The sequence below is a fragment of the Amblyomma americanum genome, chromosome 8, assembly GCF_052857255.1.
Source record: "Amblyomma americanum isolate KBUSLIRL-KWMA chromosome 8, ASM5285725v1, whole genome shotgun sequence".
Classification (NCBI taxonomy): domain Eukaryota; kingdom Metazoa; phylum Arthropoda; class Arachnida; order Ixodida; family Ixodidae; genus Amblyomma; species Amblyomma americanum.
The window spans coordinates 112,922,163-113,066,341 of record NC_135504.1 but is presented as its reverse complement, the minus strand read 5'-3'; the positions used below and the strand labels follow the sequence as shown (position 1 = coordinate 113,066,341).

The window sequence follows — 144,179 nt, the reverse complement described above, 5'->3', positions numbered from 1 at the left end:
TACCCGGGACACATTATAGGTCGTGGAACTAGGCAGCCTGCGGAACTTAAAATTAAGCCCATAGTGGACTTTCCAACGCCTCGAACAAAGAAAGACATCCGCTCTTTTCTGGGGCTTGTTGGGTATTATCAGAGGTACATTCCTCGCTATTCACAACGAGCGAGTCCATTGACAGATGCGCTACGAAAGGGAGAGCCCGAAAGGGTTTTTTGGGATGAAGCAAAGGAGAGCGCCTTTCAAGAGCTCAAGAAAGTACTCATTTCACGGCCCGTATTGCGGACGCCTGACTACACAAAAGAGTTTGTAGTTCAGTGCGATGCGAGTGATAGGGGGATGGGCGTTGTATTGAGTCAGGTCGGAAAAGACAACGAAGAGCATCCCATCCTGTACGCAAGCCGGAAACTGACGCTAAGGGAGGAAGCTTACAGCGCCTCAGAAAAAGAATGCGCATGCTTAGTCTGGGCAGCACAAAAACTGTCATGCTACCTATACGGATCAAAATTCGTTTTTGAGACGGATCACTGCCCACTGACGTGGCTGAGGCAGATGTCTCAAAAGAACGGACGCTTGCTGCGGTGGAGCCTCATCCTTCAGGAGTACAACTACTCTGTGAGGTATAAGAAAGGGAAAATGAATGGCAATGCCGATGGTTTAAGCAGGCTATTCTGAAGTGCTTAAGGTGAAAAGGGTCCTCGAGCTTTTATGTGTGTGTGTGTGTGTGTGTGTGTGTGTGTGTGTGTGTGTGTGTGTGTGTGTGTGTGTGTGTGTGTGTGTGTGTGTGTGTGTGTGTGTGTGTGTGTGTGTGTGTGTGCGTGCGTGCGTGCGTGCGTGCGTGTGTGCGTGCGTGCGTGCGTGCGTGCGTGCGTGCGTGCGTGTGTGTGTGTGTGTGTGTGTGTGTGTGTGTGTGTGTGTGTGTGTGTGTGTGTGTGTGTGTGCGTGTGTGTGTGTGTGTGTGTGTGTGTGTGTGTGTGTGTGTGTGTGTGTGTGTGTGTGTGTGTGTGTGTGTGTGTGTGTGTGTGTGTGTGTGTGTGTGTGTGTGTGTGTGTGTGTGTGTGTGTGTGTGTGTGTGTGTGTGTGTGTGTGTGTGTGTGTGTGTGTGTGTGTGTGTGTATTACTAGCGGACCTATGTATGTTTTTTTCAAGTTTAGTTATCTACTTCGATCCATTTCATGCACGGCTCTGACTTTGTTGTGGCCCAAATATCCATGATACGTTGACTTAGATGGCGGAACCACTCGGAGTCGGAATTGTCGGAACCTTATCTGTTGGGATAAGCTTGGTGGATCAGGGGCACAGACTGGGTGCTTTCGCGTCGTGTGGAGCCTTGTTGCTGGGGCCGAACCGGCCGCTGTTTGCCATTGTGGGAGGTTTGGGGGTTGTTTTGGTGCTCGCAGAAGATAACCGGTCATCCCATTCCCAAGACCAGCCCATCTCTCATCGGCAAGGGATTGCTACCACTGGCCGAACGAGATTTTCCTGGCCGCGGAGGAGTTATTAGGAATGGCCGCCAGCTGGTATTAGGATTGGCGCCAGCATGTCTCGAGGATTGCCACCAAGACAGAATCTCTCGCCATGTGTCTGTGGTATGCATTTACCACGCTCGCCCAGTCGTTGCTGCGTGGGACAAGCGGGGAGCAGGGTTCTGCGAAAATCCCTTTAAGGAGTCGCTGCCACGGGCCGCGAAGTGGTTCCGGCTGTCTTCCAATTTTCCCCGACGTCTCCACCGACCCGACTACCCCTGGCCTCACGGGCACTGCACCAGCGTGGGAACGGATCGCCACAGTGGCTTGTCTGCAGGCTTCGCCGGCCATCGCTAACGGCAGAACCACTGGGGATTATCTTCCGACGGGGCTGCGCCTCGGTTTCCTCGAAGTTCACCGAGCGGCGGGAAGCGGGCCGACCACCTGACATCGCCTGCCAGCCTGACGGGGTCCTGGCCGCACGCCCCTCTCCCTCGGGCTCAACTTATGCCAGAGGCGTGTCCATGTGTGCGGAGGTGTCTGTTTGTGTGTGATAGCGCAAGTTTTGTCCACACCCACCACGGCGAGGGCGTCCCCTACCTGAGGAATCTAGGGAAGACGCAGTGTATAAAACTGGACTGCAGATGCAGTTGAAGCAGCTCACTTCTAAACTCAAAAGCTTGTAAATATGTAAAATAAACCAAGTCTTCTTCCTCCACTAACGAATCCTTCCCTCAGCGGCACTCCTGCTCTGGACGGAGCGGGCGTCATCTTGACCGAGGTTGTGTCGAGAAGCGACCCCGATCCCCACCTTCAACAGTGCGCAGATCTTGAGCCTGAACACTTTGCAGACTCCGTATGTTCGTTTTCCTCACGTTTTCTAGTGCAGGGATACTGTATCGAAGGAATCCCATGAATAATGCGGTGTACAGCTGGAGCATCGACTGCACTGATGCTCCCCACGACTTCCCTCCGAGAAAGGAGAGAACGTGTACGATTGATGTCAGTCGCCTTTTCATGTACGAGGCATGTAGGCTCCATGTTAGATTACGATCGGTGATTGCTGCAAGGAAGCGATGGTTTCTTTCGTAGGGTATTGTTGACCCATTTATGCGTACGCGGCAATAGGACATGCTCTTGCGTGTAAAGACAACAATGGAACATTTTTCAGTAGAAATCTCCAGGCCTTGCAGGTGGAGGTAGGCCGCAAGAATGCTTGCCATCTTTTGAAGCCTTGCTCGAACTTGTGGTCGCGTAACTCCTGATGCCCGGATACAAATATCGTCTGCATAGACTGAGTCTCTCGCCGACTGTGGTAGTACATCGACAAGGCCGACAAGCGCAAGATTGAAAAGCGTTGGGCTAAGTTCTCTACCCTGTGGGACCCCACGGGAAGTGAAATGTGAACATGTTGGTCCGTCCTCAGACTGCACAGTGATCTGTTGGATAGATAACTGCGCATCCAGCAGAACATGCGGCCACCAAGTTCTGTAGCTTCCAGAGAGTCCAAAATAGCTTGATGAGTGACGTTATCATACGCCCCTTTGACATCCAGAAACAACGCCGTGGTCAAGCGCTTCAGATGCTTCTGATGTTGACCTGATGACACCAGGTCAATCACGCTATCAATAGCCCAACGTCTCCGCCGAAACCCGGTCATTACACTTTGGTATATTTGATAGCGCTCCAGATACCACTCAATTCGCGTAAGTACCATCCTTTCGATGAGTTTGCCCACGCAACTAGTCAATACAATTGGATGGTACGATGCTAGGTCAAGCGGCAATTTTCTAGGTTTAAGGACTGGAACCAGACGGCTTGATTTCCACGCGTCCGGAACTGTACCCGCACACCATGATGAGTTGAAGTGGTCTAAAAGAACACGTCCAGCCTCCTGATCAAGGTATGCAAGTGCAGAGTATATGTTACTCCATCCGGCCCAGGCGATGAAGACCGTCTGCAACCGGCCATGGTGTTATCTAGTTCTTCTACGGAGAAAAGAAGGTCAATTCGCGAATCCATAGCTCTAGGCACTTCGCAGCAATTCAGAATTGTGGATTGGTTCCTGGGACCTGCTATTCTTGCGCAAAAATCTTCACCAATCTCCGCTTCGCTACGTCTTTGGTGAAGTGCGAGAGACTTGAATGGTTGGCGCTGCTGAGGAGATGTTCGCAAACCATGCACCACACTCCAGATGTGTGAGAGAGGCTTTCGAGGATCCAGTGATTCACAGAATGCCTTCCAACGGTCAGCCTGCAAGATTTGAATTCTGCGCTGAATTTTGTTCTGTGTGCGCCTTGCATCCCTTAAGTCGTACAGCGACATTGTGCGCCTGTATCTTCTTTCTGCTCTTCTTCGAAGCGATCGGAGGCGCTACAGCTCCACATCGAAGTCTCTGAAGTTTGGCATTGGAGCGAAGAAGCATCGCGCGTGTTCCATAGCCTCCTTGATGCGCTCTTCAATGCCTGTTGTAATGTCTTCTCTGCAGGCTTCTTCCATGAAGGTTTTAAACATAGACCAGTCTATTCGTTGCAAAATTTTGGCAGATCTGCATCAAGAGAGGCCCGGAACAATAATATATGTGGGGATGTGGTCACTTCTATGCGTTTCTACGTCGGCGAACCATCGGACACGTCTCGCAAGGCACCGAGACACAAACGCAAAGTCCAGACAACTGCTGTAAGACAGCCCGCGAATGTACGTTGGAGAACCATCGATAAGGCATTGTAGGTCATGATCAGAGGCCTAACAGACGTCTTCCCTTCGAATTCATCCGGATGCCTCCCCACGTGGCGTGATGCGCATTAGTCACCAGTGACGATCCAAGGCACAGGTGTTACAGCCAACAAGTCCCTCAGTCTGTCGGCGTCAAACCTTGTTGTTGGAGGTAAGTACGCGCCCACAATCATAAACGTCAGGGTGCGCCTTTTCACCGTTAAACACACGTACTGGTGATGGTTGTGAGGGGGAACCGTATGGTGCACATAAGTAAGCTCCCTTCGAATGAAGAGGATGACCTTGCTATTTCCCCGTTGCGTGGAGGATGCAAACGCTTCATAGCCAGAAATTCGAATAGGATTTAGTAAATTGGGCTCACAAATCACTAGGATTAAAAATATGTGTTTATAGACGCATTCTCGAATGTCCGAAATGCGCGAATTGTGTCCACGGGCATTCCACTGGAAAAAAGGATGATTCTCTGCTTTGGCTTTCCAATGGTAATGCTGGGAGAGTCATTGTGTCTGCTACTCGAAAGCTGCAAGGACTGGATTTATCACGTACAGTACCTGCAATGCATGCCGCCCTGTTGGCGAGTGAAAGCTAGACAGCATCACACGAATGGTGTTCATAAGGGACCTCAAGATAGCGAACACCTGCACTTCCTCCCTTAGTGCTGGATCTCTGCTTGGGCTCGCTCAGCTGTAGGTGTGGGACAGTGGGGGCGTGGTGTCTGCTGAGACACCAAGGTCGAGCGTGGATGCGTCAGGGGTGGCCATGTCAACACTGAAGAACTCGTTCCGGCTTCACCAGTCACCGGAGTTCATTACTCGGTGGTGGGGGAGGACAAGTAGCAAGAGCGATGGGGGCTTCCCTGCCGCTGTCAGCCGCTTGTCTAACAGATCGTCGGCGACGAGAACGACGCCGGCGCACCGTAGCTGCGGCCTCTCTGTGTGTTGAATGGTCTCGCACCATTTGCTTCAACACGGCCCGTTCTTTCTTCTTAAGGCGGTGACAGACTTTCGAAGAAGCGTCCTGGGGACCACTGCCGTTGGCGCACTTCAAGAGAGTAGCGCGGCAACTGTCAGCGCTAAGTGGTTCAGAGCAGCACGGGCACGCTATGGTGTTATTACAAACACCACTTACATGCCCAATTTTCATTCACTTCCGACACTGAAGCGGCTTCGGGATGAATGGGCGAACTGTATGTCGAAAGTGGCCAACCTTCACGTGCGATGGACGCACCTTGACTTGGTTATTACGATGCTGGTCGTCGCTGTTTTAATGAGTATCGGCAGGTCGGAGTCAGAGATGTTCGCATCGATGTCGTAAATAACGCCAGCGCTTGTGCCATTGTTTTCAAGAACAAGAAAGCGGACAGGGATGTCTCCGATCTTCTTGATGGTGGCTAGACTTTCCAAGGCGCTCCGCTCCGTTACATCGATGGCAAGGAGGTTCCTTCGGCTGTTGATCCTGACGTCTTTGATCACCCCCGGGACGCGAGCATCGAGGAACACCGACGTAGCTTGTCTGTTCAGCAGGTTGAGGTTGTCAGTGGGAGTTTCAGGCGCAAACAGGACTGTGTGCGGCGATGCACCACGCGTGGTGATGACGGTAGATGTAACTGATGAGTACGAGTCCTCACTCTTACGCAGTCTTCTCTTGGCTTTCTTGCTCATCACTGGGACGAACCCGCCGTCCGCCGAGGAGCCCTCGCTTGTAGCTGAGTACAGCCCGGTGGCCTGAATGCTAGCCTCGCTTGATTGGTAGAAACGCTTCCTCTGGGCGGTTGTCGCCGACCCATCGGGTTCCAGGGGAGGCCTGATGTTTTCCACTTCCATCGCCGTCACGAAGAGGGAGCAGCGCCTCCCTGATTGTGAGAAAAAACGATAAAACTTCAGAGGCAAAGAGACAGCGTTCTGGTCAGGAACAACTTCGTCTTCTTCACCCTTCAATAGGAGTTTCTCTCTAAACCACAGGCTAAGAAGAAATATCCTTCCTTTTGCAACCAAACATGCATCGCCACGCACTAAGTCCAGCATTTTCGGTTTGCGCTGACGACTTGGATAATTACAAACCGATCAGCTAACTCTCCGCTGCCTATAAAGTATTTAGTAAGGCAGTCGCAAATAGAGTCTGGCCAACCTCATACTTTAATCAACCAAATTATTAGGCAGGCTTCTGTTAAGGCTACTCGCCAATAGGCCATATTCACACCAACAACCAGGTGACAGAGAAATGCGCAAATATAACGAACCCTTATACTACTTGTATATAGCATTCCATGAATAATAGGCAGCATTTGACACAGCCAAAACCTCAGCAGTTATGCAGGCATTGCGGAATCAGGGTGTAGGGGAGCCTTATGTAATAAAAATTGCCTTACAAGGCGCTGAGTCGCGAACAAATAGTGGTACAGTGCAGGTACAAACCAGATGCAGCGGTCAGTCCAGAGAACGCACGAGGGTCGTTGTTGTTTGCCTCACAACATGGCACATACCCACAAGGGGGATTGGCCATAACGAGGGTCAGAGCGTTCAGCGCTTGTCGTCGTATTCTTTCTTAAGCGCCAGCTGTTGAAGGTTCCGGAGCGAAGGCCTGTCTTACAACTTACCCCGGGCGAAGAAGCGCCATCCTGGCGGCCTAGGGCGCTGTGACGACGGTGAGGTCGTAGTTTGGTTTGAGGCGGCCGTGTGGACAATTCCACGGCTTCGGCGACGGTGATCAGTGGACGGTGTAAGGGGTTCGATGAGGTAATTGACGGGGAATGTGTGCTTTAGAATGCGCCCTGGAATTTGCAAAGAAGTTTGGAACTCTCTCGATGAGAAGGCGGGCGCTGCAAGCGGATAATGGTCGAATGTCCTGAGCGCTGGCGGTGCGAAGGGAAACAGCAGGAACAGGCATCGTCACTTTTTTTTAGTCTGCGACGGAGGGTGTGACAGAACGGAAATGGCTGCGCCAGTGCCAACAAGCGCTTTGACGGAGACTCCCTCAAGGAACACGGTATTAATAATGGTGGGCACTGAAACAGGTCTTAAGTGAGCCGCTGGCGGCGCAGTTCTTGCCTCCAGAAGTGCGGCCGTTAGTTTTCCGCGTGGACACGGGTTGGCGGCGGAGCATCGGAGAACAGGAACGACGGCCAGGAGACGGCGAGCGGTGAGAGCGGAGATGGTAACGCAGGTGAGGAGGACGGTGGAAGGTCCTACATCGATTCACGCCTATAATCGTACGGACGGTTGTTACGACTGCGACATAAACGGGCCACGTGGCCAGTGATGCCGCAGGCATGTCAAATAGGCCGGTTGTCTTGCGTGCGCCATGGATTGAGAGGCTGCGGCTGTGATCGTGGCCCGACAACCGGACGATAAGTTGGGGTTTCAGGTCGCTGGGGTTCTAACAGGTGGTGAGGTGGCCTATAGACTGGGGCAGCAGGTGAGTGCCGCGACCCCACCACAGCATCAGCGTACGTTAGAGGAGCCGCGATCAATGGCGTCTAAAGAGGAGGTGGCACGACCTTAGTTACCTGCTCCTGTATGGCACAGTGGAGGTTTGGAGTGAGCGACGGCGCAGGTGTAAGCGGGTAGGTAGACAAGCACAGCTCGCGTGTGACTTCCTCAAGGAAAAACTGCTGAATTTTCCGAAGGAACGTCTGGTGGTCCAGAGCACCATCCCCGGGATGGTGGTGGTGAAAAACATTTATAAGCAAATAAATTTTTACAGAAAGGTGATTGGGGTAGGACCCTATTGGCCCTTTCCCCTCACAGTACTAGGTGGAGCCCCTATTCCGGGGCCCCATTGGCAAGCAACGCCGCCCGCGTCCGTTGAACCAAGGCCTTTTGGCTCTTCAGGTCTTGACAGCCGAGCAGGGCCGCCTCCCAGTCCTCTCTGGTGGGGTTGGGGTTGGGGGGGATAGATGGGAAGAGCCAAGCTGGAAATTGTGGCCTCTTGAAATCCGACACGCCGGGGGGAAAATGTGCTGTTTGCGCAGCTCATCGAAGCTTTGCCGGTAGCTGATGGTATCGCACACAGTCTGGGAATTTTTGGCGACGAGCATCTATAAGGCATCATCGTCAATGTCTTTCATAACATATCTGATCTTCTCAGCCTCACTAATAGAAGTGTTTATGCGCTTGCAGAGGTCGACGTGAAGTTTTCACCGATTTGTTGGGCCGACTGCGCAAGCGTTGTTCGGCACGAAGCTTACGCACAGCGGGACGGCCAAAGACTTCGGTCCGACTGGTTTTTACAGCCCCCTATCTTGAGATGTCAGCCTCGTGGTTTCGCAACCACAGACTGGCAACGTCACTCAAAGATAACATTGCTGAGTTTGATGCTGTCGTCCCACTTATTATATGCACGTACGCTTTCATAGGTGGCCAACCAACCCTCCACTTCCGTGCCCTGTCATCTGTGACGCTGAAGATGGCTGGGTCACGCTGCCGCGCAGCGCTGGAGCAGAAGACAGCCGACGGAAGCGGTGACGTAGTTTGGGTGACGGCCTCAGGAGGACCGGTAGGCAGTGCTCGGCGGCGAAGCTCCAGGGCGAGAGAATTGCTAAACATCTAACACTTGTAACAAACAACTTCTTACAAGGCGCTGGGTAACGAGCGGAGGCAAATACGCGGCGAGCAAAAACAGCGATGTACAGCAGTTGACGAAGCCCGTGGGGGGGGGGGGGGGGATAATTTGGCTTAAGTTGAGACTCACATATAAATAAAATACACCAAAAAGCGGGCAAGCTCATTAGCCGGCTTAATAAGTTAAGGTTCACAATACCAGAACGAATGGACTTCTGATTTATAATTGTTTATTTTTGTTCAAGTTAAATTATAGATAGTTGCTGCGACGGACAACAAAGAAAACGAATATTAGGAGATTATTTATTTTGCAGGAAACGGTTTTGAGAGTAGTTTAAAATATACATATATGTCCTTGCCTCTGCCGAATGGTCTGGGCGTTTTAAAGATATTAAAATGAACTGGTCCCATAAATATCGCTTTGTCGACTCATATCGCACTGGCACTTAAGAAAATAATGCTCATGTATGAAGAAAAAGGAACGCCGACCAAAAGGTTCTTGTTTAAAACGAAGACGTTTCGGCTTCCATACGGAAGCCTTGATCAGTGTGCGGAAAGCCCAAAGCACAAAGCTTAAGTGCGTCGCAGTAATCGCCCCAAGCATCTTGCGTACGTAAGCGGGAGATTGCCTGCGTTGTGGTTAAGTGTTTTGTCTGTTGTTTGGATTATCAGGGATTCCAGATATCGACGTGACAGCCAATTTTTTTTCTCTTGCGATGACTGATGCTTCTTCCCAAGCTACATTGTGCGTCGCGGCTTCCACGTGTTCCGCAAGTGCATTAGATGCAATCTTTTTGTTCCTGACGTCGTTCTTGTGGTCCCTCAATCGCCTTTCGAAATTCCCGCTCTCGCCGATATAGCAGTAGTCGCAGTCTGCGCAGGGAATCTTATAGATGACGCCAGGAAACTTCTCTTTCTTTATCTTGTCTTTGGCGGCCACCAGCTCATGCCTCAGCTTGCACGCAGGAACGTGAGCGACGTGGACACCGTAAGTGCGCAGAACGCGAGCCAAAGACTCGCTCACGCCCGGCACATATGGGATAGCGGCTCGGGCTCGGCAAGGAGGACCAACTGGTTCTGATGGCCGTGAAGACCGTTGAAGAACAGAATCCACGAAGTGCTTGGGGTAGCCGCATTCACTCAATTCTCGGCGCACTTGGCGTAGGTCAGCAGCCCGATCTTCTGGCCTTGGGCAGATGTTTTTGGCACGTCGGACGAGGGAAGCCACGACAGAGCGTTTGTGGAAAACCGGGTGGACAGAATTAAAATAAAGATACCGACCTGTGTGGGTTTCTTTTCTATAACCTTTGAAAGAAAGGCGGTTTCCACTGCGTTCCACCAAAACGTCCAGAAAAGGAAGACGGCGTGCAGCCTCGTCCTCTACAGTGAATTGAATGGAATCTTCCATGCTATTGATGTGATCTGTGAAGGGACCTAACGCATTCTTTTTGATAATACAGAAACAATTGTCGACGTAACGCACAAAAACCTTTGGGCTCGGTTCGAAGGTAGCCAGTGCGCGAGCTTCTATTGCTTCCATGGTAAGGTTTGCGGTTGTCACCGATATAGATGCGCCCATAGCAGTGTCATGAGCTTGTCTATAGACTGTACCCCGGAAAACAAAATAAGTGTTCTCAAGGCAGAAAATAATGCCTTTTTGCTGTACTACCTAAATTCACCCTAAACCGGATTGTGGCATGCTTGAGTGCTGAAACTTACCTACACTGCGTAACAACTACTCATAGCAGACCTTAACACATAGTAATTATTCTATCAATGTTAAATAATTTTGAACATAGAAAAATTGGCATCACCTGCATGGCAAAAAATTACCTTCAAAAGAGATTTGTTCCAATGTGATTTCGCATGCCCAGCAATTCTGGACAAAAGCATTTTTGAACGGTAAATCGTAATTTTTTTATATTACGTAGTATTTAACTCTAAGAGCCAACATATCTGCAGATCACCCGATAGCAGTCCTGCGAATTTTTTTTTCTATTAAAGTTTCTGCTATCGTCAAAACCGTTCCCCATTGGTTTTCTATGGTAGTCTTAACTGTTCGATGCGACCGATGGCAACACTTTAAAAAGAAGATTTTGCTACATATCACATGAATGGACCATTACCATCAATATTACCGTAAAAGTATCTTACAATTTTTCAATTGTCACAATTTTTGTACGAAATTGCTGGGCGTGGTTTTAGAGCTTCTTTTCTTTTGAATTTATTATTGGCGCTTCCAACATTTCTTATGTTCTTAGATAATGATCTCTTACCTTATCTAATATTTTATATCTATTGTTCCTAATTTGAATGCTGCTTTGATTATCTATATACAACACTTCTCCATTTGACTTTGTTTATCATTGTATACAAGGCATATTTTTATGTGGTCTTGAACTGAACATGTACGTACATATGTTTTGAATTAAGTCTCGATGTGGGCGTAGCTGCTGCAATCAATTTTGCAGGCGCAGCCGCTTCGCCAAGCCAACGGTAGCTTTCTGTGACTCCTCTCTCCTTGCACAAAAGCAAAATAAATGAATATGAATTTGGGACAGAAGACCCAAATAATGGCCCAAGCACTACGCCAAAAAAGAGCTCAAAGCGGATCGGGTTTCCGTGTAGCGCATACGCATACGCCACCCATCCCTGCCACCCTCCCCTGACTTTCCACGTAGGGTACCTCAGATGGGACGGTGTCGCCAACTGTAGGTAATCTGTAAAAAACACAGAACTACAGTGGCCAACCGCGACACCCATGTTGGAGAGTGTGCTCACAACTCGCGATTGAAACTGCATTAGACGTCATAATTTTATAACCTATCACGCCATTGAGATAGGTACCCCTGAACTTTCAGATTCTCTTCGGAAATGTATGTGTGTATGAAATTACCTAAAGCAATAGGTGCGCATTTAGCCGTTAACCGGTAATAAATGCTTCGTGGCAAGCAGGTTTTAAATTTGCATCCCTATTTTAAAAGCCCTAAACGAAAACTTTTTCTTATTAAATCGTACTAGAACTTCCAAATATCTGAAGCTGTGTTACAAGAAGTCACTAAGTCAATTCCACGCATTCCAAAAAATAAATAATGGTTCTGGCGCTGTGAAATTTGCTTATTATAAAGACTAAACCTGTACCAGCCCTGACCGATATGCTACCTCTGGTACGGACAAAAAATGGCAGTCGCTTAGCTCGGCTATGCCAGGATATACATAGCGAGAGGTACGTTTCCCTGGCTGAGCTTGTTGCGGCCACTGAATGTTGAGCAATGAGAGACATATAGGCTCTATCTCGGCGGCTATGTGCCGTCTATTACACTCGCCAGTCTGGCATGTTCGTTTGGCAAGGCGTTCCTCTCTCTGTTCGGGCGTCTCCGCTGCTCTCTTCGCCTTCTGACGCTCATTCTCTCTTTGTTGAGTAGCCAAGTGTCAGGCGACAACCTCAGGATCGGAAGAGTTAATTTTTTCTTGTCTATACCGCCGTTTAGCAGCGGCTTGACTCTCCTTCTCTGTATGCATGTCAAACGTTGTGATACAGACGCCCATTGCGTATCCGCCATTTTACGCAATGCTGCGCATGCGACGAGCGGGTCCGGTGATAGAGCGGCGTGCGGCGAGGCGGCGACGAGGCGCGCGGCTCAGACGGTAGAGCGGGCGCGTACGCGGCGACCACGAAGGGCACGCCACATCTGATGCTCCTCTCCGATTGCCATGGTAACAGCGCATGCGCACAACTGGCCTTTCCCAGCCACCGCGAAATGCTCGACTGGTAGCCCAGTGTAGCTCTCGCTACAAAAGGACACTAGGAGTTATGAGCATTCTACTACCATTTAGTGGCTATATGATATTTGCTTTTTCACCAAATAACAAGCGCATTTTCTCTACGCTGCCAACCCTAAACCGCATTCATTAAGTCTGCTTTCAGAAAAGAAACGATTGCGCAGAGCAGAGGTCTGTTCATGGCAGCTGTGACTTCAGCCTTATTTATTAACGTAATTCTACATTTATTAACGTAATTCGGCATACAATTAGGAATTAAAGTGCAATGAAACATGCTATTTTGCTACTATTCATAGAAGTTTGCGATGACACAGCTTTGACAATTTTGAGTGAAAGCTTCGTAATTACTCTATGTCAGAGGCAACTCTATGTCAGACGCAACTCTGTCAGAGGCAACTCTGACATTTTATTTGAGATCACAGCTATCATCTTTCACAGCCTATTTCAAAGACAGCATTTCTTTTATTTGGAATGTCATTTAATATTTACTGTGGTCTGTATTTTCAAAAGAGGCTAGTAGAAAATTACTTCTAGGAGGCTACGTAATAGGGAAAAAAGGTTAGTACTGCGCGAATGAGACACGACAGAAGTGGAACAAACACAACGCAGGCGCAGTGTTTGTTCCTCTTCTCCTCTCGTGTCTCATTCGCGCAGTACTAAACTTTTTTCTGCAATGAACCAACTAGCCCGCAAGAACGTTCTACTACGTAATAGGGGCTTTGGCCGTTTCTTTTTTTCTTGTAAACCCCAAGATTGTCTTCATCTTGGTCGCCCTCAATTTTCCCTCTGGCCATACAGGATGAAGACGATGAAATGGCTCTAGACCAGAATGCCGTCTCTTCGCCTCTTCAGTTTTTTTCCCTGATTTACGACATTATAATGAAACCTCTGTTTCTTTTTTGATGACACTGATGGAAGTGGACGCTGTTGAACTTCAGTCCGGTCGGTCAGCCGCTGCCGCCCAGAGGAAACGTCTTGGCCTCCCGAATGACGCAAGCAGCCGGGCCACCGTGGTCTACTCGGCCACCAGTGATGACTCTTCAGCTGACAACGGCTTCATCAGAGTCCTAAGCAAGAAGGCCAAACGGAGGCTGCGCAAAGGTGAGTACTCGTCGTCGTCGAGTACGTGCACGATCACTACGGAGCGAAGATCATCGGCACATACTGTCCTATTTGCGCCAGATTCCCACCGACAATCTCAACCACATCAATAGGCAAGCCACGTCTGCGTTCCTGGAGGCTCGCGTCCCGGGACCAATTAAAAATGTGAGGGTGAATCGTTTTAGGAATGCCGTCGCCATTGATGCCATGGACCGCAATGCGCTTGAGAGTTTGAGCAACATCAGAACGCTCGGCGGCATCAGCGTTCGTTCCCATGTCCTTCTAGGCAGTGGCACTACGGCAGTCGTCAGTTACGACGTCGGCGTAGCCGTCCGCGACTCTGATCTGCCCATTTTGGTTCAACCAGCTACCGACGGTGTAGCCATGCTGCAAGGTCAGCGTCTTGGGTGGACAAAGTGCATCAAGTTGACCTTCCGAGAGGACTGCATTCCAACGTACATGAAGGTTGGGCACTTTCGGCATGCAGTTAGGCCTTTCGTCCCGAAGCCTATCTAGTGCCGGAAATGCATGAAGATAGGGCACGTGAGTAGTGTTCAATTTCCCCATCGTGTGCCCACGGTGTACTCAGCCACACAGCGGCGATTCTTGCCCGGAAACAGTCCTTACGTGTGCCAATTTCCGCGGCTCTCATGACGCTGCCTCAAAATATTGTCCTCGCCTAGAAAGGGAAGGGGCGATACTCAAAGAAATGACAAGAGAAAATTCCACACAAAGAGAAGCTACCGCAAAGGTGCGACTACGTCGTCGCCCTCGTCACAGACAGTCTAAAAGTGTAGTGAGCATTGGAAAGGATCGTCCAAGAATTTGCGCAACTTGTACTCCCCCTCCGCATAATACTTTAAGGATTGGGAGCAATATGATTGGCGAGGCACAGACGGTTGTCGCAGACGGGCCTTGGCCATCCCTGCCTGAGCTACACACACCCGCAGTGACCAAGATGGTATTGCGTACTCAGAATCCCGAGCCCATTGTTTATCAAGCACAAGACCCCACTCCGGTCCAAGACCGGGACCGCCAAGTGACTTGGCCATCGCTCCCGAAGCACTCCACACCCTAAATGATAGAACAGTCAGCGCGCACCCAGTGTGTTGAGCCTACTGCTGGTCGGGCAGTAGGTCAGAAACCGGACCAGGTGCAGGCGGGCGAGTGATTGCAATGCTGAAGCCAATCATGAATGCCATGCGTGTGCTGCTTTCCAGCATACACATGCCAGCTGCACAGAATGCTCTGCATATGCTAGATTTGTTGCATCCAGTGCTTGCAGCTGTCCAATGGCTGGCACAACGCATACTCCAGCCTCATCCTTCCGAGAAGTCCGATGCTTACGTTGTCGTCAACATTATCAGCCGCAGCAAGCGCAGCAGTCGGAAGCCCTCAAGGTGTGCAGGCTACAGTTGCGGCGGCCCTGTGACTTACAGTGCTTGTGTCATTGCCTGTCGCGCTTGCTGCGGACAGCATTTCTCTACTTCTTATTAAAGCGAACGCTTTATTGGTCGCAAACTCGCGATTTCGACGTGGCGGTAGGTGCTCCATCTAGGCACGTGACGTCAAAACACACGCCTCGCCGCGGAAGCTTACTGTGCGTCGCGCACTCGCCGCGCCATCTGGCATGACGTCCCACCGCGCCGCTCACCGCCGCCGCCGTTTGGTAGGACGTGACACCGCGTTGATCGTCGTTGCGCTCGCCTCCGCTCACTTCGACGGCTGCGTCGCATGCGTGATAAGATGTCACAGGATTGCAAAGGAGAACTGGCGTGCGCCGCAACCACAGTTGAGGCGACAGTATATATATGGACGGCGACAATTCTTATAAGCTGGAGGAGGCCGGGAATCGACAGCGGAACGAGATGAAGAGGAAACGAATCGCCCAGGAAACAGACGAACAGCGCGCCGAACGACTGACTAAACGCCGCCATGAATATGCCGCCGCGAGACAGGCACGTTTAACGTCCGGTGTCTCGACCGCTAGCAGCAGCGACAGCAGCCGGAGGAGACCTGAGTCCTGCTTCACAGAAGGCGGCCCGTGATGAACGATGTAATGCGACCAAGAGACTTCAGCGGCGAGCTCAAGAAACCGAAGAACAACGTGCCGTTAGCCTAGAGAATAGGCGTAAGAGGAACGCGACCCCTTCAATCCTTGGATAGCCTCGGTGCTGAAATCAAACATGGACCTGCAGTTAATACTGGACGTTTATGCCTGTGCTTCATACGTTGTGGAATATGTGAACAAGGCCAACCGGGGAGTTACACTTGCTTTCGCTACATATATCCTGGCATAGCCGAGCTAAGCCACTGCCATTTTTTTCTTTTATGCCCCCTCATCCCTCACCCCCAGTGCAGGGTAGCGAACTGGAACATTTTACTGGTTAACCTCTCTAACTTTCCTATACCATTTCTCTCTCTCTCTCTCTCTCCTACGATGCAACCGATGGCAACGCTTTAAAAGGAATATTTTGCTACGTATCAGATGAATGGACTGTTACCAACAATATTACTATAAACGTATCTTTCAATTTTCCAATTTTCACAATTTTTGTACTAAATTGCTGGACATAGTTTTCAGCTTCTTTTCTTTCGAATTTGTGATTTGCGCTTCCGACATTTGTCTTGTTCCTAAATTATGATCTGCTACCTTATCTAATATTTTATACGCATTGTTCCTAATTTGTGTGCTGCTTTGATTATGTATATATAGCACTTTTCCATTTGATTTTGTTTATCATTGTATACACGGAATATTCTTAACTGAACATATATGTACGTACATATGCTTGCTTTGAATTTAGTCTCGATATGTGCGTAGCTGCTGCCATCAATTGTGTAGGCGCAGCCGTTTCCCCAAGCTACCTCGAACGGTAGCTTTTTGTGGCTCCTTCCTCCTTGCACAAAAGCAAAAATAAATGAATTTGAATTTCAGGGAGAACACCCCAAATAATGGCCCAAGCACTAGGCCAAGGTGCAGCCCGGAGCGGCTCGGGTTTCCTTGCAGCGCATACGCATACGCCACCCATCACTGCCACCCTTCCCTGACTTTCCACTTAGGGTACCTCAGGCACTCCTCGAAAAAGAATCCTGTCTATGTGCTTGCCGTGACCCCTGTTATATTTCTGTATTTCGGTGTGCCGGAGAGTCTGGTGATGGTTCAGTGCTAATGGGAATATGCTTGGAGACCAGTGGCTGTACATAAGCAAACACCGAGCGCTCGCCCTCTGGGGAATCCTGATAATGAGCTCGTTTTTATCAGAGTCAAATGTCAAGTCCGACACTGGCCCCAATTCATAAATACTTCCCATAACCGACTCCCAACATCCCTAATTCTGTTTCTGTACCACCCACCCCTTCCAGCTATGTCCTCCGAAAGATTACCACAGTTGCACTGGGGCTGCACTCCGCAGCCGGGTACCTCGTCCATTTTAATGCTAAAGCATTTCTAGTCCCATTACGTCTGCGCAGATAGTAGATAAAATCTCAGCCATGGCAAGAAGAGTGGGGTGGCGTCATCAAACGGCCGTATGACGCACACAGCAAGCCAAACACCGCCACTTCAGGCAGCTTATGCACTTCGTTCGGCTATATGTAACCTCTACCGGCTGATCTCAGTGTGCCGCCAGTTTTTCCGGCAACATTCGTATCAGAATTGTGACGCAACCGTTTGTCGTACGGCGCTCCGCGTGGTGTGAAACGAATTCTCGTTGCATACAGCTTACACTTGCAAGCCAATTTGGAGGCTAGCTTGCAGCAGGGACTCGAACCGACGGCATATACACATTTGTATCAAAATTGTGATGCAACCGTTGTCGTGCAGTGTTCCGAGCTGTGTCATACGCGCGTGCGTGTGTGCGTGCGTGGCGTGATGGTCGAAAAAAAAAAAAGAAACCGCCTGAAATAAATTCAGTCCGCAAACCGCCACCAAACGTCCATGTCGCGTTCACGACGTCCTTTTCATTCCCACAAGTAAACAGTCTTAAGTGTCTGTGACGATATTTTTATTTTTAAATTTATTACTTATAAGAACAGGATTTAAGCCAGTTTTACGTTAATGGTGTTGGCAAAGCCCTATTCTTCTTATTTACTTTTAAATTTTTTTCGACCAGGTCTGCCACGCCAAACTGCTACAGAAGCTAAGTCATATATCAGGGGATGGGTCAGTAGTCCAATAGATCCCCAATTATTTAACCGATCATCGCCAGTTCGTGCAACTGGGCGACCACACTTCATATACTGTCCCGGTTCTCTCCGGTATACCACACGGCTCTGTTTTAGCCCCAATTCTCTTCCTTCTCTTCATAAACGACATTGCGGACTAGGTAGAAGCGAAGCTTTGTTCGCAGATAATTGCGTATTATATAGAGAAATAAAAAGCCGAGAAGATCAAATAAGCTTAAACAATCATTTTGGCAAGATAGCAGAATGGTGTTCGAAATGGCAAATGGTTCTTAGTTTAGACAAAACAGTATCAATGAATATAACGAAAATGAAATTTCAAACTTAGCTTCCTTTACGACTATAGCAGCTCTGCACTCAAGACACTCACCGAGCACAAATACTTAGGCATCATTATATCAGCCAATCTGGGGTGGACAACTCACGTAGATCACTTAACAAACAAACCGACGCGTAAGCTCATGTTTCTGAAACAAGCGCTGCAGTGTTCTACGAAAGAAGCCAAGCTTTTGGCGTATACTACTATAATTCGCCCAATACTAGAATACGAAAACGTCACCCGGTTCCCGTACACGCAAGATAACATGGCTACGATTGAGGCTGTCCAGTGAAAAAGTGTGCGCTTTATCTGCAATAGATATAGGCGCACCGATTCTCCGACGCTGATGCTATCTGAGACTGGGCTTGACACGCTAGGTAGTCGTGCGACGCTTCGCCGTCTGAAGTTTCGGTACATGATTTTGCATCACAAACTTCAAATTGATTCTGCTACATACATTACCTTGAACACTTCCGGGTAAACTCGTCACAAAAATGAACTCACCATACAAGAATATTTCTGCGCTAATAATACCTTTATGTTCTCCTTTTTTCCGCGAGCAGTGCGCGAGTGGAACTCCCTTGATTATTCAGTGATTGTACAGCCAGCTACTGAGAAATTATTGGCGCTAGCTGGCAAAACTGTATTGTCAGGAAAGAAACTGATTTTTATTTACTTTTTCTAACATTTTCGAGTTTTTTCTACGTATTTGTATTTCCATGTATTTGTATATTCCATGTATTTATTGTATTTTTCGCGATCATTTATGAAGGGAAAAGGTGATGATTGCTTATGGGCTATCTTTGTATTGCCTTTTCCAATGCCTATTCTTATTGTCCCCATAATCTTCACTGAAATAGTGTTTATGCCTGGTCGACTGTTTGCCTGCTGCCAGAACCCACTCCTGTAAAAATCTCTGAAACAGGGACTGGCAGTATTGATAAATGAAATAAACAAAAAGATGCCTCACTAGGAGTTATATACATTTGCTGCTTTGTGAGGATTTTCTGTTTGTACGGGCTAAACGTACGCATGGATTCGTTGTGCGTCACAAGTGCATCAAAGACGAGGCGGAAAGAGGACACAGACAAGTGCTAGTTCACTACACCCCCCTCCTGAAAAAAAAAATGCTCATTACCTACCTGCCGTGGCCCTTGAAAAGGGTCGTAGATGAGCAATAGTCTTTGCCTCCGCCGCTTCTGATGCGCTGTTGTCACCCGAATTTCAGCATTATGCATACGCATGGATTGCACTGTTATACCACGTGATAATCTTAGTCCTTCGTATGGCGGTTTTTACATGGCTTGCGTTCTAGCGTATAACTTCATTCCCTCCTATTTGCTTGTGCATCTTCGCGACTGACAGACATACGGCGAATCCCTTGGACGTTTATTTGATTGGAATTTTAATGCTACAATTTCTAACCATTCGGACACTTGGTACTAAATGTTGTACATGCCTACAATATATTTATTCTTCGTGTCTTGCTTTGAAAGCCTAGTTAAATGGCATTCTTTAATCGCGGATATTCCTTGATGCGGAAATATATTTGTTCTAAGCGTGCAAAAAGCAGGCATGATATATTTTGAAGAAATGCCACAGTCTAATAGCACAATATCCCTGAATTATATTTAAAGCGTCGTTCGAGACTGCGTTGGTTCCACAAGAGTTGAAGGTCGCAGTCTTTAATCCGACCTTTAAATTACGGGATAAATAACTGGTAGAAAATTATAGGCCTATATCTCTAACTTCAGTTTATTTGCAAGATTTTTTAGCATATATCATACATTCAATTATTTAAATACCTCTAATTAATTAACTTTTTCTCCTGCATCACAGTGCGGGTTTCATAACGGTGACTCATGCAACTCACAAACAGTTGAGTTTCAACACTTTATAGGTAACTCCCACAACAAGAATAAACACGTAGATGAAGTATTCCTAGATTTCAGGAAAGCGTTTGACACCGTATCTCATCACTTATACAATATTAAGTTAGCATCCTTGAAAACACATAATAAAACCCAAAACAGGGTACACAACTATCTAAACGAACGTAAAGGTATCTACAAGAGTGCTCCGGGGCAGCGTTTTGAGGCCACTGTTATTTTCGATTTTTATTAATGACATTTTAGACGACATACAATGTCCCATAAAATGATTAGCAGACGACTGCGCTGTATACAGAGAAATAAATTCACCATCAGATGCAGCAATCATGCTGAACGACCTTCACAAAATAGCAAATTGGTGTCTGCGCTGGAGTATGAGCCTTAACATTATTAAATGTAAACAAATCCGTTTTTTTCTCAAAGAAAAAGCTTGAAACTCAAACACAATGCAAAGTTGAAAGCACAGCAATAAAAACCGTGTCAGAATGCAAGTACCTCAGCATTTATGTCCCGCAGAAACTTAAATGGAGCACGCACATCCAGCAGTCAATATCTAAGGCAATAAGATCATTTTTATTCGTTGAAATTTCAAATCACAGTCCAAGGATGTTAAAGAAACTATTTTTTGCACGTCAGATCTATCCTCGATTACGAATGCATTTTTTAGACCCATATCAGGGCTGTTTGATACAGTGAATTGGAAAACTGCAAAATCAGGTTCAGTGCTTCGTCTCCAATAATTATAACCCTTTGCAAATTATCACTGAGATAAAGGCCGTGCCGAGCTGGGGAACGTTAAGCGCCAGAAGAAAAAATTTAAGGCTGAAATTCATCAACACTACCTTCTATAATCAAACAGGCATTGATAAGCGCACTATCTGTCGGAGCCAACCTATACACTTCAACTCGGCACGGCCACTCCAAAAATGTGCGCGAACACACCTGCAAAACGAACACTTTTGCAAGCTCAATTTTTCCAAAAACATTGAAAGAGTGGATCTTGCTTCCCGAACATTGTGTTTCAGTCTTCGATAACTATTATTTTTATCCTCGGTTGTATTTATGACTGTAACATGTTTTAATTTTTTGTTTTTATTGATTTGTATGCCGTTGATGCTGACTCTTTTTGTGCTTTCTGGCGAGTTACTGTGAAAATTACACCTTTATAAAATTATCTCCCCTGCTATAATGCCAATGGGCGACACAGGTATTCTGTAAATAAATAAAATAACGTTTCTTCTAGGCAAAAGTAAGAGGGGAAAATACAATAACTTCGCGAATAGCACTCCACTTGAGCTCTGTAAATTATTTTCTACAGAGTTTTAAACGTTTATGCATGATATGTGTGTTAGTGCGCCAAAATGTGATGAAGCTATACATCTGCAGAATGAATTCAAAGCCGAATAATGTGGCAGTATTGTAGGAAGCTTGAAAATTGAACTTTTGTTAGATTATCTGCTAAAGTGGGCTTTCAGACGAGTGGCTCTTCCGTGCAATTTCGAAACAAAGCTCACTTTTCAAGTTGCTTTTCCAATTTCATTTGACTTCCTATTACAAAGCGCATGCTAGGGGAAAGAAAAATGGCCGATGGTCTAGAATAGCTAAGCACTAAACATTGTGCGAAAGCACGGTTTTTTTTTGCAGGTGGACAACACCGCCACGTACCTTAATGCGCGATTGAGCTGTCTACTGACACAAGGATCCAGTTAGGCGCCTTTCCTTTCCTCAAACTCAAGGGCGACTCCTTCCGCTGGTTTTGAGAAAAGGAAAGGCTCATAAATTCCTAAATTGATAGGTGGGCTCCCCTGTCTGCTCACAGCGCGACTCAGTTGTCCATAGCATGGTGGGCTTTTATCCGCGCATGATGCCATAGTGCAGTTCACCACTGACATCTTTGACCCGACCATTCCAGGCCACACAAAGGCCGTCCTGGCTTTGGATTTATCCAAAGCCTTTGATCGCATTGACCATCAGACGATCATGACGGCCCTGTCCCCACTTCATATATGTGTATGTGCGTACACATATGTCGGAGCTTTCTTTACCAACCGCACGGTTCAGGTCGACTTCGACCCACACACAGCACCTCCTTGCTCCCTCAGAGGACTTGGAACCTTTCGGGGCTCCGTCCTCTCCGCTTCTCTTTGCAACGCGAACATTATCCCCCTCGCCCATAAGCTCACAATACCACACCTCCGGCACACCCTCTATGCCTTTGACATCACGCAGTGTACCGCCAGCGGAAGTAATGGCGACATTGGGGACACGCTACCACAACCACAATAGCACAAGAACACGCCCTATGCATCGGACTTTTGCGCTCCCTGAAAACTCCAAGCTCCTCATCCTCCGTCCCACTACCCGCAATGTTCCAATCGCCCCCATAACTGTTGCTCTGGACATTGCCCCATTTCGGAGGTGTGCACTCTTCGTTTCCTGGCCCTTCATATCCAAAACAACTGTAGAAGCAGCCTCACGAAAAAGAAATTCAAGCAGGTTACGGGCGCGATCTCGCACCTCATCGCAGAGCTTCGGGCCACCATCAGGGCATGAAGGAGCACGACCTATGTCATCTCAGGCACGCCTTTATCCTCAGGCGATTTCTATACGCCTTCCTGTACCTCAAAATTAGGGATGAGTAGATCTCCACCTTGGGCGCAGTGCTTCGTACTGCGTTCAAGACGGCCCTCCATCTAGTCCTTAGTGCTGCCACTGAGAAACTACTCCATCTGGGTCTTCACTGTGGTGCTGGGCAACTTGTGGAGGCCCACAGACGGACCCACTGTATCCGAGTGGAACAGACTACCACCGGACACCACATCCTAAACATTCTCGGCATTCACATCCCGGCTAACGATCCCACTCCTCTACATCCCACAGACGGACCCACTATATCCGAATCGGACAAACTACCGCAGGACGCAACATCCTCAACATTCTCAGCATCCACATCCCGGCTAACGATCCCACTCCTCTACATCCCACAGACGGACCCACTATATCCGAATCGAACAAACTACCACCGGACGCCACATCCTCAACATTCTCGGCATTCACACCCCGGCCAACGACCCCTCACTTCTCTATATCCCACGCCCTACCCACTCCAACCTCCTCGTCAGGCCCCTTCCCAGAAACACCCATCCGCAACACCAGGGGTCCCGCCGCGGAGCGAGGGCCAAGGCGCTCCACAGATGTTACTGCCCCGAGACGTATGCCGTGTGGGTGGACGCCGCATGTTCGGGCGAATAAGCGGCACCAATCGTGATGGGTTGAAGCTCTCCTCCTCTCGCCGGTTACCTCCTCAGAAGTGGCTGCGGAGGCACCCAGCGCCCTGCGATTGTCCATACGGAAGCCGATTATATTTTCACAGATTCGAAAACTGCACTGTGAAGTTTCGCGGGCAGGCGAGTTCATATCCCTACTATTTGCATACTGTCCTGTCTATACTCCGTTTCATACATAGCTGTCTACACAGCCAAAGGTACGGAAGTAGTCCGTCAAAAAAAAACTAACAAAATGTGTCACTCCGCCTCGCGTCGTGGCTGAGTGGTACGAAGCGCGGGCATGTTTGTTCATTTTGTGAGGGGGCCCAGGTTCGATCCTCAGCGTAGGTTTGTTCTTTTTTTATCTTTTTTCGGCGAATCTCTAGATAGAAAGTCTAAATGCGAGCCATATATAAGCGGCCTTTTTTGTTATCAAAATGAAATGACTTCTTTAATAAGAAGCGTGCTGTTAACTTTTTCCGCAGGGAAACGAAAGTGAAGTGAGAGTTGGCAACGGACGTGCTGAGAGGCGCTGTTTTTCGGTGTTCACGGATTTTTTCGCATGCTGCACACAATGAATCATTAATTGTGGGGTGATAGAATTCAGTGTGGCTTCAATTATTCGAGGCAGCGTCGTCTGGAGGCTACGCGGTATAGATTGGCGATGTTGTTTTGGATTTATAATTCATGGGGTCCAACGTCCCAAAGCTCGCTGTTCGTCCTCCTCACAAACCACGGTAGCTCGCCGCCTTCTCGCGGTAACAATATCAACGGCGAAAATTCGGGTTTCTACACAAAGGATATGTAAGTACAGAGTGAATGAACGTGGTGGCTCGTATAATTAGCATCACCTCGCATGTTTTTAATATTTGTACATGTCCGCAATGATAGAAATCATGTTTGTTACTGGAGATAACCGTTTGTGCTCGATCGTGAGTTACTGTAGTTTTTTGACTGCTTGCCAAACATACCTGGGTTTGAAAACTGGTGTTGCAGATTATAGAATGTTATATGTCGATATTTGCTGAGCATGCCGTGTGAATGGCCGACCATGTTTGTACGGCCTGTATTGTAAAGAGAACAGTGCGCCAAAATTTTCTTGTCCAAGACTTTTTTGATCATTTACATGCTTGAGGAAATCAATTTTTAAACCCCCCCCCCAAAAAAAAAAAGGCTAGATGTCAGGTGAACCATTGAAGCGTATGGCCCCAAATGCCACAAGTCCACAAATACCAATTGTTCATTTTTTTATTAAACGGCACCCTCTCAGTATCTTGTGTGCCATTTGCACTCGCAGTTTCGTAGTAGGCCAAAATTTCAGAGCTGGAGCATCGGATAAATACTATATAACTTCAGCAGGGAACAAGCATGAAAACTGCCAAACTTTGGCATACACAGTCGAAGACCAGCAGAGCAATGTCGCCAACAACTTGGGACAAACAGCATATATAGGAGCACAAATTATAGTGAGCTACACAATATGATAAGGCTAATCATACAGGCAGCACTAAATAAATCTTTTGTGAAGAATTTTCTGTGACGCCAGTTCCAGAGAATGAAGTCATATGGGTCATGTGGTCTTAGAGAGAGGAGGCCACAAGGCACTTAAAAACCTCGGAATATTTATACATAATAGATAAATCAGAATGCGAGTTGAGACAGCAATGAAACAACGCACAAAGCACGATATGCACAAGGCAGAAAATGATCATAATTATGAAGATTTTGAACACATGACTAGGAACGATGGCAGTTGCTGATGCTACATACAACATATATGGCATCTTACTATCACAAGTGGCTCAGCGGCTACGGTGCTAGTGTCTCCATAGTCTCTGTTGCTTTATGACATTCGAACTCAATAATACGATCAAACTATCACAATGTCACAAATAAAATAAAAAGCAACTGCAGCACAATAAAGCAGGAACAAGTGAGTAACAAGTAAGAAAAATTTCAAACACGATGATAACTGGCACGCAATTTTCTTGCTCACGTTTCATACGTCTGGAGCCGTGCTATTGCAGTAAAACCTAGTCCCGGTATTCACACAGTAGAGGAGACACCCAAATGAAACCAACGCATAACACGGCATAAAACACACCAGACATGAGTAATATTATATAAAAAATGACCAACAAAGCAATGTTGCACAGTGAGAACCTCATAAAGTAGAGAGGAAGAAAGGACAAACAGTCATCTGGACGTTAAATATTTCCGTAGTTCTTTGACACGGGCACTTTTGCTTAATGCAAAGCAGTGACATTGAACACATGCATGGTAGAAAGATAGGAAGAAGATGGCTGCACAGTATGAGAGAGCACTGAACAAAGGTTGAGCGGCAGCCTCAGTTCGCAAGCCGAGCCAACGTTTCGACAAGGAAACCTGTCTTCGTGTTTCAGCTGACACCTGAAAATTCGGGCAGAAACTATTTCACAATGACTTTCGATGATAGTGTGACCAGCATCCAAGCGTTATCTAGATGCCGTAGCAACACCCGGATAGAGAAATCCTCAAAGGAGGCAAGTAATGTTGTTCACATTAAATGGAAAACGCGCTGCAGTGGCGCACTGGTTATGGCGCTCGACTGCTGTACCCAAGGATGCGAGATCGTATCCCGGCCGCAGCGGCCGCATTTCGATCGAGGCGAAAAGCAAGGCGCCCGTGTGCTGTGCGATGTCAGTGCACGTTAAAGAACCCCAGGTGGTAGAAATTTCCGGAGGCCTCCACTACGCCGTTTCTCATAGCCTGAGTCGCTTTGGGACGTTAAACCCCATAAACCAACCAACAAACATTAAATGCAAAAACTCTCCAAAGAAAACAGTATTATTCCAGCTCCTCAATGCCACTCAATTCAGAGCTGGACTCTTCAGACGAGCTGCTTGAACTGCCAATGGCGAAAACTACTGGGTCAACTTCATCATCGAAAATTATATCCCTTTCCCAGGCTTCATCCTCAATGCGCTCAGCATGTGCACAAAATTTTTGCCAGTCTTCCTTTGACACATGTGCCAAAGCCTGAGGCAGAAGCTCCTCAACTTCAGCCAATGTGAAAGCTTTGTTTCTTTTTGCTACGAATCCTTTCACCATGCTCCACACCTGCTCAATCGGATTAAACTCGCAATGGTACGGAGGCAGACGCAACACTTCGTGGCCATGTTTTGCGGCAAGTGTGTCGATCGCATACACAGTGTGTCCGCTCGTCGTTCTTTTGCACAAATCGAGCAACTCAGCTCGTACCATGTCTGTTGACCAGGATATACCCTTCCTTGTGAGCCATGCCTGGATTTCAATCTTCCGAGTTGATGTCGTTGGTGGCTTTTCGAGCGCAACACTATGGTAAGGGGCATTATCCATAACAATAATGCTGCTGTTAGGAATGTTTGGCAGCAGTTTGCTTGAGAACCACTCCGCGAAGTACTTGCCGTCCATCTCGGAGTGGTAATCAGCTGAAGCGCCCTTCTTGGCTCTCAAGAAGTCGGCAGCACCGCTCACAAAGCCTGTGAGGCTACTGCCTGCATGAACGAGGATCAGGCGGCCTCCTTTCCCCGATGGCGCTGGCAGACCTGTAGTCAGGCCCCTAAGAAAGGCATCTTGCGATGACTTGACAGTGCTGTCCTTCCACACATGTTGCCTGGTGTGGCCAGCATTGACCCAAGTCTCATCGAGGTATACGATGCACCTGCACGGGGAGGCAGATAAAAATACCGATTGAGTTTTTATGGTGCACCTGCACGGGGCGGGGGGGGGGGGGGGGTGGCAGAACAAATATCGCTCGAGTTTTTGTTGTTATCAATGTATTCATCATAGAAATATAAAATATCGCGTATGCAATTATTACAAACTTTTGAATGGCTATTAGAATATTCTTCAATTCGTCATTCGAACTGAATAGTGCCTATTGAAAACACAAATTATATATGTAATGCTTTCGAATAATCGGCACCAAGGTGCACGGACCCGGAGAATAGAACAAAGAGCGAGAAACTAATTCTTCTTTGCAACATCCGCGATTCAGTGTCATCGCTATTTGATTCCTCTTTTATTTTATTTTAAAAACAGTATTAATGATTTCACAAAATGAGTGCATGACGTACACAGCTAGGTGCGATGAAGGTAGGCAAATAATGTAAAAGTCGCTCTCTGAACGATCATTAAAAACGAAGCGCTTACCTCCCTTGGCTCCGGAATGCTTTGATAGCTCTGAGATACCGGCGCCGCCAGGCTACTATGTCGGATCGCTCGATGAGCGCGAGAGTTCGTTTCCTTTTTTCGAACTTGAAGCCCATCTCTTTCAGCAACCTCCACAAGGTGGCTTTGCTCATATCCGGCAAATCGTCATCTCCGTTTACTTCATGCAGGATACTGTCCAAAGTCGGTATTTGTCTTTCGGCATACATACGATGCAACTTGAGCCGGATGGCGTTGACCGTAAAGCTGTCGTACTTCACACTGCGGGAGCTTGATATTGCCATCCTTTTCGGTCCTTTTTGCGGTGATTTTACTCCGCCAGAAAGACCTTCTTTCTTAAACCTCACAACTGTCCGAGGGCTCACTCCGGTCATCTCGCCCACTATTGCGAGAACGTCACGCACAGTCTTCTCGGGGTGGAGCTTCCTTATGCTTGCGTAGACATTAACTATCACCGCCTTGCAGTCTTTAGAAAACTTTGGAGACTTCACCTTGGAAAAGAGGCGAACAGGAGATGTTTTCGAAGTCGAAGCGGGGGAAGAAAACAAGCGAGCAGGTGACAGCGACGCCATTTTCACAAACAGACCTGCCGGCTCAGCTGCGAAAACCTGATACAGCCGGCGCCTGAGAAAACGAAAAATCTGCGTCTACTATAATATCAACTACTGTTCACTTTGCTTGTCAATTCATTTCTATTTTTATTTTTGACGCACTATATTATGATGCGGACGAGGATCGCAAACAGGCACCGTAGCCTTGGCTGCGTAGACAGCTAAGTATGAAACGGAGTATATGGAAGAGGGATCCAATCGTGCTTGAAAGAGGCATAGTCTCGCTGGCATCGAAACATAAAAAGTAAAGGATATGAAGAAGAGGGATTAGCAGAAGCAGATGGCGTCAGTAGAAAGCTTCGGGCTCTATATAGGAGCTTACGTAGGAAAAAGAGCAGAAGAAAAAGAAATGTTCTTCTTTGCTTAGCGGCTCATAAGGTTGCGAGTGGGATGTAATATGAGGGGAAGACAGGCACATTAATTACGGCAGCGGCCTCAAAAACATTCGCTGACGAGACCGCAACTTTTTATTCGATAGCAATATTAGCTGCGTGGGGCCGAAATGCGTCCTCGGTCCTAAAATTCTTCCATTGGCGAGGGGAAAAAGACGTCACTAGAGTAGAAGCGACGTCATTTTCGGTAAAGGCACCAATATCGGTTAATGGTGCATTATTGCCAACACATAATAAAATTAGGTGCCCTGGAATTTTTTTTTTCATTTTCCGATCATTGGCGAACTGTGCCCGTTGCATTTTCGAACTTCTAAACGGTGTGCGTTTCAAGCGGACGCTTAGGCGACTGCTGGAAGTGAACCAATCTGATCAGACCATAGGCCGCATTCTTATCATCAGCAGATACCTAGAAAATACGACAAGAGGTAATCGGGAAATATGCCTTCAGTACAGCGGACGCTAGCCAGTTCTGCGCGTCACTGTAGACGAAAGGTGTTGGTTTTATCTCGTAATATCGATAATACCTCGTAGGAGTTAACTGCAATAGATGCGTTTGTCCTGCAGTGCGCTTAGCCCCACTTATGACAGCCCGTGCAGTATCAGGATTTTTTGGCTTGGAAAGGTGAACGCAATGGAGACAAGAGGAGTGCTTCTCTTTTTTCATGCGCAAAAATGTCACGTTCAGTTTGGCTCGTGCGTGTTAATTTTTGTGTGGAGTGGGATAGCCTAATTTACGCTTTATTTCCTTCACTGGTTCTGGTTGTTGTGAACAAGTGTGTACCGCCATAGGTAATTATTACTCGACGATTTTCGTGATGGTCTTCGTCACTTCACGGTGTACGTGCTTTTGTCTAACGGCCTGTTCCTTCCGTCGTGTTATTGTAGTTTATTAATTACAGGTGATAGCAGTGCAAAGTAGCGAACATAAGTATCCCGGCCATGTAGTCATTTTTCGGGAAAAAAAACAGGGTGATAAATTCGCTTAGTTTTTCATTCTCTCTAAATGTCTTGACGGTATATTCGACTGTATGTTCCAAAACTCTAATCTGATCGACACAAAGCAAAGACCCTTTCTTTGTGCACACGCCATTTTACTGTAAACACAGATGCTGAATTGTTTCTACTTTTTAGATGTAAAATCACTTTATTTCCGTCAAAATCAACGGAAGGGGCTCAAACAAAAAGTGAAGCAAGTTCACTTGATTGCGTTCGAGCTCCCGTTGTTATGATATACAGTGACGACACAGTTCTATTTTAACAATATGTACATTCAAATATTGCAGAACAAAGCAAATAGTTTAACGTACAGTGACACCGCACAGCACACAGGCGCCATTGCGTTTCGCTTCTATCGAAACGCGAAACTTGACCGCGGCGGCCGCATTTCGATGGAGCCGAAACGCAAAAGGCGCCCATGTGTTGTGCGATGTCAGTGCACGTTAAAAGGTCCGTTCGATTCACCTGCACCCCCTGCACCAGTTCTGTAAAGTTCCACGGTGGTGCCGCGAGCGTGCAGCGCCAGTTCTTGAAGTTCAAGTGGTGCTTGGCACTTGCTGCTTCCAAAAAGAATGGTCGAGTGCAGGTCTGTTCGTCTGCTAGCCTTGGTGTCACCACCAAATTGCAGCCAGCAGCATGGCGCCCAAATCAACGGTAGCCAACATCCCGAACCACGTGAAGAATTTTCAAACAGCACATCGCAGAGAAGTGTTGACATGAATCAGACTCGATGCAACCTCGCGGCAGCTCAGCGAAACGCAGGTGTGTTCTTTTACTGAACACGACTGAGGTGTGCGCGCGCCGACTTGCATGTTAAGCGGTTGCTGCAACAACGTGCATCATGCACTGCATGCACGTGTTTACTTTTCACTTAACATAACCGGCTTCGAGTACTGATATAACTTTTTTGGTACGAAGGAAAGACGCCGGTGGCAGGACCGTCGAGGGCACGATGGACGAGCGATGCAAGATGCCGGCGAGGGCCGTCGTCCCCATCTCCGTCGCTGCCTTCTCGGGTGGCCAGTCACGTTCCATAAGAGTCGGCGGGCCCGTGCAAGGCACCGTTCTCGTCGACGAGTGGAATAATTTGAGTATCACCGTCGTTTATCGCAAAGCGCAGGCCATCACCGCGCAAGCCGTCGTCTGCTTCCATGGCGGCTGTAGCTGCACCATTTCGGCACCGACCACTGAGGAAGTGCACAGTTTTCCTAAACTTTCCTGAACTAGACCTGCACAACATCTGCACTTTTTTTTTAAACGAATGGCATCGTGCAGACGCCGCCATCTAGCACCGCTGAAACGAATGGCGAATTGCAGCACTGCGAGAACCAGTTCACGTAGTGCAGGCGAATCGAACGGACCTAAGGAGGTCGTAATTATTCTGAAGCCCTTCACTCAGGGCCAGATAAAGGAAAATGGGGGCCCTGGGCATGCGCATGCAGGCCCCCTTTCCCTATACTGACACCCCCCTATCGCCTGCTACGCTACTGGAAATATGCCATGTTTCATTTTAATTTCACAAAATTAAAGAGAACGAAGTGCGATAAACTGGATTATTATTATTGTTATTATTATTAGAAAAACAGCAAAACTTGCTTGAAACGCGTGCTTTTGTAAACACCAATACATATGTTCACTTTGTGATTAATCTGCCTTCTGCTTTCAGCCAAAACCTAGGCTTTAAGGAAAAGTTAAGTCCACTCAAGACGAACAAGAACGTAGAAAAGACAACACAGCTAAGATGTGGATCCTTCTGAAGCTAGGCTTTGCTTGCATCACTAAATTTAATCCCGTGAGGGGACGCATGGTTGTATCCAAAACATTCTTTATTAAACTTCAAGCCTCAGACTACAGTAATCGTTATACACGTTACGCTATAAATATGCAATAGATATATACAATTCTTAAGGCAATACAAAAACCATAAAATGCACTAGAATACAGATGAAAATTACCAACTCTAATTGAAGAACAATATCTGAAAATATTTTCGTTAAATGTTAGACAAGCAAGGACGACACCAAATAAACATGGCACTATCAAAAACAACCAAAAATACAGTTCTTTATAAGAACGCTAAATTTCATGTGACGTTCCTTGTGTGTGCTACGAAGGGCCTCGTTTCGGCGGGCCTGGCCCCATGACAAGACGGCGGGCATCATCAATTACCGAGCCATACTCGTTGAGAGTGAACGACCAAAATGAAGGGGTTTAAGCACAACCGGACCCCCTTTCCATAGTGTCGGCACGTGTAGAACGCCGCCGCCGCCGCCGCGGGGAGACGGGCGTTATCTTCCCCAATTGCCGTGGCCGTGCCAGGGACAAAGGGCCTCGTTTCGGCGGGCCTGGCCCCGTGGCAAGACGGTGGGCATCATCAATCAACCCTCCCGAGCACATCCCAGGACAAGGGACCACTTTCCCGGCCTTTTAGTGACCTCGCGTTCCGGCCTTGAGTGGCGAGTATCATTTGATGGAGAACGGAGGTCGGTGACCCGCGGGAACCGTCAGCGGGCCATAGACCGTCTACCACAGCCGACGCTACCTCGACGACAACCTTCTTTCCCTCGGACTCAACACGTGAGGGGGGCGAGACCATAAGTGCGGTGGTGTGTTTGTGCGCCCAGGTGAAAGCCCTAGCCCCCCCCCCCACTCCGGCGTGGGCGTCCTCACCCTAGGGAGTGTGGGCATAAGAGGATATAAAAATCGACAAGGAGTACGGAAGAGGCAACGCTCAGGACGACATCGTTCGCCAAGGGGGCCTTCAGCGCCGAAGCCCGACGGCGTGCAGCTTCTGCCAGCAACCGTTCGAGCTCAACTCCGGAGCCCCTCCATCGTCCCCATGAAGTCGTCGGCACGTAAGCTCGGACGTCCCAGCCTCTGATGTATAATCTTAATCATGTGTAATTATTGAATATATCTGTTTGTTTAAACTGAGCCATACGGTGTCTCTTTGCCTCTCCGTCCCGTGTGGACCTGCGCATATGGGGGGTCGTCACACTGGTGTCAGAAGTGGGGTCTCAAAAGCAAATGTCCTCTGAATGCTACGACATTCATGACTTCAAAATTGTAATCAAAAGGGAATCACGGGACTGATTGTGGGACTTTTACCCCCATTTGAGAGGCTTGAGGCACCGGAGGGCTTGAGCGAAAATGTCTGTATCTGAGGGAGCTCCCACTCCACAGCCGTCGCTCGGAGCAAGCATGCTGGCATTAGGAAGCGTCATTCCGACGTTTACGGGAGATAAGACAGGGGTTCCAATCTGCGATTTCTTTTCCATGCTAGAAGAGATTGGGAAAATGGGGGGATGGTCCAATGCTCAAATGCTCGGAATGGCGAGGTGTAAGATGGCAGGAGCTGCTCATGATTTTGCATGGCGAGACGAAAAAGTAAAATCCACAAAATCATTTGCGGAATTTAAGAAGCTCGCGTTTGAGCATTTCGACACTGAACCACGTCACGTGCGGGTACAGAGGTTCCGTGACGCCGGACAGATGGTAGGGGAGGACGTGCGAACGTTTGCGTCGCGGCTTCAGCGCCTAGCACGCGATAAGTTAAGCAGGGAGGAGGAAGGAGACCAGCTAAAGAAGAAATACGCGGAGGATCTACTTAAAGAGGAAATGACCGCTTTGTTCGTGGCTGGTCTGCAAGACCCCGTGCGCCGGTTCATGCTCTCGCGCAAGCCGAGCAATTTCGACCAAGCCGTGGCGGCCGCATTGGATGAGGAACGAAATGAGGCGTTAACGACAGCCGCAGCGAGAGTACGCGTCATAGAGAGAGCGGTGCTCAACCCTGAGGTTGCTCTCTTGACAGAGCGGTTAGATCGCTTAGAACAGCTGCTACCTCAGCAGGTGGAACGCCAGGTTGAAGCGCGCGCTCAACAGCGCCCATTCGCTGGAAACCGGAGACCGCCACAAAGCTACAGGCGCGGTATGCGAGATTTTGAAGAAATCGTATGCTTCGCTTGCCAGGGTCGCGGACACATCGCCAGGTTCTGCCAAAACGTGCGCCGTGGGGAGCCACAAAGAGAAGCAGGCGAGACACGCCCTAAGCAAGCCTACAGCGGGGCTCCAGATACCGAGACAAAAAACTAGATAGTCCTCCCCATCCTGAGGAGCGTGGGGAGGGAGCAGTGGATGATGAGGTGGTGGTGGTTTGTGTGGCCGACGAGGCATGCCCTGTTGTGCGTTGCAAGTTAAATGGTTGCTGCATGGAATTGTTGATAGATACGGGGTCAAAGGTGACATTGCTTAAGGAGAGCAGTTTTAACACGCTTCGAAGGAAGGGGGACCGCGAGGTGTTGGAAGCGTCTGGTGGTATGGCAACCAAATTTGTAGGCATAACGGGGGATCCTCTTGGCATAAGTGGACTCTACCGGTTACACTTCTCTCTCAGCGGAATTGCATTGGAGCACCCCTGCTACGTATGCCCGGACACGGTGTCTCTGCCAAACGGAGTGTCAGGTATATTAGGGCAGGATTTTTTGAGAAAAGGGAAGGTAGTAGTCTCATTCTCTGAGGAAGAGGTTAATGCGGGCGGCTCAAAAGTTCCGTTTTTGAACAGGAGAGGGGCTGAGATTCGCATTACCGATATTGACACCCGTCAAACAGCGGGATCATTGGAGAAGGTATATTCGCGGGTTGCCCTCAGGCTGGTCGATGAGGCGGTCGTCCTTCCTTGGTCGGAGCACATTTTGTACGCGTGTGTGCCTTCAGATGTAGAGAGCAGCGCCGTGGGAGTGCTTGAGCCGGTCGACTCTCTCAGCAATGGCCTGAAGGCAGCCGCGTGCCTCGTGACAGTTAATGACGCCCACAGAGTGCCCCTACGGGTGGTTAACTGTAGCCAGCAGCCACTGAGCCTTCCCAAGAACAAAACATTGGCTTTCTTCACCTCTGCGATAGAGAAACGTGAGCCTACCGATACGGTGCTCACAACTGTACAGCATGCTAGTCCTTCGGCTGCTCCAAAGGCGTCGTTCGATCTTTCTCACGTAAAATCCAGGGAGAGGGAGGCTCTGGCTGGTTTGCTGAACGACTACTCGGAGGTATTCGCCGCGTCCAACCTGGATTTGGGCTGCTGTGGCGTTATAAAGCACAGGATAGAAACCGGCACTTCATCGCCCGTTTACCTGCGTGCGTACAGGATTCCTTACTCCCAACGTGAGGAGATGGAGCGGCAGGTGCAGGACCTGATTGATCGCGGCATTGTTGAACACTCAAAGTCACCCTGGGGAGCACCAGCACTATTGGTGGAAAAGCCAGATGGCTCGTATTGATTGGTAGTGGACTACCGCAAACTAAATGCCGTAACTCCCATCGATCCATACCCCATCCCCAATATACATGAGACGCTTTCTCAGCTGGGCTCTGCCAGGTACTTCACGGTAGTGGACATGGCGGCGGGATTCTGGCAGATAGCAATGGATCCGGCAGATGCCGAGAAAAAGGCATTCAACACGCCCTCAGGGCACTATGAATGGAAATGAATGCCGATGGGTCTGGCCAACAGCCCTGCTGTCTGGCAGAGAACCGCTGATGTTATCCTGGCAGGTCTTCTGGGGAGGCTGTGCTTCGTGTATATGGATGACATAATCATATACAGTGACAGTTTTGAGAACCATTTGCGCGATATTGAGCAGGTTTTGGTGCGACTAAGAGGAGCGGGTCTCAAGCTGAAGCCCTCTAAGTGCCAATTCCTCAAAAACGAGGTGAAATACCTCGGGCACGTTGTTTCAGCTGACGGCATGCGACCGGACCCTGAGAAACTAAGGTGTGTCTCGGATTTTCCCTCCCCGACTAGCGTCCGCCAGGTCCGGCAGTTTCTCGGCCTGATCGGTTACTACCGAAGGCACATAGAGGAGTTCGCCAAGCTCGCTAAGCCGCTCACCGCCTTAACAGCCAAAAATGTCGCCTTTCGATGGGACGAAAACGCGGAGGATGCTCTTGGGGCCCTGAAAAGGAAGCTAATGAGTGCACCGCTGTTGCGCCACCCGGATTTTAATTTGCCCTTCGTTATGGCCACAGATGCGTCAAAGTTCGCAGTTGGTGCCGTGCTGTCTCAGGTTATCGAGGGCAAAGAACATCCCGTTGCTTTTGCTAGCCTACAGCTGAGCCCCACAAAGCAAAAGTACGGAGCTACGGAAAGGGAGTGCCTCGCCGTTGTCTGAGCAGTAAAGCACTTCAGATGCTACCTTTACGGCCGCAAATTCAAGCTAGTCACAGACTGCCATCCTCTGAAATGGGTGATGAGTGTCAGGGACCCTAGCTCGCGACTCGCTAGATGGAATCTACACCTGCAGGAATACTGCTTTGAAGTGGAGCACAAGTCAGGAAAGACACATCTGAATGCTGATGCACTCAGCCGCACAGCTGCCGTGGCAGCTATAGATGAGTTTGTCCTCGTAGTTGACCCCGCCGAATTACGCACAGAGCAGTACAAAGATCCTGACCTGAAGCGAATAATCGAAAGCTTAGAGGGCGCACCGTCTCACCCCGAACAGCTAGGTTATTTCATTGGTGAAGACGGAACCTTGTGTCGGAGCACGAGGCCAACCAGCAAAGGGAGACCAGAGAAAACCGCTTGGGAGAGAGTCGTCATACCTCGGTCGTGGACAGAAAGGGTTCTTCGCGCGTTTCACGATGCGCCATGCGCCGGTCATTTTGGCGTAGCGAAGACACGCAGGCGTGTGGAGCGTTTGTATTTTTGGAGTGGCATGCGACAGGATGTTAGAGACTACTGTGCGAAGTGTCATTCCTGTCTCGAAAGAAAAACACCCAAGGGACGAAGACCAGCTCCAATTCAGCCGTTCCCTGAGGTTTCGGCTCCCTTCGAGCGGACAGGTATGGACGTAATGGGCCCATTGCCCACGACCACTTCCGGAAACAGGTACATTTTAGTATTTGTCGATCACCTTTCAAAATACGCGGAAGCGGTAGCACTCCCAGATCAGAAGGCAGGCACGGTTGCAAGAGCATTTGTCGAACAGATCGTGCTCCGACATGGACCCCCGAGGCAACTCTTGACAGATCGGGGAACGAACTTCGTGTCGCAGCTAATGAGGAGAGTTTGCGAGCTGCTTAAGATCGCTAAGAAGCAGACAACACCGTACCATCCGGCTTGCAACGGCGCGGTGGAGCGACTGAACCAAACCGTGGCCGGGTTCCTGTCGCATTTTGTATCGCGCGACCAGCGGGACTGGGACTTGTGGCTCCCGTATGCAATGTTTGCCTACAATTCCGCAGCACACGAGAGCACGGGCGAATCGCCATTCTTTCTTCTCTCCGGCCGAGACCCGGACCAGCCTAGTGAAGTGCCAGAGGGCCCCCGTCGTGTCCCATACGCTTCACTGGACGACTATAAGGTTGAGCTAGAATCGCGCTTGCAAGTGGCGAGGGACATCGCAAAGGAGGCCTTAAAGAAAGCGGCGAAGCGCAGGAAGGAGGTGCACGATCGCAGTGCTAGAGACGCGCCGTTTGATGTGGGGGACAGCGTGTACATTGAAAACTGCCAAAGGCAGATTGGGCTAGCTCGTAAGTTCCAGACGAAGTGGAGAGGACCGTGCGAGGTTGTCGAGAAGCTTTCTCCGGTAAACTTCAGAGTCCGAGACGTGATCCGGCGCTTGATACGGATACACGCAAATCGCCTCAAGTCGGCACCGGTTCAGTATTCACGAAATGAGGAAAGGGAAAGCGCGGATTTTGGTGGGGACAGAAGTGAAGCGGAGCGCGCAGATAGTTCGCAAGAAACGCCCTCTCCTGCATTTGTTCGGCAGGCGCCAGAGGTGACGGCCGGAATGCCACCGGATTTACTTCATGAATTGCTAGAAGAAGAAGAAGCACGCGAGGTTGCCGCGCAGATAACGCCAGGAGAGGCTCCTGCCACGAGCCCTCGCGAGTCTCAAAGCAGACAAAGTGTCACAGACTTACTTGGTATGACTCATGAAGGCCGATATCCGCTGCGAAATCGGAAAGCTAAGTCGGACTAATGGCGTATACAGAGCGGAGTTGTGAACTGGTTAGAATTGTGTAATGCCGCAGCTCATAACATTGCTATGTGCTTATGTGTTAAGATATCGGAGTTGGTAGTTAAACCTTTCTGTCATTAAGTAACACCTTCACAGGAGAGCATGCGGAGCGCATGCAGAACCTGCCCTACTTCCTTTCGTTATCTACATTTTTGTCTGTGCCGTGATCGTGCTAGAAGTGGGAGCTCCTTTGTAACTGTGGTAAATTTATTTCGTCCAGTTTGGACTAGAAAGGAGAGGCTTGGGTGCTGAGTTTCATGTTTATCTCTAAAAGAAGATCAGTGCTGCCCCTGGAGACGCCAGTTATGACAGCTGAGGCATATGGTGTTGTGCAGTGGTGTTGAGTGCAGCGAAAAGTGTTTTGTTGGACGCACTGTGCGAGGCGATTCAGAAAGCGAAGGGGAGCTGCATGGACTCAAATGTTCAGAGAACATTCTTCTGGAGGGTGAGCGAGTGTGACGTTCCTTGTGTGTGCTACGAAGGGCCTCGTTTCGGCGGGCCTGGCCCCGTGACACGACGGCGGGCATCATCAATTACCGAGCCATACTCGTTGAGAGTGAACGACCAAAACGAAGGGGTTTAAGTACAACCGGACCCCCTTTCCATAGTGTCGGCACGTGTCGAACGCCGCCGCCGCCGCCGCGGGGAGACGGGCGTTATCTTCCCCAATTGCCGTGGCCGTGCCAGGGACAAAGGGCCTCGTTTCGGCGGGCCTGGCCCCGTGGCAAGACGGCGGGCATCACCAATCAACCCTGCCGAGCACATCCCAGGACAAGGGACCACTTTCCCGGCCTTTTAGTGACCTCACGTTCCGGCCTTGAGTGGCGAGTGTCATTTGATGGAGAACGGAGGTCGGTGACCCGCGGGAACCGTCAGCGGGCCATAGACCGTCTACCACAGCCGACGCTACCTCGACGACAACCTTCTTTCCCTCGGACTCAACACGTGAGGGGGGCGAGACCATAAGTGCGGTGGTGTGTTTGTGCGCCCAAGTGAAAGCCCTAGCCCCCCCCCCCCCCCACTCCGGCGTGGGCGTCCTCACCCTAGGGAGTGTGGGGATAAGAGGATATAAAAATCGACAAGGAGTACGGAAGAGGCAACGCGCAGGACGACATCGTTCGCCGAGGGGGCCTTCAGCGCCGAAGCCCGACGGCGTGCAGCTTCTGCCAGCAACCGTTCTAGCTCAACTCCGGAGCCCCTCCATCGTCCCCATGAAGTCGTCGGCACGTAAGCTCGGACGCCCCAGCCTCTGAATCATAATCATGTATAATTATTGAATATATCTGTTTGTTTAAACTGAGCCATACGGTGTCTCTTTGCCTCTCCGTCCCGTGTGGACCTGCGCATATGGGGGGTCGTCACAATCACAAGAGCAAGCAAGAGACGAACAACGAAGATTTCCATATCTTGAATTACACTGCTCAGCGTTTCATTGGCAACGTGGAGGCTTGGAGGAGACATAACGAACTTATTGGAACTATTCATGTATAGCGCAAACAGTCCTCTTTTAAAATGGCATCTTTCGCGCCTTCACGTTGGCGAAATCAGATATAGTCGTTCGAAGGATAGACCGCGGAGGAGGTCACTTTAAGTGGACATGATAGCAAGCAAGTTCCCCTTGTCGTCAAGGTGGCTCGAACGAAGGCGATTTTTTATCAGCGACAACTTGGAAAACGATCGTTCGGTCTCACAGTTTGCCACGGGTATGCTTAAGTACATTCGCAAAGCAATAGCAAGGTTCGGAAATACATCAATAAGCCTTCGTTCGTGCAGCAACTTCATTATTCCCAGGGGACTCGTGTCCTGGCACACAGAGTTGTGCAGGAAGTTCGCAAACTGAACGAGTTCAGCGGAAAATGCTGGCTCCAAATCATTTTTGTAGGTTTTCACCAACTTCTCAGCCTGCTGTGCCAGAGAGGCCTCGCTCCCAAATTCTGTCAGCAATTTCAACAATCCGAACCTTTCGCAGAGTTCAGTGTAGGCAGCATTTCGCACTCGCAAAGCAGAGCCTAGACTGTCAAGTACAACATTGTAGGTCTATACGATAAACTTTTTTTCTACCTTGTAGCGAACTATCGCTTTTTCCGTCCGGGTGCTTACTCAAACCGATGCGTTTGCCCTCATCCTGATAACATTGATTGGTACTCTCTCTTCGAAGATATCAAAGAGATGTCGCAAAGAATTAACAAAGCCTGCAAGAGAGTTCAGCAGGTCTACAGCAGTTGAAATGTCTAGGCCTGGTTTCTGAAGTGCTACGCTCGTTTTGCCAAAGCGCTCCAAGATTTCACTCCAGAAAATCGCCTTGAATGCAGTCTCTAGCTTCGTCATTTTCTTGACGAGAGAGTGCGCTTCGTTCCTAGTGTCACTGTTTTCTTCTTCGTTCTTTGATATAGCTTCAAGGCAACACAGGACTGCATTGAAATTTTTCAGAATGGCCTTACATGATTGAGCGTGTCTTGACCACCTGGTCTCAGAGAGACTTTTTAAAACAAGCTGCTGCCAGTTCCGCCCATGCTGTCCAAAAGATACCTCCATCGCTTAGGTGAGGCAGCAAAGAACACATACAGTCTCTGAATTACAGAGAAAAATTTGACTGCCTCAAGGCAACTGTCAACGCTACACGAGCCAACTAAGTTCAGTGAACGACCAGCACACGGGACGTAGACTGCAAATTCATTCAGGTGTTTGATTTGAGCTTGCAGTCCTTTGTATTTTCCTGGCATATTACTCGCATTATCATGAGCTTGGCCCCTAAAATCATTAATTGAGATGCCATTGGTCGTCAAGAGGGACATCACAGTATCGAAAAGATACAAGCCGCGGTATGGGATTCGATTGGAACAAATCCAAGAAAACGTTCGTACACTTTTCCATTTAAATAGTATCGTAAACAACTGACAGCTGATCAACGTGAGTAAGGTCTGGAGTCGAATCCACAATAAAAAAGAAGTATTTTGCGCGTTTCACTTCGTCAACAAGACGTTCCTTGACAGCCTTTGCCATATGCTCGATAAATTCATCACAAATGGTTTTTGACAGATACGATGGGTGACCTTTTCCTTTGTTCCCGTAGCGTTTGATGTGCTCCTCTAGAAAGGGATCAAACTTGGCAATGGCCTCAAGCACTCCCATATAATTTCCATTTCTCGGTGAACCAAAAATCTCCTCACTGCCCCTAAACGCCAGGTTGCGCTCCGCTAGAGGCTTACTATAACGACTACACTCTTCAACATCTCTGTCCAGTAAGCGGTTTCAGTGATAAGATGCTTAACCAGCTCATTGTCAATTGTGCTGCGCGAGATGAACGGGCGAGCCATGCTGCCACGCAGTTCCGGTGCTCGACGCTATTTCCATGTGCGCAAACCTTTTCTTCCGCTCTTTTCCAATCAGAAAAGCCGTGCGTGGTGAAAGCACTGGGGTTGCTTGAAATCGAAAATAGTTGGCACATGAAACAGTAAACGGAACCATTGGGCTCCGAGTGCATTAACCAATGTCGCTCGTACGCCTCCCCATTCACAGCCTTTCGCACGAAAAGGTGAGGTAGCATTAGCGTTTCTGAATTTTGTATTGCCTTTCGGAAGACGGAAAATTTTCTGCCCGATTTTGAAAATACAATGGCCCTTTCTCAAGGCATACTCTCCGAAAGCTGTCAGTAATAACGTCCGACCACTTAGCACGGTCACTTCGGAGAATCTCGCTACGTACATTTTGCTGCGGGGGTGTCTGTACTTCTCTGTTGCCGCAACGAGAAGCCGCCTCATTCGTCCTCTCGAGGCACACTTTGTGGGTGGGAACATGATTATTTGAAACCAAACTACTATAGCAGCAAGCGAGTCGGTTCTTGGAGTGTTGTTTCCTGGTGCTGTCAGTAGAAGGAGGCCCATCGGGGAGGCTTAGCACCTGTTGATCGGCAGTAGTAGAAATCTGGCATGGCGGACCGGACACCTGGAGCTCTGTGGCAGGGGCCCGGCTGAGTAGCATAGACGTTGCTGGCTCAGGAACAGGACAGGGCTCGGTTCGCGTCGGTTGCTCAGAAATATGGACAACCGGGGTTGCCACCGTTTTCACAGGACCCAGACAACCAAGATAAGTCAAACCTTGCATCTTGACAGGAAACCATGGTGATGGAGTCGGCAAGTCCTCCACATACGCACAGTCGGTACCATTGGGAGTTTGACACGGACTCTGGGTAGAGCGATCAAACTGCTCCGCGGAAGCTGCATTCAGTAGGTACTTTGTCACCTTTGGTAGATTGTCACGCTCTTCTCTTTCTAACTTCGCCTTTCGTTTAGACGCACCACTTTGATACTTCCGACCGATCATTTTCGCATGAATGGATGCTAATTGTTCACCGCACCGGGCAGTTCTTCAGTCCGACGCAACCGCAGGTGTCCAACGGTGGCCGTCCCGATGACTGGCGCACGCTGCCTGGATGGTCCGTGGCTAGCCGAGAGTGGTGCGTCCCCCGGGGGCTCCTCAGCGGGCGGGCTTATGTAAGCTTAACCGGCGGCTCGGGGCTGAACCGCAGCCTGCGATCAACTTCCATTCATAGACGCGCGCCGCGTCTCTTTTTTCCGTCGAGCGCGCGCGAGTGCGCGCAGCCACTAGACATTAAGGAATGGGCCCTGGAGACAGGCCTTTGTGTCCAGCTCGATCTCCAACTTCCCCCTTCACTCTTCCACAACCCTAGCCCGAACAGTGATATGCCCCAAACATACCCCACAGCAGGCGGACAAAATCACGTGTGACGTCTTCTCTCCTTTCCTGCCTAGACTCTGCCATCAAGCTCATCATCTGCTATCGGACTCATCCTCGATCCCCACCCAAATTACCATCACGGTAAGAAAAGTAGAAAGGGAGGCACTGTTGGGTACTGCAGCACATCACTTCTATGAGAAAGACTGCGGCGGAACTATTTGAGAGGTGGAGGGTGGCGTGGTGGTGACGAGGGGCAAGGGAAATTTAGGTCCTCATCCAACATTACATGTTTTAGGTGTTTCCCGTTTGCCCCTCCTCTCCAGACAGCACTGGACAGACAGGAAACCACGAAAACTCTTCTAAGCAAACGCACCTCGCTTCGTAAGAAAGAGGGCCCCGCCGGGGTGGCGCAGGATTCCTGTTTTTGCAGCTCGACAAGCTCTTCCGAAATGATCAGGCTAAACGCATGCTGTTACATTAGGCGGGGGGCCCCGTCTGCCTCGTTCTGGTTTTCTCGCTTCATACATGTCGCTCGAAGTTCCGTTGCCCATGGTTCTATATACTAAGCAGGTTAGAATAAATGGGCCCCCTTCTCCTACTGTCCGAGGTGAGGCCCTGGGCTGCAGCACCCTCAGCAACCCCCCCCCCCCCACCCCCTTAATCCAGTGCTGCCTTCACTATGGCGCCTCTTCCTATCTTTTTCAATCCCTCCTTTATCCCTTCCCTTTCGGCGCGGTTCAAGTGTCTGCCGATATGTGAGACAGATACTGCACCATTTGCTTTCCCCAAAAACCAATTTTCAATTTTCATTATTCCGGAGCCCTCCACTACGGCACCTCTTCTTCCTTTCTTCTTTCACTCCCTCCTTTATCCCTTCCCTTACGGCGCGGTTCAGGTGTCCAACGATATATGAGACAGATACTGCGCCATTTCCTTTCCCCCAAAAACCAATTATTATTATTATTATTATTATTATTCAAAAAGTATATATTTTACTGAGAGAACCACGTAAATTAAGTTACATAATGTCATTTTTCCTGTTATATAATTTTATTGCAATATTAAAGTAAAAGATAGTATATTTCTTACAGCAGAGCACACACACAATGTCCTCAGGTTAATCATATAAGTCAAAAGCAAATAGTGGTGTTTTCAATGTATTCAAAACTTAGTCGCTTCATCCTTGCTACTGAAGGAATTAGCTGTAAGCTGGGAGATGTCAGTGCGATTAATAGCAATTTGATTGCAATGAAGATTGTTTAGTAATGTTGGACGAGAATGACGTGGCATTTGTTCGCCTAGCTTTGTCCTTGAAAAGGAATTTTCCAAGGTTGTGAAAAACGCGAGTCACGACGCTTGTTCACTTGTTTAATTGTGCTATAGCATGAAGCTGCATTAGGGAAGAATTCTTACCGGGAGTTGTTTGTATCTTTTTTTCAATGCATATAAAATATGCTCACTTGTTATTTTAAGTTTGTTATATTCGCGAGTGTGCGCTTGTGAGTCAGCCCCTACAATATGGCGAATGGGATTTTTTGCAATATATGAATGCGATTTAGATTATTTTGGTTGTAGTCACGATTATTTTGGTTGTAGTCACGATTATTTTGGTTGTAGTCACGCACGCATGCGAGAAAGCAATAGTTAATATGAGAAAAAATTAATGCATTACATATATAGATCCACGGCATGTGGTAGGAACGAGTGGAATTTTTGTCAAAATTCCAGCAGATTTCGATACTTTTGTTAATTATAATTAACATGGTTGTCCCCTGACATAATTTTCTGTAGATATGCCCAAAATGTTTAAACTGTGTCGACGATTTCTATTGCCTCTGATCCTAATGTGATATTTAAAGTGTACGATATCTGGGATTGCGTGATAGTAAAATGACAGCCTTTGTTTTCTTAGTGTTAATTTCCAAGCAGTTCGCAGCACTTCGCTATGTAGACCTTGAAGGACGTTGCTAATATCAGCCTCTGGTAATTGTAATTTGCTGTTTGCAAAATAATAAGGTGGTGTCATCTGCATATGCTATATAATGCTCAATATGGCTGGCTAACTGTAGTGATTACATTTGCTTAAAGGTTGAACAAAAGAGGGCCAGGAATACTTCCCTGGGGTACGTCAGTATTAACTTATCTGCATGGTGACAAGCTGTCACCTATCAAAACGCTTTCGGTGTTTAAGGTATATCATGCTATAATTAAGTGATAAAGCTTTCCACTCCATATATTTCGAGTTTTTTTAGCAATGTTTGATGATTAAGACGATCAAAGGCTTTTGAGTAATATATGTATCTACCAACTACTATTTCGTTTTCTTCAAATGCTTTTAGTATTCTTTCTTTCTGTGTTAGCAGCACTAGCTCTGCAGATTTTCATTTCCGAAAGCTAAATTCTGCCGGTGTTCATAAGTTGTGCTTTTCAGAAAATTTCGTGATACGAGTGCAAATTATTTTTCTAATTCTTTTGAAAATATCAGTAGCAGTGAAAGCGGACGACAGTTGCGATCTCGTCCATTGAAGACAGTTGTTGCTTTATATATATATGCATTTTAGCTGGGAAAACGCCCATGGAGACAGCTAGATTGAAGACATGCATAAGTTGTTGTACAAGCGAGTCTACCGTGGACCTGATAGGTCTTAGCTGAAGGGTATCATTGCCACATGTGGAACTATTACATAGAGAGATAAATCTTTGAAATATCTCATTTTCGCATATAGGATAAAAAAAGATACTGTTGAGATTTAAAACCATAGTTCTCACTGCTTCCACACAATGAGCACTGTTTACCTGATTAACAAGGCGGTTGTTAAGTTCTGCAGCTAGTTGCTGCCCATGAATGGAAAGCTTCACCTTTTTAAAATTAGTTCAAATGCACTCTGGTTGGAAGATTTTTGTCTAAGGAGCTCATTTAACCTCTTCCACATGATTTCAAATTTCATGTTGTGAACTGTTTATTTATTTGTTTATTTACTTTAATCATACTGCAGACCTTTTTCGTCCAAACAGGAAGGGCAAAAGTAGAGATGGATTGTTTACATTGCATTGTATAAAACAGCAGTATGCATAAATACACATTTAAAAACTTATCCATGTAGGTATAAAACACTTCGAATAGATCGTCGTCATGATCTGAAAAGTGGTAGAGATACTGCTGTTTTTATCTCCGCAGTGTGGTGTTTGTTTTATTTCTGACGCTTTTTGAATCCTTTCCAATCTTCTGGGTCACATGCGTTTAAAGTTTTGTGAAAAAGTTTGTCTTTTCATCATTTTTAGACACTCCATGAGTAATCCATGGCTTGCAAGGTTTTTGCATGTTTTTTTATGGTAACAACAGGAAATGACTATGTTTCTAATAGGAGGAGGACAGACTTTAAAGAATACAGGTGTTGTAATTGTTTGGTTTGTGCTGACCAGCGAAGGCAGCCGCACGCCCCCCTATTGGCCTGAGTTCCTATCGTTCATGCTTCTCTCCCTCTTCTGTAACCCTCTCAGTACGAGAGGGTATATAATCGCGGTTCTGGGCAATAAACGTTGTTGTTCACTGCCGACCATTGTTCGAGATGCTGCGCGGTTCGCGCTGACTTTACTACAGTGGCGACGAGTGCGGAAACTACCCATGCGGTAAAAGTTGAAGCCGACAGCCTGTCGCAACTTGAAGCACCGACGAGAACTATGACCAGCCTGCAGCTCCCGACCTTCGACGACACGTCAGATAAGTGGAAAGCGTACCTTATAAGGGCAGAAGCATATTTTGAAGCCAATGCTATTACTGACTCAAAGCAGCAGCGAGCCTTGCTTGTGGCAGCACTCAGCACGCAGACGGTGCAAGTGTTAGCGGGACGGATTGCACCCCGGACACCGAATTCCCTCACCTATGATGAAGCAGTCGCAGCTTTAAACAGCTACTACGACCCGAAGCGTCACGAGATAGCGGAGAGCTATAAATTTTTCACCCGTTGCCAGCAAGAGGGTGAGGCAGTGCGCGCATTTCTGGTCGAAATACGGCGCATAGCAGACGGCTGCAACTTTGGGAGTGCGCTAGACCGAATGCTGCGGGATAGAATTGTTTGCGGTGTACGCTCAACTAACCTACGCAAGCAGTTACTGGCGAAGAAAGACTTGACGCTGGAGGAGGCCGAAGCGCTGGCAATAGCAGCAGAAACAGCCGAGAACGATGCAAACGATATCAGTGGAGCACCACCAACGGTGCTAAGAATGCAAGCCAGTCATCGCTCTTCGTCGCGAGATACCAGCGGGGCAGCGCAAGAGTGCGGACGATGTGGAAGCACGAAGCACGATGATAACGCCTGCCGCTGGGCTAACGCACGGTGTTTCCGCTGCAGGCAACGTGGTCATTTGGCGAAGAAATGCTACAGGGCGAGAACAGATGAAAATGCTGCTAGGCGAACCGCGAGTGTCAAGACACTGACAGTTGAAACCGCGTCTAGAAACGAGAACAAGGATGAGGCACACATCTGGACGCTAATTTCTGGTAGGAAAAACGGCCTGGAACCACCGTTACGCCGCACATTTCGGTGGGGGGAAATAGATCTAGACATGGAAGTGGACACAGGATCCCCGGTGTGCGTCATATCACGGAACGTTTACGACCGACACAGAGCGCAGTGGCCACGCTTGAAATCGCCGCATGTGAAGTTGTCATGTTACGCGGGACAACTGCCGGTGCTTGGCGAACTTGAACTTCCGGTGCAATTCAAGAACGTGTCTGTAACCTGTCCACTCGTGGTGCTTGACTGTTCAGGACCGAGTCTATGCGGCCGCGATCTGATTGCGGCACTTGGCAAGACGGGTGTTACGATGGAAGAACTCACTGCGCCGGATTCGACAACAGGAAACACGCCGAGTGACCACATGGTGAACAGACTGCTCGCTGAGTATAAGGATGTTTTTTCGATAGACCAGGGGCTCATCAAGGGACCGGCAGCCAGCCTAAAACTAAAGGAAACGGCGACACCGAAATTCTGTAAGGCCAGATCACTTCCTTACGCTTTCCGTGATAAGGTCTCTCGTGAAATTGATCGGTTATTGTCCCTTGGTGTCTTATCTCCTGTGCAACATTCAGAATGGGCTACGCCCATCGTAGTTGTCTTGAAGAAAGATGGCACCGTAAGAATATGCGGAGACTTCAAAGTCACGCTTAACCCTGCCTGTGATATCGAGCATTACCCTCTTCCAGTGATCGAGGACATGTTCGCAAACTTAAATGGAGGTGAATACTTTAGCACCTTGGATTTGAAGGACGCGTACAACCAAGTGCCCCTTGACGAAGCGTCACGCGGACTTTGTATCATTAACACACATCGCGGACTTTTTCGTTACAACAGACTCCCGTTTGGTATAGCTTCTGCCCCAGCTATATTTCAAAGGAAGATGGACGCTGTACTCGGCGGGCTACCAGGCGTCCAAGCTTACCTTGACGACGTGTTAGTGTCAGAAGGCAAAGGGGACAAGGAAGCGCGGCTCAAGAAAGTGTTGGAACGATTCCGAGAGCATGGTGTCAAGCTTAGGGCCGACAAATGCAAGTTCCGGCAGCCTTCAGTGACTTACCTCGGGCATCGTATCGATCGGCAAGGCCTACACCCTATGGAAAAGAACGTAGACGCCATCATGCAAGCCCCGCGCCCGAGTAACGTGAGCGAGCTACGTTCGTTCCTTGGTATGCTCACGTACTACGCACGGTTTCTGCCGAATATGTCGACTGTGCTCAGCCCGTTATATCGGCTCATGGAAAAAGGAAGCCGTTGGGAGTGGCTACAGCCGCAGCAGTTGGCGTTCGAGCGAGCTAAACAAAGCCTCAAAAATGCACAAATTCTCGTGCATTTTGATCCTAACAAGGAGCTGAAACTAGAGTGTGACGCATCTCCGTATGGTGTGGGCGCAGTGCTGTTTCATTCGATAGGAAATGAGCACAGGCCAATTGGGTTCCGTTCCAGAACACTTACAAAAGCAGAACAAAACTACTCGCAGCTGGAGCGAGAAGCACTAGCCCTCATCTTTGGCGTTTCTCGCTTTCGTGACTATCTTCTAGGTCGGCAGTTTACCCTGGTGACCGACCATCAACCACTGCTGGGACTGCTCAGACCTGACCGCCAGACGCCACCGATGGCTGCCGCGCGAATTCAACGGTGGGCGCTATTCTTGGGTGGCTACCAGTACAAGCTACAGTACGTGCCAGGGAAACAGCTGCTGACAGCAGATGCCCTCAGCAGGCTACCAGCGCCGACTATGGAACCGGGGACCGATGGTGAACCGCCGGAATATGTCCTTTCATTGGAATCCCTGGAAGAAGGTATAGTGACGACGCACGAATTGCAGGAGCTGACGGCCAAGGACCCGATGTTAGCCAGTGTCACGCACTTCATTTTGCATGGATGGCCTCAAACCACTAAAGGAATGGCGCCAGACTTGTTGCCGTTTTTTGATCGTAAGCTGGAGCTATCGTTGGCTCACCGTCTGATCTACTGGGGCAACAGAGTGGTGATACCGCGGAAAGCGCGGGAACGGATGCTGCAGCTGCTACATGAAACGCATCAGGGCTCCTCGTCAATGAAATCAGTCGCGCGGTCATTATTTTGGTGGCCAGGCCTGGACAGGGACATTCAAAACTTGTCTGCGCAGTGCCGCAACTGCGTGCAAAGCCTGCCAATGCCTACGGCAGCCCCACCAGTGAGTTGGCCAAAGACAGCGGTCCGGTGGTCTCGTATACACATCGATTTTGCAGGCCCGTTAGCAGGCAAGATGATACTAATAGTGGTTGATGCCCACACGAAGTGGATTGAAGCAGTACCCTTGCAGCACGCAAATACAGCTAGTACAATCCGATGCTTAAGGAGCATGTTTTGCCGGTTTGGCGTGCCACGCACAATCGTGTCCGATAATGGCACACAATTCACAAGTCAAGAATTCGCCACTTTCATATCGAAAAACAATATCGTGCACCTGCGCACTGCGCCTTTCCATCCCCAATCTAACGGAGCAGTGGAAAGAGCGGTTCGGACCGTGAAGGACGGGTTGCGGAAAATGGGAGACGGACAGCTGGAAGATAACCTCATGCGGTTGTTATTCAATTACAGGCGGACCGCCCAAAGAGAAGGAAGGTCACCTTCCGAGATGCTTCTCGGCTATCAGCTGCGTTCCCGACTAGACACATGTCTCCCACCCAGAGCTGTGGACTCGTCGTCGGACGCTCACGACTGGACCATCTCGCCAGGCAGCAGCGTATACGTGCGAAATTACGGCACCGGCAAAAGATGGGTGCCTGGGAGGGTACAGACCACTTCGGGGGCGAGAATGGTAACAGTGAACACGCCAACCGGAGCAGTGCAGCGCCACGTCGACCAAGTCCGCCGTCGTCAAGAGTTTACGCCAGGGACTGCGTCTGTAGAGGCCACTGCAAGAGCGCAGTTAGAAGGCGGTGCTGACCAGGTGACCAGTGCGGATCTGTCACCTGTGCATACGCCCAGTACCACTGGGTCGGAACAAGAACAAAGCCCTCAGCCGCTAGCAGCCGACCAGAGTGAAGTACCATCTCCAGCAATCACGGAGCGTCCAGTGGTTCCGGCGGGATTGACTGACCCCCTGCAGCCCACGCTCAGACGATCGACCAGAATAAGAAAACCGGTACAGCGGTTTCACTTTTAAGGGAGGAGAAATGTTGTAATTGTTTGGTTTGTGCTGACCAGCGAAGGCAGCCGCACGCCCCCCTATTGGCCTGAGTTCCTATCGTTCATGCTTCTCTCCCTCTTCTGTAACCCTCTCAGTACGAGAGGGTATATAATCGCGGTTCTGGGCAATAAACGTTGTTGTTCACTGCCGACCATTGTTCGAGATGCTGCGCGGTTCGCGCTGACTTTACTACAACAGGATACTCAAGAAATTATTAACGACATCATCACCTGATGATGAACAGCAAACTTAGCTCCAGTTCGCTTACTTATTGACTTACTTACAGTACTTTTGAACATCGAATTTAGCATGCAGCTTGGGAACCGCAGTTGTATAGTCTGGCAACAGCAGAAGTTATGCCAGCCGGAGTCTGTTTTTTCGCGCGAAGCAGCTTTACACAAGGCTAGCAGCACTGCCTGCATGATCAGTCTCTAAGCCATGGTGAGTATTTAATGACGCCTACCATAGTGCGTGAAAGTTACATATACTATTGATCAGGGCACGGTAGTGTCTGGAAGTAAAAAAATTCCAGCCCCGTTTACACTTTGTTATGCATCTCGGCAAGAGCTCTTGATTGCACCAGTTTCAGTATGGTGTGGTATGGTGGGTTATGAGGCTACAGGGGATGCTGTAGTGGAAGGCTCTGGAGCTCAGCTAGACCTAGAATTGATTTATGGTGAAAATTGCAAATTTGAACCATTTGCTCTGTTTTGGAGGCAGGTGGTACTAACTGTTTACTACAAGGAATTTCACATTGAATTCCTTGTGCTTCTTCGGTACCAGCCACCGTTTTTTCCTCCCCGTCGAGTACAGTCTTTGTTTTATGAAAACCTATTGTACACATTGTTGGCAAAGAACTGCTCAGAAAGTCAATTTAAAGGGGCCGACAACTGGCTAAAACATGTCACAATTACGACGAAAATGAAAAGATCATGCTTCATACAGCACGAACTGGGCACTGCAATATCAAAGAAACGAGGATTTGTAATTTTAATTTGACATTGAGAATCACATAAAAAGTGTCTTGTGCCAAAACCTGCCTCTATCAGTGTAGCCCACCATGAGACCACATCCCAGTAAAAAAGTCACTTATTTGTTATGTTCACAGTGTTTTTTTTCTTTCAGGAGTGTTCATTATGTTTTATTACAGTTTACACTCTCTCCAGTGTGTCCTTAGATGACAAGCAACCCTTCACGTCGCCGACCATGTGCTTTGAGCTTTTGTCAATAGATGGGGCCAAAGCGGTTTTAATTTCTTGGATGGTGTGGTAACCATGGTCCACTAAAACTTTCTTCGAGACGTACATCACTGTGTCGTAAAAGCTTAGAGCATGGAAATTAAAATGGACAAAACTGTATATACTAAGGACATCTCGGTGGTGTCTGGCATGCATAATAGTTTTTGATAGGGTGCTTTTGCAGACATGCAGTTGCCATTGCATTTATAGATCATGGTTTCTAGCATCGGGATACATAAAAATGGGTACATGCACCGATTTAAAAATTCTCGGTAAAACACTTCTAAAGAGTTTCAAACCGTTGTAGAATCGAGCACCTTTGGCAAGCTTTCCGTTGGTCAGTGTTTGGTCCCTTCCAGCTCATTTATAAACTTGCAGTTTATCATGATTGTTCAGAAAGCAATATGCATTGCGAAGAAGGCAAAAACTCTAGAAATATTGGTATGGCATGCATAATCAAAGTATGATGGTCTGTTCCTTTTCTACAAGTAGCTTCAACACTGGCTTATTCATGCAATGATGCCGAGCAGGCAAAGCCTGCAGATCTACTGCCAAATTGGACTATTTTTGTAATGTGCAGCAAGGCACTGGTGTGAGCCTGAGGAGAGATCCAACTCAGTCAAACACACAGAAATAAGTAAACAGTCATTGTTTATTTATATCAACACATACAATGGGTTGCATTATTAAATCGCACTAATCCTCTCTGCCTCCAGAGGATGAAGATAAACAAATGACAAGCCTCACTTTTTGCGGGTAATCTTGAGTGCACCCTCTCCAAACAAACAAAAAGAAACAGTGGGCCCTGTACGGCACCTGTATACCACACACTGCTGAAGAGAAAAAAAAAAAGGCCACATGACAGTGAACCCTGTGTACAAACAATAAACAAATATAAAGGAGAAAAACACTGCAAACTGCCCACAAAAAGGTGTACCGTAAATACAAAGTGCACTCAAGAAGGAAACCAAAATGGTACAAAGATTTCTGTCCCCAAGTTATGTACACGACGCATAGGCTACAACAGCTGTCATACAGTCAAGGTAGAGTGCTCCAGAAACAGTCATACCAAGAAGCCATAAATGGGGACTGATAGTCATTTTTATTTCTTCGTCTTAAATGCCACATTCAAAAAGATTATCAGGTCTTAACATATAGGGTTTAGGCATGAGCATGAAATAACAACCACTGTTTTCCAGGTACCATATCTAGTTAAATTGTTTTCCAGGTGCTACAGTACAGATTCTGAGACAACAGGGACCGAAGAGCTTCTTTGAAACTGGTTCCCTTGAGAAACTTCTGCATAACCATTGCTCCTCCATGCATTCACCAAACTGCTGGTGCACAATCAGTAAAAAAACTCACCTGACTGCATGACAGCTCGTTACTTATGACAGTCCTAAACTATACACAACAAAGCACATCACCACTTCATCAACAGCAAACATAATCAGCACTTGCTAAGTCATTACAAAGACAAAGCCCCTGCACTGGTATAGTGCACAAACCAACACGGCTTTGGTTACTGCCGGCCCATCAGAGTGTAACATGGCCGTGCCCACAACCATTGCAAACAGCAAAAAAAAAAAAAACACTCGTTTCTAGCACAACACCCCTTGTCATGTGCAAATTATTAAACAGACAAAAGAAAGCCCAAGCCAACCCCTCTCACATTGTTCCCTGTCAAATCACCAAAAACTCGGGCGCCAGCTTTGCCAATGCCCTTAAACTTAAATGCTACACGGCTACAAGGTTTGAAGCATCGAAATTTACAAAATGGTTATGAATATATATAGCACTGCATTTTTCATCCAATGCCCAAAGCCTGCAGGTCAACTTGGAGTGCACAAATGTGCCTTCTTTGCTCCGGAAAGCAGTCATTTATGCCAAGACATGATTGCTGCCTCAAAGCACAGAGCAGAGAACAAAGCATTTCGCCAAAACATGCACATCCTCCAATCAAAATTGGATACACCGCAAAAAAACCGGCTGATAATCATCGCAAAGACGATGGTGGATGGTGAATACTAAAGCCTAATGCTATTGTATGACAAATACAGTAGAAAATAGAGGCAAAATAAATCTCTCCTTTTCCTGTCAAGACGTCGAGTGTGAATATTCACAACCAGACAATGAAGACCCTTCAGCAACATGTAAGCGTGGCATCCTGTGGTGATAAGCAGCGCACCATCATGCTACAACACTTGAAAAAGATTTCAGTTTGAATCTTCAAAGGCGCAGAAGATTTCATGCACTGCACTCTCATGTCACTGGAAAGCTGAATTGGCATTTTAAGCTATCGCCACTGACATCAGCTTGGTTATGCATGGCTGTAAAAGCACCACTGTATGTGCCCCACTTACAGCATTTGCATGGCAAAGAGTATAGGAGCCCAACCGAAATTGTATTGTTCTTTTGATCAATGGATAAAGCAATCTGTTTACAAACAACAAGAACATTTGAGTATGAGAGTTATGGCACAGAAAATTTGTGAGCTGTCAAGAGAGTATAAATCTAAAATAACAAAGAGCCTGTTTTTCTGCTGTTTTTTCATGGAGTCTCTTGCAACAGTATCACCTATCTCCCAGAGCATTCGCTTACAGTGGTGCACATATTTCGGACCTGCAACAAACACCGCATAAATGTCACACTGGCCAAAAATCTGAATTCACCAAAAATCTGTGAATACACTGCCCTCACTAATGCACCACCAAGAGGAAAAATGTCTCGCATAGCAATTTACACGTCATCACTGTAGAAATGCACAATCCAACACATGCATGGCAGAATCGAAATGCTAAGTGACTGCACTAAAATAATGATTTAGCTGAATGCTTGCACTGGTAAACCTCTATTCAGTACTTCAGCAAACACACAATTCATATCATTCATCCACAAATATGCTAAGCAAAGTTAATTTGAAACACCACCCTATGCTACTCAAAATTTCAGCTTCAAAGGTATCCAGGACATGCATCAAATTCTCAAATCAGCATACAGCACAGTTTGGAGGACCTGTGCCAATAATCCAGTTACATGGAAATTCAAGTGATGGCCACCTTTGAATTGGTGGTTCTAGGGTGGCCTGTGAATGTTGGAAAGTTACAACAGCCTTCCAGAAGGCAGATTACTGGGCTGGTTGCCTCAAATGCCTGATGCTATCTTCCACTGGCCTCGAATATCATTTATTACCAGACGGCTAAAACCCAGTTCTCAAACTTTAAACCTGCTTTTTTTTTTAACCACCAGCCAAATTGTTTGAATTGCTCTGTGTTCGAACCCAAGAAACCAGCAGGTCAACTAAAACCACTCACAAATCAACCCTTGAAAGCAAAGAGCCATAAAACACAGTGGAAGCTGCTGGGAGAAGCCAAGCAACATTGAAGTTAAAGAAGTAGTGAGAATGGTGGTTACATGTGCGCACCAAAGTCGGCATGCAAACGCCAAACAGCCAGCTCAAACAACGCAATGAAAGATTTGCACAAAAAGCAATACTTTCACTGAATACATGCTGCTGCTAACAAGGTTGCGGCACAAGGAAAAGTTATTACAGTACTAATGTTTCAAGAACAGCAACATATAGCCACTTGTACGACAAAGGCCCGGTCAATATTTACATCACAAATTGCGGCTCAAGTTTTTTGGCGAAATGTTGGACAACTTCCCAGTACCAAGCCATACAGCGCAAGTGGGTCCTTGAAACTAAGCCAATCAAGGCCAATATCACATGCGGTAACTAAATGTTGTGCGTATCTGCAACAAACCAATGTAAAACACTGGTACAGACCTCCAAGAATAACATCCTGCATGTTAGCATGCCACCTTGAAGGCAAGGCATTCTAAATGTGTCTAAAAAGGTCACACCTTACAAGGCGCCTTTGATAGTCATGTAAAGAAATTTAAAGCACTCGCACTGCACCAAAATGCAAGGCAGAGCCTAAGCTACAAGCTCCTCTTTGCATTGCATGGAAAAGGAACGGCTACATGGGAACAAGTCCATCCAATAAATCTTGAAAGACAGTGTGTATGGGAAGAATTGGAATGCCTGAGGTCTTCACAGAGTGAGTGCACAGACGCATACCTCAGCAGTAGACATGACATGTTGTACATCGCAGCTAAATACTGAACACACCACAACTTAAAAAAAAGTCTGAATTTACTATTCCGAAAGCTTTCTTTGCTGCAACAAAATGGCAAATTGTTAGGTACTTCTTTTACACTTCCAGCCTTGGGCTTACTAGTTTCTGACTCAGGCTACAGTAGTGCACCCATTCTGTGAAGACAGGCAAAGACCTGGTACTTGCGCACCTCAGAAGCACAACTGTCACTTTCAAAAATTGCAGTACAATGCGGGTGTCCAAGCAGGTTACTCAAAATGTGTCGCAGCCATTGCTAAGCCAGACGAAGTGCCACAAGTTAACATGGACTGCTGCATCTGTAAACCAGGTTGTTCGAAAATATGAGTCAAAAAGGGAAAAGAAAAGGGCTGCACAGCTGTGCCGCATTCCTTGCGGCTGTCAGGCAACTGTTTCGGTGGGCCGGTCCCCAACACAGCCGTCGACAACTGGGCAGGCAGGCGTTCGACAAAAAGAGAAGCAGCGTTGACTGACGCAGGGCGCAAAGGTTTCAAGTTGCATCGCAGCCTCCGCACTCGCGTCATCTGATCCACGGGGAGGCGAGATCATTCAACGTTAGCCACTCTCATGCGCCGGCCAATGCACACCCTGCGGGCAACAAGAAGGAAAGAAAAAAAGGTTGCCATTGCCACTCTGGTATACCAACAATACTTCGGTCTGGGCTCATTGGTACATTCTTGAAAACTGAATGGTTTTTCCAAAATGAACTGCTTTAGATGGCACTGCTTCCATAGATAACAGTTCTTAGCCAAGGCACACAAAAATGTGCTGTTTTGTCACTCAAGCTCTTCACATTAAAATTCAGGGCCTGCAGCCCTCAGAACTCTCTCAATGCACAATGCTATGCAATGCCCCAATTTTCTACACATGTGTAAGCATTGTTACCATCTGTCCAGTATGTTATATGCGTACTGCACAGGAGGCAAACTATGCAACATTCCTTCTTCCGGTGCAAAAACATGGATACAATATACAACTGCTCATTCACAGAACGAATTTGAAGCATGTCTCAAATCGCTGTAGTGTGCATATGAACAGTGATAAGTGTAAGCAGCTGCTGAGCTGGCCCAAAGATCCCAAGCCATTCAATCTGACAAGATACATTCGCATTTTCGTCAGTTGCGTTTCCACTAAGCTTGCCTGCCATACAGGCATTGTCATCATTCTCAGTCCACTGCAATACAAAAACCCATTCCGCTGGCCTTCAGTCATCTCCTGTCCTGCCCCTGCTGCTAGCAATCTGCATTGACGAACTTTGAATACACATCCTTCCACATAAGCCCGTACTGCCTCCAACCACATTTTCCGTCTTTCAGTTTCCGGTTTGAGTGGGTTTAACGTTCCAGAGCAACTCAGGTTATGAGGGACGCCGTAGTGAAGGGCTCCGGAAATTTCGACGGGCTAGGGTTCATCAACGTGCAGTGACGTCACACAGCACACGAGCTTTAGAATTTCGCCTCCATCGAAATTCGACTGCCACGGCCGGGATTGAACCCACGTCTTTCGGGACAGAAGCAGAGTGCCACGCCACCACGGCAGCTCCCATCTTTTATAGTACTCACTCTGACTCTAGTGGACCATCAGTTACATGCTCTGCATATTAAGTGTCCTGTGCAAGGAAGGATGATCTCACGGCTGTTCTCTCCTTCAAGTTCCCCTCTTTGTCTGCCTTGATGTTGCCTCTATCATTTTCTCTTCCATAATCCTCTACGTTGTCCTCAGACCTTGTGTTTAGATTTTTTTGAGGAACTAAAACACAAGTCTGCCTGAGAAGGGGCTACTTCCAAGGCTCACTGTCCTCCGTATGTAACAGTGCCCTACAGTGCACTACTACTACGCAGCAGGTAAAGGCACATTTATCTTCCAAGGTCTGCAGGCACCTTTTCAATGGGTGAAAGCCAAGCAACAAGCTAGGGGTACGTGTCAGCAAAACTGCGAGCCCTACAATCGGCTAGTGGCTGGAAGATCACCAGCCACAAGTGGGTGGCACATACCCGATGCCAGCACCCAGCAGGACCGAGAGAATGTTGGAGAGCAGCAGCAGGGGGAAGATGTCGGCCAGGCGGATGATGCGGGAGCCACGCAGGCTCAGCACAGGGCGCTTCCGGCTCCCCGTCACGCTGGCCGGATGCCGGAAGTTCCAATCCCTGCAGGGGACGACGAGAACATACCAAAGATCTAGAAATCAGATCTTCAAACTTCAAAAAAAAAAATTAACGCCTGGACACGTCGCAGTATGTGAGGAATGGCTGTGCACAGTGATCGCAAAAAGTGCTACTTGATCTATATTATGCTAAATACATGCGCTATGCACATATAGTCAAGTCTTGCTATAACGAAATAATGGATAGAAGAAATTGCCGTTCCCCTTGGAAGCTCCCCAAGAACCCCAAGTATTTGACATCCAGTTTTTACAAAGTAAAATTTTCCTAGAGTGACATATAACGAACCTCATGAGATGTAATGAACCAATGAACCTCACTGTTCATTTTGTGCTGGTATCTCAATTTGTAACAGTGTACAAAAGTTCCATAGCAATTTGATGCCGCAAACTGCAGGTCCCCCAATCATAACTCTCCAACCTCCTCCATGCATACGACCCACTGCAAGCAAGCTCTTCTTCTCTGGTTCCATGTGCAATAAGTACAGTTTCATTTTTCACAACATGGTCGCATAGCCAAAACCGTTTGGCAGTGTGCTTGGTATGCTTGACAGCATCGGGGTCCCACAAGTTTCAAAGAGCAAAGCAGTGAGAAGGCGGCCATTATCAAAGAATTTTGTGGCGATTGCCCACAAGACGCTCCTTCAAGTGTTGGGGCCCAGGTGCTCATTAACTGTGTGGTGAAGCCAACCAGAGGGGTATTTGCAGTGAAATTGCCGCCATACGTTCTCTTTCGCAGTGGTCGGTATTTGCTTCAGCACCTCGAAAACAGAGCTAAATGTTGTGAATAAGTCCTCTATGATATTGTTCCTCCAAGACCCATCACCTAGGCCAAGGAGAGAACAATCGCAAGGCTGACATATTCAGTTGGTGTACATATATTCAGCCATGCGTTAGGCGCTTGGTGCGCATGTTGAAGGCTCTTGCGCACAGCAGCGGGACTCTTAAATGCCAGCTATGTTGTCCTCAGTACGCACAGGGGCTGGTAAGCCCACTGGCATGCGACAGTTGAAACCAAGGTCGTACATATCTATAATGAAGCAATGGCCATAACAAAAAACTCTCAGAGCCCTTCCGACTTACAACGAGGTTCAGCCGTATTCAGACACATCAGTGAGGAAAACGTCTGACAGGGTCAGATTTTCATGCCAGAATTTGCAGGCTACAATGAGTGTACCGTATTTGCATGAGACTGCCATTCTGCATTGGAGATGCTTCCACAGCAAAGTCAATCCTAAGCAAGAGTTAGTAGGTCGGTCTTATATTTGCTCAGCATTTCCTTGGACACATTCCCTTTTAAATGATGTCTCTCCCGACAATTTCCAGACAGGTGTATTTAAACTAGGCTAAGGGCTGCTAAATCTGCTGCGAGATTCGCCAGTAGGACCTCGTATTTTATGCGTGCTGCGAGTTTTGCTTAGAGCAGACATTGCTCATGATGTAGCTATCGAATAGGCCAGTAATGCTTTGTAGACTGCTCCATCAAAAATCCAATGATCTTCAAGAGCTTTGTGCCACAGGCCTGCACGCCACTGCAAGTTGTTCTTACTCCGAACTCCACTGCACAGCAGCCAGGGTTGCTCAGCTGCTCTTAACCTATTCGCTCCCACAGATGGCAATCCGATATCTTCGCTTTAAAATATTTGCTTTAACTATAAATCAACAGATGGCAACACATGTTTGGCTGATAATTCTTAAAAAGTAGTTTTCACGCCAGACATATTAGTTGCTGAATAGTTTAAAAATACATTACAAGAAAAGAAAATATTTTTCACTGCTTCCTTCGAACACGAACATATCGTTGCGGGAAGGGGGAAGTTTCAGAGGCAGTGAAATTCCTGCACTGCTTTTTGGCAGTGGGGGGGGGATGTGGACTGCAAATACCCTCAACATGATAGCAAAAGCAGTGAGTGTGACTTGATCCGCAAGGTGAGCATTATTACCCTGAGCCTGCACATTGATCAGTATTCGTTTGAAAATCCGAAACCTTGCAAGGAAATGTTCTTCAATGTGATGTATTTGGCTGTATACATCAACTATATATTCTACCAATAGTCACTGAAAAGGATTGTACTACACCGAGAGGAAAGTTTATCTCATCGATAAGATCGTTAAAGTGGCTTTGTTGCCATGATTCAAGAGCGCCAGAAACCACTGTAGCTACATCCCAAATCAGTCTAAAGGGTTGTCAATGACACAGTTTTAGTCGGCACATATATCAGAATTAAAGCAAAGCAGAAATCATTACACAACTATTAAGTGTGCAAATCCCTGAAAAAACAAAACAGCGAACGGTGTCGGGAATGTGGCAAGTGCCACTTCGCACTTACCGTAACATACCAGACTGTGGTCAAGATTTTTTAGACACAAGAAAAATTTCATTCACTCTATATTTGTGATGGTCTTGAGAGCCAAATAAAATAAAAATTTCTCACACGCAACCTCTTCACCGCAAGTTATCACTCATTCTTTCCAGAAACCCAGGTTGTGTTGTGTCCTCACGGACGAAATGCCGGAAGTGAATGAGTTAAATGTGGATAGGCAATTCTTGCTACCAGACTGTCTTCTACCCTTTGACATTTAGCTTTGGTCAGGAACGACACCTCATGAACTACTGTTTGCCTCATGAGAAAGGAATCCTTTGAGATGCCCAGTTCTACTCCGTCATGGATTATCGACCACGGATGAGGGCGACACCACGCGGCAAGTGGTGGTGCAAAGAGACGTGTGCTTGGGTAGGGCAAAGGACACGCTGGTACTGGAGAGGAAAAAATGGCTGTGTGTATTGTTCTTGTATCACCGGCCAACTGCGCTAGGATAAATAGTTGTTAATGTGAACTCTGTGCTATCACTTGTGTAATGACAGTCAGCTATGATAACTCAATGAAGTAAGACATCCAGGTAAAATAAACATGAAAACAGAGGACACCGTAAGCTTCTTCTTCAGAAGAAAAATTCAGGGGGGCACTTCGTTGACCTAAAGTGCAATGAGGCGAAAACCTTTAGCAAGGTGTTGCTGCTTGTACCACTGATGTGTGCTTAAGATGTTGACTAAGTACGCAATTGTTTGTGAATCTCAAATACTGGAGACAATGGAGGGCGTTTGGGAGGCGTCAGTCCGATTCGACGCCTTTCTGCAAACACTCTCCTGCACCCCAGACAAGGAGAACTACATATGTGTTGGCAGGAAGTAGCGTAGTTGTTAGCACACTCGGCTACAGAACGGAAAGATGGTGGTTCAAATCCCATCGTGCACTGATTTTTTTCTTATCAAGTTGAAGAGTAACAGACGGACGGATGTGAGCTTGAGCCATTAAAGACTTTCGCCTTAATACATGAACCTTTTTGACCATGTGGGTGATGCAGATAAGCAACTTAAAGCAAGCCTGACAAGGTAAACTGCAGCAACAAATGACCGACCGCTATTACCTCACACAGTTGAAAAGAGGCCACAAAAGCTAAGCCACACAGCAGCCCAACCAGAAAAGTACGACAGAACAGTATCCTGGGCTGGCTGGTTTTCTACCCTGACATTAACAGCACAGAACATAAACGGGAACACGAGATGAAGACTGAACAGTTGGCGATTTCTTCAACAAGGGAGTTGAAAGTTAGCACTTGCTCCATATTCATCTCATGTTCCCATCCACGTTCTGCATTGTTAACAAGAGGGTAGAAAAGTTTGAGAGCTGTGCGAGCTGTGTTGTGGTTATCACACAACAGCATTTTGTGGGTCTGTGTGATTGACCAGCACCACACAAGAGTAGCACCGTACTGTGCACAGCAGAATAAGGCCGCGACAGTGTATCTATGCTCTCACGAGCACTACAAAGTGTGGACAAAGTTTTCAGGTATGAGGTTAACAAAGTAAAGGCTCTGGGAATCGCAGCCCCTCTGTGGCGCTGCAGACAAGGCTATGTGGCACACATGACACTTTACTGTTGTTCAGCCATGAACCCGCGGGCAACACTGCCTCACATGAGTGGCAGGCTCAACTGCTGAAAGTGGTGCGGACATCTGTGAGTCACTGCGCTTACTTGGCAAGGAACAAATCACCAGAGTTTTGGCTGCTGCTTGTGGTGTCTCACTCGTTGGGAATAACGATGGCTCAAAAACCCGTATTAACTTGAAGCTGCGCGGCCTTCGAGCTTTGGGCACCACAGGAATAAATGTGTAGCAATGCACTCTGTCTGTCCTTTGGTGTACTCCTGTCAAAAAAATTTTGCTTTTGCTCTGGCATAGAAAGAATCCCCATGTGAACAATGTTCCGAAGCTGAGAGAGACACTCACTTGGGAGGCTGCTGGTCAGGGCGGCTGCTCCAGTCCCAGATCCAGTCAGTGGGGATCTGCTTCTCCTCCTGGGTGGGCAAGAGGGAAAGGAGAAAATCAAGACCACATCTTGGCAACCGTTGCCCAGACTGCATCAAGGTTGTAGGTTTATAGTGGAGCTCCCGATACAGCCACACCTTTCACACTGCCCAGCCATGTTGGCACAATTAGACACCACTCCGCTTTTTGCAGCAGCTTGAACACCCGCGTGAGAACACGACGCACTTCAATCCAGAAAAAACTGGAGCACATCTACTGAGCCCTTAACCCCTACAGTTTTTGAAGAAATATAGCTGCCTAGATTCCCCTTCCATCTTTTAATGAAGCTCAATAATACACAGATGTTAAAACGCCCACAGTCGCCTTATGTTCCTTCAAGACAGTGTTGGGGCGCCATCGCCGGTGTGGATCCCGTTCATAACAACAGCCTCTCAGGAAAAACTAAATTGATCTTCTCAAAATCTGTTAAACGACTTAGTACAAGGACAAATGTAACACAGTCATCAATATTCTTAAAACTTTTTTAAAACTTTCGAAAGCACTGCTACCCGGGGGACACCAAGAGAAAGAAAACGAAGGACAAGCGCTTCATCAATATTCATCATCAATATTCATTAGCTCCAATTTTCGCTCACACAAACGCATTTAAACGTTAAGACTTTCAGTGTATAGTCATGAAATGGAATTCTTTGCCACCATGCATTTTTAGATCTAGCAATTTTGGGAAGGAACTGCACTGCCATATTTTACATGTCTAGTTCCTTCAAGTCATGTTGTTGCCTTGGCAAAGGTAGTTATTACGAAATTTCATTTTTTTCGTCTATGAGATGTATAGCTGCCTTATTTGGTGAATAATTTAGTGAGTGAACTGCACTGTCATAATGTGCAATATTGTTTTTCTGAATGGCACTGTTCCCTTTAGTGTTCCTTCCTTGCATTGTTTTCTTGTATTTTTTTGCAACTTAAAGTTCCTCATACTTGGGCTGAAACATTGGCTTAAAACACGGTGGAAGAACAAGCTAGGTGGCCAGATGAAGGCTGCGCAGGCGGCAAAATGTTCTGCATACATCGCGCTGTCCTAGACAGATGGCGCTACAAGCAAAGGGGCCTTGGTTTTCAAACGTAGACACTGAATGAAAGCAGATACGGACATGAAAAAAAAATTTATTGCAATGCGCGTATTCAATGCCCAATTTGCAATAGACACAAATGTTGGGTAAGGCTCAGGATGAAAATTGTTTCCAATGAATAATGCTTATGCTCCGCGAGTTTCGGCATGCCCTGCACTTTGCAGCATTTTCGCGCTCATCACTGCCAATAGGAGCATACGACATGAGTCGAACACAATGTGTCTTGACATTATTTACCGCAGCCTATGCCGTCACAGCAATATGCGTTAAATAACAGTGGACGCGGTACTATAGCGCACCTGCCTTAGCCAGACGGGAAGGCAAAACCGTGCACAACGCAAGAACAAGCATTGCGTCTACAGGTAAACTGCAGAGGCTTGCAGGTACACGATAAGGTGGTGGAAAACAATTTCCTTCACCTGGTTTTAAAAGGCCACGCATTTAAACACATAAAGTGAGGTCACCTAAAAAAAGGCAGTTAAATTATGAAGGTGCTGTGCAGCTTGCCATTTATTTGACATGTACACGGAACTGGCGGTGAATACAAATTTTAGAACAAACATTTCTGATGCATAAACAAAAGGGGACACAGCGCACATTTCACTCACACCAAGGTGTTCATGACTCTCGCCATTGAAACTGCAAAACAGGAGCCAAATTTTCACCTACTGAATCTTGGACAGCTTACGCAGCTCCTGTGTCTTATTTTTCACATCAGCTTTCTGGCGTTACAAAACTGCCTCGTTCTCATGGCTACATAATTGTAGCACGGCCGCCATAACTTCCTCTTTATGGTCAGAACAGGAGAACTGAAACTTGTAGTTGTCAAGCATATGTTGTCCAGTGTCAATTCATACGCATTTCTCAGAGCCACATGCTTCTGAAATTCCATCTCAGTGGTATGGAGCAAGTGAAACAGACTTCGCTTTGGGTGCATGAAGCCTCCTCTAGTTTTACACAGAACAAGGCTGCTTTCCGGCTGTTGATGAAGGGCACTTTTTTCCAAATTATCCCTCACGGCACTTCGAACTCGTCGTACTCTCCATGTACTTGCGGCATATAAAGCCACTAAATAATAAATTATGCACAGCTGCCGATACTTCATGCACCTTGTTGAACCATGGTCGACCTCAGCCTCAACAGCAACCAGGCCATCTACTGTATTTACACGACTGTAAGTCGACTCGAATGTAAGTCGACCCCCCCAAATCGCATGTCCGAAAAAGAAAAAGAAAAGTTGACGCGAATGTAAGTCGACCCCCCCAATTGCATGTCCGAAAAAAAACACCGGTGGAGCGCTTCAAAAACGAAAATTTATTGCATCCTCACTTGAGTCATCTTCAGTGGTACTACTGTCATCGTCGTCGTCGTCGCCGCCGCCGCGATCCCACAGCACATCGTCCTCCATGGAAATCCCGCACTTCCTAAATGACCGCACCACGACATCGCGTGGAACAGCCGCCCAAGCGGAAATCACCCACCAGCACACAGCTGCCAGGGAGGCTCTCTTCACGCGCCCCGTTGGCGTAAGTTCCCGCCCTTCTGCCGCCAGCCACTCGTTGTACTCATGCCGGAGCAAGTCCTTGAATGGCTTGTTAATGCCAACGTCTAGCGGCTGCAGCTGCCCCTTCAGACCGCCGGGAATTACCAGCATATCTGTATCTTCTTTTCGGAGCTCTGCCTTCACTTTCGCGGTAAGGTGGCCGTGAAATGAGTCCAGCACGAGGAGGTTCGGATTGCGATTTTTGAGGGATGCCCCTGGCCTCAAAAGCCACACCCGACGGTACCAATCAATAACTAAGTCGTCCGTCATAAAGCCTTTTTCGTTCACTCGCACAATCACACCTTTCGGGAACATTTCCTTTGGCATAGTTTTTCTTTTGAAGACGATGTACGATCGGAGCTTTGTGCCATCTGCCAAGCATGATAGCCTAACTGAACCGAAGTTTCTCGTTTCCTGTCATGAGAAGCTTAACCTCGCGAGCTCCGCTCATGCTCACTGTTGTGTTGCTCGTCATGTCGAAGTAGACGGGAGTCTGGTCCGCATTGCCGATTTGGCCGAGCAGGTATCGCCACGAGTCGCGGAGCTTTAGGTAGTGCCTATGGAAGGCGAGAACTTTCTCCTCGTAAGCAGCAGGCAGCTTCTGGCATACACTAGTACGCCGACGAAGAGAGAAGCCAGCCCTCTTCATAAATTTCAAAGCCCAAGCCCTGCTGGCTTTGAAGTCTGTTCGGAGTATTCCAGCTTCCGCAGCAAAGACCCGGCCTTGTTGCGTGATCATTTTGCATGTCACTGGTAGGGACCAATCACGGATTTCGGTGACATACGCTGCAAGCTTGACCTCCAGCTCCAGAAAGCGTCCCGACTTCGGCCTGCGGAAACCTCTTCGCTTGGGGTTGGAATCGAAAATTTTGTCTCGCTGCTTGCGCCACTCCCGCACCAACCGTTCAGATACGTCGAACTTGCGGCCCGCCGCGCAGTTGTTGGTTTCTTCGGCGTAAATGATGGCCTCCCTCTTGAACGCTGCAGTGAATGAGTGCCGAATGCTTTTCGAACCTGGAGAGCTCATGGCGAAGCACGCGGCCGGCAGTCCAGTCAAAAGCACCAACTCCAAGCACCACCAAACAAAGAGTGATCGGTGTCGGGGCGTCGGCTCTTCCAGCAAACATCGGCATTCCCTAGAAGCGCCGCTGTTACGTATTGCGCAACCAACTGAAATAGCGGCTCTTCCATCAGCTAGCGACACTACCGGGTGCTGGCGCAGACTCCACGATTGGAACAGCGGGACAGTGGCCCTTCCCGCGAGTGAAATGAAATGAAATTGGTTTTGGGGGAAAGGAAGTGGTGCAGTATTTGTCTCAAATATCGGTGGAAACCCAGTTGTAAGGGAAGAGATAAAGGAGGGAGAGAAAGAAGAAAGGAAGAATGAGGTGACGTAGTGAAGGGCTCCCGAATAATTTTGACCACCTGGGGATCTTTAACCTGCTGTACTGACATCGCACAGCACACGGGTGCCTTTGCGTTTCGCTTCCATCAGAACGCTGCCGCCACGGTCGGGTTCTAACCAAGGTATCCTGTTCAGTAGCACTGAACCATCGCGGTGGGTAACGGTGTGCGCAGTAAAAATAAAAACTCCTGGTCAAAAAGCCCGCGGAATACCTGAATGCTAAGCTTGGAGCCGTAGAGCAAACAAAAACTTCTAACATCGCAGTAGCGTCCCTGATAGATTGTTTTTCTTGCTTTTATTGGCAGTTCAAGGTTTCGTTTCGATTGTAAGTCGACCCCCCACTTTGCAATTTTAAATTTCAAAAAAAAAGGGTCGACTTACAATCGTGTAAATATGGTAGCTTCTTTTTCAGCAGCTGAACGCGTCCTCCAGACTTGACATTGTCATCAAATGGAAGTTTCAAATCATTCAACATTAGCACAGGTAATTGTGCTCAGATTCCACAGTGCTAACTTGAAAATTCCAAAATTTAGGGGGCTTAATCAGACTATAGACTGACAGCATATTGTATAGTTGCAGAAATGTGGGCATAGACGGGTGGTCATTTTGACCCCCAGCTTGCCAACACTGAAGAAGCGTGCAAGCACGCCTTGGTTAAATTTTCCGGTATAGACGTTCGCTTGGAGGACACGATCCTTCCTTGGGATAGCACAATGCCAAAAATTCAAGCGTTTTCATCTTTCGGCGCAGAAAAGAGAGGCAGTTTCTCGGTACAGCCTTCGTATCCCGTCGTGCAACATGGAACTAAACACTTCTTGCCCATTGTGCTCACAATTTCATGTTTGTCGAGAAAGCAACGTGCACAAAACTGAAGAAAGATATGTGCCCACACGTGCTGTGACCGGCGCAGTGAGTGCTAACCAAGGGCCCCTGCATCGAAACGCCAAAGCATGCACACGAGGCGGGACACGGCCGCTCCGCTCCAACCGCCGCCGTTACGACACCCATAATATTCTTCGACCGTGGCTTAAAATGAATAAATAAAATCATTTTTAAAAATCAAAATCTATAGTTATTCATTCGAGGCAGGTACGAATGAGAAAATTTCTGTCCCTCATCAGTCGGAGTTACAACTGACAGCTCCCATTGGAGCGCTGACAAGTTAACTTTCAAAACAGTACACATGATGGTTTCACATCGAAACAGCTCCATGAGAAGAAGCATATTAAAATGGGGCCATAAACAGCAGAAAGATGACCTTATATATATCCTTTATAGTTATGTGCATGGCTTGTGCTATTTCAATCCACAAATGAAATGGTCAATTGGTAATTAGGTTTCTACATGTGTCCAAGAAGGGTCGAAACTAGAAACAGCATGAGGCTCAGTCGATCGCTGCATTTCTCGCTCTAGTCGTCAGCCATAAAGCAGCACTCTAGAATCACTTTTGGGCATGGCTGTCACCATGCAACATGTGTCTGTGCAGAGAGAGAAATCCACTAGTGTCGAACACATTTCTGCTAGCATCCTCCATCAACAAGATATGCTAGGTGAATCCAGCAAACTACTTTGCATGCCACAATGACTAGGTGAATGATTAACTCCTTGCTTCTAAGTACACCAGCGCAATGCGCACAAATCAAGAGTGCCCATAGTTAATGAACATTTATCTGCTTCTTTCGGTATGGGCACAACAGTGTGTTTATGTTCAAGTCAAGTTCAAGTTCAAGTTTATTTTCCTTTCTTACAAAGGAGGAGCCGGGACTAAAAGCTGTGGTAACAGCTTGACTGGAGGTCCCGACTCCTTGAGACAGTGGCAGTACAGAAGGAAGGCGAGGGTCACATCATTTACATCAATTAGTAATGTCATGGATATCCGATGCAAATCCACATTTACGCGAAGCGCGAACACACATGCAAAACGAAAGTCGCAATACACACATGTACTCAAAGCAAATGTTTTACATCACTAAAATATACAAAAACACAATTTCACAGATTGAAATTGTCTCGGCAGTAGTCACGGATATTGTGTTTTGAATTTCTGGTAATATCAAAATTGTCATGGATTAGTTTGTTTAGCAAGAGGGGAAGGTTGTAACTTAAGGACTGGTTCATAGAGTAAGTTCTTGGTGTTGGAGTAATCCAAGTTTCTTTGTATCTAGTGTTACGGCAGCTGTTATTTTCTCTCAGTTGTCCAAGTACAATAAAGGGATTGTCACGTTGTTGTGAAGAGTATTTATAGCATAATAGAAGCCTGTAAAAGTATAACGCGAAGATTGGAAGGATATCATACTTTATAAAGATATTTCTTGTGGGGAAAAGGAATGGCACATTTGCTATGGACCGGACGGCTTTTTTCTGCAGCAAATGCAATTTATGAAGATTTGTTACCCCTGTTGTTCCCCAAACCAAGCTGCAGTATTGGATATGACTTAGTACTAACGCGTTGTAGAGCAACATCTTTACCCTTACTGGAAAAATATGTCTAAAGCGACCAAGTATACCTAGAGCTGAGGAAACTTTCGAACAAATGTGTTCTATGTGCTCATTCCAAGTTAGGTTGTGAGAAAAGATAACGCCCAGTGTTTTTACAGAAGTCACAAGCTCTATTGGTTGGCTGTTTAAGGCTATTTTGAGAGGCCTAGATATTTTCTTTCCCTTAGGGAGGTATAACAGAATTTGTGTTTTTGACGGATTTATGCGCAAGGAGTTTGCATCTGCCCATGAGTGAAGTTTATTAAGGGCTTCGCTTGTTTTGCTTTCAACCTCGGCCTCGGAAATACCTGTGACAAAAAAAGTTGTGTCATCTGCAAATGACACAACCTGAACATTACTAGCGCTGTAGACGATGTCATTTATATAAACTAAAAATAGCAAAGGCCCAAGATTGCTTCCTTGGGGCACTCCGCATGTTATATGGAGGGTAGAAGAGGATGCTGTGTTTATATCTACATATTGGGTTCTGTGAGATAAGTAAGATTGTAATAGGGTTAGCGCTAGGCCCCGCACACCATACCTTTCCAATTTAAAAAGAAGAATATCATGATTTATGAGGTCAAAGGCCTTAGTAAAATCGATGTAAATACCCATGGTGAGCTTGTTTTCACTGAATGCCTTAATTATAATTTCTTTTTGAGTTAGAAGTGCTGTCTCTGTAGATCTTTTCTTCCTGAATCCATGTTGAAAATCTAGAAATAAGTGATTTTCGTCAAAATAAGAAGTCACTCTGTGATGTATTATTTTCTCGATGCCTTTGGAAAACACAGGCAGTATAGAAATCGGTCGGTAGTTTGTGAATAGGTTCTTATCACCTTTTTTAAAAATGGGTATCACTCGAGCAATTTGCATTCCTGTAGGGAAAACCCCAGTAGAGAGAATCAAATTATAAATATAGGTAATAATCGGGCACAGTATGTCAAGTACATATTTTACGGGCAATATCTGGAAGCCATTTACGTCCAGCGTTTTACTATTCTTCAAGTTATTGATGGAAGAGAAAACCTCAGCTGTTTCAGTCGGGGCCAAGAACAGCGAACTTATCCTATCGTTTCCTCGCACGTACTGAGCGTAGTTTCTAATGGTACTCCCATCGAGTTCATTATCTTTCGTTTGCTGAATAAAAAAGTGATTGAAAGCATCTGCCAATGGAACACCGGAGAGCTCTTTTTCCCCATGCCTAAAGGTGCCAAGTGTAAGCGTAGGAGTACCGGGACGCACCAAAGAGTTCAACTTGCGCCAGGCTGCATCTGGCCGCAGTGTAGTTTCAGCATCGAACATATCTATTAGGTATGAATCCTTAGCTTTCCTCAGCGTAGACGTAAGTTTATTCCGGTAGCTCTTAAATTCTGCAAGTATATTTAGATCTTTAGTTTTTACAAATTTGGCATACAACGCATTTTTATGCTTGACCATTCTCAGGTGTTCTCTCGTTAACCAAGGTTTTCGCGCTCTCTTTGGCTTTTTTACTTGTGTTACTGGAAAATGCTGGTGGTATATTTTCTTAAGTATACTTATAAAGATAAGGTACGCTGTGTTGCTCTCACGGCATTCATATACTGCATCCCATGTTTGTTTTTCACTTGTAATCACTGCTGCTTCCAATGGCAACGCTTCCTGGTACAAAGCGTCCTCCACAGAAATTGACATAACAAATCTGAACAAGCCCACACTGAGCCCACTGACTGAGGCCTTTTGATTGTTCAAGTATGTGGTGCCAAGAACTGCATCTTCCCTTCTTCCCTGCTCTCGGCCTATTCAGTAGAATCGTGGCTCTGTTTACTAAGCCTCCTGAAAGATGTTTTCTTCTTGCTCTCCTATCTAGATACCTCCTTCACGTCGCAAACAGCATCACAATAAAAAAAAATTACTGGGGGCACCTACGGAATTACTTATATGCGAGTAATGCGAAAGCATTGCAATTCTATTCCATTCTAATTATACAACTCTATTCTAATTCTATCCCTTTGTGGTTGGTGCAGTTGTAAGCACTACTATACTGGCTAGTACTGGCTAACATTCTGCATTTTCTCACCTTCAATGACGTTGCACTGTTTCGACCAATCGAGAGTTTTGTGACGCCACTTTTGGGGCCACTATTTTGAGACCGCATTTTTGGTGACGCCAGGTTTCCACTGAAGTGAGAGACCTAATGCTTTCACATTAATAACACACACAAAACAAACGACAGCTTTCCCGGGGTCTACAAATAGAAGCACACACCATCTGACCACAGCCAGCTAAATTACGCTGTCGTCCTCTCCCAATCTGAAGCAGCTTATCAGTTTCCATCAAAAATGTGCTTTGTTGAGTGCCGACCTTGGGCTGCCTTCCGTGCTTCGATGGCAGCAAACAATGTGCAAGCTGGGAGCAAACGGAAATCACACGTACCCTGTTTATGATGAAAGGGACAGTTTCGTTTGCCGGACTGTGTGGGCTCTTGGGACTGCAGGCAAGAAGACACCAAAATAAGTGCCACTGCAAGGCAGGTTTCCGCAACTTCAGGCATTAGCATTCTCTTCAGTGCGACTTGGTCAAGTGAAAAGGTGTCTAAACTCTGCTTAATGCAGATGGATCAGACTTAGTATTGAATACAGAAACAGCAGGTAAATACAGGAATAAGCACCGTTGTTCAACAAGCTGCGCTTCACCTAAGTGTAATATATAAAATATCAAACACACACTACCGCAGACAACAATGTACTTTGGAAAGGCAATAGTATATGAATAGTCTGCAGTAATTTTTCATGCGAGCAGAATAAAGCAGAATTGGACTACACAACAAACCTTCTGCGGCGTTAAAGAACCCAGACATGATGCAAAGGTGAAGTGCTGTGACTGATACAAAAAAAGAAAGCTGCACAGTCACCGTAACTGCCTTGCCAAGCATGTTTCTGCTATTACAATAAAATCTCAATGATACGAGAAAGTTGAGAGAATTTCAGGAAAATAAGAATTTGCAGAATTCCCTGGCTGGAGTACATCGTGTGCAATGTGAAAATTTTGGACAATCCCATGGATTATATGAATGCAGTATGCAGTGCGTGCAGTAATAGGTGGCATGCACTGGTAAACAACTTCTGTGAGTCATAATTTGCATGAATACATTTCCTATGCCTCTGCACATGCATTTTGTTCGTTTCTGGATCACGTGAATTTAAGGTGACACGAATATCTTCCACGACCCCATGAGCTTTATATATTGCCTTGAGATTCTGCAGTATCCAGTAGCTGTGTTAACTGGTTTGTGGGAGTTTAACGTCCCAAAGTGACTCAGGCTATGAGGGACACCGTAGTGAAGGGCTCTGGAAATTTCGACCACCCAGGGTTCTTTAAAGTGCACTGACATCACACAGTACATTGGCCACCAGAATTCGCCTCCACCGAAATTCGACCGCCGCGGCCGGGATCGAACCCGCGTCTTTCGGGTCAGCAGCCGAGCGCCGAACCACTGAGCCACCATGGCGGCGTGGCTGTTTTAACTGGCTGCATTATTATTACAGTTACAGGGTAGCCATCACTGACTTGGAGCACAACATGCTGCGAGTAGGAAGTCAAATTCTTGCCTTTAAAATAGTTATGTTGCAGCTGTACCGTCTTCTTCAATGTTAGTACCTGAAAATGTCCAGGGTGTATGCACCGAAGGTAGTAGTACCCACTAAGCTAGTACGTACCACTGGCTATCTCGCAGCATGGAATGTTCCTGTTCCACTATAGACGTTGTATACTGCAGCACTGACACTAGAACGAAGGTGGCTGCTCCTTGTACTCCGACTGTAAAAAGCAGCTTCAGCGAGTGATGCGACTATACAGGGCAGCTGCAGGCTTCAAGTTTCATAAAATAAAGGCAACTGAGAGAAGCTGTTAACACTGCAGCACATGAACTGCCTCTGCTTGTTATGGCAGGTTGTACTAATATGGTTAGGGACAAGCCTAGACTGCGAGAGAATATACAGCTCAATGAGTCACTAACACACTAGGTTTGGCAATACCTTCCAAATGAAGTAGTTGGAATGCAACAGCAACAAGTATCCTGCTCACGCATTTCACGCTTTCTGTTACACTTGCAATTTTTCACGCTTTCTGCTATGCAATGTTTACCATAGAAAAAAGCCAATATCGCTCACAATCTTGGTGTTTTGTCATGGCAGAAAAAATTAGACATGGAATTTTTTTGTTTTTAGAAAAGGAAACAATGCAGTAACTATCTCACTTATCTCAGTGGACACCTAAGCCACGCTGTAAGGGAAGGGATAAAGGAAGGAGTGAAAGAACGAAGAAGAAAGAAGTGCGGTAGTTGAGGACTCCAGAATAATTTCGACAACCTGGGGATCTTTAATGTGCACAGATATCACAGCATGCAGGCGCCTTTTTGCGTTTCGCCTCCACTGAAATGCGGGCGCCACGGCTGGGTTCAAACCCAGAAATTCGGGCTCAGTAGCCAAGCGCCCTAGCCACTGAGCCATCGCGGTGGGTGGCAGTTAAATAAGATTTACATTGGTCACCACACTACAAGTGGAAGGGTGCAAACATGCAGAGCACCCTTGGCAGTGCACACCACAGGCAAGCCACGGGGCACCTATGCATCATTGAAGACTATGACGGGAGACCCTCACCTGCCGCTTCCGCGTGCGGAGGATACGTTGGAATCTCTCTGGGCCTCCAGCAGCAGCTTCTCGAGGATGTGCACGTTGCCCGTGAGCGGGGGCGTGGCGCGCTCGGATGCCGAGGACGCCCCGTAGTAGAGCTCCACCCATGACTCTGCACAATTGAAGGCCACAGCCAGAGGAGGAGAGAGAGGAAGAAATGAGTGAGGGAAAGCACAACACACACAGGTGCATTTTGATGACTTATTTACCAATACACTATAACACACTAGACAAGGGAGGCTTTAGGCGTATGACATACATAAAAGACTTGCCCATGCAATACATAGTGGCAGTTTACAGTATTTACACCATTGAAATGAATTGATTTCACTTGGTTTGGCTCAGTGTCTCAAAACTTCAGCAGACTTGTAGAAACAGTGAGGTGGGTTATCGCCAAGTATTGCAGTTTTGCTTAAAGTCACATTTACAGAAACATCTGAGCTTCTCATCATTCATAATCTGCTACCCAGTTCGTTTCTTTGGAAACAATTATCAGTGCACGAATGCTTGGCAGCTCGTCAAAACAGAGAAAAGAGGCAGACTGAACATCTGCTTTTCCCGTGTGTGTGTGTGTGTGTGTGTGTGTGTGTGTGTGCGTGCGTGCGTGCGTGCGTGTGTGTGCGTGCGTGCGTGCGTGAGCGCGCGCGTGCGCGTGCGCGTGTGTAAATATATATATATACATATATATATACGAAAATCCAAACACTCACTCACTGCACACGATAGCCCTACCAACAAAATGAGCTAAAATTTCATGTAAACCAAATTTAAAGAATTTCAACTTCAACATTTCAATCTGTACAAATTCTTTAACGCTCGTGATGTGTGCATTTTTCCGAATACTTAGTGCTACACACACACCACTGCCTCTGCACTTGACCACTTCCAAAAAGTGGGCAAGAAACAACACCCAATAAAAGCAGCACGTGCCCTCGACAGCAAAACAGGGCCAGTGTAGCAAACAACAAAGCCAACAATTGTAGCCTTTCTCTAGCACATGCAAGTCCATTAGGTCCACCAACCCCCCCATAGTGTGGCAAGACTACACAGGCACAGAGGGGCCGGACACAGATGTCAATGAGACAAGGCACTCAAAAAAGCTACAAAGGCCCTGACCTATCTCAACCACTCGCACAAGAGAGCCCATACGGAATAAGAGCAAAAACAGGGCGCCGCTGAGTGCCAAACAGTCCGAGCAAAGCCAACAGCAGACACAGCTAGTCCCACCCAAGCCATCTATGAGGGGCGAAGAGGGATGGGGGGGAGTAAACAGGAAAGGCAGGAGTGGCACAAATGGCACTCAGCGCAATCCGCCTGCCACGAAGACAGCTGTGTCTCGTCCGTTTCAAGGCATCCTGTTTGTTCCCTTCCCCACTCTCCACACCATTCTCCTACCAGACTCACTGCGCCCTCAGAGAGCGTGCCTATGCGAAGAGAATGTAATGTTTGTCTCCACTCGGCTCAGCTAACAACAAAGAGGTCGTCAAATATCCTCATCGGACCCGAGCAAAAGTTCCGCCTGTCAGCATTAATCCAAATACACATGGCAAAGATTGGTGATCCTGTGAATCTACGCACAAAATCCGGCAGCCATATAGGTCCAATAGTTCTTCCCTTAAGAGTTTTCTCCATGCTCACTGCTGTGGGCCTCTGGGCCTACATAAATATGCAACAATGTTTTATGGCATATATTTAGTTAAATACATACATGACAGAATGCGCATCTAAATCTAGATTACTAGAAATTTAATGGAAAAGCACGACAGTCTTGGGAGCTATTTGGCCGCTGGAAGCAAAGTCTGTTTTAAACAAATAAACGAGCTCGGCAGGCTGCTCAGAGCATCTCTATCGTTTCACACTTATTGAGTGAGTGCTCTCCGACTTCCAATGGCACTTTAGCTGTGGAAGCGATGCGCTTTTTTTAATAACTTTGTAAAAACAAAATGTGCATTACAATGCACGCGGAGTTTGACAAGGATTATACTACTACCAGAAAAGCAATACGTGCATGAGGGATAAATTATTGTGGACATCTTGATGGCACGAAGGCTTTCAAGAGTTCTGATGCAAGTGAAATGGCTGACAGGGAAAGTGTACTGGGGAAATTCTTCCCTAATGAGTGGCCCATGAAAACACAGAGCATTCTGTCACTGCGAATTGTGTCTAATCATTTCGTATAGGCTACTGTAGTACAGTCTACGTCATCGTTGTGTGCTCCACTAAATAAGAACTGAAATCAGAAAGCAGCCCATCATATCTGGGCAAAGTGCTCACGCCCACCTTTCTTCCAGGTCTATATGTGTTGCTCTACTTCAAGCAACCGTCGGGTTTAATAGCTAGAAATGACATTAAGGCGTAAATTCCACCACATGCCATCTGGTGTGGCCTGTCAGATGTGCTACACCAGGCAACCTCATGAACACCAAATATGGAGAGAGCCTGATCATCAACGCTTTTAGATCAGGCTAACCTAACCTAAAATGTAGCCTGTTGCTGTTATTCTTATTTAGATATGCCAGCACATAAACTGCATAGCTGCTCCTAAGCAAGCTACGCTGATAAGAAACGTACCTGTCACATGGAAAGGTTTAGCACAGTGCGATCCGCACTATAGGACAACGAATGGAGCTATACTAAATCTAATTATCAGTCAGCCTGCAGCGCCACTAGAAGCCCTGGTGGCTATCGCAGCTGTTGTGCAGAATATCCTATCATTCCTCTGGCCGATCGCAACAGTAAGAGAAGCAGGAAACAAATTTTTGAACTTAAATTTAAGCTTCAAAAAGAAAATCTTTAAAAAAGTACGACTTTTTTGCCGCGGAGGAATTCTGTGCGGCAGTCCTTAAAAAATCGGCAGCGAAGCGTCGCCTGTATTAAGTTGTATCTGACTATAGTAATCTGGCGGGCTCTCTTTATTGGAAAGACAAAGTGAAAAGACTAAGAAATGTTTCTATTCATCAACTTTTTTGGATTCCCTGGCCCGTGCAGCCAGATTCATTGAATCACTCAGTTCGCATTTGTGCCAGAGTACCTGTGCAACTGTGAATGTCAAGGTGTGTATGCTGTTTGTATCTCAGCTCAGGTAAACATAGGTTCATCTCTCTTATCTTTCCCTTATCGCCTACCTGTGTCATCCTCATAAAATATTACAGTTCCTTCCATTACTTGGCAATCTAACTCCAAAACCACAACATCCAACAAGTTTTATTCCACAAGGACAGGCAGAATTGTGCAGAGGAACACAAGATTTATAAACAGAGCTGATCTCATGCCACTCAAGTTCTGCAAAGTGACACGAGTGGCCTGCATGTGACCCGATGACAAAGCGCAAGATCCACACAACAACAAAATGGCTCTTTTTCCACTAGCCAGCATCACCGTATCAGGCCGGTTGCACACCGTATTGTGCATTTACGGCTGTAACCGGCCCTGGCATGTGGCCTCTCGTTACGCCTTCACCGCCAGGTAGGTGCCTCGAGCACAGGCGAAATAAAAATGCTTAAAGCTATACTGATCCAATGCTGCTATCCGTTACGGCACAATGCCCTTGTGCAGACAGCCTTCCACGACAGATATGTCACTCAGTCGTCTCATGTGAGCTCCCTAGTGACACGTCACCGGAAAGTGTGGCTCAACTGATGATATCAGTCAGCCAGTCAGCAAGGTAACCTCGTCAATACCAAGGAAAGCGGATTGCCCAAACAGCACTTCGCAAGCAGAACAAAAAAAATTGAGATACAACTGTGATGGAGCAGGACATCGCAGTTTATGCTTTTCTTGGCAACATGATAACCCTCTTGGAGCATTACAGAAAGCTCTTTACATCTACCCAAACTGTTTCAGTGGCTTGACAAAGTCAATGCTTCTCTCACTGTGCGGCTAACCTCGGCATTCACAAAAGCGTTACGCAGGAGAAGACGCAAGGCATTTCCGAATTCCTCTTCCCTTCCTATCGCCAGCAGCTAATCCCAACAATCGCAGACACATGAATAAACACCGCTCGCCAGTTTTTAGTACACCCCAGTGGGCCTCTTTGTGCAAGTATCGGGCTTTATGAAGTAATATAGGAGGCACAGTAGGGTCACGATGAAGCAGCAGCAGCAGGTTGGGAAAGCCCAAGCTGTTTCGCACGATTCCATCGCGTCAGTGAACCAAGGCAAATTACCGACGTCATCCGCCAGCAACACATTCGCGAAGCAAGCAAACCGTCAGCCAGTCTCCTCCCCCGCCTCCTCCTTTCTTGCTCTCACCGACAAAGCGGCCATTAGGCACTCTTCCCAGTGTTTCGAAGTATAGCGACCGCTCCAATGAAAACATCACCGGGAAATGCAAGAGGCAATTACACCGGTGGAGCAGAAGTCGAAAGCACGCAGAACGCGTGGTTCAAACACAAACACATCTCCGCCCCTGACTCGGAGAAGTAGGCGCAAGGCCCGCAGTGCTCCCGAGGTCCTGGAATCACGCCAGCCAGTGGCAGCAGAGTGCGTTGCCGTCTGTCGACACACTACCGCCCTCCCCTTCCCCACCGCACGGAGACCGCTGCCAAGTACCGCGCATTGCCCAGCTAGACACCCTACTAAAGCTTAGAAGGGGTTGAAGCTAGTGGGTGAAGGGTGGGGCACGTCACAGCCAGATACGCACCACCTGACTGGAGCGACACAGTCACGCGACTAGCCAACAATTAAAGACAAGCCCGATTGGTAACCGGCAGGAACGGGAGAGGACGGCACGTGGCATTGTGACACGCGTCTGCCGCCGCAGACAGCCTATCCATCAGCGTCTGTGCGCGGCTAAAGCAGAGAGAGGCAACTGCGTGCTTAACGACACGGCCCCCGAGTTAACAAAAGGCAGCCAAGAGCCGCGAACACTCATATTCGAGCAGAGGATGAAAACGGGCGTACGAAAGAACGCGTACGTACGTAGTTGTGGTTTCCGAGGCTGGCTCTGAGATCAATGCCCTCGTGGTCTGTTGGTTCGCGAGGTTTCCCGAAACCTATATCAACGCGACAGCGTTTAAGGAGCTCGTGTCGCAGAAAAGCCGGTGTCGTCGGCGTCTTTGGCCGTGAGCGAAAAATGGCGTATCTCGGTGGAAACCTGAACCGCGCCGTAAGAGAAGGGATTTTAACGCTTCAGCGTTAAGGATTGATTGATTGGTGGATTGATTGATCGATCGGTTGATTGGTCGTCAATCGATTGGTTGGTTTATTGATTGATCGATCAATTTTTCCTTCCCTTACGGCGCGATCCGGGTGTCCAGCGAGAAATGTGAGACAGGCGTCATTCCCTTTCCTTAAAAGCAATTGTCCATTTCATTTTCCTTCCCTTACGGCCCGGCTCGGGTGCCCGCCGAAATATGTGAGACAGGCGTCCTTTCCTTAAATTATCCAACGGGCCACGCGTCGCGCCGAACGGGCGATGGCATTCCGTGCACCCCTTGGCAACGCTGCGACACGCTGTCGCGCCTCACTCTTACAGACGAAGCTTAAGCGTCCTCCAATTTTATTATTCAAACATCCCAGCTCGAGACTTCCCTTAATGGAAAACCGAGCGTGAGAACATCTATACGGGCAGCTTCTACGAAAGCATCGCTTAGACGCAGCCGAAAGAAGTCAAAGAGAGCCACGAAGGCACGAAGTGCACTGTCAGCAACGCCCACATGTTGCGCAGCAAGTAGTAAAGTAGTTCGACCACAAAGCAGAAAGAGCAGCCGCGGTGGCTTATTATATATGTATGGCGCTCGGCTGTTGACCCGAAAGACGCGGGTTCGATGCCAGCCAAGCCGGTCGAATTTCGATGGAGGCGAAATTCTAGAGGCCCGTGTGCTGTGCAATGTCAGTGCACGTTGAAGTACACCAGGTGGTCGAAATCTCCGGAGCCTTCCACTACGGAGTCCTTCATGGCCTGATTCGCTTTGGAACGTTAAACCCCATGAACTATAAACAAAAAGACTTTCTCATTGAGAATCGCCTCCCAATTCTAAAAGAACGGTGAACTCTAGGCAACATCGTCATTTTCCACCGGAACGGTGGAAAGAACAGAATACAGATCCGCAGCGCGTGCACAAATGTCCATGTCGGCGAATAATTGAAGACCGCAACGATAGAGTCGTCTGCTCTGATCAATAACGGTGAAGGTAAAATGGAGGCGAGAAGGAGGCGATTTAAGTGTTCAGAGAACACAAAAAAATGAAAAGAAACAGCCGAATGTGACCAGACGGAGAGACCCCCACACCCAGGCCCAGCAACAGGTAATCATACTCTACAGCGCAGAGCGACAGACAGAACAGACCGACGAGCTTGATTGAATAGACTGACTGGGCACTTTTGGTCCATCTGTTGCCGTGGTCGACTCCTCCGCGCGTGGGTAACCCGATGCTGGGGAGGATACAAAACTGCGTTAGGAATACAACCACGTCACCTGCGACCGCCTCGCCTTTGTGCTGCGCGGACAGGTGCGCGTCCTCGCACGGCGCACGCTGAAGAAACGACGCAGCTAATTAAACAAACAAAGGGGCCACACCATTTCACAAAACGACGTTGCTTCAGGAAGGCCGCAACGCAAGCCAACAGGAAGCGCTCGACACGCAAAGCATGCGCGAGAGCCAGCCGAGTTGCACCCAGCGGGCGACTAAATTAAACTCGCTTTGCATCACCATCTAAGCTAGTCCCGACTGCCAGTGTTGCAAGCGCGAGACACTAACGCAGCACGAGCACCGAAATGGTAGCGACAGTTTCACAGCTGGCACTCTGCGCGTGCCTGTCCAGAGTCGCGGTTGCAGAGGGGTGATCACTAAGCAGCTGCAGACACCCCGGAGAGATAACGGGTGGAGGACCCTTGCGCGAACATGCAGCGCGACCGCCGCGGCTTCAAAGGGAGCGGCGCGCGTATACGTGTCTGTCTAGGAGGAAGACACCACAGAGCCCTTTCACCCATAAAGACACAGCGGGCGCCATATGCCGATGCACGCAACGTGAGGAGCGCTAGACAACGGGGCACCATGGCTGTCAGCAGCCTGTCCCGCAACGGACGACGCAGCTGCAACGGGACACAGGGAAGGCAGACGTGGGTAAAGGGCGTCACAAGGCGCCTCTCGAGTCACGCGCGTGCCATACGAGTCACGTCAGCTGCTCGTGACAGGTAAGGCGAGGAGATACGCAGCAGCAAGGGTGCCGTTGCGCTGACAGAGATATCAGCAATATCAGCTATACCTGATACCAGAGGAGGCAGGGGTTCTCAAGGCACTACCCGAAACCCGCTTGGATAGAGGAACGGGAGATATCAGCAAGAGATAAATGGAAGAAACGCAATGCATTATGGCATGACAAAACGCAAAAAAGAAAGGGGGCGGGGGAGATGTTAACAATACCGGGAAGTTACTCTCGCAACGCTCTCCAAACATGCCACAGGGGGAAAGGCATGTGCGACTGTTGCCGTCAACCAGGCGCAATCGGGTCTCGGCTGACCGGCTCGCTGGTCGGAGGCTCTACATTTGCAAAGGTGACGGCATAAGCGACACGGTGAGCAAGCCGAGACATGCCACGCGCCAGTTCGCCCGTGTACGTACGTGGGTGTCTCCAAGTCACGCGCGACGTGCGAGAAACGTCAGCTTTCCGCGGAGAGATATGGCGACAGAGCAAGAAGCGCGTCGGCGCAATTCCACCGATAAGATAGCGCCGGCGCGCGTTTAGCGGTGATGTCACTCGCGCTTATCGCCATCGAGATGGCAGGAAACAGATGCGGCTGTTTGGCATCATTTCCAAGACACCACGACTGCGAGTGTGTTGTTAGAGTCAAGAGGTCCGCCTACCATATTACTCTAGGACCTCTTTCTGTAGTAGTACAACTTGCATATATATTGTACAGAGTATTTTTGAAATATAGTTCAAAGCCTTCATGCACGAAAAATGTGAGCCTTAATTGTGTCTAGCACGTCTTTTTTATCTTGATATTATTCAACCGTGGATGGTTTATGCGGGGTTTAAAGTCCCAAAGCGACTCACGCTATGAGGGGCACCGTAGTTAAGGGCTCCGGAAATTTCCACCACCTGGGGTACTTTAGAGTGCACTGACATCGCAGAGTGCACGGGCCTTGTTTCAAACATTCGAATTCAACTGATAAGTAGTCAACCGCTCCATAAGACGACCCTAGTTTAAACTACTGCTAGAGATAACTGCTGCTCATATGCGTACAGATATACGCTGTACTGAGTAAATACGGTTCCGCAAGCAGACTACACGCGCAGCCTCCGCAGCTCTGCGCACTATCTTTGAAACGGAGTATAATCATGGCGACACTTGCCACCAGTAAACCTATAGGGTTAAGCGCTAAATTCGCCTCAAGACTGCTTACCGGCTGCTGATCACCCTCGGCTAAAGTTAGCCTGGACACCCTGTATATACCTCTGCAAGCATACCCCTGAGCTTGTTGACTGATTGGTTGGTTTCAACCTGCAGACATGCAGCCTGTGACCAAAAGTACACGTGCCACGGGCTCTTCCGATGGGCCGTGCAGTGGTGCTCTCTCGATCGTAGCGCCACTGACCCTCCAAAGCTTGGGACTCTCTGCCTCCAAAGGCAGTGTGTCGGTGCCAGCCACTGCGCTATATAAAACCTAGAATAAAAACTGATCTGCAAGCTACGAGAGTTCGAAACGCAGGAATGCTAACCGCGTATAAAATTTCAACGCAGCTACAACAGTCAGCAATTAATGCAGCAGTCGCACGGGTGCTTCCTTCAAACTATTTCTTCAGTAGTTCCTGGTGTGCTCTACCGATAAATAACACGCCGTTCTTCATTTGCCGAGGCACAAGGCAGCAGGAACTTTGCTCAAGACAGCATTTTTGCTTCAACAGCGCTACGACGAGGAAAAGGCACCCCGCCTTTCTCCACAGCCTCCGTCTGTCCGGAGATGTGCATGAAAGCGACATATGCCCCCCCCCCCCCCCCCCCCCCCCCCTCTCTCTCTCTCTCTCCCAAACGCCCTTTTCCGTCAGACGTTCACTCATGCAAAGCACATACATCCACCATGCGAACGCGCACACAGGCTACAGTCTCGGAAACGCCCACTCTACCTCACCTCTCCATAATGCTCTACTAAAGCAACGGACAGGGTTCAACGGAACGCGACAATGCAACGTGGAATGTTTCCCGCGCACACACGATTGGCAGCTCTGGTGAGCGTTCTCTCTGCCAATGTCATCGCGTTAACTAGCAGAACAAACAAAAAAGGAAGAAAAGGGATCTCCAAATGGAGGACGCTGTCCGCCCACGATACCGGAAGGCCGAAAGTGTCCCCTCTATCGCAGCTGCCGCTTATCTTTCGAAAACGAAAGCAGAGACGGGGAGGGGAACGGATGAGAACCGCAGCGCCTGTGACATCGATCCGCTTTTAGCCACAAGCGGCGTTCCCTTACAATCTGTGCGGCGCCCCAGTTGATAGCCCGAGCTATGCGTGCGGGAAGAGCAGCAGGCAGCATCTGGCTTCGCTCGCGCACATTCTCAAGGAAGCAGTGAAGTCCGCGCTGTTACGTGAATGGCCAGGTCGTCGTCACTCCCGTTCGCAGAGCTCAGATAAGAAGGTATGCAGTCCCGTTTACTAAGCGCAAACCAAACAATGCAATAAAAAACACGTAAATTTCAGAGGTGCACTTGTATATCGCCAACTGTGGGCACTTGAATTCTACGAAGAACCTTGCGGCGAAATGAATAAGCCGGTACTCAAAGACAGTACGATATTCCCTTTAAAAGAACCCGAATTAAAGACTCGCAACACCTCACAACTTTATATCAAGTGTCCTGCACAGTCCGCTTTTTTACATGAACGCAGAAAACCAGCTTTAAAGAAATTTTTACAGCTGATTTGAAGCCTAGAAGACATGCAAACATTTGCCTTCGCGAAGAAACCACCTACGAGAACCACGAAGTAAAGTATTTGTACATACAAAATCTCAATACCCCGCTGCCAATTGCACTTTCCGATCAATTTAGAGAGCTTTCGGGCTGCTCTTCAGCGGCTCGATTATCACGGCAGATTCCGCCAACAAAGTATTGGCTATGGTCAGCTCGTGTCATTACCTTGCGCGCTTTTTGCCACAGCCATGTCGTGCACCAATTTTTCGTCTCCGCTTCCTAGAAAAGGCAGTTGCGAGGACAGCACATGTCCTGTCTTTTTCTCTTATTGTGCCTTCGCGATGCGAACGCCCTACATACAGCATAACCATGAGCCAGCCGATTCAACTCGCCGGGCTTCCTGCGTCGCTGTACTGGTCGTACACCTGCCGAGAACAGGGGCCGCACACCCAACGAACACGGCGACGAGCTACCGTTCTCACGTCGACGCTTCGGTCAGCCCTCCCCCACACACCGCGACGGAAGCACGCGCTTTCGAAACGGGGCGCCCACGCGGATAACTCCAAAGGCGGCAAGGCCCCAACGAACCGACGCGACGGCCCACATATCCAGCAAGAAGCCGCCGCGGAGGCTCACTGGTTATGGCGCTCGGCCGCTGGCCCGAAAGGCGGGGGTTCGATCCCGGCCGCGGCGGTCGCATTTCGATGGAGGCGAAATTCTAGAGGCCCGTGTGCTGTGCGATGTCAGTGCACGTTAAAGAACCCCGGGTGGTCGAAATCTCCGGAGCCCTCTACTACGGAGTCTCTCATAGCCTGAGTCGCTTTGGGACGTTAAATATATATATATATATATATATATATATATATATATATATATATATATATATATATATATATATATATATATATATATATATATATATATATATACCTCCTCGCCGACCAGAGCGCGCGAAAACCAGAGCGTATACAAGATGCTCTACCCAAACAGCAGCGAACAACACGGGCAGCAGAGAGTGGGGGCCTTGGCCGCGCGCTGCCGCAAGGCCAGCTTAGCGCGTTGTTTACCCCGTTACAACCGGAGCAGCGGCCGCCGCAGAGGAGGAGGAAGCCAGGGCCGATCGCCAAGATGGCCGGCGCGCCAGGGTTGCTGCCGGCCGTGTGCTGTTGTGTCGTGCGCGCGCGCTCACCGTTGCGGAGCCCGCGATAGTGTATACATACTGTATTGGCAGACCCCGTGAGTGCGCGGGCGAGCTGAGCAACAAACAGGGCCGGCTATGCCACCAGCGAGCACGGCGAGCAGATACGGCTCGTTAATTCTTCGCACAACAGCCTCGCCGTGGAAACGCGCCAGCGGTGTACGCGGCAATCCTCGCTTTTGTTTCCCCCGGAAGGCTCCCTTTGTTTACGGGGGGGGCTGCTCCTCGCCGCTCCACCGACGCCAGCCACGGCAGGGATGGTGCAGAAGAAGCGCGACACGTGGTCGCCACGTGTGGCTAACGCGTCCCGGTGGCAGTGTAGCGTATGCTCTCACGGAATATCCGAACGGCCACCTGTGGATTGTTCGCCTGGACAAGATACCAGCACCTATGCGCACTACCGCGTGCATTCTTTCGTCCATAAATGCCTACCGGCAGCGGGGCTATGTTAAGACTGTCTGGAATTCCTTTTTTTTTTACCTGGCGCGCAGCGCGTCAGGCAATTACGCCACGAAGCGACGCAAAAATAGCATTCATACACCTATAACACGGAAGGCGCAAGGCAAAGGTATTGCACGGCTTTAGTATAGACAGCCCGAGGTACATCAACTTGACAACATGGTAGCCCAATAAAGGGGCATCCCTTCCTCGGCTGGTAAAAAAAGGGAAAGAAACAAGCGTTGTAATGGACGAACACGCAACGACAGGGAACTTTCCCTGTTTCTGCGCATGAAACCAGCAGCTCCAACCGCGGCTCCAACGCCCCAGCAATATGCCTAGGTTTGCAACCAGTGTTTTCACAGTGGTCAGAACGACACACGCACAAGAGAGGCGAAGGGCCGAGTGGGAACTCCACTGCGACCACGCCGTTCGCAAAGAAATGCGCTGTCGCTGGCACAGGTTTCCTTGTCGGAGATCGACAGCGGAACTAATACCACGACTACGGGTTTCGACCACCCCTGGGCCAATGAAATATACGCAGGGTCACCACTGGGGACTGGCATCCTGCACCCAACTCTTTGCAACCCGCGCCGCCCTTCAGTGACGCCATGGTCTGCGGCCGGCAGGTGTCCGGCACCATAGCTCGAGCTTCGCAATGCTGCTCCATTTCCCATTCTTCGAACCCCCGTGTACCTACGATGAGAGAGAGCCCTCTAAAATCCGACTGCCGACGAAATCTCACGAGTGTCGTCGTCCATACGCATCTCAACAAAGGGATGAACTCGAAATCCACCCACTGCTTACAGTCGGCGGACTCTGCAGATTGCAAGTGTTTAGAGAAAGTAAACAGAGCATCACCAGGAGCCATTTTTTTTTATACACGGGTTCTATTGTCTCTGCCATCACGACTGCCAGCTAAACAAACAACGCAATCACCTCTTTCCAGCACCGCACGCGGGGCTCCCCAATTAAGAACACGGAAGGGACGCGATAAATGCAACACGCACAATGCACCCCTCGGGGTTCTCACGCGACCAGGTCAAAAGTCGTCCGATTTCTCCCCGTGCGCCTGTCTCCATGCCTTGCTTTTTCGTAAGTATATTCGCCCGCATGAGCGCCTTCCTCCCACTATTTCGAGAGGCGCAAGTGGCGGGACCGGTATTCGCAATCTCTGGAGGAGAGGAACAACGCGGAATGCAGACCTCGGCGGTTTGCTCCATGCTCGAACAGAATTAAAAAGAAAAACTTTCCCAGACTGTTGGCGCACCACAGGTGCAAACAAATGTCGACACCAGTACGGCAGCAACCGCCGTGAGTGCTCCCACTCCGCCGCCCGCCTGGATTATAGTGTGACCCTTTCGGTTAGGGGCATGCATGAATTGCAGGGCGCCAGTGCGCAATAACGCCCCTAACAGGGTGATCTTATGGGTCAGGCGCATAGGGGAATAGCAGGGCGCCTCACTGTTCCCTTATGCCCCTATAACCTATAGGACGACCCTATTATAAAAGTCCCTGCTAAAGGTGTTCACCCCTGGAGTGAACGCGAGTGTTTGCGATTACAACAGGCTACTCCGGTGGCATTTAGCTTGGCGACTGTGCGACTGTCGATGTTTGAAAGGTAAAAAAATGTGGAGGAAGAACGGGAGGAAGCAAGGAATTACACACATACTTTGCCCCCATTGTTCCAGCGCTGCGCTTCTCTTAAAGGGGCTGTGAAACGGCTTGCGAGGAGAGTACATTCACTCAATCACTGCACTGCGTTGCCATGAAAACCAGAGCCAAATTATACTCTTTTACACGCAGCAGACGACCCACAATCGCGCGTCAATGTTGGCGAGGCCTTCCCGGCGACTTTTTTCATACTCGCACCCTCCTCCGTCCCCCGCATCTGCGTAGATAAGGTTAGAGGTTGGTTAGATTCTTTCCGACGTCAGGCAGCTGCCGTGGCCGCGGCCAATAAATTGCTTAGCTCCGGAGGGTCGGGAAGCTCCGCTCCCAGAGGGGGGTCGGCGAAGGAGCGCCTACCTTCCAGCGTGCAAAAAGTGACGAGAGGAGAGGAAAAAGCGCGAAGACGCTGAAATTCAAATTTTAACTACAGACAACTCCGCTTCTACAGAGCGCATTTAAAAAATCCTTGCTGAACACTCTTCGTGAAGCGGCGTGCTTCAATATCCCAGGCATGCCGCAACTTTATTAGAGCCCCCTTCACAGCCCCTTTAATCACCTCTCCAAAGAGGTGCCACAGGCGCAAGCCGACAGAGCCACGCTCTCGAATGAAGAGCCCCTGCTCCCCCCCCCCCCCCCCCTCTCTCCCTCCTCGAATGCACCCGGAAGCATTGCACGTGCCCAGTACGCCTACAGCGCGCGACAACCGCAGTCTGCGTCGCTCAGTGGGCAGACCCCGCTACCAGGGGGCGCGCACATCGAGGCACCCCGGCCGCTGCTGCGCTTGTCAACGAACGGCTCGGTCCCGTCGTCGCTTCGCTTGTGCATTTGTTAGTCTCTGCTCTCCTCCCATTAACAACCGCTTGCAACACGACCGCCTCTTCCGTCGTGCAGCTGCGACACAACAGTGCCACCGAGACGTAGTATATAGCAAGACTTTCATTTGAGCTAGTTGGTTGCAGCATGACACGGTTTGCGCAAAAAGCGTACTGGCGCCAGTCCTGTCTTGTGTGTGTGTGTTGTCTCCGTCTTTTAGCGCCAGTACGCTTTATGCGTAAACCGTGTCGTAGTATATAACCTCGTCAGTATCAAAAAAAAAAGGAAGGGGGGGGGGGGGGGGGGGGGTACGTTTTGTTGCGAAAGATGTGCGGACTACAAAAGAGCATGCGCTGCCAGCGTACTAGCGTTCACTGAGAAGAGCGCGCTTTGCACCAGAGCTGCAGTGCCTTCCCCAGCCTCGGTTTCAGCGAGTGTTCGCCCACCCCGCACGTAGCCCCACTTTCAGCTCGCTGTGATCGATTGTTTCATTGACTGGCGTCGTATAGGAAACTCGGGGCCGGTACAACTGTCCAATCATTTGGGAGTTGACACTTTTCCCACGGGTAGAGACGCATCTTAATGACGGTGCACGAGGCCGGCAACATGCATTATTTGTCGGCGAGACTTTGAACCTCCCGTTTCGCCATCGACAAGAATTCCTCGAAAGGGGCGCCTGAGGTTGATTACTCCTGGCGGCGGTGGCGACGCCCGCTCCACGGTCGGGACCCTCCGCGGTTCGGCAACCCTTCGATCCGACGCCGGGGGAGAGAGCGACAACCCCCTCTCCTATGCTTTGTGGCGCGTGGCCGTGGTGGTCACGCCAAGGTTGTCTCCGTGCCGCAGATGCGCGCGTGCGTGCGTGCGCGATGAGGCAACGAACACTCGGCCCCGGAAAGGTGTTGCTACCGGCGGCGCGCGCGGGCCGACTGTTCGATTTTTTGCGCGCTCCCTCTCCCCGGAAAGGAGGCTGGGCGGCCTTCCAAGTTCACCCCAGTTCGGGCCGCCTCGACGACGCGCGCACGCCGCGCATAGAAAAAAAAAAAAAAAACTCCAGGGGCACGTTGGCCATCTTAAGAGCGCGAGGCGAAAGCCTTTTGCGCCCACATTGGCTGGTTTTAATTTTTGATTTTCATTTTGTTTTTATTTTCATTTTTCTGTTTTGTGTTTTTATCTTTTTAATTTATTCCGCTGTTCTATTTTTAAAATTTTTATTCGTTTATTTTTATTTTAACCTTATTTTTATTTCTTTATTTTTACTTATTTTAGCTAAGTAATACTAAGAAGGTAATTCCTGCTCAGGGTATGTGGGCTACAGCATTTATGCCATTAATGACGTCATAGTGTGACACATTTCGCGGACATCGTTGCTTTCGCCTTAATACAGGCCGTCTTGCACTCCGCATACGCCGGAATCGGCCTCCCAGTGCGTGCACACGAAATGGGCCTCCCTCCGCATTTACCCCGGCTGCGCTGCTGCAAACACGAGAGTGAATGATGTTAGTTACCTAGAACTTAAAAGCGCGGTAAAACTGTCTCAATTCTTCTGGTGGACACCTCAGCCGCGCCGTAAGGGAAGGGAAGAAGGTGGGAGTGAAGGAGGGAGGAAAGAAATGGCTCCGCAGTAATTTAGACCACCTGGGGATCTTTAACGGGCAACGAGACGTGATAGAGGAAAACTTGCGAGGCTGGCGAAGATGGAAGGGAAGACAGACAAAAGTGGAAGGAGATGGAGAAGCCCACAACGGAAATTCTTGTAAATTCTGACCGTCCTCAGCCCGCCGCTGGTGCACAGCTTGACGGCGCCCGTCGTAGTTCCAAGAACGGCACGAAAAACTATTCGGTTTATTGAGATTAGACACTCGCACTTTGCCGCGCAGGTATATATGCCAGCATACTAGCTCGCTGTCTGCACCTTACGGAAGGCGTCCACTGCTGCGTATTAGTTCGGCCCGCGTTCTTTAGACCTGCGTTGCGGTGAAGGGTAGGGCATTCGTTTATTGACGATTTGGATGAAATGCTAGCTGGTTGGTTGATCGAATGACTGATACGACTGACTGGTCGAATGACTGATAAAACTGACTGATTGATTGAATGACTGATAAAACTGGCTGATTGATCGAATGACTGACAAAACTGGCTGATTGATCGAATGACTGACAAAACTGGCTGATTGATTGAATGACTGATAAAACTGGCTGATTGATCGAATTACTGATAAAACTGGGTGAAAACAAAGCGCGGCACCAGAGCATGTCGTGTAGAGCCCATTGTATGTTGGCAATAATGCGATACTACTATTAGAAGCTACTGATGGTGGAGGATTGGCGCAGACGAACCTGGTCTGCGAAGCCACTTCCCTCCAGCCAATGCGCAGCATTCGCCGGTCAGGTGACATCACGCCCGTCGAGCCAATAGGATTTCATAGCTCTGGTGACGCCACTAATGACCTCACCGCCCGCCAGCCAATCAGGATTCTTATGAACGAAGCCGGACGGCGCCGGGTTTTTGCTCTGGTGAGGGCTCTACTCCGCCGCACAATAGACGTTTTTGTAGCGACAGCTACATTACGGTAGCATTTCGAGCCTTCAGCGTGGCGGCGCCTCCACGCTGTCACGTGGTTGGTCACGTGGTGCGGAGCAGCTGCCTGCGGCGCGGCGCCGGGGCTGGTCACGTGGTTCGTCACCTGGTTGGTCACGTCACCAGCCACGTGATGAGGAGCAGCTGCTGCTGCCGGCGGCGCGGCGCGCCGGCGAAACCGAGCTGCAACAGCTGTGCGCAGCAAGCGCCGTCTCAAGTGGGACGAAGTTAAAGGAACGCCCAGCGAAACGGAGCGGCGAAAGACTGACTTTGCAATTCGACTGAGCGAGTTCCACTACTCGGCCAGCAGTAGCTATCGCGTTACTCCAGGTTTAAACAGAGCTAAACCATCGCCAATCTTTTTAGCAAAAGCGTCTAACGCATTCCATGCATGACCACCGGACGTATCCAGCACAGCAGAACCCTGCCGTTCGACTCGCAACGCGGGGCACAACACTAAAACGGCCCCGTGCGCGCGCAGAGTCCACTACAGCTTTCCACCGGAGCGTGTCGCTCATTTTTTTTTGTTAGCAGTGTGTCGATCGAACACGCCCGACGCGCTGCTGCTGCTCGCCGTATTGGCCTCGCTGGCGTGGACACGGACGTCGTGGGATAACAGCTCTCGGAGAGAAATTAAAATAAAGAAAAATGACCTCCTGGAATGAGGTCAACGTGCGAAGAAAAATTCGTCTCCTGAGCTAGTATCGAATGACGGCACTGTTTATATTTCTATGAGGCACCGACTATTACGACACACGTGGCCGCACTCGAGGATTACTTTGGTCAGCAGATGACGCCGTCATCGTCGCAGCCTCGGCGCCGTGCTCTGCGGAAAGACGAGACCAGACACCCCGTGGCGGCGCCGAGGAGAGATAGCGCTTCCGCTTATTTCGCTCCGCCAGCTATATATATATAACGCCCACAGACAATAGATGATCACGTGACCCCGACGACCGCCTATCAGCTCTCGTCTGTCGCCGCCTGTGAGGAGGAAGGCTCAATCATCATTAGAATCGTGATGTTCGTCCCGACATCGTCAGACCGACGGACCTCATCAACCAACGATATTGAAGTCAGGCCCCTCCCTCTCATCGGCGAACACTTCTTCCTGAAAGATCCAGGAAACCTCTCTCAAAACCGGCCTCCAGACGAGGCAGGGTCATATGCCCGACCGGAAAACATTACCCGCCCTAGAGAAGACGAAAACAAGCCGCCTTCCATTCTGACCTTCGCCTGGTTCCTCCTCTCAGTCCTCAACAACATAGTATAGAGGTTGCGCGCATTATAGCACGGGTGAGCATTAAATTGCTCGCGGCGAGCTCGCAGAAAGCGAAAAACATTTGAGGTCACTGCAGTAACCAGCATTGGAGGAAAGCAAAACCATTGACGCCTCCTCGTTTCTCTTTGCCCCTCTTTTCCTCTCTTTGCTTCACTTGTCCCTTCTCCTCACATTTACTCGATTAAGCACTGATGTAACTTAATCCAATTTCCCAATTACCACAATTGTCTTACTTAATCAAGTTCCATCAATTGCCCATTTTGAGTATTCAAACTTGGCGCCGCGCTTCGTTTTCAAATTTGGCGCCACGCGTTGGCGCCGCCCACACTTCCGGTTTTCAAATTTGGCACCACACGTTACCGTGGCTCCGCCCAATTTTGGGGCATTTTTGGCAATAATTAACTGATCACCCTATCGACATTTTTTTTTTTTTTTTGCACAGCATCCTCGCATCATCCTCTCGATTACAACCATTCGTTTGGCGCTATTTCTTCTAAGTTCCTCACAACTGCTCAGGACACGCTTTGCGGACATGACCTTGTCGACATAGCCTAGTAAAGCTCTGACTCTAATAAGAAATTGCTAGCGACACTTAAGCTCCGCCTATAAGGGTATGACGCCACAGTGTTAATGGGTCCTGTCAGCGACTCATCTTGCCCACGAAGACGCGGGACACTGTTCCCATATCATGTGAAACACCACACGGCGTACGTATATAAAGCGCCGCTGTAATTGAATTGTACAAAAGTGCCTTGTGGAAGACAACACAATAGCAAGGCGGGCGAGTTGGTGGTATATATTAAAAAAATAACAGCGCGGAAAACGGGGACTTCAAGGGTAGAAAACGCAGGACAAGCGCCGACTCTCAACTAAAGTTTAATAACAGCAAACTTTTCCTTCATTGTACTATAGTGACATATTGTATAAACACCCCGATCAATTGACCAGGGAAATCGTAGAAGCCTACAAAATGAGAAAGAAACCAAGATTGTGCATCAGCAAACGATCCCTGCTCCTGCGTGACAGTGAGGTTGCCTATCTTGACCCAACATAGTGCACGTGCCTTGTGGCTTTATTGTTTGGTTGTTGCCTGTTCGCTGCGATTAAACTTTATTTGAGAGTCAGCGCTTGTCCTGTGTTTTCTACCCTTGAAGTCCCCGTTTTCCGCGCTGTTATTTTTTTAAACTTGTGGAAGAGCTGCATGACAGATCTCCAAGCAGAACCGTCTCGCTCAACTAAGTCTCTGTTCAGAGAACAGTGCGCCTTAGTGCGGCGGGAGGGGGGGGGGGGGGGTTATGCTGCGCAGGATCATCCTTCTGAATGGCTCTCGACGCATGTACAGTCGAACCTCGTTATAACGAAACGGTTTATGACGAAATAATGGATATAATGAAGGAATGACGATCCCCTTCGAAGCTCGATCAACACTCTTTATAACAAAGCTACGGCTATAACGAAGTAATCGCCAGGCCCCTTCAACTTCATTATACCGAGGTTCAACTGGGGGCAGTGAAGTGCACGAAGGCATGGGAATGTGTGCCGGCATCGCGGAATTCTACTCGTGTGTGTTTAGGCCATTCTGTAGGTCAGCGCGATTGATTTCCATGCAATAAAGAAAAAAAGGTGCCTGCGTTGACTAGGACCAGCGTGTCTGACTCGCAAGCCAAGGGTGAGAGGGGGCGGGGGCGATTTCCAACTAATTACCCCCATTTTATTTTCAGGACAATTCGTTTACTTTATACAATTACATGTCCTAATGACGCTTGAGTCCTTGAGCCTTATGTTTCGACCTTCTAAACACCAGTTTTGAGATATTTTATATCTACTTTTCATTTCCCAGTTCCACGCGTAACGCCACGACCCTATACAGGCCGCCAATCGCGTCCACGCACGCAACCGTGGCCCAGCGAGCGGAACGAGAAGTGGCGCTCGAGAAATCGGGCCCTGTACAGAGTGACGCATCAGCCGTTCCCTTGGCCTCGAAACTGTTACCCGGTACCAAGGTGGAAAAAAAAACAAAGAAAACTGGTGGGTTCAGAGAGGCCAGTTTTGCTTCCGCGCACGCAGTAAATAAGGACCTGTTTATTACTGCTCGTTTCTTCGTGAATTCCTGCCCTCGCGAAAACCACGTATCTCTGTCCGGTTTTCGAAAAATAAAGAGAGATGAAAAAGCAGCCAACTGTTCGCGACGTTATAGAAAGCAACGGGACCGTGGCCGATGGTTTCGAAACCTGCATTTCTGGCTACTCTTTCCTTTACTTATTCGGAAACTGCCGTATATATGCCAGGCGCCAGTGGGGAAGTGTTGGCACGCGAAATGCGGCTATATACGCAGCCCAACTCGCAAGAACGAAACCGTGGTCAATAGTTTAACGTACCCTCTAGTCCGGGTAAGTAACGCAGCACTTAATTTTATAGGGCCATCCCTCATAGCCGCTCCTCCCTACGCACAGGAATGCGGCCGCCGCGACCTAAACCGCCATCTTCTTAGGCGGGAGTCGAAGGCCGCGCATATTATGCCGTCAGCCGCAGCGTTACCCATAAATGTCGCGTTTGTTAAAGGGCTAAAGACACAAAATTTCAAACGAAAACAAAAGGTATATGTTTTACGCATGCGTAAGAGAATGCCTTCTAGCAAGCTTCAGGCGTTTAGTTCATCATAAGGTGCCGTTCGGCATTTCCACCCACATCGAATGACGTCAAGGTGCACTTGCCCCCATTACCGTGACGTCACCGAAACCAGTGGTTGTTCACAGGAACAAACAGTTGCTTGCCGGAGACGCCGACGTCGTCAGAAATGCGGGTGTCCAGGTTGGCAGGTGGACTGCATGCGACGTCAAGGAGCATTTCAGCGCTACCCTTACAAAAACTTCTTTAGACAGGCTATGAACTGTCCATAGACTCCCGTCTATAAAGTCGACAGAGTCTCTATAGACGAACCCTAAAGACAGTCTATAGGCAATACAAATCCTACAGACAGTCTATAGACAATCTATGGATTTATGGCCATACACCTTTAGTACTTTTGTATATAGTCAATCTATATAGTATGAGTAGACAAAAGGAAGTATATATAGGAAAGGAATAGTCTATAAGAAATCTATAGACTGTCTATAGACCATTTCTATAAGAACTGGCAAGGACCGAGACGGAAACTGCCCGTAAAAATCGCTTGTAATTAATTATAAACGCTGCGCACTGGTGTTCTTAGCTCAATTTCACGATTACATGCCCGTAGGACTATTTCAAAGAAAAAAAACAGCCCCATATAAACTTCGTGTCTGTACCCCTTTGAAATTAGAGAAATTTCGTTAAGGGCGCATAGACGACACTCGTTTATTCCAGGTTTAACACGTGACACAATCGACGCAGCCTGTGGCCTTCGGTACAGTTTCTCCTTCAAAGCTCGCTTTCCGACTTGAGGACGCGTCTTGTTTCGGTTTGGCAACAATAAACACAGAGGTGGCAACGCAAACGACAAGCATCCCCGAAGGAATAAAGGTCGAGCGCGGCCCTCTTCAAGGGCAACAAGACTGTGAACCCCATCAACGAAAGAAGATGCTGGCGTGCGCTTGGAGGTTGGCACATGCCCACGAGGCGGACCATGGCCACACAAGGAAGAATTCAAAGGCTGATATTACCGCGAAAATTTTAAAAATAATTAAACAAGTGACAAAATCGCTTTCTTCGGCTTTTGCGTCATTAGTGCGCACTCAATATGTCTGTCTGTCTAGCTCTACGTCTAGCCCTGCTGGCACGTGAATCCATCCATATACAGGGTGTTTCACCTAAGACTTTACACAGTTTATAAAAATAGGCTTTTTGAGTTAGAAGAGCAGTCTTTTCAGCATAGCACTGTCAGCGGAGTAGTAAATAAGAATACATCTAAGAAGTGCTACTTAGTTTGGTTACCCAATACTGAATAGTTAACATTTTTACTATAACAGTTATGCTCCTTAATTACTGACAGGCGCTATGAGTAATATCCATTTCAGTTTTTTTTTTTTTCAATTACCCTCGGTGCTGTGGCCCAACAAATGTTGGCTGCATCGCGCAAAATACATGCGCTTTCGAGAAGCTTGCAGGCAAAGCTTAACTCTCCAGTGTATGTAACTCGTCGAAATAGCCAAAATTTGTTGGGCCACTGCGCCGAGGGTAACCGCATTTTCAAAATTGTATAAAATGATAAGGATATTACTTACGGCTACTTACGGTGGCCTCTCAATAATTAAAGAGCCTAACTGCTATAGTTAAAATGTTAACTATTCAATATTAGTTAACCAGCGCACTAATTAGCACGCCAAAGCTGTATTATGATGTACTACACCGCTGACAATGCTAAGGCGAAAAAAATCGCTCCTGTAACTCAAAAAGAATAATTTTTAAAATCGTGTAAAGTGTTAGGTGCACGATAGACCCTATACACACAGCGTTTTCACCGTCCTCCGCTTTTGCGCAGTGCTTTGCGGCCTTAGGCTAAGATAAAGCAGCACTTAGCACGGGCAAAACCCAAGACGGGACTCACGGGCGAAGCTTAAACGCGGCCGTCCCAATCACGTAACAGCGGCAGCAGCGATGGAGCTCTGGGGCCGCCATTCATTAACGCGCCTCGCACGGGGAAAACCTCCGCACACTTTGGGAGCCGCTACGCCTTAGCGTGCAGGCGAGTGTACTACGCACAAACAGCACTACGCATGTAGCGCCGATTTGAACGGGCCCCGCAACAGAGGACGGTCGACACACAGTCGTTTTCCTCGTACGCTACTCGGCGCGTACAAAGGCGAAGGCGACGAGAACCTACCAAAGAAAAAAAAGGAGGGAGTGGGCACGCTTATTAAGCAGTGCAGGCGCATGCGTAGCTGTCTCTTCACTCGCTCTGTTTGTATTTATTTTTGTTTGCTTTGTTTCAGTCACGCCGGGCTCATTCGCGTCATTGCCATTATACACTGCCTCCGTTCCCGGGCCTCGCGAGCAGTATAATAACGCGGAACGCAGCGTGCACCGCTACGGTCGCTACTCGGCGGGATCTGCCATGCGTGTAAAAGCGTCGCTCTGGGAGACCACAGACTAGGAGGGGGGAGAGAATGGTGCGAAAGCTGCAAGGACGACCCCCTTCGCCGCGGCACACAACAGGGGGACGATGCGCTCCGCCGACTCCCGCCGGACACACATACATGTATCCTTGCCTGCCGATATAACGCAGTGGGACGCCGCAGGGGAGACCGCGAAAAGGTCCGGGAAATGAAAGAGCACGAAGCTAGGAGACAAAGGGGCGTCGCACTTCTTTTCAAGACTGCCGACCTCGGCTCCCCGCAGGCCGTTTGTATTCAGCCCGACTGACGAAATGCAGCACAGCCCGCGTACCGTTTTCTAAAGCGGACCTCGAACTGCGTGGGCATACATCTTTTCGGCGCTTGCCTGGGGCTTTGAAATGAGGAGTAAACTTGAGTGGTGGCTTTCTACAGTAATAATAATTAGACACATTATTTTTGTGCTCTTCTGTGCCCGCGTCTATCGAATCGCAGACATAATGCACGCTCAAGTTTCCGATTCCTCCACACGTGCAGTACGTTGCGTTTGGGTTCCGGGGCAAAGGTTGCTCACGCTAAGCGTTGCTGAGGTCATGAGGTTGCTGACGCTAAGCGAAAGCACCTCGGAGTGGTGCAATCTTTGACCTCTTATCGACCTGTGCATACATTACGGGGGGGGGGGGGGGGGGGGGGGGGCTTGGTTTCGTACGTATACTATAATGCGAGAATCTGTGGCATGAGCGCTTACTTTAGAGGGTTATCACAATATTGTTTTTGTTCCCATGGAGCAGTAAAGTTGGCGATCTCGCAAGCATTAAGTTTCTTTCACGCACCTTCGCTCTCACACACGTATCAGTCATATCTTTACCTTTATAGGCCTGGTATGGCTACCTTCTTCTCTTCTGTCACCACTTCATAAAATTCAGAAAATCGGCTTATGCCCGTCTTCTGCTACTGCTATGTCCCTTGGCGCTTCTACGCACGTTTGGAGGCAGCAACGGAAAAATGCGCACCGCGATTAAAAATTTTCTCGAATCAAAACGCCTTCAATCATAGTTGTATTTTCGCTCTTAAATTTAGGCTCATAGACCCATTTTCCACCGTCAACCATCTGTGTCACTGAATTCAAGTTGACCTTATCTTGTCTAATTATTCTTGCATTCAATCCTTCAAAAGAAACAAACTGGTAGTCCACGCCTGGCCATGGGTGGCCAATCTCCCTCGTGGGTACCTGCTATTATGTACGTGTCGAGTGCAACAACATTAGATGTGGAGTCTTCTCCGTCTAGAGGGGGAGCCCTCATTCTAATTCGACACTGACGCAGAACATTTCTTGCGCAAACCGAGTGCTCGTGCTCACTCCGACTGCGTTGCCATACGCATATCTTGGAGCCGCCTATTCTCCCGGTTACTATAATTATTACCGATTACTTACAACGACTCCAACAGCCCTTTCCAAGTTAAACAAATAATGACACAATCACAATGACGAGATATGCGCATGGTGGATACTCGCCAACCATATAGTTTTTTTTTTCCAGTACAGTGAATGCCTTTCCGGCCATTTTATGCGTAGTCCAGTCCAAGCTCCCGACGGCGCCTGTACTTTCTTCGCAGAAACCATCGCCACCACATTCTGTTCGAGCGCGAGACGTCAGTTGCCACCTTGTTCGATCGAAATATCGACCCCTCCGTGAACCAGCGCAGTGCAGTACAACAGTGTACGAGGCTAAAGACATCTGTTCTGACAGATCGCAATCAACCAATCACCCCCCCCCCACACACACACACACATATCAGCCACACCACGCCCACCAAGGTCCCTAATGAACCCGGACAGACACACCCCGCTTCTACATTGCACAAAAACACCGTTTCAACTCTTCGATCTTTCCTATATAGTACCTCTGTTTTTGTCCCCTACATTACTTTCCATCTCTCCTCTTTCGCTCGCTCTCTGCCTTTATTTCATTCTCCAGCGCAGCCTAAAAAAGCCGGGCGCACCGGCCGAAGGTTTCCTCACCGTAAAACCCATTTCGCCTCTGGCCGATGCTTCCCAATCACGTACCGTAGCTTTCCTTCCCGCCGTTTATCCATTGTTTTTCTTCCGCTACAAAGGAACGACAAATCCCTCGTGGATCGATGCGGCCTTCCACGAGAGTTCTCAGCAAACACCGTTGAAGACGCAGGGCACGAAAACGCAAGGGAAGGAAGCAGGGGGCTGAGCACTCGACTCCGTTCACTCTCAACCGAGAGCCTGCGAGTATTTTTGACCTATAAGTCTTCTGTGCACTATTTGCCAAGAGCCACGCATTACCAACTCGCCTCACTATTGCTCCCCTGGTGAGATACGCAGCACTGGAAACAGGCCTCATTTACAAAAAATTTCTTCAGACAGTCTACAGACTGTCCATATACTTCTGTCTGTAAAGCCTATAGACTCTCTATACACAAACCCTAGTGAACAGTATATAGGCAATACAAATCCTATAGGAAATCTACAGACAATCTATAGATTTATCGTCATACACTCTAGGAACTTTTTTTCTATAGACAGTCTTTAGACTATGAACTGATATTTCTCTGTCTATTCATAGCCTATAGATTGTCTACAGACAGAATAGACAAAGAGAAATATCAATAGGAACGCAACAGAGTCTACAAGAAGTCTATAGACTGTCTATGGACCGTTTGTATAGGGGCGACCTAAAATAATGCAGTGCGCAGTTAAGAGTACAATGCGATAGACAGAATTAAGAGACCCCTTCCGCGTAAGTACTCCTTATCTTTCATATATTCATACACCACATAGAATTGTACACCGAACACCACTCCTGGCGCAGCCAACGGTGCATACCCACGTATACCTCTTCTCGAGTTCCCGTAAGGATAATTTTTACACGAATAGTTCGGGAGGCTCTCTACCTGTCGACCAATGAGCCAGTGCGCAATGCCGCGGAGTTCAGGAGGCAATAACACTGAGTTGATCTTAATTACATTCACTGCCACCTGCCACGATGGGCAGGTTGCCCACAACACGGTGGGCAGGCTGTCACCTGCCCTCCGTGGGCGATATGCTTGGTGGACCATGTTTTAATGCTCTCGCACAAAAAACGTTCTGCTAACTGCCAAGAGAAACGCGCATTCTTCGGAACAAGGAGCTTGTACACGTGCAAGCATTGAGAAGTCGTGAAACTTCAACAACAACAAAAAAGAGGGTTGGGGGGGGGGGGGGGGGACACGCTATCGCCAATCGTCAGCATTCCTCATGCACTTCATTTTTGTAGTTGGAGAAAAGTTACCCGACGTACGCGTTCAAACACACTGGGCCAATGAACAAACCACCAGTAAGCAGCTGGCTAGTACAAAACCAGGAAGCAAGGTGGTCATCTGCACAATAGAGATTATTTCAGGGTCTCAAAGCTACCGACTTCAAGCTATGCAACTGCGCTTTCAGTGAATCCCCAGGTGCTCCCGACTTCAGACGGTAATTAAATATTCAGGAAACAGCGGCTAGCAGGATACGAGTCAGCCGACCATCCGTTGGCAGCGCAGCCATATAGGACGCAATGGCGAACACCTGTGTAAGCCCTATGCATTCCGAACGGCAGTGCCCACGCAGAACGCGACTGCAGGTGCACACTGCCCACAGGGGGGTCCAGCACAGCCGCATACGAGACGCCCCGCGGAGCGACCCGTAAATCAATGCGACCAGCCGCGCATCCGTCAGCTGCGCATACATGGCAACAAAAGTCATACAGTGTATACAGCCGTACATTTGGGCCGAGATGAGGAGACAGGCGGTGACCGTGCAGCTAGACCCGGCGGAAACTGTAGAGCGACTGCTTTCCACCAGCAGTGAAACAAGAAAAACTCTTTTGCGCGCAGAATCGAAATGGTACAGGCGGATGTTTTGTACGCCTCGCTGCAAAATGAAAACCGAAACACCCGGCGTCCTACGGGGACCGTATCCTCTAACGGCTCCCTCAGCGCTTCAAATGCCTATTACTTTCCCCGCCACGTGGTCAGCCCAACCCTCCGACACCAGAGCCGCCGAGTGGCATTGCTCGTTCAGCTGCCAGCAATGACGTCACTGGCAGCAACTACCAATGGCAGAGAAGGGGTAAGGAGTTGAATCGGCAAAAGAAGAAACCGCTACAAAATACGACTCACCCAGCTTTGCCAAAGAGTGGCTACATCAATAGAGTTAGTCCTACAAGGCCATCTTCATCTGTGTGCTCAGGTAGGCATTCCCGAGGCGAGACCCCTACACCGTTGTCACTACAAATTGTTTGGGGTGGCGGCAGGCAAGAAGTCAAGAAGGTTGCTTTGTATTCGTTCTTCCTACTATCGGACGGGGTATATTAAAACAATATGGACAGGAAATACAAATGCTATTTTTAGACTGCCATCACAAAGCACCGCAGAGTCCAGTCGGCGCAAGGAACTTGGGAAATCACTTATAAAAATGGCCTACAGACAGTCTATAGATTTCTAACAGACTCTTATTACCTTCCCATAGATTTTCTATGGACAGTCTGTAGACTACGAGTAGACAAAAAGAAATAAGCCTAAAGTGCATGTCCATAAATCTATAGATCGTCTATAGAGTGCCTATAGGATCTGTATTGCCTATAGACTTCTCTACTGTTCGTCTATAGTCTTTATAGACAGATGTCTATGGACAGTCTATACACTGTCTAAAAAAATTTTTGTACGGGATGATTCCCACTTACTACGGCGGCAGCACAGTCGTTCCTCTTAGCACAACGGAAGTTTGAAACGGGGCAGGGAACTCGACGAAGGCCAGTCGCGACCTACGCGATGGTAACGCATGCCCTTCCCGCGTTCGCTTCACAAGATGATTGCCGATAAACCTCTAATCTCGCCCTAGCCTCTAATCTCGCCCGACATCCGCAGCTGGCTACTTTCCACGTACGATGTAATACCTTCGTGAACATATGCGAGGACGAAGCTGAAAAAACGGTAACCCAAGCCTGTACGCTCGGAGCGACGCCAAGGCAACGGGTTGAACTGCGCAGACGAGCGAACACTTTTTCGTCTTTCGAAATGAAAATTTATCTTCTCTCTCGGGCAAAAAAAAAAAAAAGAAGACACGAGATAAAACGCGGCGCCCGACCAGCTCCGGTTTCGCCCTGAGCGCATTTGGCAACAACGCAGAGACGACCCAGAGCAGCTGCTGATACGGACAAGTACACGCTTTTAAACAGCTTGCCCGAAGGCATAGAAGAAGGGGGAGTGAGAGACTAATTAGGGTGCACAAATTTGTCTGGCTTTCTATACTGGCCCAAGATTGCCCCTTGCCTACAGATTTAATATGCGGAATGGAGCGCAGCTACCGAGCGGATATTATCCGAAGCTTGTCCCAGACAGGATTGAATCGCAACTGTCTCTCTCCGCGAACAAGGGTGCGTGTGTGACATTAACTGGAGACAGGCAGCCCCGGCCAAAGAGCACTTCCTGGCGCAGCATTTCCAGTGACACAGCGCATTGTTTCCCGCTTTGTCGTCTTTTTGTTTCCCCGTGCCAGTAACCTCTAGTCTATCACGGAAACGGGATTTCAAACAAGCGTGCCATTTCCTGTACTCAAGTACCGAGGAGCCAGCGTTTGCGCTCTTGAAACATTGTGCATACAGCGTCTGCTAGCGCACACTTCTGGGCTATGCAAGCATTCTGCTGACCTTTATTTTTTTCAAGCACACAGACGGACAGCACCGTCCCGAAGGCCTCCTGGCATGAGGTGTTCCCTGTGAGCAAACTCCGAGGAAGTCCTCAGCTAACCGCCCAGCCTGAACGATGCTGTCAAGTGCTGGCGCGCACACGCCAGCACCGAAGAAGAGAGAATAGAGGTTAATTTAACACATAACTGGGCACACAAGAATAGAGATTAATTTAACGGTCCAAGTCCATGGGCCTTGCAAAGACTTCGCTGCCGCGTATACACAGACCTCCGTCCTCAACAACGCCACGACGTCGCATAAGAGGCCGACTAAAGGAACTACATGAGAGACGCCAGTATTAAAAACTTTGCTTGTACGGAACAGGTAGCGCAAATGATAATAATAATAATAATAATTGGTTTTGGGGGGAAAGGAAATGGCGCAGTATCTGTCTCATATATCGTTGGACACCTGAAGCGCGCCGTAAGGGAAGGGACAAGGGAGGGAGTGAAAGAAGAAACGGAGAGAGGTGCCGTAGTGGAGGGCTCCGGAAAATTTTCGACCACCTGGGGATCTTTAACGTGCACTGACATTGCACAGCACACGGGCGCCTTAGCGTTTTTCCTCCATAAAAACGCAGCCGCCGCGGTCGGGTTCGAACCCGGGAACTCCGGACCAATAGCCGAGCACTCTAACCACTGCGCCACCGCGGCGGGGCAGGTAGCGCAACGCCGAATTAAAATTACGGGTGAAACGGGATGCATTCTCGGCAAATCTTGCTTAAAGGTTACACATTGCACCCAAGTCTGCTTATCAGCGGAAATGCGAAAGCCTTTCCCTTTCCTCACTTTTTTTTTCTATTTATTGCTTACATATTTTTCTTACACTTTCATTTTTGTTTCTATTTTTATTACATTTTTCATTTCGTTTGGTTAACAGGTGGAGCGGACGCTTCTTGTAGACGTTTGCCGCGGACAGGTCTTACGCACATTCATGGACCGAGAGAGGCTTTCGCCTTAGAAATTAGCGGACGCCTAGAAAATGCCCGGCCTGCAGGTTGTGATTGCACAAACGCCCGCCGAGGCGTTTGTCGTCACTTCCGGTCGTCGCTCCCGGTTTGGTGACGTCACATGAGACGCTTGTCAAGACCACGCATCACGTGTCATGCTTTAGTCATACACCTCATCGCACACACCGACCATGCGTGACACATGGCCGGACGGCTTCGACCCAGGTGAGTGACACAGGACAGGGTTGACAGGAGATCAATTGGAGAGGCCTGTGTACCGCTGTGGATATACTGCGCACTGCCACTGGCAGTGAGTGGCCGTTGGGCTTTCCCCGCAACTTTACCGATGCGGCCAGCGTAGCGAGAGACTAGGTTTGACAGCCCTGTTGTTTTGAGCTGTTTATGTCAGAAGCATTGAAAAAAATAATAATAAGCGCACTTTTGAGACCACTCCCAACTGTGTACAGTTTTAGGCACCCCCAGCGCCAAGTATCCTGATCTTGTACAAAACTACGGCTTTTAATAACGTACATAATACCCCGACCCCGTACACTGAACACCTACACTTAAATAACGTGTCACTACGAAATATGGCTAATGCTAGGTACAAAAAAACACTGTACATGAATATTTAATTCCGTTATCGATAGTATATGGCTTCTTCTGTACCTCATGAGTCTGTTTTATCCTTCCTGTAGGGTTATAATTTATTTTTTTTTAATTTGAAAGATTGCAAAGTTCTATAGCCGCAAACTTAAGCCTGCAGTGAAGTTGCCCCACATTCAGGACCGCCGCACAGAATTCCTCCGTGGCAAAAAAAAAAAAGTAGTCCGTTAAAACTTATCTTATTCCACAAACAAGAAGCCAATCACAAGAAAAAAATATTAAGCTACAGAATTTTGATACCTGGCCTTTCAATAAAGTCAAAGATTAAAAAGCTGATTTCCTTTACTGTTGTGACTTGTTTGTTAGCCGAGAACTCCAGAAATACAGGACACCATGGACCGTGGAGGACCAGTGTTACGAACTGTGACATTGCTTGGTATTCTACTATAGATCACGAGACGTAGTAACGTCATCACAACCTGCCTACCGTGGGAGGTTGCAAACACCTGTCAAGCGGAGAACCAGAACGACAAACTGATTTTTTTTTTTTCGCGAAGTGTGAGCTTGAGTGCTACCACACCATGAAGACAAAGTGGTGCTGCCAGTTCGCTGGCGTCCGGCGGCACTGCACCCAACTAGAGGTCGTACAGCGGAGGGGGATTCGTCCGCTGCTAATGGCCCGACGATGATGGTGATGATGCACGGGAGGCGGACCGTGGGGGCGCCTCCGACGCGCGCAACTGCACTACGTGCTGGCACACACGCGCTCCACCTGTCACGAAGGCGACTCCCTGGAAAGGGGCCCCGGGAAAAGCCGTCTCTCTTGTTTTTTTTTTTTTCTTTTTTATGCAACCGCCTGTCTCGGGGCTCTTTTTAACTTCGTTCCGAGAAGAAATCGCAGCCACGCATCCGCCGATGACGCCACCGGTTGTACTCCTCCGAGCAGATCATCATATGTGGTATTAGATACGGGCTGTCGTCTTCCGTAACTTTGAAGCAATAAATGCGGAAAAGAAAGATTTTGCCGCGCACTGCGCTATCGCGTAACGTGCAGCTGAGCGCAACGGCGTGGCATAACGGCCACGCCATCTGGGTGCGCCAATGCCCGCGCACAGCCCAAACAACGCCCAGTGGAGGCGCAGAGGGACATTTGTTGCGCACGGCAACATTGGGGGGAAAGGAAACGGCGTCGATGTGCTCGCGTGCGCGTGGAATCGATTCCACATTGCCTGTTCCTTGGCGGTAGCTGCACCAGTACCAGTGGTGGATTCAAGGGGGCCGGAATTTTATTTGTATTTCCTTATATATAATATTTCTTGTATTCCCAATATTTCGCCTTTCCAACAATAAACAGCGGAGTTACCATCAAGCCTAACTACGACCAACGCAGGACAGAGGAGAGGGCCTGCACCAGCCACCTTGTCCCAGCTAATAGTGACGCTGCACACACGAACTTTAACGGGTGGTGGATGCCGAGACGAGAGGCCGCATCCCGACAGCAGAGTGGTGTCACCGCATTTGTGAATAGATGTGAATAAATTAGGCACTGTGTAATCGGAATTTTCGGTGTGGTCCGGCTGCATCGGGAGGGGAGGAAAACAAAATACAGCGGGGCACGCCACCGCAACGATGCAGGTCACGAGAATGCCCTTTTTCATGCAGGCCGCACTCATATGGATCGCCTCGTCAACGCCGTTTTGCTATCAAGGCAGCCGTTGCAGTCTGTATCACTATTCTGGCGTTTGGAGGGATACCGTCAACACGCCCAACGAAACCAACGCCGTGCCTTACCCGCCGCCTTTAACCCCGGACTGCTTCCACCTCTGGCAACCGAGTGCTGCGCTCAGCGTGGCAACTTCGAAAGGACTACAAATACCGCCCTCTTACTGGAGTCATTCGGGGCCCGCCACCGCAACGATGCAGGTCACGAGAATGCATTTTTCATGCAGGTTGGTTATTTACCTGATTCAACTTGCATCCGCTCTGATAATGCATTTTTGCTAGCGGTGTCGTGCCCCATCGACCCTACGCATTGCTTTCGAAGAATACTGTGCATATCATGTTACCAGTGTATCAACGCATATGTCACTTGCCTTCTGTTAGTGTTGGCTGGGGACGTCGAACTGAACCCCGGACCCACAGTGGATAGTAACCCTCAACCGTCACTCGAATCAATTGCTCTGGCCATATCCCGCATTGAACTTTCTCAAAATACTATGTTAAGTGAACTAGCGCCGATTCGCGCCGCTCAGTCGAAAGTTGAGGATTCGATTTCCAGCCTTTCTTCCCGAGTATGCCCTAGAAAAAGTCGCCGAAACAAATCAGTTAGGCAGCCCAGGTTCTGTAGCCGATTCAGATGTGGCTAAACTTTCCTCAGGTATTAAGCTACTTTCGGACAAATGTGACGACGCCGAGAATCGTCTCCGCCGGTCAAATTTGCCGTTCTTCGGAATAGAAGATGAACAAGAGGAAACGTGGTCACAATCTGAATCGCTCATCATTTCATTCTGCTCCCAGAAACTTGATATCGCAATTGATAGGCAAGATATTGAGCACGCTCACAGACTTGGTCATTTCCAGTCGGGAAAGATCCGCCCTATCATTGTCAAGTTCATGAGGTTTAAAGACAAAGCGCGAATCCGTTACACCAGCGATGCTTAAAGACACGTCGTTCAGAGTCCGAGAAAGACTACTCTGCACGTGTACGCTTGGCAAGGAAAAAACGTTTTTAATATGGTCTACAGAGTTCTAACTCACTCAAAATCCGCTTTGATAAGCTAATTATGAACAAAAAACAGTTTGTGTATGATGCTGGAACCGACTCCGTAACCGAACAAACTTCATAGCACTCACTGCCGTCGCAGAAGCTGTTGATTCGCCAACCTTTGCAAACTTCTGAGCGCGCCACCCCTGCCCCAAGAGACAAATCAGTATCAGTTTTACTAACCAATATCCGAAGCTACTTCTCAAAGAAAGACGCCGTTGAAGCTATTTTGGATGACAACAGCACCGATATCGCGATCTTTACTGAAACATGGCTCGCCCCTGATATACAGAATGAAGAGCTATTGCAAAATAAGCAATCTTTCGATTTTTTCCGGCGTGATAGACCTGGGCGCAGGGGAGGCGGCGTGATGGTCCTCGTTAAGCGTGCCTTGGTTTCTTCTGCTGTTGAAATCACTAGCAATAGCGAAATCCTTTACGTGAACGTTTCACTTGGTCATCGCACTAATATTATCATTGCCTGCTCCTGATTCTGATCACTCCTTCATTGAAGACTTAGGTACCATTCTTTTTTCACATGAAAAACCAGTTTCCCTCCGGGAACCTTATAGTTTGCGGTGATTTTAACTTTCCAGACATCGATTGGGAGAACCTAAGAGCAGACTCACGCCATTCCAGAGATTTTTTGGATCTTATTCTCTCGTTTAACCTCTCTCAAACAGTCAGTTTTCCAACTCGTGGTAGTAACACCCTAGATCTTGCTCTTGTCTCAAATCCAGATTTAATCCAGTCATTGTCATCCTGCGATGGTCTTAGCGATCATAACATAGTGCTGTTCAACCTATCGATTTCAATCCCTCCCCGACAACGTTCAGTAAAATACATTCGTGATTACAGCAAAGCCGATTTTTCCAAAATCAATTATGAACTGGCTGAATTTCTTCCCCACTTTGCAGAGTCCGCTCCTAATAGGTCTAACCCCCCATTTGTCTAACCCCCCTGTCATCACGACGTAAGATAGCAAGACTTTGCCTTTTTCACAAACTTTATTATAATTTCCCGCAATTACGTGAGAGCCTTATTCTGCCCCCCTTGAGATCCTCCCGACGTTTGTTTAATTGCAACAGTGTTCAGCGTATTCATGGTACCACTAACGCTTTCAATAATTCATTTTTGCCAACTGTTATATCCGAGTGGAATGTACTCCCTGACGATATTGTCAATGAAACCAACTCAGTAAAATTTAAACACTTATTGAATGCTTATTTCTCTCCTCAATTCCTGTAGAATGCCTTTTATTTGCCTATTTATTGTATTGGTAATTTCTATGCGTTTACTGTGTTTATTTGTGCTTGCCATTTATATTTGTGTTCTATCTTTGTGACCCGTTATTACCATCCCCCCCCCTTATGTAATGCCCCATTGGGGCCTTTAAGGGAAAATAAATGATGATGATGATGATGATGATGACATGACCGCACACGCCGCGCCAGGTTGAGTCGCGGGGCACCACCTCGCAAGCCCGAGTCGCAGCCCATGAGAGGGGCAACGTCGAGACGAAACGGAGCACCCGCCATGGCAACAGCGGAGACATCTCGCCAAGCAACGAAGAAGTGCGAGACTTGCCGAGATGGCGGACGCAACCGCCGTTCGCACACAGTGGCGTGTTCGTGAAGCAAGCGCCTGGTTGCACAAACCGAGACCCGCGGGACGTCCCACTTATAGTTAACGCGGCGGGGCGTCGTTCTGAAAGCGAGCCCCTTTGCTGGGCGGCTTCCTTTGCGCTGCACTCGAAAAAATGTTTACACCCTTGAAGGACTAGACGCGAAATCTTTCCATGCGTGATGTGTTCTTTCAAATGATGCGTTCGACATTAAAATTCATGGATCACCACATGACGTTCTCCTCCGACTGATAATTAATTCCTACCTGAATTTCTTCTTGCCGCTGTTTCGGTTTCGTCAACCGAACGATAGCTCTCAGGTGTAGTTTGTTTATAGGTGACGTGAGGCATGAAAAAAAACGGCTATATAACTGCTCACACCTCGTTTCCTGTCATTGCAGCTCTTGGAGCAGGCTCGATTAAGCGTTGCAGTGAATTAAAATTACGTATAAACGCTCATATTGCAGGTTTTTTCGTGCCTCACGTCACTTAGGTGTTAACTATAGCACGACACACTCATCGTAGTTTTGATGAAACCGAAACAGCATAAGAGAAGAAATTCGATTACAAATTATTCAGTGGTCGAAGGCAGATACAACACGGTGATGTATTGTAGTGTCTAACGCATCATCTAAAAGAACAAAACAAGCGACCAAAATTAAATGTCTATAGTCCTTTAAAGGTGTAACCTGAACTAACACCCTACGAGGGTGTTCACGGTGTTAGGGTGCTCATGAAACCCACAAGAGTGCTCAAAGACACCTTAAAGGTGTTTATGTACACCTTACAGGATGTTACCGTAGGACACCCTGGTACACCTTTCTTCCACACGTTTACGGTTGTAAACATTTTTAGAGTGCACATACAGCGCGGTTAATGAAAACTTCTTTCAGCCGGAAAAGCGGGAACCGGATATATCGCCCGCACTATATCGCATTTCTCAACGTTACCAAGAAGTCCACTATCACGGACTGGCCAACCGTACCGCAGGCGCAATGCGTACAGGTGTAGCTGTCACACGTTGCCTAAACGCGTACACACTACGAACGCATCAATGATCCAGCAGGCAAATACGATGCCTGAAGGTATACGTCATTACCGGAAGGTTTGGGCAAGCGTTGCAGCACGATTTCATGCGTAAGTAGGAACAGTGCGGCTAACAAGGCGCACTCTACACAAAAAGCAAACGATGACAGGAAGCCGGTTCAACAATCAAGGCAGCTTTGAGCGCATCTCCAAGTCGGAATGTAACCAAGTCACCGGGCCCTTGCAAAACGAATCACGCGTTCTGTCAGCCCTATAAGCGCAAAGCTGTATTAGTTAGTGGCAGTATGAATTACATGGCGAAGTTTAAAAGAACCGGCAGGTTGCTAAGTGTACGTTTGGAGAGGCAAGATTTCGAGAAGTTAAAGATATGTCAAGACTAAGTAAAGCCAACCGTCCTTCTTCACTCTACACGATGGAACACTTGGGTAAACGCTAATTAACGAAGGGAAGGCTGTGTTGGCGAGTGCGCGAATCAGAAGAGCCAGCTGGCAACCATGTTAGAAGATGTAGGCGAGGGAGAAGCAACACGGCACGCAGTTCGCGGTGTACGGATCCCTTCGACCTCTTGTAACCTAACTCTCCTAAAAAGCAAGGAGGCATGCAGCCACGAATGCGTCCCAACGCCATTCGCCCACAGCGCTGCACTGCACTCCACAGCATACAGTTCACTCCGCATAATTTAAGTACGCGGTTCACCACCAAAAAGCCAATAAACAGCATGCGAGGGGTAAGTCTTACCCGTACCGCTCATTTTCGTAAAGTGTGATACGGTGCCATTTCAAAAAGGAACAACGCGACTTTAGACATGGACTTTTGTGGCTAGTCCGCGCCTGTCCTCGAGTGCCTTGCCTTTCGTCCCCGTCGAAAGTCGCGCTGTTGTTCTCCTTTGAACTGGCATACCAGCTCGCCCAAACATCAGTTCTAAAAGTGACGCTCGTGCTACGACGCAAGCAACAGCTGGGCACATATGTTGATATTTTGTCGGGAGCGTCGACATCGTGTCAGGACACGCGATCTACTTACTGTACACGTACACTGACTGCTGTTGCGTTGCGTGCTGCAGAAAGAATACACCGGGAATAAGCTTTGTTCAACGTTGCTGCTTCTGCGGCTGTAGTGCCTTCTACTGCGTGCCGACCAGCCTTTGCCCGCCGCCAGTAGGCGGCACAGTACACCTAGGCGCACTAGGTTTGATAACTAGAGCGTCAACGCAGAACTTGCTACCTCAATCGGGCACCTCACGTGACTACACGGCTTGTTTGCCTGTTCGCATATCGAGTACATCCACGGAGGGTATACACGTTGCAAGACTAATAGGCAAATCGAGACGTCTGTCACTGTAGCCTTTCAACATCTCAACAGTGTCGGCGGACAAGAGAGAAACACTTATCAAACACTGTATGAGCGCGGCGTGTGCAGGCGCCTCCAGCAAAAAAGAAGAAAACTCTACATAAAAAAACAGGTAGTACGTGCTTGTTCGCTCACGCCAGGGCGCCATTAATCAGCAAGCATCCTTATCACAAGATCCCCGCTCCCATGTATACACAAGCACGGAGTCCGCGCTTATCCCCCCCCCCCCCCCCTTCTTGTGCACATTCCACTTCCTCTGTCAGTATAAGATGTCGCAATCTGGGCGCCCGTCACGCGGCAGGTGTATGCAGAAACAAAGCGCCTGTAATCTGGCCGCCGCTTTATCTCTTATCTGCCTCCTCATTCCTTCCGCTTCGGGAGAAGACGCCGATAGTTGAGTTTCCCCCTCCAGGTGGCGATGAGAGGAAACACCTTGTTGATGATTGAATCGGTTTCTTGATGACCCGGTGGTTCTAACTCGCAAACATTCGCGTTTCCCGAAGAAAGGAGAAGGTTAGCTATTTATTTACAGCACAAATAAAAGAAGAAGAAACAAAGCAAGGAGAAAAGTATTTACATGACTAAACCGTTGATCAGGCGAATTCAGCCCCCGCTCAACCCAGAGCGCTTGGTTTTAAACCCTCTGTCTCCGCCCTTAGCGGGGACAGCAACCAATAAGATCACAAGCGACACTCCTCACCAATCAGTGGTCAGGGAAAGGAAAAATAGGTTTCCGCCAACTAATCACAGATTGGGGAAAGACTGCTGATTAAACATTTGGGAAAGGAGAGGTTGCAATCAAATACACAAACAGCACAAACGCGACCACCCTCTCTCACGGCACCCACGGCCCAGCCGTTACCACTTTCCTATCTCTTTCGCACACGCGACAAAACGATCCCTAAAAGTGTCTACAGAATACACCGCGCGAGACGAACACAGTCGTTACGGGAATAGTGGGTTTCCGGTCACTCGGCTAATACTCAGCCGTATCTCGTGCGCCCCCTAAACCTCGTCAACCCCTTAACAACCACATGTCTACAGCTGTACATGGTTAGCGTTCTTCCCGGCGGGTCATCCCCGTGACGGCACGGAGTAAACAAGGACGTCCGCCGCACGAAGGGGAGGCAGGGACGGGACGGGCCCCTTTGTTGGGGACTTCCGACCCCACTGGAGTGGCCTTCATTGCGAACACAGGACCAACGACCTCGCGGAAAAAGGTCAGCGAACTCCACACCGATCCTCGCTCGCCTCGCAGACTGCCTCTACAAAGTGGCCGAGCTCTAAAGTCGCATGAAAAACGCCGCTCCAGTTCGATGCCCGCAGGCTGCCCGTGTTGGTACGCCGGTTAGTTCTCCCGAGTTCTTGTCGATTTCGCGTAGCCACAAACCTGACTGTACGTTATCAGCCTCGCTGTATATATGCGAAGTACTTGAGATAGCTGACGAGTTCACTGCGCGGGATGCATCACCGTCAATACCACCTGCACTGTCCCTGCAACTCTCTGCCTGCATGCCCATCGTCGTCCCCATGTTCCGAGGCCTAAGAATAGAGAGTTAAAGCATATCGTTGCCGTGTTTTGGTCCGAAGCGGCCGTGCAGGGCGCCGCCATGTTTGTTTGCAAGCGAACGCTAACTCTCCGCAACGCTAAAAGGGATTCCGTAAAGTGTTTGCGGACCGGTAAGTGGCGGCACATGCGCAGACGTCGCTTGCCGGGCCCGGTAAACGGTAACGTAAACACGGTAACGATATACTATAACTCTCTAATTTGGACTCGCGACAACGAGGGAGAAAGTCCCTTAAGTGGTTGATGCAGACAACGATAATACCGGCGGCCCCTCACTTTCCTCCAAAATGCGAGATCACCAGATTCAAACATTACAAGTAAGAAGAAAAATTTCTCGGATTAAAATTCCTTTTCCGATTCTCAAACATAACAAGCTGTCAGTGTGCCCAGATCCCTACGGTAAGACATTTTCCGGTTCACGGCCAACAAGACATCGCCAATCTGATTCACTAACTCCATTCACCGCCAGAACTAACCTATTTAAATATTTCTTCCCTCGCACCGTACCTGAATTGAATGCTATAAGCTTTGGCAGACTCCATTGAAAAAAATATAAGATGGACGGCATGAAACTTATCGGCTTTGTGTTTCAAATTTCTTCCAATATTAATTTTATTTGTGTTGCACTGTATCGCCCCTCCTGCTAAGACCCAGAAGGGCCAGCAGTATTCTGCAAACAAGCAAATAAATAAATAAATCACAACAGGCGTCACAACAAACCGCAACTTCATCATCGTGACCAGAAGCGCAATCAGTATTACGAGTACACAGGAAACTCGACCGGACTCACTCACAACTCAGGTCATGATCTGAATGTGAGCCCGGGCTCACTCACGACTCAGACATTGATATTAAAGTGAGTCCACGCTCACACACTACTCGCATCATGATCTGGGTTTTTGGGGGTTTAGCGTCCCAGTTGAGTTCCTGTTACCCCTTTCTCTTCTTTGATGTCAGCCCGAAGGGGAAAGGTAGAAGAAGCTGTTGGATGCCGACGTCTTGAGGTTGTAAACTTTCTCAGTCACATTACTCGAGGAACTTCAGAAAGTAAACTGTTTAATCACATATAAAACAGTTAAGACAGAACGGAAGGTACAACAAGGAGGACAGCTATGTACATACTTATTGATCCGCAAAGTGACCAGACGAAATCAACCACCGGTCCCACCAAAACGTCTTCTTTAAATCCCTAAGTCCCCGCCCTCAGTGGGGACACCAACCAATTAGGTCAAAACACAAGCACTCATCCAATCAAGGACCGGAGAAAGGAAAAAACATCCAATGAAACACATGGGAAAGGAAAACACGTTGAAAAGGAGACGGAGGAGAGTAAAACACGCCCAATCAAAGATTGGGGAGAGGGGACAGGTCACACGAATACTAACAGTAATTCCCCTCTCGGATAACTCTATCCTCCCCCGCGGGCCCACTACATCCTCGTTTCCCGCGGGGCGGCATGTTTATTCGCTTAAAGAGCATGCGAGGACCGCACAGATTGTCGAAAGCCCTCTCCGAGGGGCCACTTAAGGCGCCACCGCTCGCCAATTCTTCTTGATGCCCCCACGTGCACAGGAAGTGTTTGGCAGTCATATGGAGCTGATAAGCGCCCACAGTGAGCATGAGGAACGCGTCTCCAAAATTGCCTCCTGGCCACACACTTAACGACAGCCGCCCGGGACATGGCCTTGGGCAGCGTCGCCGCGGTAGGGATGAAAGGCGTCGTCGTTGTTTCTCGGAGCGGGGCTGTGAACAATGGGGCCCTGCCAAGATGGGTCGCCTGCGCACCCCGCACTCCCCTCCGGCGCCGTCCGCTTGACTCATTAGTTCCATGTGGAGTAAAAAAAAAATTAAATCACAGCGTACGCACTTTTGTACACACACAGGCGGCGTTCCGTACGTGTTTACTTGGGGCTCCAGAAGTACACAAGCCAGCCGCGCACGACAGTCACAAAGCAACTCAGGTTATGTGGGACGCCGCAGTAAGGGGCTCCGGAAATACCGACCACCAGGGGTTCTTTAACGTGCACTGACGTCGCACAGTACACGGGCCTCTAGCATTTCGCCGCCATCGAAATGCGACCGCCCCGGCCGGAATCGAACCCGCGTCTTTCGGGTCAGCAGCCGAGTGCCATAAGCACTGAGCCACCGCGGCGGCCCTCACATCATGATCTGAAATGAGCGTGAGTGAGCCCGGGGTGAGTAAGTGCACTCACGAGTGAGTTCGCCGACCTATGCCCGCAAGTAGGTATTCCCAACACGAGCCGCATGGCGAGTGTACAAAGAAGACGTGTGAACACCGTGTCAGCCGTGAATACAGGCAGACAGGGATTACCGCAACAAGAAAACGATGAGGCGCTTAAACCAGCGCTACAGCGGCGAGCAGTCGCCCCACCTCCTGGACCGGGTCGTCCCGGCACGTACAACTGGGAGGTCACTCGGCGCGGAGCTGCGCAGACGAACACACGTGGGCCGCCATCCAGCTTGGAGCGTGCAACAACAACGCGCCAAGCCGGTCGTCGCTGCCTTCCGGCCGGACTAGTACCCGAGAGGAGACGGGAACCCGTTCGAGGGCGGATGCCGGCAGCGGCCTGCTCCTCCTGCCAGCTGGATTACGTCCCCCCCTCTCTCCACCGCCGCGGCTCGCTTTCGCAAAGGCGGAAGCGAATGCGCAAGGCACGCGCACACCGGCAGACGAACCCCCTCCCCCCTTCACTCTCCCCGGCGAGAAATGAGGAGGAGGAGGAGGAAGAAACGACAAAACAGTCGTGTACGAGACGGAACATGCGCGAACTCCCGGGCGGGGAAGCTTACTGTAAGCACCAGTTACAACCCTGTTAAGAGAGTATCGAGGGAGTAAACTGTCCTTCAGCGTACACCCGCTTACAGGCAGGGCACACTGTAAACGAAAAGGAGCAGAAAGGGGAGTCAGCAGTGTGCTAGAGGACACCGGATTCCCCTATTTTACTCTCATGCAGGCGTACACGGGTTTGGAGCGTATGCTGCCCAAGTCCGGGAGTGGATTTTCGTCTGTACAAACAGGGAGTCTTACGCTTGGCAACGGAAGTAGATTCAAAGTTCAAGGCATGCGAAGTACTTGCAGTTGACAAGATTTCAACCGCTGTCCTCCAGTTGTTACCTTCAAGACTTCAGGTACCGCGTTTAGAACTCATATTCCTAAACTGCATCAAATTGCTTCCAGATGGGAGTACGCCTGCGTTGGGAACGGCAAGCATTCCGCACAATTTAGTGCACGAAATCCATCCCGGAACTTGGGTGGCGTAACCTTCCCGTAAAAGAGTGAGGTCTAGAGGACAGTTTACTGCCTTCGTGTTTACAGTGTACGCGCACAGTCTGTCTTGGTCCGAAATCTTTCGAACGAGTGCACCGAATGAAATAATCAAGTCCAGATAGGCCCCCGCCGCCTCTCGAGAGTCTAGCGCCCCACGGGGAGTGAGTGACATACCGTACTATAATCGTCGCGGGTGTTGTGGTTAGCCTACCAGTGCGCTGCGGCCGACTGGGAGTACCTTTAAATACCGTCCGATACACTAGTACACCGCCATTTACGTACCACAGACAAAAGGTGCACAGGAACTGGACGTCTAGGACCGCGGTTAACGCAAGCGGCGACGAAACGCAGCCCAGGCCGGCCGGGGACCCAAACGAAAGAACGAAACGCCCAAGGCTGGAGGAGGTATATTTGCTGCTGGGGATGGTACTGGACAATGCTAACTGTATTCCCCGTCTGTCCTGCAGGGCGAACCCTGGATTGAATGTTGACGAGAGGGGCAGAGACATCCTGCAGTGTCGACACCACGGACCGCGCAGCTTTTGTACACACCGCGACGCCTACCACACAATGTATAGTCTGCACTATATCTAATGGCTGCATGAGCAAGAACTGACTCGAGCTCCTTGTACAGGTCTCTCCGATATGAAAGCAAGAACGAAGCCGCAGATGCCCCTCCAAGAAGGACCCCCAGCCAATGGCGTTGACCGATATTCATGAACGCTGCGGTTTTTCCGATTCATCATCATCAGCCTGGCTACACCCATTGAAGGGCAAATGCCTCCCCCATGTCTCTTTAATTATCCCTGTCATTTCTTCAATTAAAGCCGCCGTTAATGCCCTTTCACCAGCCACCCACTGCGTTGTCACGCTACCACGACGTCAAGAGAATCGGTCGACGCCATTGGCTGGAGGGCTTCCTCAGAGGGGCACCTGCCGCTTCGTTCTTGAGTTGCATCCGACCACGGAAGACAAACTTTTTGAGTCACTGCTGCACTAAACTTGAAAATGATTTTCGGATATCATACGCCAGGAGGAAAACTAGTGAGAAAACGGGACAAATTATCCTTGCCACACAAATTTACGACGCCATCATTCACTGAATGATCAGTCTTTGTTACATTCATACTGGAAGGTCCTGTACGTGTGGAAGCAGTGTCCCGAGCGCTATCCTTGCCACACAAATTTACGACGCCATCATTCACTGAATGATCAGTCTTTGTTACATTCATACTGGAAGGTCCTGTACGTGTGGGAGCAGCGCTATCCTTGCCACACAAATTTACGACGCCATCATTCACTGAATGATCAGTCTTTGTTACATTCATAATGGAAGGTCCTGTACGTGTGGGAGCAGTGTCCCGTGCGCTCTCTTCAGCCATGAAACGACGGGTTCGAGCATAATCGCTCAGATTCGCGTTGGGCAGCGAGACAGCTCCGTGTTCCTGGTGCAGTCTAGAGCGGCGTACCATGACGACACTGAGGAACGACCTCGCTGTTCGCACTGCACGGGTCCTCGAAAACGTGAACAAGTCAACCGAGAGCACGAAGCCAGTGGCGTTACCACGTGACCTCCGGAGACACCTCGCGCGAGGTCTGCAAGAGAGGTCTGCACCGGCGGAAGACCCCTACGCTGTTGATTTGCACCTCACTGCACAAAGTACACACTTCGTCTTTGTCCTCACCAAACTAGCAACACGTTGCACGACGTGCTAGTGACCTCCCACGAACGTGTGTACTCGACAGAAGTGCTTCAACCTATTCACCCGCAGGACACACACTTCGTGCAGCGCAAATGCGGTCACCGTGCGAAGAACGGCCGCTCGGCCTGACAACCGCGCGGTCTCGATTCGAGCGGACGCAGTACGTCGCAGACGACGACCTCGGCGCCTACGCGATCGCCCCAGCCACGCGCCCGCTCTTCATCCGTATTGAAAGAGTGGACCCGAAACGGTCCGCGTGACGTGTCGTCCAAGAGCCACGCCAAGAGCGAACAGCGATTCGCGACTTGGGCAATCCGATCAAGACAGCCAGCCGGCGGGCGGGCGACGCGCCCGGAGCTGGGCGCGAGCCAAGACCTCGTGCCTTAAGTGTGCGCCGCGAGTGTGTTGCAAGCCTCCGGAAGGGACGTCGCTGTGGAAACGCCCAGTCACGCCACCACCCCAGACGCCGCCGCAGTGGGAGCAAGAGAAGCAGGCAGTATACAGTAGACGCCGACACACTCACGTAGACAGGGACGTCACATGGGCGGGGTTCCCGAACACGTCGATGCCCTACAGGGGGTCCCGACGCAAAGTCACACCTCGCGCGCCTTGCGAAGTCATCGAGACCACTTCAAGGAGAAGCAAAGTTCAGCGACACCGTCGCTGCCCAGCCTAACCCTGGCCAGGTTTCAACGACGACTGAACTGCGATAAGTCTTGGCCCATTCCATTTTTTTTCTTTTTTTGCTGGGCAGCGCACGCGAAGGCTCAAAGCGATGCTGTCCTGCAAGCGGGCCTCTATAGGGCTTATTGATCAATTGGCACCCGCTCTTCAACGCGCGCCGTTCAGCACACTGAAAAGGCGCGTTTGTGCCTCGCCTCCGATGAAATGCGACCGGATATCGAACCAACGACCTCATGCTCGGCAGCAGAACGCTGCATAACTAGCTGGGCCAGCGCGACGAGCATGCGGGCTCTGCCTAAGGAACACGCCAAACCTGTGCCTTTCCAGCACGGCAAGAACGACAAGAACCGAAGACCTACCAGTGACAGCGAATGAGTTCGGCAAAACGATAAGGCGCACACGCCTGCCCACAAGACACCGATGAAAGTAGCGAGTGTGAAAATACGAAAGCACCACCACCGCGGACGGAGCTACGCTTGACGGTGCATACAACAAAAGTAAGCAAAAAGCAATAAATGTACGGTAAGCCCCCCTTCTCGGAAAGCACGACAGGGGAGCTAATACGACCTGCATCTCGACACATTACTCGTTCCCCAACCAAAATATCCAGTCACGCCCAGTTGTTTCGCCTAGTTTTCTTTCGTGCGGTCATGGTACGGCCTTAGTACCTTCGGCAGGAACGGAGCAACACCCCGGCAAAGACGTCTTCCAAAGCGAACCAGGTCTTTAAGCGAGCAAAGTCGTTTACGCATGCGGCGCTTGACAGAGTGGTACAGAGTAGCGCGGCGGCGACGCATGAAGACTGCGGGAGGGCCAACGCTAGCTAGTGCGGCCAAACGAAAACGAAGTTGGGAGAGTCCCGAAAAGCGCCGCTTTGGCAGGGGCGGTGAAGTTGGAGGAACGCCCTCGCCACACGGAGGAAGAGAGGGAGAGGCGTCGGTCCGAAACCGCCAAAACACGCGCTGGGCTGAAGTCACTCCGAGAAAGGGGCGCCATGTAGGGAGAGGGAAGGCAGAAGCCGCCCCCGAACGTAAACACGCCCCAGTGAGAGGGTCGAGCTAGGCGGCTAGGTACGCATTCCGGCAAGGTCGGCAGCCCAGAGGGAAAACATCGCCAAAGACGATCGCTCGGGCACGCCAACTCTGTCACAACCACCTTCGCTCGCTCGCAGCGTTTTTACAGCACTTGTTCCGGTTTCCACGGGTAATCTTTCGAATGGTGCGGACCGATTCATGGGCCGAAAGATGTCAGAACAACGTCGTAGTCGTTTTTAAGCCCCCCCCCCCCCCCCCCCTCTCTTCCTTTGTGCCCAAACTCCCCTGCGTCGTTCGATAGTCGGATGCAACCCAAGAACGCAGCGGCGAATATGTCTCACAGGGAGGCCCCTCCATACAAAGTCGCCGACTAGTTCTCGTGACACCGCGAATGTGCCGGCCTCCATGAAATGGGTATGACCACGACGTCACGACAATCCGTCGATGCCAATGGCCGGAGCGCTTTCCTTTGAGGGGTACTTCCTGCTGCATGCTTGACCCAACTATATTGGACTACTCCATCATTGCCTTACTGCAATGTGTGCCTCAGCCTATACTTCTTTGTTATATTCTTTCGGTCAGTATTTTTTTTCTCGAGTTCATTGCTTACTCTGTGTTTTCCACCCTAGCCATCTGTTATTTTTTTTTCCTATTCAGATTACGCGACAATTTTACTAGCGTGCGGCAACACAATTGTCGAACCGCCATGCCTTACGCTGGCTTATACAAACAGGAAAACATTTCCATTATTTCTCCCTCCTGACTACCCTGGTTTACGTTGGCCGCCTCCTTAAGTGCCTCTTCGTAAGCAGCGACTTTTATTTATTTTCTTTGGGGGGGGGGGGGGGGATTTTCCACTGTCATGGGGATTTTCGGTCAAAAAACTGGAGTACCTCCATTTGTTTTTCCGAGGCAACGAGTATGCCGTGACCACAACGCCCTGCGCAACGATGGAAGCATGTCCAAGACCGAAAAAAAAAAAAGCTGGCCATGATGCATCACCTCTTCACCCAAAGCAAGAGACCCTTTTACATCCCTCACGAGGTGCCTGCAATCCAGTCGTCTTTGCCCCCCTTAGTTCTGTCGTTTACAACAGCCCCTTCGCCGGCCGACCACCCAACACTGTTCGGGGCGCGCTCATGTCAGCTAATCCGTAACGCACGCGGGGCGCCGACGGCGGCCAACGCTGCCCGGATCGCAACACACGCGCAGCCCTCTGTCCTCAGCCAACGACCGCGCCCGAGGCCACGACCTCCACGCATGCATCGCGAAGACACGGCGCAACAGCCGCCGAAACGGAGCAGCCGCGAGGCAAGAAAGAGCCCGCACGCGCAACAGTAGAATGGAACGAAGAGGAGACGCGAGAGCGCAGGCGGAGAACGGAGTCGGGGATGGTGACGAAACGCAGTCGAAGGGTGCGAGATCCCAAAGGAAAATAGGGATGGGGAGGAGAGTAGACGGAGAAAACAAAAAAGGGGGAGGGGGCGCACAACCAGGCACGGACAAGCGCGAAACGAAGCAAACAGATGACGAAGAGGAGAGAAAGAGGGGCGGAAACCTAGCGCTCATTCCCCCCCCCCTCCCCCGTCCATCCCCTGAGAGCGCGAAGTCGGCAGGAGGCGAACTCCCATAACCCCTCGGAGGAGGCAGCAGAGGGGCCGCCGCGGAAGGGGCAACACAGCTGTGGCTGCCAGCGCGCGCCGAGTCAACAGCGGACGCCCCCGCCGCTCCTTCCAATTTTTCTCCCACCACACCCAGACAGGGCGGACAGGGAAAAAGCGCGCGAACGCGCACCATAACCGGGTCGATCTCCAGGCGCGTGCACATGGACACGTAGACAGGCCAGGCGGGGAAGAACATTCAAAAGAATAGGGGGGGGGGGGGGGGGGGGGGGGGAGCGGTCGACACGATTCGACGACCATGGTGCTGTCGCCGGCGAACGCGCAATGGCACGAGTCTGTACCGCGTTTCAAGCGTGGCCCATCATAGAGACCTGGACGTTGTCCGCCTCTACCGCACATATACTGCTTGTCACCCGAGACTTGAGCAACTCGCGAATACAATGACGAGAACCAACAAATATATCGCTCTCCCGTTCCGAGGACCTGACATAGAAAGCTGCACCTCCCCGCTAAACATTGCGGTCACTGGAAAGCAAACCGAAATCACGCGACTACGGATGACACAATCTCGACAGCGCCCACGAGTGCACTGTGGCTTAATAGCCTAATCAGGGCAGCGTCACTCCTGGCCAGAGCGCATCACAGCGCCGTTTCTCAAGGATGCGGCCGTTCTTTGTCACTTGCCCGCATGTAGCAGCCGAAAATTACCCCGTCCACATCCTGGCCAACGATAGCATTATCCAGATGTGTGCGGACATCGTCCATGCGAGTCTGGGCTGCGCAGTCGACAGGGACGGGGTAATGGGGGGAAAACGGCGCAGACATCGCTGCGATTGGAATTCCCCGAGGAATATGGCGGCAAAAGTCTGGTATCTTGCCATTTTAATAGTTCCCGTGCTACTGGTGAAAAGCGGGACCATCAGGCCGAGCCCAAGTACGAACGCATACCACTGTGATTTCCCTACATACCCCCTAGTGTGGAAGGGGGGAGCACACACCGCGTTTCTTTTTCTAAAGGCACACCCTTAATCCATAACGATCAATTTCGCACACGACGGGGAATAATTGTCATCTTTGCCATGAGTGTCGAAGTCATAAACGTTGCTAGCCCTACGCGACACATCCAAAAAAATTAAGAGACTACCGTTTCACCTCTACCCATAATACACCCTCCACCACCCCCTTAGAAATTAAGACACCACCCTATTTCAATTCCTGTGGAAACACCTGCCCTACCCACTGCCGCAGACCCCTTGTCCGAAATCGCCCTTTCTCGACAAGGTCGTCATCAAACGCCGTGGAGAAAAGTGTACAGTGTGCCTGCACTGGTATTTGACAATCATTCGCTTTTCTCCCAGCAAGGCCCCGCGATCTAACGGCAGCCTAACCATCAAGACCAACTTAAACGTGAGTCCCTTTAGCTGAAGTTCCTCTCACCGACCGCAGAGTAAGTATAGCGTGTCTGGCGTTGTCTGGACTCTGCCCAGACGCGTCCCGAGAAGCATCCGAGCGACCCATCGCGGGCGCAGGAAGCGAGGGCAGCGAGCGCCGGCGGCCAACCGGTTGACCATGCAAATGACGCTTCGCTCACTGCCGCTCGACTGGACTGCTGCCAGGACGGTTTTTATTACACCGCCGTGTTTCCACCGAGAGCGCTGCGCAGAGAGCAGACACAACACACCGGCAGTATATAGTTCCCCCGTGAAAAGTGAAACTGCCTTTCTGCAATACCAGCCGCGGTGGTATTGCCGTCTACTGATCTGGAGTACCAGGTTCCGAACCCGACCGCGGCGGCCGCGTTTCGGTGGAGGCGAAGCGCAAAGGCGCCCGTGTGCTGTGCGATGTCAGTGCACGTTAAAGATCCCCAGGCGGTCGAAATTATTCCGGAGCCCTCCACTACGGCACCTCTTTCTTCCTATCTTCTGTCACTCCCTCATTTATCCCTTCCATTACGGCGCGGTTCATTTGTCGAACTATATGTGAGACAAATATTGGAGCATTTCCTTTCCGCAAAAACCAATTTTCATTTTTTTTTTTTTCTGCAAGCTGGCGACAGGAAAATGTCCCTCCCACGATCAACGCCGGCCGGAGTCGTAAATCAACCGGATCTCTCAAGAGCCTCACTGCGAAGCTTGCCTATACTCCGCCGCTGGCTAAATTCACATGGTGGCACGTTCCAAGATGCTAGCGGCAATTGGTTGCGCATAAACATCCACTAAGGGTTCTTTTCGCATGCCCCAGTTGAAATGACCATTCGCCGAAATCGCACCGATGCACAAAGCGACCGGCGCTTATGGGAAGACGGGCGGTTCATTGACGTCCACCACCGCCCAACTGTTCCTCAAGGGTAGAGACTACCGGCCCGCACACTTGCCAACTCTGGCAGTAGTGCTGTCGCTGATCCAGCGCATCTCCGCTGGCGACGCCCATGCGATGATGGACGGAGACACACGCCGAGTTGCCGCCGCCAAGCCCCGTTGGAAGAGGGCCCGCTCCTTCCCTAGCGCCTAGCTGTCTTGTCTTCTTTATAGCCTCCCCCCCCCCCCCCTCATCTAACACTCTTTATTGGCTTGGGTGCGCGCGTGAGAGAGCCTGGTGAAGAAGTGCACCCCACGACAGTCTGCGCACAACCTCATTCTCGTCGCCATCGCAGCGGGTCAGAAAGTGCATGCCGGAAGACAAACGACAACCCCCCCCCCCCCCCCCCCCCCAGCCCCACCAGCTACAACGGCCGCAGCACCGACTTGCTTCGACACGCGGATATGTAGCCTGACGTCCCGTCACCATTTCCCCTTCATTACTTCTCTTATCTCTTCTTTTTTCCTTCATACGCCCCGCATGGGCCAGAGCTTCGTCCCACAGCTCGTAAGTACATATCCGCTTGAGAGATTAGGCTAATGTAGCCGTCGCGAGCAACGATCACGCTAGAACCCAAACGGAAATGCCGGGAATGTTTTCGGGAGAACAGCAAATCTGCTGTTTAACAATGTGCAGTTTTGCGGACTAGCGGAAGTGGTGGTGGGCAGGAGACTTCGCTACTGCTAGAGTAGAATGCACAACGGCTTCGCGGGTTCGGTTGTCACCAACGACCCGTAGACTGAAAGAATTAATGTGCTGAGTGAAAGCATAATTACGTGTGTCCCTCACGGTCGCAGGATTTGATTCTACTTTCCACGGCGCCGATCCCTCTAGCATGACACACGTCCCTGCAAGTTTTCACACTGCAGCAACCAAGAGTGGCGCTTTCGCCGCTACAAGCATGCTCATGTCAAAAAATAAAAAAAAAATACACGCAGACGAACATCGCATGACAGAGTGCCATATAAAATCAAGGTCTTCAATTTAACGCCTATGCCGGAATGTGCGTTGCAACCAACAAATTGTTCCGTTCCTTTAGAATATCGCAAGCTCTGCCGCTAACTACGGCACCGCGGCAATGTGCTCTGCAGAGGTTGCAATCATGTAGGCTTCCCTCATGATGCTGCTGCCAGAACATTTATTGCGAATTTCTAGACATTCTTACAGAGAACGAAACTTGTTTCCTCCTGTTTCCCTCCAGCAGCCAGACCTGACCTAAACACCCAGATAATTTTCTTTTTAATCTTGGAGCTTACAAGAATGGTCTCTGCGCTCTGCAGAAACAAAGAAAAAGTACTAACTTGCCAATGTGACAAACCACAACGAAAAACTGGTCTTACAGCTGAAGTGCTCAACGCAACTGAAGCAGCTTCATCAACCAACACTGTCCGGCATGACTATAAGACACCGGTGCACGTCGGGCGGGATTTATACATTAACTACATTAAGGCAACGTGGCTCTGCCACCTATTTACGACAAACTTCCTACAAACGCGAAATAAAGGATGCGGCAGCTGAATTCAGAGTAAACTGATTATGTAATAGCCAGGAAAAAAGTGGCATTGAAGCGAACATACATTCGAAGAGGTGCAACTCTTTTCATAACGCGAGAAACAGCGGTCACGAGCAGCGAATTGATCTCCCATTTATTTCTAGTGTGCAACATCCGCAATATCCCTGCATCGAGCCCGTTAGCGTACATACGCAAATATGCAAATGCGCAGCAGACGAAAATAGGGGACGCCCAGCAAACTTCCGTCAGCAACGCAAATACGAACACCGTCTGCGCCAACCACAGCCAACGCAGCCAAGGATGCAAATACGCGGCACGTCGACCTCGGAGTCCGGGGTATGAAGCCGGAACGGGTGCCCAAGTTGGCAATTAAGTCGAAAGAAGATAAACAAACGAAGCACTCAACAAGGCTTCTAGCGCGCTCTTGCAGCGGAAACTACAACTTCCCTAAACAGCGCTTTGCATGAACTACGCCGCCTGTGCACTGCGTGCACATAACTATTTCGCTGTCATAATTGCACAACTTCGCAGACGCGTACGATGCGTACACGGGGAAGGCCGAGCGAACATAATGGTACTCTGCGAAGTTGTATTACGCGTACCTAACGAGCACGGAAACTGAGTCCGGGGGAACTGGCTAACAGACGCGCACTACAGTTGTCAGCGAAAACACAAACCAGTCGCAAAATGGCGAGCGTGCAGGGTCTGTGGCGCAGCGAAGCACGAGCAGATTCTGCGTCTTCCGACCGACCCACTCTGCTGCACGTAATTTTGTTTCGCTTGATTCCCGCTTTCTTTTTCTTTTTTTTTTTCATTGAAAGGCCCCGCCGAGAGCGTCGACACCGCGCGCTCCGTCAAATGTCACGTCCGAACAAACACGCGCAGGTTCAAACTGCTGGCCAGAGCGAAAAATGAGACGCGCTTTGGATACGTAAACAAAAGAAAAGCTCGCGACGTTCGTTGGCCATTAGGAAAAAGCGCATCGCGTCTCTTTGGCTGAGAAGTGACGTGATTTGCTCGTAGCCGTTGCTTTCTCGAAGGAAGAAAGCCTCGGAGGCTGCCAAATGCGAGCCGACGATACTAGGAACGCGGCGCTAGCAGGTAGAACGCGCAAGGTACAGGAGACACACAATGCTGCAAACGGCGGCAACGCTCGGCGTAAAGTGTCGCGCGACAGCCCAAGGATAAAGTTGCGTCAGCGATTAGGTGGCGCGAAGCCGGAATATTGCGCGCCGCACACGAACGCGGTAACAGCTGAGCGGCCGCCGAGAAGCGGCCATCGCGACGATGCCATTGGAGAGCCGACACAGATGCAGGAACGTTGCCAGCGGCAGCGCGCGATAACGACGCGTCGTGGGCTGCTGGCTCCCGCGTATCCCCGCCGTCGCGTTCGTTCCGAGGTTCTATTCAGCGCCGAGCGGCGTCGAAAGAAATAGAAAATTCGGGCAGCGTCTCACCGTTCAGGGAGTCGTCGTTGGCGGGCGGCTGGTGCGGCGGGGTGAGCGACATAATCGACGTCTGGCCGGGCACGTAGCGCTGCAGTGAAGCAGACGACGAACGGCTGGTTCTCTTCCCTTGTGCTGTTGCGGCGGGCGACTCAGGAAAGGCGGCCAAGTCCGATCACGTCGAACAGCGTTCACGACGGAGCAGCCGAACTAGTCACAGGCAGCTCGCGGGAATGATGCGTCTTTTTGTGCAGGAGCACAGCGTCGTGGCGTCGCAAGCGAGCGCGCGCTCCCGTTGTTTTGTGCGCTGTGTCACGTTCGTCGTCTCGCAGGCCGAGGACCTTGGAGAGCGCGGCGGGCCCGATCGTTCGTTCCCCCTTTCCCAGAAAACAGCCGTCTGAACGCAAAAGAGGGCCGCCGCAGCGTGCGCGGGTTGGCGGCCAACGACGAGGACAGCAAGCAAAGGAACAAAAGCAGCAAAGCACACGCGCACTTCGATGGCGCGTGAACGGCGTCTTTTGAACGAGAGCTGTGCGAGGGCCGAGAAATCACCCCACGAGCTACGTCACGGTTTGTTTTGGAAACGGTGGCGCCGCTCCGCGGCTGTCTCAGCCGCTTCGTCGCTAGCGGTGGCGCTGGCTACCGGACAAATCAACAGCGCGCTAGAACGTCTAGAAGCCACAAAAAACAGTGTTTGTAAAGCTAATAAAGGCTAAAATTGACTAAATACGATGAAAAGAACACTGGAACTTGAGAATGCTACGCTGGGAAGCGTAAAAAAAGGCATTCCAAAATCCAAAATAGAGTATACGACATCTTCTTTTATCTCTCTAGCGTTGAAGTTCTGGTTTCGTTAGCGCGCGCCAGTTCAAACGCCACTAACGTAGAATGTTCAAGGCAGCGCCGTTCCAGAGTGTGCCCTTTATCGTGACTGTGTATCTTCGCTTCTAGAAGGAGTTGCTCAAAAACATAGTTACACCTGTTGAAAGACCGTTCACAGCGCGTCGAATACAAACGCAGTTTTTTTCGCAATCAGTCGGGAAGAGGCTGAACGAACGCCGCACGTCGTGGAAATAGTGAAATCGTGCGTTGACATCTCGCTCGGTGTTATTAGTGCGTCGTTTCACGTTCTCAGTGCCTGCTGTCCGCCATTCGAAACGCAAAACAGCGCTATCAGCGAGCCCTTGGAGGGCCACTAGCCCGAAATAGAGTCCTCGCGTTTGACGAACGTATCAGGACGTCGCATGAGAGACACGCCGCTCAACGCGCGAAGAGTGATACGCGTCGCGGAAGGCGAGATAAGCCTCCCCGAAGATAACAGGGTCCCAAATAAAACATACGTGACTCGTACAGCCGCGCAACAAGCGTTCACGAGTGCCCACCCCTAAACTTCCGACAAGTGGAGAGACAAACATCTGCCCTTGTTGCCGCGCTGCGCTGTTTGTTATCGCATTTACCTATCGGCCTCCAGTCTCCAAACATTGCACCGATACTCGACTGTGTGCCAGCACTGCGCACGTTGTGTACGGAAGACAGACGTGTTCTGTAGCACGGAGGCAGATGGCTGCCGCCTCTGCCGGAGACAAAGAATTTGCTCCGGCATCTGCTGTTGTGTTAGCGCCGGAAGTTACCTTTGTGCTAACGCAGCCCTCTGGCGCAAAACAGCTGCGAGGCTCCCGCGCCGCTATGCTGGAGTGGAGATGCGAGCTTGACGTTGCAACGTAATTACATGAGACGACCCAACAAAAGCTCCCCTGAGTCACGTAGGGCTTTTGTAACCGCGCTTAGCTTTGTATAGGACGGAGTTGGAAGTGTTTTATAGTCCCTGTAGAACGGTGTACACTGCATTATCTGACGCTATGTGAACTGTCTTCACGGAATTGTTAAAGCAGTACTGAGAAAGAAACACGACAATACTTGGTTTATGACTGGGGTCACTTAGACTGTTTGACGTCGGATGATTTGCCTGTACTTTTTTTTTTGCTTCCCGTTGGTCTTATTGAATTTTGTCCTCGTACTGTAATCGCCCTTTGTCGCTGTTATTTTGTTGTTGCTACTTTGTAATTTTTTTCCTTTGTGCACTCCTGCCCTGACCGCCAAAGGGCAGTCGGCAGTATTTATGAAAAAAAAAAAAAAGGAACGCCGACCAAAAGGTTGTTGTTTAAAACGAAGACGTTTCGGCTTCCATACGGAAGCCTTGATCACTCACTTGAGTGATGAAAGGTTGGCCATACGACCGTCGTAGCGTAATGAAATCTAAAGTCTGACGAAAACATTCCGCTTCCGTATGGAAGCGGCATTTCGGCTTCCGTATGGAAGCCGAAACGTCTTCGTTTTAAACAACAACCTTTTGGTCGGCGTTCCTTTTCCTGCAGTCATGAATCTTCTACCCGACCAGACGAGTTTTCGTCAGACTTTAGATTTCAATACTTGGTTTAGTAAACCATGTACACTCCCACGACCTCAAGGAAACACAGCGGCACGAACGTGATTAGACGCTCGGAATTTTCAGATGTTTGACTTCATTTGTGGCTATATATATGGTGAGTAGATGGGCTGGTGTAAAATAATGGAAGTAAAAGGCACTGCGCGCTACCACACGCGTCGTGTTATCGAAAGGCAGCGAGTGTGGGCGCTTTTTATAAGGCGGCGCGAATATACGAGCCCCCGTGGATAGTTTTAATGCGATATCATTAGAATCTCATGGGGCCAAAATACGTCGTCGGTCATAAAATTCCCCAATTGGCTGAAGGGAACTGACGTCAACAGATGAGAGCATTCCCATTGCCTGGAGGAAAGTGACGTCACTCCTGGTAAAGGGACCAACAGCTGCTATTGCTAGCGCCTACCAACAGAGTGGAAATAAGTGGGGCTGTGAATTTTATTTCCAGCCTTGGAGGAATTGTGCTTCTAGAAGCAAAAAAACAAAAAACCAAAAAGGCGCTGTCCTGGAATGTTTAGTGCGACGAATAATACTCGCTTAAAAATGTTCCACGACAGATATACACCCCTTTAAAAAAGGGGGGGGGGATAAACTTTGTAGTAAAGAGCAGACGAAAGTTGTGATCAAAACGTCAAAGAGTACAGCTGGGGGAAAATTTAACAAATACCCGAGTCTGTCTACCTGAAAAACTATTGCGGGGAGGAAGTTTTGGGTAGCCGGGAGGGTGCCCCCTCCCACAACCACTAGATGGGCTGCTCATTACAGGAGCCCATTGGCGACCGCCGCAGCTCGGGCAGCCAGGGACTTCTGGCTCGCCAGGTCGGAGCAGCCGATCAAGGCTGCCTCCTAGTTCTCCAGGGTGGGGTTGGAGATAGGGGCAAGGGTCATGGTTGATTGGTATGCCCACACCATGTGGAAGATGTCCGAAGACTTCTCCGCACAGTGCGGGCACTTTCCTGTACATGCAGGATAAAAGTGCTTTAAAACTGCCGGGAAAGCAGTGTTTTGGTGTAAAGACGGAGGAGTGTGCGTTCCTCTGCCTTTTTAACGTCTTTACAGGTTTTAGGATAGATTGCGTGTCCGAATTAGTATAACTGAGTAATTTCTGGAAAGTGAGGGCCGAAACGGATTCGGGATCCGTTTCGGACGGGTCTCAAGGCGTTGCCCGGAGAGTGAGCGCTCGGGCGGCGGCGTCTCCCGTTTCATTGCCTTCGAGGCCCATGTGAGCAGGAGCCCATATGATCGTTCGAATAATGAGCAAACAAAATAAATTCGCTCAGGTTATAAAAGTCTGTCACAAATGAAATTCTAATCATAATTACATATTATGCGCACTGCATCTTGCCAGTGCCATAAGCAGTGCAGAATACGGAGGGAACTTCAGACGTGCTGCCAATGCGGAATCATGCACGCGGGGTGTTCGGATCCGGCGAAGGCTTTATTGCTTTATTGTATTTTTTCTTAAAAGAAGGAAAAGCTGCGGCTATGCTGTACTACTCTAAAACTGTGGCCAGGGAAGCTGAACTGTTCGCGCCAGTGTGGGTTCGAAACTCACTTCGGGAGAATTATTTCAGACATATTTTTCTTTCTTTACTGATGATGTAGAGGTCACCTGGGTTTTCCGACCGCCAGGCGTGGACAAGTATGGTGACGCCGAATTTTCGGCCTCATGCCTCAATAAGGAAGCGGAGACCCTGAATACATTGAAATTTATTTCTAGAGGATACATATTAAACGGCAATGATTTTCTTCAAGAGCAACAACAATGAGGAAGAGAATACTTTGATTTGTACTCATAGAATACGAACGTGGTTTTCACGCGCAGTAATCTATTTTTATTCATGAATGTTTACTTGCCAAACGTGTGTCATGGCTTGATTATGAGTCACGCTGTTGTAAAGGACCCACTCCAGGTCAATTTTCTTTACTTCGAAGAATTCTTTACAGCGCATCAAAGTTATGATTTCATGTGTTCTTGCATCTCGCCTACGCAGATATGTGGCTTCTGCAGAGGATAAGTAGCCCGTCGGTAACGCGCCGGTGGGACTTTCAAGAACATGCAGTACCCAGAACATCCATAACACGCAGTACCCAAGAACATCCAGAACACGCTGGCCACTCAAGAACATGTTCGCCACCGGGTGCGTACGCGTTCAGGAACAGGGGCCTGAACAACAAGACGATTACAGGAAATTGTACTTACGGCTACAAGGGTGGAAGACCTCTCTCCCCGTGGCTGATGTTCTGAACCCGCTTAGAATCATGGATGAGAACAGCCTCAACCATCTCATCGGCAGCCCTATCTTGTGCCACATCGCAAGTTCCAGAAATAGAAAACGAGTACAAATCACAAAATCGTCTTGTCCTTCACGCCGTTGGAACGTTAGAAAGATTTAGCATTGCACGATCGCGATCCACTACCGTGAACCGGTTCCTCAGTACTGCAGCAGCGCATGCGCAGATGGCGCCAAGGAGCAAACGCACGCCACTTCGGAGTTGTAGCAGGATGACGGCCCCGCCGCGGTGGTTCAGTGGTTAGGGCGCTCGACTACTGATCCGGAGTTCCCGGGTTCGAACCCGACCGCGGCGGCTGCGTTTTTATGGAGGAAAAACGCTAAGGCGCCCGTGTGCTGTGCGATGTCAGTGCACGTTAAAGATCCCCAGGTGGTCGAAATTATTCCGGAGCCCTCCACTACGGCACCTCTTCTTCCTTTCTTCTTTCACTCCCTCCTTTATCCTTTCCCTTGCGGGGCGGTTCAGGTGTCCAACGATATATGAGACAGATACTGCGCCATTTCCTTTCCCCCCAAAACCAATTATTATTATTAGCAGGATGACGCAGGATCGCAGATCGCGCTAGGCCGTTTTCATGCAGTAGCACTACTAGAAAATTATTTTTTGAGGAAAGGATATGACGCAGTAACTGCCTCATCAGGGTGGACACCCGAACCGCGCCTTAAGGGAAGGGATAACGGAAGGAGTGAAAGAAGAAAGGAAGGAAGAGGTGCTGTTGTGGTGGGCTCTGGAATAATTTCGACCACCTGGGGATCTTTAACGTGCATTGACATCGCACAGCACACGGGCGCCTTTTGCGTTTCGTCTCCATCAGAACGCTGCCGCCGCCGTCGGGTTCGAACCCGGGTACTACGGCTCAGTAGACGAGCACGCTAACCACTGAGTAACCGCGGCGGGTAAAACTACTGGGCGCATTTACCTTACCGCCGGGCAAATTTGTACACCTAGAAGGCCTTCACCCAAACGAAGGGCCTTTAGGGTGAAGGTCTTCATGGTAAATGCCTTCCGGGTAAAGACCTTTAGGGGAAGGCCTTTAGGACAAATTCATTTGGCACGTAAGGACCATAAGTGCCCACTGTAACTAGTGCTACTGCACGGTATTCCGCCCTTAGACATGAAAAATCGTCTATTTTTTATGCTCTGTCTTAGCAATACGGATTGTGCCGAGAGTTGTAACGGAGAGTTGTAAGACGGAGTTACAAGGAAACCTGTCCGCTTACCATCGCGGCTACCAGACGGGGGAAATCCTCCGCCAGCGGGGCGACCACTGAGCTGTGCGTTCGATTGCGGTCCACCAGAAAACTGCAATGATTCCGCAAAAATGATTCACCATCACAGTGAAAGCTGCCAAACTCCTTTGACCGCGCGGAGCGCATATGAAATTCAACACATGCCTCTGCGCGTACGGTCTGAAGGGTTCTCTGTGAAGGTAACCAACAGGTTGTCCGAATGCGAAGCCAAGGACGCAGCCGTACAGCTTTGTGAACCGTTTGTCAGCGTGACAGTACGGCCAACTGGGTGCCGTATGTGTAACGGCAGCTCTGAGTTGAATTCCACAACTAAAAAACTCCAGAGTCTGGGGACACTGCGCGGTGGCGCAGTGGTTAAGGCACTCGGCTGCTGAACCAGAGTTCCCGGGTTCGAACCCAACCGCGGCGGCCGCGTTTCGATGGGGGCGAAACGCAAAGGCGCCCGTGGGCTGTGCGATGTCAGTACACTCTAAAGATCCCCAGGTGGTTTAAAATTATTCCGGAGCCCTTCACTACGGCACCTCTTCCTTTCTTCTCTCACTCCCTCCTTCACTTACGCCGTGGTTCGGATGTCCACCGAGATGTGGGGCAATTACTGGGCCATTTGCTTTCCTCAAAAACCAAACCAGACCTAAGCCTACAATCAGAGTGCGGTAGCCTTTTCGTTTTTAACCAAACCGCTGTGTGATTGCGGCGGAATATAAAACGAAACTAAAGCGCCTCTTCCTGAGCTGACATAAGTGAGAGTTGCGCTTTTGTGCGGACGCGAGTGTTTACAACGGCTGTCGTGCTTCATACAGTACATCTGACTATTCATGTCCAACATGCTTGGGCAAAAATTTTTTATATTGGAAAATTGTAAGGTGTAAATAAATATTGAACGTGATGGTCCATTCTTCTTATGTGTAGCAAAATGGCGCAATTAGTCGCCGTTCTGTGTCTGTTTTTGCGAGGGATGCCAGTCCCTTTCAGGCCCGTGGTAAATAAACTTCTCTTCAATCTTTTAAAGTTTATCCTCTCTTGCATGCAGCAGTTATGACTGCCATAGAAAACCAATGGGGAATGCTTTTGACGAACGCAAGAACTTTAATAGTAAAAAAATGCAAGCCTGTTGTATTAAGATCTTACAATATATGAAAATATTGCGTTCATAAACTGGACCCGCCGCGGTGGCTCAGTGGTTAAGGCGCTAGTCTACTCAGCCGGAGCACCCGGGTTCGAGCCCGATCGCAGCGGCCGCGTTTCGATGGATAAGGCTGCTTGCAATGATATCCCCCCGGGGTGAAACTGCTGCAATTGCCGCGACTCCGTTAGCGGGCCCAGCCGCTTCGACGTAGATCGTGTCCTTGCTTCCATCCCAGCGCTTAGAGAGAAGGCTGAAGAAGCAGCTATCGCACTAGCGATATCAAAGAACTACGAGGCAACGGTTATGTCCAACTCACAAGCAGCGGTGCGCAATTACCTCAGAGGTCGCGTTGGCGCACCGTGTTAGGAAATTTTGGAAACGTCTTATCTTTCGAACGTTCGGATCTTCTGGACGCCAGGGACCCTCTCAACGACGGGCAATGAGGCGGCAAACACAGCTGCTCGAGCTCTCCTCCTCCGAGCATCTGGCACGCACCTCTCTCCGAGACAGTTAACTCCTCACCCTAACTAAGCTATGCAGAAATTACGGAGTACTATCAGATCATAAGAGGGGAATTATCCTCTTCCTCACAAAACCCTTAGCAAATTCGAAGACCACATAGTCAGGCGACTACAAACTAATACCATGTCCAATCCCTCCTTGATGAGTAAATGGCGTCCAGACACCTACGATTCGTCCTCCCCTTCTGTAGAGCAGTTGGCACACTCTTTCACACAGTTTGGGAATGTCAAGAAAACACAGACATGAACAGCAATCCTGATCCGACTTATGAGCGCTGGAAAGCAACCGTTCATAGCTACAGTCTTCTCGACCAGAAATTGCTGGTTGAGAGGGGCCGGATTATGATGGCGACTAAAGGGTTCTCCTACTGAACTCACCCAGTATTTACGTTCTTTTTAAATGTTTTTCCTCCCCCTACTTTCGATGGAGGCGAAACGCAAAAGGCGCCCGCGTGCTGTGCGATGTCAGTGTACGGTAAAGATCCCCAGGTGGTCGAAATTATTCCGGACCCTCCACTACCGTACCTCCTTCTTCCTCTCTTCTTTCACTCCCTCCTTTATTCCTTTCCTTACGGCGCGGTTCGGGTGTCCACCGAGATATATGTGAGGCAGTTATTGCGCCATTTCCTTTCCTCGAAAACTAATTTAATTTTAATCAACTCTTCCCTGCTAAAAAATGTTTTCTCCAAGTTGCCCGCATGATCACGCGCGTCTCCCATAAACGCTCGGGCATGCGAGAAGAAGACACGCTAAAGCTGGTCAGGAGCCTGGTGATCAGCCGAGTCACCTACAGTCTTCCATACTACAACCCAATCAAAAGCGAAATCCAACAGATTGATGCGATTACACGCAAAGCATACAAAACAGCACTCCATCTACCGCAATGCACATCCACAGAGAAGCTTTGAGCACTAGGACTTCATAACAACTTTGAAGAACTGAGAGAGGCACAACACGTCGCCCAGTTGCAGAGACTTACAGCAGACTCCGTCTGGCAGGGAGCTTCTGCAGAAGTTGGGATGCAACGAACAAATACAAGAAATCCAGCGAACTGCGACTATCCCGGACGGCATACGGGGCACAATTAGAGTGACCCCCATCCCCATGAACATGGACCCCAACCTACACGAAGAACGCAGAAAGGCGAGAGCCGAGTACATCCAAAAATCACTAGCCCCCTAGGCAACAACGGTGTATGTGGACGCAGCCACATACTCCAGAAGGACGGGACAAAACAGCCCCAACGCGGTAGCAGCTGTGATAAACTCGGACATCAGGGAAATCATCAGCGCGTCGCTACTGGACTGCACGGTGTGGAGAACCTGTTTCCCCCCTCCGTTTGATGCGGCCCATCTTCATCGTCGGCCGTCGGGACGGACAGCCCCCGGCTGGGCGAGGAGGGAAGTCTCCCTCATGGGGGAAAGGGAACGGCGACGGGAGCGCCACCTCGTAGGTTACGCGGAATTCTGCGGAACCGGAGAGAGGCCCTTCGGGATCCGGCCAGCGTGGTGAGCGGTTGGAGCCGCACGCTCTCGTCACCTTCCGCGGCAGGCGCACGGGGATCCGTTGTGCCTTGCCGCTGGACTTCTGGTTCCAGGCAGCGAAGCGAGCGCAGCAAACGCGCGCTCTGACCGCCTTCCCCAGCAAATGCTAGGGAATGGCTTTGCCCCAAGAATGCAGCGCGCACGGGAAAACCCGGCCGCCATTATCGGCGCATACAAACGTTCGCCGCCGATACCTCCGAAGTCGCGCCCCTGCCCCAGCCGGTAAGTCGGAAGTCCTTCTTACGTAGCCTTCTATTTCCGAGGAATGCCTCGTTGATGTTTTGTAGCTAGCTGGCCCACTCTGTGTATTAATTGCAAGTGTAATAAATAGCATATGAGTGTTAACGCTGTGTCGTCCCTTCCCTTTGTCCCTCGAGCACGAACCCCTCCGCGGTTAGCGAGCGGGAACGCTGCATCCGCGGAGTGGGAGTGCGGGCGGGGCGAAAGGCTTTGTTTCCCCCGTATTTCCACAATGGCGTCCCAACGTGCGGCAAGCTCTTGGGACGAGGGACGGCAGTCAGTTCGGTTCGTGGAATGCCCGCCCGGATTTGGAACAGCGTTAGGCCTGACCCGAATTCGGAGTGGCTAGCAAGGCGAAGATGCTTTCTTGAAAGCGAGATGAGCGTAATAGCAGCATGGGAGGATTGCCGTGCATGCTAAGCTTTTGATGAGCACTTCATCGGTACACCTGTGGAAGGTGAACCTACGAGGTCCGCTCATGGGGAGCGAGACCGAGACGCCCACGGAGAACAGCAAGCCAGCAGCGAGTGAATGCGGAAGCCTGGAGGGTGGCCCGATTTTTCTTGTACATAGTTGTAAATATTCTCTGTTCTGTCTCTTTGGCTCTGGGAGCCGGGTGCCGTAGTCAGCTGTTTTGGATTGCAGTCGTGATTACAGGAAAAGCACCGGGGCGCTGCGACACCGCGGGAAGCGGTAGGCGCCGTTCGCGTTAGGGTCACCTGGGCAGAAACGTATCTCCTCGTGGCGTTGTGTTCTAGCTATTGTCCTTGGCCCTTTTTTGGCACCCGAAAGTGTAAGAGCGAGTAGGCCTGAGGCTCTTCGGGAGCTGCCTGTCGCTTTTGGGAGGACACAGTCGTACCGTGGCACAAGCACGCGCAAACGGGCTTGCTTGTTGTATATTTAACCTCGCTAGAGCCGAGAGGTCTCGCTCAACTACAGAAAGCTGACTTTGTTCGAACGAACTTACTTTTTTGGGCTGCGAAGCGAATTTATAATTTCGCGGAACCAGAGACGCTAACGCAGCTCAAGTGAGCTTAACATCACCATGCCGGAAAGCGAACCGCGAATGTGCTTCGTCCGAAGAGAGCCAGCTACGTTCAAATGAACCGAGCGTTTGGGCGGTGCCGGATAGGATTGTTTGGCACTTGCATTACTCCGCATTTTACTAAATGGTGAGTTTACGCGGTCTCCATTGTTTTTGCTGAAAACTTTTGGAGATCCTATAGGAGCGATATGCAGAGTTGAAGAGAAGCTGCCCCGGCCTGCTGTCCATTGTATGGGTCTCTGCCTGCTGCCTTGCGGCCATGAGTCATCGAGCTGCAGAGTCTCCGGCGAGCAGTTTGCAGCGGCTACGAGAGGGGGGGCCAGCCCCTCTACCTTCCAACAAAGGACGGGTGCCCGGTGACCTTGCTGCTCATCGGATGACCCCGGCACCCCGCCTGTACGAGCTGTCTTGCAGTCATCATCGCAACGCTCGTGGCCCCTTCGTCGATGGCATCCATGGACGGGTTCAACCGTAGGCCGACATTTAAGGAGGGAGGGATGTGGAGAACCTGTTTCCCCCCTCCGTTTCGATGCGGCCCATCTTCATCGTCGGCCGTCGGGACGGACAGCCCCCGGCTGGGCGAGGAGGGAAGTCTCCCTCATGGGGGAAAGGGAACGGCGACGGGAGCGCCACCTCGTAGGTTACGCGGAATTCTGCGGAACCGGAGGGAGGCCCTTCGGGATCCGGCCAGCGTGGTGAGCGGTTGGAGCCGCACGCTCTCGTCACCTTCCGCGGCAGGCGCACGGGGATCCGTTGTGCCTTGCCGCTGGACTTCTGGTTCCAGGCAGCGAAGCGAGCGCAGCAAACGCGCGCTCTGACCGCCTTCCCCAGCAAATGCTAGGGAATGGTTTTGCCCCAAGAATGCAGCGCGCACGGGAAAACCCGGCCGCCATTATCGGCGCATACAAACGTTCGCCGCCGATACCTCCGAAGTCGCGCCCCTGCCCCAGCCGGTAAGGCGGAAGTCCTTCTTACGTAGCCTTCTATTTCCGAGGAATGCCTCGTTGATGTTTTGTAGCTAGCTGGCCCACTCTGTGTATTAATTGCAAGTGTAATAAATAGCATATGAGTGTTAACGCTGTGTCGTCCCTTCCCTTTGTCCCTCGAGCACGAACCCCTCCGCGGTTAGCGAGCGGGAACGCTGCATCCGCGGAGTGGGAGTGCGGGCGGGGCGAAAGGCTTTGTTTCCCCCGTATTTCCACAATGTGGGGGAAGGCGACCAGAGCGCGCGTTTGCTGCGCTCGCTTCGCTGCCTGGAACCAGAAGTCCAGCGGCAAGGCACAACGGATCCCCGTGCGCCTGCCGCGGAAGGTGACGAGAGCGTGCGGCTCCAACCGCTCACCACGCTGGCCGGATCCCGAAGGGCCTCTCTCCGGTTCCGCAGAATTCCGCGTAACCTACGAGGTGGCGCTCCCGTCGCCGTTCCCTTTCCCCCATGAGGGAGACTTCCCTCCTCGCCCAGCCGGGGGCTGTCCGTCCCGACGGCCGACGATGAAGATGGGCCGCATCGAAACGGAGGGGGGAAACAGGTTCTCCACATCGGTAGTTGAGGCTGAAGAAGTGGCCGTCGCTCTAGCGGCAGCGGAGGGCTACCGGACAAAGCGATCCTTAACAATACTAACCGGCTCTCAAACGGCATGCCGAAACTTCATGTTAGGCAGAAAAGGTCACAGAGCGCTCCGCATACTCCGCTCTGGCGACCGACCCAAACAAAGCACAGAAGAAGAACCAATAAAGATACGATAGTATGGACGCCGGCACACGCGGGAGTGGAAGGCAACCAAGCGGTCGACAGGGTAGCTCGAGGGTACACTTTTTACCGAGCTCCCCCACAAGCGACCTCGAGGAAGCCGAACCTGTCCCTAGAGATTACTCGACAATCTTAAACCACAAGGGCTGCAGGAAACGGTACCCCCTCCACATAAATCTCTCTCCAGGGAAGACGCCGTCGCCTGGAGGCTGCTACAGACGGGCTCATACCCGAATCTAAATACACTTAACAAAATACAACCTACACAATGCACAGACAAATGCCCATGGCGCCATGAAACACCCACGCTCTATCACATAACGTGGACCTGCCAAAAAATAGAGGTGGCACCAAAAATACCAAACCTGAGTGCGCGGAGTGCTTGTACACCTTGTATCACCGGTGGGTACCCGGCGGCACTGGAGATCGAACCCCGCAATGAAAGGCGGATGAAAGGATGAAGCCGACCGGCACTAACATATTTACAAATGACAATGTGCGATGACATCATGAAAGCAAAAAGCAATAAAATAGGCTAAAAGGCCGTTAAAAGCAAAATGTTTGGTTGGTTTATTGGGCTTAACGTCCCAAAGCGACTCAGGCTATGAGGGACGCCGTAGTGAAGGGCTCCGGAAATTTCGACCACCTGGTGTTCTTTAACATGCACTGACATCGCACAGTACACGGGCCTCTAGAATTTCGCCTCTATCGAAATTCGACCGCCGCGGCCGCGATCGAACCCGCGTCTTTCTGGTGAGCAGCCAAGCTCCATAACCACTGAGCCACGGCGGCGGCTAAAAGCAAAATGAAAATAAAATTCAATAAAAGAGCCAAGGACGAAATAATCAATGCCAAAAGTGCCGATAAGAGATAAACGCTGTATTTAGAAAACCTAAACTTTAAAAGATCGAAGTTAGCTAGATCGGACAACCTAGTTAATCTAACGGAACTTGGCTCAGTCTAATTCCCGTTTTGTTAGACCTATCGAGGGTGTGCTTACACGATCTTCTCCTAGGTTTTTGAATGTGGGCGGCTGCTATGATTTGACGTGTGAGTTGATGCGCATTTCTCGCGATGACAGCACATTCGAGAAGAAAGGGCTCACAGGAAAGGGAGGGCACTTTAGGCAATGGACTCCCACGTTTCACTTTACAGTGTTGTAAACATTATTGGAATGCTCCATAAGACGCTAACTGAGACAACGCCCGGTTTGACCCACGTAGACCTGCCACAGCTCAAGGCAATTTTATAGACCACACCAACCTCGCAAGGAACGAAAGGTGCCTGGTGTTTAACTGGGCAGGTTGGCCCTCGCAGAGCTGGGGCGTTTACTCGGTGATAAAGCTTGGATAGCTTGTCGGGCGCTGAGAACACAACACGGACACCTGCCTTTTGCCCGATCCTTTTGAGCCTGTGAGTAAGGGTGTGGAGGTAAGGCACCACAGCAACCTTGTGTTGGTTGTCTGGGGCAGCACTCCCTTCATTTCCTTTGAGTTCGCTCAAGACGGAGCCAGCTGCTGTGATCAGCAGGTGCTCGGAGTAGCCAGCTTTTACCAGCCGATGAGTCTGCTATTTGAGGTTATGACCCATAGAGTGTGCACATGACTTCATAAGTGCATTTGTGAAGCATAGGCTCACGATGCGCCTCTTAGCGATCTTAAAGTGAGCCGGACTGCAAGGCAACAACGGCTTGCCCCCTCTCGGCTGATACATAGGGCAAAACACGTCTAGAACAATCAAAATGTGTGTTCGACTGCTTTGAAAGCCGCTGCGACCAGGAAGGCAAAAAATGACGACGGAATCCTATGAGTTTAACTGCACATGCTTACATCGAGACCATTTTTAACCAACTGTTATAGCTAAATATCGCGTTTTCAGCCCGAAACAAGGCCGGAAACGTGTTCTAGACAAGCGTTTTGCCCTCTGTACCACAAACACAGGTGGTTTTTCCGCCCTAACGTAAAGACACATTCTCGGGTAACTCATGTGTCAGAACGAGGGGAGCAAGGCACTGTTCAAAAAAAGAAAGCACATCTGAAACGGCATTAAGGAAAGTGCATTCCTTACTGATCGAAAGTATTTGGTAGTCATAGACGAATCTAAAGACCTTTACCGCAGCTGACGAAGAAAACTGCTCTTCTAGCTGTCGGTCGTAATGGGCGACGTAGATATCACTAGGATTGAAGCAATGCAAGAGCCGACGCACACTCCGGTTTTGTAGCGAGAGCTACACTTGGCTACCAGTCGAGCATTTCGCTATGGTCCGGAGAGGAAAGTTGTGCGCATGCGCCGTTACCATGGCAACCGGAGAGGAGCAGCAGGTGCGGCGTGCGCTTCGCCGTCGCCGCGGCCACGCGCCCGCTCCACCGTCGGAGCCGTGCATGACATCACGCGGATGAGCAGTTAAGCGCATGCGCCGATACCATAGTAACCAGAGAGATCCCACAGGTGCTCCGCGCCCTTCTTCACCGCCTCGTTGCACGCCGCTCTATCAGCCGAATCGCGCGTCGCATGCGCAGCATTTCGTATAGAAGGCGGAAATGCAATGGGCGGCTGTATCACAACGTTTGACATGGATGCAGAGGAGAGTCCTGCCGCTGCTAAACGGTGGTATAGACAAGAGAAGGTTAACTCTTCCGATCCTGAGGTTGTCGCCTGGCAGTTGGCTACTCGACAAAGAGAAAATGAGCGTCAGAAGGCGAAGAGAGCAGCGGAGACGCCCGAGCAGAGAGAGGAACGTCTTGCCAAACGGAGATGCCAGACTGCTGAACGTAATAGACGGCGCATAGTCACCGAGATGGAGCCCAATGTCTCTCGCTGCTTAACATACAGTGACCACAACAAGCTCAGTCAGGGAAACGTACCTCTCGCTGCGTATATGCTAGCATTGCCGAGCTAAGCCACTGTCAGTTTCTTTTTGAATAAAATTGCTTAAAACCCACGAAATGAAAGTGGAGTTAAGACAAACGGTCAAAAGTTCTAAGAAGCCGCCCGCAGAGATACCACGAATTCTGAAATCTGACAGACCCGAATGCGTCAACACAACTTTCAACGCACAAAAGAAGCTTTTCATATGGAGGAAAGTAATAAAGGTTCTTAATATGGACAGAAAAAGGCATGAGAGCACCATTTAAATTCCAGCTATTAGAAATTCAAAAAATTTCTGGAACCTTTCATAAGTATTCCTTCATCGATTGTGAAAGCCTTGAGTTTGGTTTGAAGGAATAGCCTTATGGATTTCTGACGAGTGCTTTTCTTAGTGACGCATGAAGACGATTACCCGCAATGGCAGCCAACTTTATGCGTCACTGGGCTGTGACCCAAAAAAGTTTGGCTGGTTCGACGAGTTACGTGCACTGGAGAGGATGCTTTGCTCGCAAGCTCCTGGAAATCGCAGGTATTTTGGCGCGATGCAACCAATATTTGTTGGGCCAGAACGCCGAGGGTAGCCGTGTTTTTTATTATTATTAATTGTTTTTTTGCGGACAGGAAATGGCGCAGTATCTGTCTCATATATCGTTGGACACATGAACCGCGCCGTAAGGGAAGGGATAAAGGAGGGAGTGAAAGAAGAAAGGAAGAAAGAGGTGCCGTAGTGCAGGGCTCCGGAATAATTTCAACCACCTGGGGATCTGTAACGTGCACTGACATCGCACAGCACACGGGCGCCTTAGTGTTTTTCCTCCATAAAAACGCAGCCGCCGCGGTCGGGTTCGAACCCGGGAACTCCGGATCAGTAGCCGAGCGCTCTAACCACTGAGCCACCGCGGCTTTCGAAATTCTAAAAACTGGTTTGGATAATAATTACGGTGGGCTAGACGCCTCTCAGTAAATAAGGAGCCGAACTCTTATAGTTAAAAAGTTAACTATTCAATATTGGTTAACCAGCCTGCTATTGATAGCATGTCTTAGCTGTATTCTGACGTATTACACCGCTGACAATGCTATGTCAAATAAAGCGCCCTTCTAACTCAAAAAGACTATTTTTAAAAATTGTTCGAAATCTTAGAAGAAGCACCCTGTATAGGCTACCCTACGCATGTAGCGGTAAAAGCAGTAAAAGCCGTGCAGAAAGGAGGCTGTGGCCTACCACCACGCGGACGGCGTGGTGGTCCCGATGGCACCGGGGTAGTAGGCCCGCCCGCGTCGCGTGGCGTTCGTCACGTACCGAATCCCAACGCCCGTCGCAGCGCTCTCGGCTTACGCGCGGGGGCATCTGGAGAGCGCTGCCAAAACTCCAGCAGGCCGACGTGCTTCGGAGGAAAAGGGGCTCCCAGTGCTTTCTTCTATTCGTTTTTTGGCTCGCTCGCTTCCGTGGGCTGCTCTTTCGAGAGACGCGGAGAAAAGAACCCCTTATCTGCGGGCACAGAGCCCTACTTCCCGGCGTTTTCATTCTTCAGCGCTTCTCTTTTTTTTTTTTTCTCCTCCAAGGAAGACAAGTAGCCAGAGCATGCACTTCTGCAAAAAGGGGCTCTCTGCGTGTCTGCGGGCTGTCGTGTGCACGCACACGTGCGCCAAGCAAGAAGTTAATTGTAGTGCCAGCGCCTTCCCATACCAGTTCGGTACACCTCGAAATAATAACAAAAATTACCGGGGCCACTTCCATTTACGTGCAAGTAATGCGAAATCATTAAAATTCTATTTCGATTATATTTCAATGCTATTCTAATTATTTCTATTTAAATCCCATTTCAATAATCTTATGATTCTATTCTATTCCTTCGTAGTTTGTTTAGGTGTAAGTGCTAGTGATGAATATTACTGGCTAACATTTCGTATATTCAGCTGAAAAATTTTGCTAGTTGAAAAACATCATTGCAGCGGAAACGGGGCGCACAATGCTTTAAAATATTAGGAATGTTTTATAGTTATGAACTGAACATTACAAAATTGCAGGGGCACTAATGCTCCGCCTTAGGGCTATGACGCGATGACTTAATGGGTTAACGCCCATATTTACTGAATTGGTCATTCTCTACATTCACAGACCCCTGGGAGTGCTCATGCCACTCCTGGCGCAGTGACGCAGCGGTTAAGGGATGCGCCACCGCCCTGCGATGGCAGGTGCTGCTACCGGCGGGCCTTGTGTGACCCAGGTTGCCCTTCCCTAGCGTCCAGTCATTAATTTAACTGCCGCCTGCCACGGTTGGCTGTTTGCTCACGATCCGCTCGGTAGGTTGTGATAACGCCGCCATGTCACGTGACCTAGTGGCCCATCTGCCTCCTGCGTTGCTTCTCTGAGGATTTTTCGTCGATTTTCCGCCCATAGTCAACAACGCCGACGACGCCGGATTATAGGCCGACACGAGGTCCTTAACGATATCGCGTTAATATCACTTCGAACACAGCGTTACCACAGGCGGTTTAGTTTTTTTAACGGTGTGATCATGGTATAGCGTATTAGTTAATTCTTAATATTAACGTAACATAGTGTAACACGGAACGTTACTGCAACCTGGACAACAATTTTACGACATGATTGCAATGTTCGGTGTTACCTGGTTCAGTGTGCACTAGTGTCGCGCAGCATGTAGGTATTTTGCTTTTCGCCCGCATAAAAAGCGCGATTCGTTTCGATTTTTTCCCGTAAACAACGTCCGGTGGATCCCTGCCTTATTTAACGTGAATTGTTCGCGTGCACGAGCTGCTTACACTAATAGCTTCTCGCTACGCCTTGATATGTGAAACGTTCAGCAAATTTAGTCCCCGTCTGCGTCTCCGTTTCGCTCGCCGAAACGCGCCGTGAGATGTTCGCGGTGTACAAAGCGCAGGCAGTGTTCCCGGTCGGTTCAGGCAGTATTCCCCGCCGACGGGACAGGCAGTATTCCCCGCCGCTGTGGCTCAGTGGTTAGGGCGCTCGGCTACTGATCTGGAGTTCCCGGGTTCGAACCCGACCACGGCGGCTGCGTTTTTATGGAGGAAAAACGCTAAGGCGCCTTTGTGCGGTGCGATGTCAGTGCACGTTAAAGGTCCCCAGGTGGTCGAAATTATTCCGGAGCCCTCCACTACGGCACCTCTTTCTTCCTTTCTTCTTTCACTCCCTCCTTTATCCCTTCCCTTACCGCGCGGTTCGTGCGTCAGCCGAGATGTGAGACAGACACTGCGCCATTTCCTTTCCCCAAAACCAATTATTATTATTATTATTATTATTATTATTATTATTATTATTATTATTATTATTATTATTATTATTATTATTATTATTATTATTATCCCCAGACAACGCCACGGTGCTCCTGCGGCCGCGGGGCAGTGCGCGCACCCGCGAGCGGACTCAAGTGAGCCGCAGTGTGTTCTTCGAATTGACGGGACTACCAGGTAGTTATGCGCAGTAACAGGGCGCTCCGCATGTGCCACCTGTAGAACGATGACAGCCGGGCGACTCCGCCACCGGCTGTTCTACGCAGTGTGCCGCGCGCGTGTGATTTATTTTTAGAGACAGGGCGCGTCGAGCGCCGCGCGGTTTGTACATGTTCCTGTTCAATGCACGCGCCGCCACCGGCCGCCCTTGGATTCTTCATACAATTGCTTTACATATTTCTGTCAAGGGATATCGCTAAACTGCTATTCATTCCTTGAGATTGCTTGCCAAATACGCTCCACTCCATTCTTATTATTCTAGTTATTTCACTCTCTCGGTACGCATCTGCAGTCACTACCTAGCCTAAGTAGACGTATTATCATTTACAGCACTTCGCTACTAATTGTAAACTGCTGTTCCCTTGCGAGACAGCTGAACGTTACTTTAGAATTTTTTCATATTAATGGTGTTGCGTGAAGGCAAGCCGATGAAAAAAAATTAGCTGTGGTTCAACTG

The 144,179-nt window shown here is 49.3% G+C and overlaps 1 protein-coding gene and 1 pseudogene across 1 annotated transcript; one reads left to right on the top strand and one right to left on the bottom strand.

Annotated features, from left to right (window-relative positions):
* The first annotated feature begins 45,618 nt into the window (after positions 1-45,618).
* Positions 45,619-48,848, top strand: LOC144102043 (uncharacterized; annotated as a pseudogene).
* A 2,929-nt stretch (positions 48,849-51,777) lies between these two features.
* BNIP3 (BCL2 interacting protein 3) lies at positions 51,778-125,785 on the bottom strand. Its single transcript, XM_077635310.1, has 6 exons — positions 125,161-125,785; positions 72,963-73,107; positions 70,738-70,792; positions 61,731-61,798; positions 57,274-57,426; positions 51,778-55,867 (listed from the first exon to the last, which is right to left on the bottom strand). Exons 1-6 carry the CDS (start codon positions 125,210-125,212, stop codon positions 55,825-55,827), a joined length of 516 nt encoding a protein of 171 aa, XP_077491436.1. The 5' UTR covers positions 125,213-125,785; the 3' UTR covers positions 51,778-55,824.
* Between the last annotated feature and the right edge of the window lie 18,394 nt (positions 125,786-144,179).

Coding starts and splice junctions, on each gene's coding strand:
- BNIP3 (XM_077635310.1), bottom strand. CDS start 125,212: ATGTCGCTCACCCCGCCGCACCAGCCGCCCGCCAACGACGACTCCCTG. Junction 73,108..125,160: donor CAACGACGACTCCCTGAACG/GTGAGACGCTGC, acceptor TCAATTGTGCAG/AGTCATGGGTGGAGCTCTAC. Junction 55,868..57,273: donor CTGCTGGGTGCTGGCATCGG/GTATGTGCCACC, acceptor TGTTGCCCGCAG/GGTGTGCATTGGCCGGCGCA.